The sequence below is a fragment of the Suncus etruscus genome, chromosome 10, assembly GCF_024139225.1.
Source record: "Suncus etruscus isolate mSunEtr1 chromosome 10, mSunEtr1.pri.cur, whole genome shotgun sequence".
Lineage (NCBI taxonomy): Eukaryota > Metazoa > Chordata > Mammalia > Eulipotyphla > Soricidae > Suncus > Suncus etruscus.
In genome coordinates, this window is record NC_064857.1 from 38,070,104 (window position 1) to 38,189,713 (window position 119,610).

General features: G+C 53.1%; 5 protein-coding genes and 1 non-coding gene across 6 annotated transcripts; 4 read left to right on the top strand and 2 right to left on the bottom strand.

The window, feature by feature from the left end:
* Nucleotides 1–7,280: 7,280 nt before the first annotated feature.
* Nucleotides 7,281–27,100, bottom strand: UBQLN4 (ubiquilin 4). The gene is made up of 11 exons (XM_049782248.1): nt 26,961–27,100; nt 20,949–21,100; nt 20,543–20,760; nt 19,897–20,159; nt 16,166–16,324; nt 13,030–13,255; nt 11,814–11,953; nt 11,267–11,350; nt 11,048–11,163; nt 10,557–10,734; nt 7,281–8,842 (listed from the first exon to the last, which is right to left on the bottom strand). Exons 1-11 carry the CDS (start codon nt 27,066–27,068, stop codon nt 8,690–8,692), a joined length of 1,797 nt encoding a protein of 598 aa, XP_049638205.1. The 5' UTR covers nt 27,069–27,100; the 3' UTR covers nt 7,281–8,689.
* Nucleotides 27,101–28,795: 1,695 nt separating this feature from the next.
* LAMTOR2 (late endosomal/lysosomal adaptor, MAPK and MTOR activator 2) lies at nt 28,796–35,553 on the top strand. Its single transcript, XM_049782359.1, has 4 exons — nt 28,796–29,018; nt 29,566–29,728; nt 34,417–34,506; nt 34,702–35,553. Exons 1-4 carry the CDS (start codon nt 28,951–28,953, stop codon nt 34,756–34,758), a joined length of 378 nt encoding a protein of 125 aa, XP_049638316.1. The 5' UTR covers nt 28,796–28,950; the 3' UTR covers nt 34,759–35,553.
* Nucleotides 35,554–37,692: 2,139 nt separating this feature from the next.
* Nucleotides 37,693–46,985, top strand: RAB25 (RAB25, member RAS oncogene family). The gene is made up of 5 exons (XM_049782351.1): nt 37,693–37,862; nt 40,911–41,106; nt 45,357–45,550; nt 46,252–46,332; nt 46,697–46,985. Exons 1-5 carry the CDS (start codon nt 37,820–37,822, stop codon nt 46,822–46,824), a joined length of 642 nt encoding a protein of 213 aa, XP_049638308.1. The 5' UTR covers nt 37,693–37,819; the 3' UTR covers nt 46,825–46,985.
* Nucleotides 46,986–49,894: 2,909 nt separating this feature from the next.
* On the top strand, nt 49,895–50,001 carry LOC126021430 (U6 spliceosomal RNA). Its single transcript, XR_007499946.1, has one exon. It is a non-coding gene; the product is annotated as a U6 spliceosomal RNA (small nuclear RNA).
* A 5,736-nt stretch (nt 50,002–55,737) lies between these two features.
* Nucleotides 55,738–60,919, bottom strand: MEX3A (mex-3 RNA binding family member A). Its single transcript, XM_049782262.1, has 2 exons — nt 60,442–60,919; nt 55,738–56,858 (listed from the first exon to the last, which is right to left on the bottom strand). Exons 1-2 carry the CDS (start codon nt 60,917–60,919, stop codon nt 55,738–55,740), a joined length of 1,599 nt encoding a protein of 532 aa, XP_049638219.1.
* A 23,658-nt stretch (nt 60,920–84,577) lies between these two features.
* On the top strand, nt 84,578–116,827 carry LMNA (lamin A/C). Its single transcript, XM_049782243.1, has 14 exons — nt 84,578–84,711; nt 94,357–94,425; nt 95,211–95,817; nt 109,871–110,027; nt 111,700–111,825; nt 112,215–112,385; nt 112,469–112,594; nt 113,888–114,108; nt 114,195–114,429; nt 114,896–115,003; nt 115,138–115,257; nt 115,459–115,551; nt 116,263–116,529; nt 116,685–116,827. Exons 3-14 carry the CDS (start codon nt 95,459–95,461, stop codon nt 116,709–116,711), a joined length of 2,010 nt encoding a protein of 669 aa, XP_049638200.1. The 5' UTR covers nt 84,578–84,711; nt 94,357–94,425; nt 95,211–95,458; the 3' UTR covers nt 116,712–116,827.
* Nucleotides 116,828–119,610: the final 2,783 nt, after the last annotated feature.

A 119,610-nucleotide genomic window follows, 5' to 3' on the forward strand; every position in this document is an offset into this window, starting at 1 on the left:
AAAAAAAAAAATCTCCAGATACAGAACTTATAGTGTTTTTGTTGTTCAGGTCTTACTCCTGGCGGCCTGAGGGCATCATATGGGATGCCTGGGATCCAAATCTGTAGGTAGTGTTCAAGTCAAGCAGCCTACACTCTATACTATTTCTCTTTTTTTTTAAGGGGGGGGTCATACTCGGCAGCACTTAGAGGTTACTCCTGGCTCTAGGCTCAGAAATCGCTCCTGGCAGGCTAGGGGGACCACATGGGATGCCGAGATTTGAACCACCGTCCTTCTGCCTGCAAGGCAAGGCAAACGCCTTACCTCCCTGCTATCTCTCCGGCCCCTCTCTCTCTCTTTTTTTTTTTTAATTTTTTTTATTGGTCACTGTGAAAGACAGTTACAAAGTTGTTCATGATTGAATTTCTGTCAAATAAAACACCCATCCCTCCCCCAGTGCACATTGCTGGCCACTGCTTTTAGTATTTTATTTAATTTATTTATTTTGGTTTTTGGGCCACACCTGGCAATGCTCAGGAGTTACTTCTGGCTATCTGCTCAGAAATAGCTCCTGGCAGGCACAGGGGACCATATGGGATGCCAAGATTTGAACCAACCACCTTAGTTCCTGGATCGGCTGCTTGCAAGGCAAACACCGCTGTGCCATCTCTCCAGCCCCTGCTTTTAGTATTTTAGTAGTTTTGTGAGACCATTCTCAACTCAGAGCTGGAGTGATCACTCAGGACCTCACATAGGCAATTGCTCTAGCTGTTAAACACCATCTCTATTTATTTATTTATTTATTTATTTATTTTTTGTTTTTTTCGGGCCACACCCATTTGATGCTCAGTGGTTACTCCTGGCTAAGCTCTCAGAAATTGCCCCTGGCTTGGGGGGACCATCTGGGACGCCGGGGGACTGAACTGCGGTCCTTCCTTGGCTAGCGCTTGCAAGGCAGACACCTTACCTCTAGACACCTTACCTCTAGACACCTTACCACCTTGCCGGCCCCCTTTTTTTTTTTTTGGTTAAACAACGTCTCTGACCAGCCTTAAACTTTATTTCCAAACCATATTAGATGCAAAATAGATCCTTTCTTTTCCATTCCTGCTTTAGTTACAATTGATCAGAGACTATTTCTTTTTTGTTGTTTGTTTTTGAGTCACACCTGATGACGCTCAGGGATTACTCCTGGCTTTATGCTCAGAAATCACTCCTAGCAGGCTCGGGGGACCATATGGGATCTGTCAGTCCTGGGTCAGTAGTAACATGCAAGGCAAATGCCCGACTGCTGTGCTATCTCTCTGGGCCCAGATCAGGGACATTTCTGCCTCTGTGCTCACAAGTGACCCATGGTGGTGCTGGGGAGTCCTTATGTGATACTGGAGTTCTATCTCAAACCTGGCATTTGTATTCAATGTAAATGCTTTATTTCTCCACTGTCACTAGCTCTCCACCCAGAGTTCATACTAGTTATTGTGTACTGTCTACAGATCACATTCAGAACTTGCTGGAGGGAGCAGAAATTGAACTCACAGCCTCAGGCTGGCAAGGCAGGGACATCAGCTGCCAGACAGCTTTCTTTGAAACAGAGTGGCCAGAGAGATAATATGGAAATTAAGAAATAAACTGAGGGGCCTGAGAGCTAGCACAGAGGAGAGCGTTTGCATTTCATGCAGAAGGACAAGGAAGGTGTGGTTCGAATCCCAGCATCCCATATGGTCCCCCAAACCAGCCAGGAGCAATTTCTTTGTTTGTTTGTTTGGGTTTGTTTGTTTTTTTTTTTTTCGGGCCACACCGGCAGTGCTCAGGGGTTACTCCTCGCTGTCTGCTCAGAAATAGCTCTGGCAGGCACGGGGGACCATATGGGACACTGGGATTCCAACCAACCAGCTTTGGTCCTAGATCAGCTGCTTGCAAGGCAAACCCCGATGTGCTATCTCTCCGGGCCCTCTTTTTTTGTTTTGTTTTGTTTTGGTTTTTAGGCCACACCCAGCGGTGCTCAGGGGATACTCCTGGCTGTCTGCTCAGAAATAGCTCCTGGGCCGGGCGGTGGCGCTGGAGGTAAGGTGCCTGCCTTGCCTGCGCTAGCCTAGGACTGACCGCGGTTCGATCCCCCGGCGTCCCATATGGTCCCCCAAGAAGCCAGGAGCAACTTCTGAGCGCATAGCCAGGAGTAACCCCTGAGCGTCACAGGGTGTGGCCCAAAAACCAAAAAAAAAAAAAGAAAAAAGAAAAAAGAAAAAAGAAATAGCTCCTGGTAGGCAGGGTCCTTGCAAACGCTGCTGTGCTATCTCTCTGGGCCCCCAGGAGCAATTTCTGAGCATAGAGCCAGGAGTAACCTGAGTGCTGCCAGGTGTGACCCAAAAAGCAAAAAATATATATACTGAGATTGCAGCCAGCCCTAGTTCCATACCCACCACCACAGGTTCCTCAAGCATCACTGGTGTAGCCCTGAAGGATTCCAGCACCCTCAAGTTACCCTATAACTCCCGGCAGTACAGGAAGCAGCACCTTATCCTCAGGTTCTTGCATCGACCCACCTGCCATACCAGCCAGGATTCATGACCAGAAGGGGCCATGGGAGATGCCTGGGAGGCCCCTCAGAGTAAAGTGGACAGATGAACATCAGTTCTTTATGTTGCCTCTCTGAGACACCAGCCTCTACTCTTCCCAGGAGGTGCTCCTGCCCAGGAGGTGGCAAGTCTCAGTAATGGACTCAGGAATGGATGGTTGGCTGCTACCCACTTTCACTTTAGTCTGAGACCTGCCCATGTGGGCCTGCAGTCTGCCCATTCCAATAGCTAATCAGCTGCTGGGGGCTCAGAGATACACCTCCTCTCAGATCACACTCTCACCCTTACCTCCCATAGCCTCAGGACTAGTAGTGAGTCTTGGAGTTAGGGGATTTTTAAAAATATTTTTATTTATTTAAAGAAAACTAGAGGGTCAGAGTGATCGCACAGTGGAAGGGCATTTGCCTTGCACACCGATGACCCAGGACGAACCTGGGTTTAATTCTTGGCATCCCAAATGGTCCTCCGAGCCTACCAGGAGCAATTTCTGAATGAAGAGCCAGGAGTCACGGGGTGTGATCCAAAAAGAAAAAAAAGAGAGGTCAGAGTGGTGATGGCACAGTGGGTAGGTGTTTGCCTTGCATGTGGCCGACCTGAGTTCAATACCCTGCATTCCATATAGTCCCTGAGCACCGCTGGGTGTAGTCCTAAGACAAAAAAAAAAAAAAAGAAAAGAAAAGAAAATGCATCATATAGTTGATAACTATACATTTGTTTCCAGATCAGTGAAAGCAAAGTTATTGAAAAAAAAAAAATGAAGATAAGTCTGCCAGAAGTGACTTCTGAGTGCAGAGACAGAAGAAATGCCTGAGCATCACCAAGTGTGGCTCCCCAAACCAAAATAAGTAAATATATTAAAATACAAGAAAAGAGGAAAAAATGATAAAAGAGTACAGTAGCAAGTTCATTTGTGAAAACTATTGTATCACCAATGAAGTCACTAATACAATGGCAGAAGGTTTAGTAATTTCTTGTGGTTATCTATCCAGTCTCAAGTTGGGGTGTTCCTTTAAGGCTGGCTACATCACACAAATGAAGTTGTCCAGAAATATAAAGCTAAGATACTAGGAATTTAGGGGCATATACTCACCTGCAGGACCTACTGGAAGGTCTGGTTCAAACATAGCTTTTGCATTTGTGGTTGTTATTACAGTGCCAGGCTTTCCTGAAAGAAGGAAGATACTGGGGGAGGGGGTGCCCACACTCACTCCAAAAAAAGCCCTGGTAATATCAGGCCAAGAACCAGCATACCTTAAGTGTGCTAAGATTGGCATCCAGCAGGCAATCTAGAGGTCAATGATGAGGCAGGTCATCGGGGAAACAGTGATTCTGGGTGATAGAAGCAGCAAGCATGGCTTCCGCATGGTGGATATTTAGCCCACTCTCTCCTCCTGAAATGGCCAAACTTGTGCTCCATGAGCCAGTGTAGCAATACCTTCACAACTTGGTTTACATCTCGTTCGAGAAAAGTGAATCAGTGGCGCTAGCCTGCTTCAAACATGGTGACTGCATTTGTGGGCCTGGTTACATTAAAAGATGGTACTCATGGGCCCGGAGAGATAGCACAGCGGCGTTTGCCTTGCAAACAGCCAATCCAGGACCAAAGGTGGTTGGTTCGAATCCCGGTGTCCCATATGGTCCCCCGTGCCTGCCAGGAGCTATTTCTGAGCAGACAGCCAAGAGTAACCCCTGAGCACCGCCGGGTGTGGCCCAAAAACAAAAACAAAAAAACAAAAAACAAAAAAAAAGATGGTACTCAGGGGCCCAGAGAGATAGCATAGTGATGTTTGCCTTGCAAGCAGCCGATCCAGGACCAAAGGTGGTTGGTTCAAATCCTGGTGTCCCATATGGTCCCCCGTGCCTGCCAGGAGCTATTTCTGAGCAGACAGCCAGGAGTAACCCCTGAGCTACGCTGGGTGTGGCCCCAAAACAAAACAAAACAAAACAACAAACGAAAAAAAAAAAAGATGGTACTCAAGAGACCAGGCCTATATAGTACTGGGGGTTGAATCTGGGTTAGCTGAATGCAAGACAAAACGCCTTAACTCTGTATTATCTCTTTGTCACCACTGTCCCCACCCCTCCACCCACACAGTGCTCAGAGCTCACTCTGGTTTTGTGCTACAGCCCTGGCTTGGGGCCTACAGCTTTGAGGACCAAGTTAAAGCTGACTGAACATGGGCCGGAGAGATAGCATGGAGGTAAGGCATTTGCCTTGCATTCAGGACAGTGGTTCGAATCCTGGCATCCCACTATGGTCCCCCAAGCCTGCCAGGAACGATTTCTGAGCGTTTAGCCAGGAGTAAGCCCTGAGCGCTGGTGGGTATGACCCAAAAACCAATAAATAAATAAAGCTGACTGGACATGAGCTAAGAGCCTTACTTGCTATACATCTATTGCTACTGCCCTCCCTCTTTTACTTCTTGTTTTTTGGTTTTGTTTTGTTTTTTTTGGATCACACCCAGCAGCACTCAGGGGTTATTGGGCTCTGTGCTCAGAAATCACTCCTGGCAGGCTCGGGGGACCATATGGGATGCCAGGATTTGAACCACCTTCCTTCTGCATGCAAGGCAAACGCCCTTACTCCGTGCTATCTCTCCAGGGTCCCCCCTTTTTTGTTATTTTTTTGTTTCTCCAGCCCCTTTTATCATCTATTTTTATTATTTGCTCCCACCTCTTATATATATATATATATTGCAGTGTTGGAATTAAAGCCCAGGTCTTATTCATGCAAGACACGTATTCTATGGCTGAGTTCTCTGCCTCCATAATTTTAGTTTTGGAACTACAATTGGCAGTATTCAGAGCTTACTCCTAACTGCTTCCCCCACTCCCAACTCTCAGCTCTGTAGACCAGGTTTTGTTTTTTTGGTTTTTGGGTCACACCGGTGGCACTCAGGGGTTACTCCTGGCTTTGCACTCAGAAATTGTTCCTGGAAGGCATGGGGACCATATGGGATGCCAGGAATCAAATTCTGGATCAGCAGTATGCAAGGCAAATGCCCTACTGCTGTGCTATCACTCCAATACCCTATGGACCAGTTCTTAAGACTTCCCGCCTCACAGTAGGATAAAGCCCGAGAGGCAGGAGACAGGTAAAAGGCTGCTGCTCTCCAGGCGTGGTGGTACCCACATGACAGTACCTTTCCCTCAGGGTCTATCAGGGTGTTCCCCCCCCCAGCACTACTGGGTGTGGCCCCCCAAACAAAGGCCCTCTGAAAGTCCTAAAAGGACTTTCTTTTTTTTTTTTTGGTTTTTGGGCCACACCCGGTAACGCTCAGGGGTTACTCCTGGCTATGCGCTCAGAAGTCGCTCCTGGCTTGGGGGACCATATGGGACACCGGGGGATCGAACCGCGGTCCGTCTCCTAGGCTAGCGCAGGTAAGGCAGGCACCTTACCTCCAGCGCCACCGCCCGGCCCCTAAAAGGACTTTCTTTTGGGGGCCATGTCCACTGCACCACATGACAGCACCCCTCCCCCAGGGCCTATCAGCAGCCTGCAAGGCAAACATCCCACCTCTGTGCTATCACTCAGGCCCCTTGAAAGGATTTTCAAGACAATCAGTGGTAGTTTTGTGTATTGGGCCACACTAAATAGTGTGTGGGGCAGGAGTGGGTGGGAGCAGCTATCTGGGATTCTACCATCATGGAAGGCAGGCACACCAAGAGCTTACTGTAGGCTCAGTTTTTCTTTTTAGGCCACACCTAGCGGTGTTCAGGGGTTACTCTGGCAGGCTTAAGGGGACCATATGGGACAAGGCAAATGTCCTATCCACTGGCTCCTCTAGGCATTTTTTCCTTGGTTCTGGCAATACCTAGCAATTCTCAGGGGGTTAGTAGTAAGGCTTGGGGGAGCATATGAAGTGCTGGAGATAAAACTTGAATTGGTTGCCTGCAAGGAAGTGCTCTCCCCATATTTTCTTTTTCTTTTTTTTTTCTTTTTGCCTTTTGGGTCACACCTGGTAACACTCAGAGGTTAATCCTGGCTATGCGCTCAGAAATCACTTCTGGCTTGGGGACCATATGGGATGCTGGAGGATGAAACTGTAGTCCATCTTAGGCCAGTGTGTGCAATGCCCTACCACCACCATTCAGGCCCCAGTCTACCCATTTTTCCTTTTTGCTCTGATGGGAGGAGTCACATGGTGGGGCATGAACCCTCTTTTGTGCTGGGGTTCAAACTCAGGCCAGCAATAGGCAAGGCAAAGTGCTTTGGACCTACTTACTATCTTTCAGGTCCCTGGAGAGGTTTTTCCCAACTTCAGTCCTGGTAGGATAAAAGGCATCTTATGAAAAGATCAGAGGACATAAGTAATGACCTGATTTACTCTCCAACATCTTTCATCCTTCCTTCTCTCAGTTCTGACCTGTAGGGGCACAGGGCAGGGGACTATGGAGCCAGACAGGACATTACTTCCCCATCCTAACCTAAAGATGCCAGTGCCCTAGAAACTACAGATCCGGGGCTGGAGAGATAGCATGGAGGTAAAGCGTTTGCCTTTCATGCAAGAGGTCATCGGTTCGAATCCCAGCGTCCCATATGGTCCCCCGTGCCTGCCAGGAGCGATTTCTGAGCATGGAGCCAGGAGTAACCCCTGAGCACTGCCGGGTGTGACCCAAAAAAAAACCACAAAAAAAAAAAAAAAAAAAAAAAAAAGAAACTACAGATCCTTTCCCTATAGGAATGAACACAAACAGTGAGAGACCAAAATTACACTTGGGCAATTGATTGAACTCAACTTTACAATTTTCCCAGAATTGTCTGTCCTTTAAAACCAAGTGGTTGTCTTCTGAGTTTCCTCTACCCAGAAAACCAACACCAGATAGATACCCTCACAACAAAGACCACACCATTTATTTACAAAGGCCGGTGTGGGGTGGGGATGGGAGTGCCTGGGACATCCAGTTTGGATTGCTCAGCAGTGGCTCCTTCACAGGTGGACTGAGTGGCAGCAGTAACAGGGGCCTCCATGAACTCCGACAGAGCACACACATGCCAGTGTTGGTCAAAGGCTCCCCTGCCAACTCTTCCTCCCACAGAGAGAAGGTTCTGGCCTAGAAGTTAACTGTTGACTCCAAAAGCAGAGGCTGTGAGTGTGAAGAGCCAGGGGCTCAAGGGCAAAGACTCATCCTCTCCAGGTCATGAGTGGGTGCCGTTCATAGCTCCAACAGCTCGATGGCCCTTCCATTTCAACTCAGCACCCATGCAGGGAGGTGCATTCATGCCCTAACCTCCAACAGCCTCGACTCCCATCTTGTGTTTTGGGGGGCCTGGAGGGAGCACAGATACCGAGTACCCAGGGTATTTGGGCAGGTCCTGTGCTCATGCAAATATGCATGAGTGCACTTGAGTATGTGCGGTTGGGGAAATGGAGCCAGAATGGCCCTGCAGGAGCCCTCTTAACTGTCATCATCACCCGTTCATTAGCATCCGTAATTCTCTGCAGGACATGCCAAGAGGGACAGAGTGTCTGACCCCCCAACTGTCAACAACCACACAGACTTTTGCTCCTTTTCTTCTATATCCAGAAAAATCTCTATTTCTTCTCTTTTGCTCCATCTCCCTGTGGCTGGGCCAGGGCTTGTCCAGACAGACTATCCCTGGCCTCTAGAGATCACCTATAGAGACTCAAGGAGCCAGGCATCTTCTCCCCCACCACCGGAAGTCCAGAGAGACCCCCTGAGAAAGTGCTGGACCAGGTTATTCCAGCAGCTGGTGGGTGAAACCCCACCAGGAAATTCTCACCTCCCTTAGGTTACAGCTGGGAGGGCCTGGGGGCGGGGGTGGGAAACCGGGAAATTTCCAGAAGTAACTAGGAGAGTGAACCCCTAGTGGCGGCAGATGAAGAGCCTCTTTCAGAATCTGGAGAGCTGGCACTATGGACAAACCACAGAAGCCGTGGGAGACGCTCTGTGAAGCAGGAGCAGGAAAGATGCTGCTGCACATACAGAGGTCAACCCCCAGCTCAATGATCTCGGGCTGTGCTGTGGTGCAGGGGCCCACCCTCCGAGGTCACCCAGCCATTGAAGAGGACAAGGGAGGAGATAGAGGGTGACAAGCAGCAGGTGGGGACTGGCAGAGGAACCAAACACTGGTGTCCGGGGGAAGGGAGGTGCAGGCACTGGCCCAGAACTTAGGAGAGCTGTGAGCCCAGGAGTCTCTCAATGGCCGCGTTAATATCCCCTCCGGTGGCGATCAGGGCCTGCAGGTTGGCCTCCCGGTTGATGAAGCCCATGGAGTTGAGCTGCTCCAGCTGTTGCTGGAACCTCACTTCTGGCGTCTGCACCTGGAAGGAAAGCAGGGACCCAGCTAAGCCACTCTGAACCCAAGATGGGGGCTGTAGCATCATTACAGTCAGGCCCAGGAGCAGGAAGAACATGCTGCAAACGAGGCCACAGGGTCTCTCTCAGCCAACCAGGCCAACAATTCAATGTGAGCCCAAGGATGTGGTGCTGCTCGGCCCTGAAGTTCTAGGGGTTGCCCAGGTCACCCCAGTAGGGATCAGGGTATCAAGTGGTGCTGGGGATTGAAACAAGATCAGCCACAGCAGTTTGGCCCTAAATCAAGTGATATCTTTCTGACTTGCATAACTTTTTTTTGGGGGGGGGGGGAGGGGGAGGATTTGGAGCCACACCTGGTGTTGCTCAGGGCTTTACTCCCTATTCTGTGCTCAGAGCACACTCCTTATGGAGGTCAGGGAATCCTATGGGGTGCCAGGGATTAAACCTGGTAGAGGGGCTGGAGCAATACGACAGTGGTAGGGCATTTGCCTTGCATGCGGCTGATCCAGGACGATCCCCAGTGTCCCATATGGTCACAGTAACAGAATAACATTCCAAGGTGTGGCCCAAAAGACCCTTCCCTCCAAAAAATAGTTTCAAAGTAATAAACCAAGAACAGTCCAGATTTCTCACTGCTTCCTAGCACAATCTGGAGGTGTTAACAGCTGTGGGATGAAAATGAGCTCTCCAGAGCTTCTAGTTTTTGTGTCTGTTCCTGGGTCAGGCCTTTTGCAAAGCAAGTGCTCTACCCAATGTGTTATATTTCCGACTTTTTTTTTTTTTTTTTGGTTTTTGGGTCACACCCAGCAATGCTCAGGCTCAGGGAACCATATGGGATGCCAGGATTCGGGCCAATGACCTGCATGAAAGGCAAATGCCTTACCTTCATGCTATCTCTCCAGCCCCTCTTTTATCTTTTTGTTGTGTTTGTTTTTAGGCCTCAGCCAGCGGTGCTCAGGGGTTACTACCGGCTCTGTGTTCAGGAATCACTCCTGATGGGTTTAGGGAATTATATGGTATGCCGGGGATCAAACCTGGGCCAGGGGCCGGAGTGGTGGCGTAAGACATCTGCCTTGTGTGTGCTAGCCTAGGACGAACCGTGGTTCGATCCCCAGCGTCCCATATGGTCCCAAGCCAGGAGTAACCTCTGAGCATCACCAAGTGTGGCCCAAGAAACAAACAAAAAATACCCTGGACCAACCTTCTGCAAAGCAAACGCCCTACCCACTATACTATTCCTCTGAGTTTTTTAGAGCAATACCAAGGATCAAACAAAGGGCCACAGGCCAATAAGAAAATACCCACTGTTCAGCCCGTCCCTGTCAGGACCACTCTTGTCTCAAAGTCCTAGCAACGAAAACAAGCCAAGGAGGATGAGTTATTTTCTTTTTTCTTTTTTTGGTTTTTGGGCCACACCTGATGTTACTCAGGGGTTACTCCTGGCTGTCTGCTCAGAAATAGCTCCTGGCAGGCACGGGGGACCATATGGGACACTGGGATTCGAACCAACCACCTTTGGTCCTGGATCGGCTGCTTGCCAAGGTAAACGCTGCTGTGCTATCTCTCTGGGCCCAAGATGAGTTATTTTCAAGGTTACAAGGGTCTGAAGCGAGGTCTGGCCCATTCCAAAAGGCTGTCCTCTATATTCTCTGGTGGCCCTTGCTTGACACTACCAAGATGTAACAGGGGTCCCCACCCTAATGTCACTGCCCCACGTACCTGTGAGTTTCCACTTCCAGCAAGAAGCTGGATCATCTGCTGCATGAGCTGCCGCTGGGCCCCAGTTGGGGAGGGTGTGGTTGATGGGGTTGGTGAGGAGGTGGGGACCTCAGGTGGGGCTCCGGGGTTGCCACCTGCAGAAGGTGCTGGGGTACGGGACATTCCAAAGGAGCCAAGGCTGAGGGCAGGGGAGACCAAGACATGGAAATAGCATGCGGGAAAGGGTGGCGATGGGAAATTCAGAAGGAAAGGTGAAAACAAAAAAACAAAAACCAGGAAAACACTTTCAGAGACATGCAGAGCATGGCAGGAAGGAGAGAGCCCCAACCTGCTGTCCTCTCCCTGGCTTCTTAGACACCAAACACACCCATAAACCCATCCCACCTGGGCATTGATCACGCCCACCCAGACATTGCCTTACCTATCTAGGCACTGGCCCTGCCCACTCAGGGAACCAAGCAAGCTCCTCCCACCTGTCTACTAGCACTCACCTAGGCACTAGCCCTGGGGCCTCTGTCTGCAGGGTTTGCAGTCCCTGCTGGATTTGCAGCAGTGCCTGCATGGCACGCGGGTTGGTGAGGATGGAGAGAGACTCTGGATTCTGCATCTGTATGAGAGATGCATAGAAAAAGATAGGAAGGCCACTGAAGTCCCAGCTCTGCTGTACTCCAAGAGGTCAATTGGGCTGCAGGGACAGGTGCCACACTTACCTGTTGCAGGAAAACAGGGAGCTGCAGGCGGAGCTGTTCCTGCAGCTGGGGATTCCCTGCGAACAGCGGCACATTGACCATCATCTGCCAGAGGGGAGAGGGGATTGGAGGAGGCAATATACAGTTCCCTCAGGCCCCAGGCAGTGCACCTGGAGACTTCCTGTGGGTCCAGAAGGGATGGAAGGTGGGGGACAGGACCCACACTGTTCTGGTATCAGCTGTCTCAGGTCAGCTCTAGGTATCCTCAGGGCACTGGAGTTTTCTTTCCTTTTTGGTTTTTGGGGCAACAGCCAGCTGTGTGCAGGGCTTATTCCTGGCAGTACTAGAGGATCTAGGTAATACTGGGGATCAAGCTAGGATTGCAGCAGTTATAGCAAGCACCTTATCTGTCTTATCACTCTGGCTAGGGATTTCCATTGTAGAGGACAGGACTTGCTTATGTCTCATAGTTCATGGCCACTCAGTGCTGATGTTCCTGGGCTGACCCCAGGACTGGCCTCAGCCAGGAAATCCACTCCCCAGCTTGCTTCCCAGGTGCAGCTGATACCTGAGCAGCAAAGTCGGGGTTCTGGGCAAGCGCCTGCATCATGCTGCGCATGTAGGGTGCAGAGATCACGTTCTGCATCAGCTGAGGATTCTCAGAGATCTGCTGGAGCAGGGCCTGCATCTCGGGGCTGTTGAACATCCCTGGACAAGGCGGGAAGCAAGACGGTAACCAGATGGTGCCACAATACCAGCCCACTCCAGCCCGCCTGACTTCAGACACTTCCTGAATGGCTCAGGGAACATGGGTCAGGACCCCCGTTTCTGTGTACCCCAAATGCTCTCCAATTCCTCTGCCAAAGGTAAGACAGCTGACCATTCCATCCAAGTCATTCTCTCTGCCTGGTTCAGACAAGATCAGGAGTGGAAGTGTTTGACTGTCTTAGGGGCTGAGTGCCGTTCTTACACTCCATCCCCTTCAGAAGCAGGTATGCCTGTGGTTTGGCAGGTGCTTGGGCTCGGGCTATCTGTGCCATATGACACACCCGAGACTCAAGAACTTAACCTATAGACTGATAAAGGGATCAGTGTTCAAACACAGTATGCCTAAAACCCAATTATGAGTAACTTTGTAATTGCTTGGTGACTAAACAAAACTTTTAAAAATATTAAAAACTTTTTAAAAAAAAAAAAAAAAAAAAAAGAACAAAAAGGGCCCGGAGAGATAGCGCAGCGGTGTTTGCCTTGCAAGCAGCCGATCCAGAACCAAAGGTGGTTGGTGTCCCATATGGTCCCCCGTGCCTGCCAGGAGCTATTTCTGAGCAGACAGCCAGGAGTAACCCCTGAGCACCGCCGGGTGTGACCCAAAAACCAAAAACCAAAAAAAAAAAAAAAAAGAACAAAAAGCTATGTAGCCAGGGATAGAGTTTATGCTCCTGTCCAACCCCTACCCCGGGCGATCTGAAACGTATCAAGGATCACTCCAGAGTCTAGAGACACTGGGGCATCCATATTTCCAGGGTCACAGGACAGTCATAGTGCAAGTAAATGGGATGCCCCTAATGCTACCAGAAACCTACCACCTCCCTTCCTCCCCACAAATTAATGCCCAGGGTCTTCCCAAGGCCCCAGCACAGTATGCAGAAAGCACTGCAGGGTAGAGTTTACTCCTGAAAGACAGAGGGCCAGCTGTGACTCTTGAGGCTTCGACAGCCTTAATTCTTGGGAACACTGCAAACCCCAGAGGCCCTGCTCTTGGCACCCATGAAGCTAAGACATACCTGACCCCAGGCTAGCAGCATTGATCCCAAAGGGGTTCGAGACGGTTGGGTGCACCTGGCTGGTCCCCGATCCTCCATTGCCCTCCCCGCCGGCCCCGGGAGCCTGGGAGGAAGGGGGCGAGGGGCTCCAGGGGTTCGGGAGGGGTTCTCGGTTCTCAGTCCGCAGAGGCTGGGACGAGGAGTTGTCGGAGTTCCCGGCCAGGGAGGAGAAGGGATTGCTGCCAAACTGGGAGAAGGCAAAGTTTTGGGTGAAGGTGTGAAAAAGATCCAGGGACATACTGGCATTTCAAGGGTTGTCAGATGGAGCCCCAGAAATCCCCCTCAGGCCATAGAGATAGCATGAAGGTAAGGCATTTGCCTTGCATGCAGAAGGACAGTGGTTCAAATCCCAGCATCCCATATGGTCTCCTGAGCCTGCCAGGAGCGATTTCTGAGCGTAGAGCCAGGAGTAACCCCTGAGCGCTGCCGGGTGTGAACCACAAACCAAAAAGAAAAAAGAAATCCCTCTCTCTCAGTTTAGCTTTCCAGAGATCCCAGAGGTTCCTGCCATTAGCAGACTCTGAGAAGCTGCAATGTCCACTACACATAATTGCTTCCCTGTTTATTCTGAGGGTCATGGGGACCAGGACTGATGGGACCAGTCCTGGGCAAAACTGGGGTCTTTCTACAGCCAGCAATGCTTAGGCCCTACTACTAAAGGTTTCCTGTTTTGGTAACTTGCCAGACAGAAATTTAACACATTCTGCCTATTTACTTGGGAGTTCCTGGAATAAATCCAGTGATTCCTAAATCCATTAGGAATCTATTTTATGAGGGGAGAGTCACACACAGCAGTGCTCAGGGGATACTCCTGGCTCTGCACTCAGAAATCGCTCCAGGCAGGCTCAGGGATCAAACCTCGGTTGGTCCCAGGTCTGCTGCTTACAAGGCAAATGCCCTACCTGTTGTGCTATCACTTCGGCCCCCTTAGAATCTATTCTTGGTTCTGCAATCAGGGATCAATCCTGGAAGACTATTGGAGCTCCAAGGACCATAAGAGGTGCTAAGGAATGCACCTAGCACAGCAAAATATTAAGGTGAGGACTAGCACAGCGGTAGGGCATTTGCCTTGCATGCGGCAGATCCAGAATGGACCTGGTTCAATCGGCGTCCCATATGGTCCCCCTAGCCAGGAGCAATTTCTTTTTTTTTTTTTTTGGTTTTTGGATCACTCCCAGCAGCACTCAGGGGTTACTCCTGGCTCTACTCTCCTGGCAAGCTCAGGGGACCATATGGGATGCCAGGATTTGAACCACCGTCCTTCTGCACGCAAGGCAAATGTCTTAACTCCATGCTATCTCTCCGGCCCCAACCAGGAGCAATTTCTTTTTTTTTGTTTTTGTTTTTGGGTCACACCTGGCAGCGCTCAGGGGTTCCTCCTGGCTCTATGCTCAGAAGTCGCTCCTGGCAGGCTCAGGCACCATATGGATGCCGGGATTCGACCACCAACCTTCTGCATGCAAGGCAAACGCTTTACCTCCATGCTATCTCTCTGGCCCCCAGGAGCAATTTCTGAGCTCAGTCAGGAGTAGCCCCTGAGCATCACTAGGTGTGCCTACCCCCCAAAAAAGCAAAATGTAAGGGGAGTATCACCCCTGCTGTCTTATTTGTTTTGTTTATTTTGTGTCATAACCAGATCTGCTCAGGAATTACTCCAGGTAGTACTCGGATCCATATGGATATGGAGATCAAACCTGGGTCTGCGGAATGTAAGGCAGGTGCTGTACCTCTTGTACTATCATTCTGGCTCCTGTCTTATTTCTCTGGCTGCTAGATTTTTTTTGTGTGTGTTTGCTTGTTTGTTTGTTTTTTTGGCAGGGTCACACCCGGTGGCTCTGTGGTCACTCAGAAATTATAGTCCCGGGAGACCATACAGGAAGCTAGGGATCAAACCCAATCAGCACCCGGCGGTGCTCAGGGGTTACTCCTGGCTGTCTGCTCAGAAATAACTCCTGACAGGCACGGGGGACCATATGGGACAACGGGATTCGAACCAACCACCTTTGGTCCTGGATCGGCTGCTTGCAAGGCAAACGCCGCTGTGCTATCTCTCCGGGCCCCTGACTGTTTTAATTTTCTTTTTTCTTTTTGGTTTTTGGGTCACACCTGGTGGCGCTCAGGGGTTACTCCTGGCTCTACGCTCAGAAATCACCTCTGGCAGGCACAGGAGACCTTATGGAATGCCGGGAATCGAACCACTGTCCTGCATGGAAGGCAAACTCCTTACTGGCTAGTTTTAATTTTCTTTTTTTTTTTTTCCGGCCATATGGGATGCCGGGGGATCGAACCACGTTCCTTCCTTGACTAGCGCTTGCAAGGCAGACACCTTACCTCTAGCACCACCTCGCCGGCCCCTAGTTTTAATTTTCTTGAGCACACTGTGGAAACATAATATTTCTTCTTCCATTTCTATAGTGACAATAGCTACTGTTTACTGAGCATCTACTATATACCTGACTGTTTCTATTCAAATTTGCCTTATTTTTCTTATAAATCAATGATCAAAATATGGCCTTAGTACCACTGGTAAAGTTTCAAACTTTTTTCTTTAATTGGGCTTGGGGGCCTCAACTGGCGTGCTCAGGGGTTACCTAAGGGTGTGAGTCATTCCTAGTGGTGCTCAAGGAACTTTAAATTACTGGAGATTAAACTCAAAGCTCCTACAGAAAAAAACATGTACTCTTGGGGCTGGAGCAAATAGCACAGCGGTAGTGTGTTTGCCTTGCACACTGAAGAGCTGGGATGGACCTGTGTTTGATCCCCGGCATCCCATATGGTTCCCTGGGTCTGCCAGGAGTGATTTCTGAGCATAGAGCCAGGAGTAATCCCTGAGCACCTCTGGGTTTGGCCCCAAAACCAAACCAAACCAACAAAAAAAACCATGTAATCCTGTCTGTCGCTAAACTATTTCTCTGGCCCCTAAGACTAGTATTGGGAGGGTTGTAGCTTCAACCCAGCCCACCTGACTGAGATCATGCCCACTTTCTGAGATTTCAGGCCCAGTCCACACTCCGAGGACTCACAAGGAGCAGAACAGGCAGGTTGCCGCAGATTGGTCTGGGTCTGAAAGGAGAGATTCTGGAAGCCCCAAGCCCACCTGCTCCCGAGCAGCACTGAACATGGGCTCCTGGATGTCTGTGTACATGCGGCGCAGGGCATTGTACCCCCCAGGGATGCTCTCCAGGTTGCTTAGGGCCCGGTCCTGGTTCCGCATCATCTCCTGCATCATGGCTGGGTTCCGGGCAAGCTCCATCGTCTGCGACACAAGGAGAGAAACAGAGAACATGGGAATAGGAAGTACCCTGTTGGGGAATTGGAGGCCCTAAAGAGGGGCTTATTCCAGGATCAGGATTCTAGGTCCAAACTGGCTATAAGGTGACCACATTTTTCTTTCCTCATTTAAAACCTAGGGGCCGGGGCCGGAGAGATAGCATGGAGGTAAGGCGTTTGCCTTTCATGCAGGAGGTCACTGGTTCGAATCCCGGCACCCCATATGGTCCCCCGTGCCTGCCAGGAGCAATTTCTGAGCCTGGAGCCAGGAATAACCCCTGAGCACTGCCGGGTGTGACCCAAAAACCAAAAAAAAAAAAAAAAAAAAAAACCTACGGGCCGGCGAGGTGGCGCTAGAGGTAAGGTGTCTGCCTTGCAAGCACTAGCCAAGGAAGAACTGCTGTTCGATCCCCCGGCATCCCACATGGTCCCCCCAAGCCAGGGCAATTTCTGAGCGCTTAGCCAGAAGTAACCCCTGAGCATCAAACGGGTGTGGCCCGAAAAACCAAAAAAACAACAACAAGAACAACAACAAAACAACAAACCTAGGCCCCACAGGGGGACAGAAAGATTATACAGCAGGTATAGCGCTTCCCTTGCATATGAGTAACTCAGATTCAATTCTCAGCATCCGGTCCCTAAGCACCACTAGGAGTGATTCCTGTGTGTAGAATCAGAAGTAACCCCTGAAGGCCCAGAGAGATAGCACAGTGGCGTTTGCCTTGCAAGCAGCCGATCCAGGACCAAAGGTGGTTGGTTTGAATCCCGGTGTCCCATATGGTCCCCCGTGCCTGCCAGGAGCTATTTCTGAGCAGACAGCCAGGAGTAACCCATGAGCATCACCGGGTGTGGCCCAAAAACCAAAAACCAAAAAAAAAAAAAAAAAAGAGTAACCCTTGAGCATGGCCAGGTGAAGCCCCAAATCAAATAAACAAAAGATCTAGGCATCAAAGCTCCTTATTTGAGAGAAATTTTTTTTCTGGTTTTTGGGCCACAACCAGTGATGCTCAAGAGTTACTCCTGGTTAAGCGCTCAGAAATGGATTCTGGCTTAGGGGACCACCTGGGATGCCTGGTATCAAACTAGGGTCCGTCCTGGGTTAGCTGTGTGAAGGCAAATGCCCTACCTACTGCTGTGCTATCACTCTGGCCCCTGAGGGGAATTCTTTTCTTGTTTGTTTTTTTTGGGGGGGGGTCACACGGAGGTGCTTAGGGGTTACTCCTGGCTCTGCCCTCAGATTATCACTCCTGGCAGGCATGGGATCACATGGGAGCCAAGATTCGAACCACCATCTGTCATGGATCAGCTGCTTGCAAGGCAAATTCCCTACAGCTGTGCTATCTCTCCAGCCCCTGAGGGGAATTCTTAATAGGGTGCATGATTCTAAACTCAAACTTAGAGTCCACAGGTATTTTGGGGGGTAATTAGGAAATGGGGTGGGGATGGATGCAAGAAAGGAGAGGAGGCAGAAGGTAAAAAACACATAGAGCTCCTACATATAGGCACAGATAAGGTAATTGATAGTTTAATTTATTTCATCCCCCAGAGTGAAAACTTCCCTCCCCCATCGGTATTTCAGTCCCTATTTTGCAGAATGAGGACAGGTGAAGACTCAATTCCGGGGCCAAACAGCCCATTCAGAGCCAAGGGTTCAGCAATCAGCAGCATCAACTCCAGAATCAATTCCACTGGGATCAACCCCAGGGTCACCTACAGCCCAGACTCCACCTGGATTCTACTGCTGAGCCACACCCTAAGATTAATTCACTCAATGACTATCACTAGGAAATAATGGGGCAGGGCCCGGAAGCGGCGTTTGCCTTACAAGCAACCGATCTAGGACCAGGTTGGTTAGAATCCCGGTGTCCCATATGGTCCCCCGTGCCTGCCAGGAGCTGTTTCTGAGCAGACAGCCAGGAGTAACCCCTAAACACCACCGGGTGTGGCCCAAAACCAAAAAACCAAAAAACCCAAAAAAAAAGAAAAAAGAAATAATGGGGCTGGAGAGATAGCATGGAAGTAGCGCGTTTGCCTAGCATGCAGAAGGACAGTGGTTTGAACCCCGGCATCCCATACGTTCCCCCAAGCCTGCCAGGAGTTATTTCTGAGCGTAGAGCCAGGAATAACTTCTGAGCGCTGCTAGGTGTGATCCCAAAACCAAAAAAAAAAAAGAAAGAAAAGAAATGGGGCCGGGCGGTGGCGCTAAAGGTAAGGTGCCTGCCTTGCCTGCGCTAGCCTTGGACGGACCGAGGTTCGATCCCCCGGTGTCCCATATGGTCCCCCAAGCCAGGAGCAACTTCTGAGCACATAGCCAGGAGTAACCCCTGAGCGTTACCGGGTGTGGCCCAAAAACCAAAAAAAAAAAAAAAAAAAAAAGAAAGAAAAGAAATACAAAATTGTTTGTGGTTGAGTTTCAGGCTTCAGGCACTGTTTTATTTATTTTTTAAATGTTATTGATTTGTGATGGGTTAGTTGTTGACCGGGTCCCTCCCTGTTGGCCTCCGGCAATCCCATGAGCTATAGCTCTCCAGCAACTCAGTAACAGTTTTAGACTGTGAACCCAAATATGGCAATTCTTAGCCTGAAGGAAGGTTTCTAGCAGTCCCAGGTGGAAATTCCCCAAGACCAACACAAAGCAGGAACCCACTGGTCCTAAGAGAAGTTCTTGGGGCCAGAGCCATAGCACAGTGGTAGGGGTTTGCCTTGCACAGGCCAATCCAGGACAGACCACCCATATGGTCCCCAAACCCCTGCCTGAGCCTGCCAGGAGCAATTTCTGAGTGCAGAGCCAGAAGTAACTCCTGAGCGCCCCTGGGTATGGCCCAAAAACCAAAACCAAACCAAACCAAACAAAAACAAAACAAAAGTTCTGTACTTTCTAGCATTGCTTTTTACTTCCAGGCTGCTGTCCTGGGCCCTAAAGCCCTCTTTTCTTTTCTTGACATATACTTCCTCTTTTGAGTTTCAACTTCTATGGCTTATGAGGGCACTGTGCTCCTGGGGGAATCCTTAATTATCCAGAGGGCAGCACCCCACCCCTGTTCTTTGTTCTTTTGGGGGATCCCACCCTGGTGGTGCTGATGATTCAGCCAGGCAGGGCTTCAAACCTGCAAAGACTGCCCAAGGTAGGCACCCAACCCACTATACTATCTCTCTCATCCCTGTTCTTTTTGTTTTGTTTTGTTTTGTTTTGGGGCCACACCCAGCAGCACTCAGGGGTTACTCCTGGCTCTGTGCTCAGAAATTGCTCCTACAGGCTCAGAGGACAATATGGGATGCCGGAGACTGAACCCAGGTCCATCTCAGGTTGTCTACACACAAGGCAAACAACCTTTGGTTGTGCTAACTCGCCAGCCCCTCATCCCTGTTATAATTGCCCGTCTCACTTCTCTCTTGGAGACCAGAAGTCCCAAGTACTCATTACTGTCCCTCCTGGGTGAAAAATGACCACTCAGTGAATGAATGAATGAATGAATGAATGAATGAAGGCAAAACGCAAGTGAAGGGAAGGCCAGGCAGATCAGGACTGGCTTCACCAATACCACCTCTCAAACTCACCTGCCTCATGAGTTCGGGGTTGTTGAGCATGTGGCTAATCTCGGGGTTGCGCTCCATCAGCTGTTGCATCTGGGGGTTGGCCATGATCATGTGGCGCATCAAGTCCGGATTGGACATCATGTCCTGAACCAAGGGGTTCTCCATGATCTGTGAGAGCATCTCGGGGTTGGACATCAGCTGTCTCTGCATCTGCTGCTGCAGCTCCATGAAGTTGGCAGAGCCTAGTCCCAGGCTGCCCAGGCCCAGGATACCCCCGAAGCCAGCTGCAGGGAAGGGACAGGGTCATTGCCGGCTGCTGGGGCCCATCCTGTCTGGGTTAACCACTGGACAGTGGGTGTCAGTGTCTATCTAGAGCCTTAGTCCCTGCTCCACAGCTGCTTGGAGAACAGCCCATGGGACTAAGATTGCGCAGGCCTGCATGTAGGGCCTAATGGGTATCTGTGTCCCCCCAAAGTCTCTGCTAGGCTGTATCCAAAGGCTAGGCTCCTCACAGATTCCCTTGCCCCTCCTTTTCCCTATGCTCACCTCTATCACAGATTGATTTCCTACCCGCTTGCCTCCTGTCACAGAACGTTCACACTACAAAAGTCCCTGGTTCCTTTTACTCTGGGTCAGCCCATGCCTTCCAGCCCCTCCACACACTTACAGAGAATGGATGCGGTAATGCTGGGGGGGCCGTCTCCACCCCCAGGGGAAGGTCCCCCCCCACTGCTTCGTCGGCTTCCACTGCCAGCATCTGAGGTGGTGCCTCCAGAGGTGGAGGGCTGGGTGGGGGTGGCAGGAGACGCAGGCATGGTGCCGGGTGCTGAGGAGGGATCTGGAGTGGAGGGGGGTGAAGCAGTGACCGCAGCTGGATCTTGAGCCCTGGAGACACAGAAAGACACCCCAAGCGAACGTGACAACGGGAAGAGGATTCATGAGGTTCTTCTGTGTTTACTGGGTGCTTCCTAGGGTGTGGAGGTCAGCCCAGAGCACCACGAGCAACTAGGGAAAGAATCTGAGTGGAACAGGGAGCCCAACAGAAACAGGACCTGATTCATTGGGAAACTTACTTCTGAGGCGTCTTGATGACCAGATGGACAGTGAGTCCATCCTTGATCCCGTGCTGGCTCAGGGTGTCCCCATCCTTGAGGATCTTGCCTGCGAAGATCAGGACCAGCTGATCCTGCTGAGCCTTAAATCTCCTGGAGATTTCCTCTTTGAACTGCAACCAAGAGAAAGCGTTACTTAGGAACAGTGGGTGCTGCCCCAAAGCCTAAGGCTCTTTTAAAAAAAAACATGGGGCCGGGCGGTGGCGCTAGAGGTAAGGTGCCTGCCTTGCCTGCGCTAGCCTTGGATGGACCGCGGTTCGATCCCCCCGGTTTCCCATATGGTCCCCCAAGCCAGGAGCGGATAGCCAGGAGTAACTCCTGAGCGTTACCGGGTGTGGCCCAAAAACCAAAAAAAAAAAAAAAAAAAAATTTATTATATTTAGGTTTTTGGGCCACAGCTGCAGCATTCAGGGGTTACTCCTGGCTTTGTGCTCAGAAATCGCTCCTGGCAGGTTCAAAAGACCATGTGGGATGCAAGGGCAAAGGCCCTACTGCTGTGCTATCCCTCTGGCCCTACCCCTGAGGCTCTATCTAATTCCAGTCCTTCCCCTAAACTCTGTGGGAGGGCCATTTTGCATTCTCTACCCACCCCTCCTATAGAAATAAGTGGCTCCTTTTTTTACCTTCTGTTTTCATTTTTTTGGAGGCCACACCCAGCGGTGTTTGGAGGACCAAAGAGGGTTCTTGGGACAAAACCAGGGCAGGCCATGTATAAGGCAAGCACACTGCCCATTGTACTTTCTCTCCTTTTTCGAGAAGAAGGATTTGAGCCACACCCAGTAGTGAGTGCTCAGGGCTTAATCCTGGCAACGCACAGGGGATCAAATGGGATGGGGGCAGGGAATTGAATCTGGGTCGGCCATATTTAAGGCAAATGTTCTACCCACAGTACTTGGCCCCATTTTTTTTACATTTGGGGTCCCGGCCGGAGAGATAGCATGGAGGTAAGGCGTTTGCCTTACATGCAAAAGGACCGTGGTTCAAATCCTGGCATCCCATATGGTCCCGAGATTGCCAGAAGCAATTTCTGAGCGTAGAGCCTGGACTAACCCCTGAGCGCTGCCAGGGTGACCCCCCAAAAAAACAAAACCAAAAAACAAAACATTTGGGGTCCCACCTGGTGGAGCTTGGGGACTATTCCCAGTTTGTTCTTAGGGATCCCTCCACATGGTGCTCAGGAAACCCCAGTGTGCTACTGAGAATGGAATTTTGACCTTCCGTATGCAAAACCTATGCTCAGCTCAACTGCTAAGCTATTTCTCCTTGGCCCCCCCTTTCTTTTTTGGAGGCCCTGGGAAATCAAACCCAGGGTCCTCACACATGTACGCAAGTACTCTATAACTAAGTCATATCCCAGTGCAACCCATCCCCACATTCTTTTTGTTTTGTTTGTTTGGGGTCCACACTGTGGTGCTGAAGGGCTACTGTCCCACTCAGTGTTCAGGAGTGACTCAGAAAGTACATAGGGGGGGCCCGGCGTTTGCCTTGCAAGCAGCCGATCCAGGACCAAAGGTGGTTGGTTCGAATCCCGGAGTCCCATATGGTCCCCAGTGCCTGCCAGGAGCTATTTCTGAGCAGACAGCCAGGAGTGACCCCTGAGCAATGCCGGGTGTGGCCCAAAAAAAAAAAAAAAAAAAACAAAAACCAAAAACAAACCAGGGCCGGTGTGGTGGCGCTAGAGGTAAGGTGTCTGCCTTGCCAGCACTAGCCTAGGATGGACCGCGGTTCGATCTCCCGTTGTCCCATATGGTCCCCCAAGCCAGGAGCGACTTCTGAGCACACAGCCAGGAGTAACCCCTGAGCGTCACTGGGTGTGGCCCAAAAACAAAAACAACAACAACAACAAAAGTACATAGGGAAGCTGGTGATGGCAGGAATGAAACCTGGTGCTCCTACATGTGAAGCATGTGCTCAGTCTTTGAATCAGTTACTTTCTTTTTGTTGGTTTGTTTTTGTTTTTTGGGTCATACCCGGCAGCGTTCAGAGGTTACTCCTGGCTCTAGGCTCAGAAATCGCCCCTGGCAGGCACAGGGAACCATATGGGATGCTGGGATTCGAATCATCTTCCTTCTGCATGAAAGGCAAAAGCCTTACCTCCATGCTATCTCTTGGCCCCATCAGTTGCTTTCTTAAGCAAGAGCAGAAGCCTCTCCACTCTGGTCCAGCTGCCCATCCCACAAGGCCACCTCCATGATCTGCCTCTTCAGCTCCAGGATCCAGGGCCTGGGAAGGCATCCTGCCAGGCAGCTTCTCTCCATCTATCACTTTTAACATTCTTGTTTTTTTTTTTTTTAAGGGAGGGCACACCTGACAGTGCTTAAGGGTTATTCCTGGCAGTGCCCAAGGGACCATATGGGATGTTGGAGATCGAACTTGGGGTTGGCCATATGCAAGGCAAATGCCCTACCCACTGTGCTATCACTCAGGCCTCGTCCTTCTACATTCTTGGACCTGGCTATCTCTCCAATCTTTCATTCTCAGGCCTCCTGTCATACTGCTCTCATCCTCAGCCTTTTTCCTAAAATGATGACAACTAGAAAAAGGTTATTCCATGAAGCATAAACCATAACTAACTTAAGGGGGCCAGAGTGATAGATGGTACAGCAGGTAGGGCATTTGCCTTGCCAGCTACTGGCCCAGGTTTGATTCCGAACATCCCACTGGTCACCCAAACTCTTTCTGGGTGCAGAGCCAGAAGTAAGCGATAAGCATTGCTGTCTGTGTCCCTAAAACAAAAACAAACAAAAAAAACCCCCAACCATTACCATATTAAAGGTATAAGTCCCCAGAGCTGGAGAGACACAGGACAATGGGGAAGGTACTTGCTTTACACACAGCCTATGTGGGTTTGATCCCAGGAATCCATAGGATGCCTAGAGTAAGCCCTGAACACTGTGGGTATGGCCCAACTCCCCTAACCCATAAAAGTCTATAAAGTATATTATCTCCACCTTATTACTGTGGTTTTCATTTGGGGGGGCCACACCCAAAGGTGCTAGGGAATTCATAACTGCTAAATTACGGGCTCTCACAGGCAAAGTGCACTCCAACCCTTTGAGTACAAGTTCTATTTTATTTGTTTATATAGGGGTTACGACAGGCTCTGCATTTAGGAATTACTCCTGTAGTGCTCAGAAGACCACATGAGATGCCAAGGATCAAACTTGGCCAGCCATGTGCAAGGCAAATGCCCTACCCTCTATACTATTACTCTGGCCAAGTCCCATTTTTAGGGGGTGCTCAGGGATTTCTCCTTGCCTCTTCACTTAGGAACTACTTCTGGTAGTGCTTGGGAGAACCATACTAGACGCCAGGGGTTAAACTGGGGTCCTTGCTTGTAAGGCAAACACCCTACCAACTGTATTATCATTCCACCCTAAACCCCTTTTTTTTGTGTGTTTGGGCCACACTCAAATAAAACCATGCAGGGGCCAGAGAGATAGCATGGAGGTAGGGTGTTTGCCTTTCATGCAGAAGGATGGTAGTTCAAATCCTGGCATCCCATATGGTCCCCCGTGCCTGCCAGGGGGGATTTCTGAGCATAGAGGCAGGAATAACCCCTGAGCGCTGCCGGGTGTGACCCAAAAACCCAAAATAAAATAAAATAAAATAAAATAAAACCATGCTCAGTTATGATCAGAAATTATTCCTGACAGGCTCAGGGTCCATATGAGATGTGGGGATCAAACTGGATCAGCCATGTGCAAAGACAAGTGCTTTATATGCCATACTATCTCCATTTTTTGTTTTGTTTCGGGGCCACACCAGTCATGCTCAGGATTACTCCTGGCTCTGCCCTTAGAAATTGCTCCTACTTAAATGGGACGGGTTCAGTGGCCCAAGCGATAGGGCGTTTGCCTTGCATGCATGTGCACACATTGACTTAGGAGGGACTGCGGTTAGATTCCCCACCCCCCACCCCCGCGTCCCATATTGTCCCCCAAGCCAGGAGCGATTTCTGAGTAACCTCTGGGCAGGCTCAGGGGACCACAGAGATGAAGGGAATCAAATCCAAGTCAAGTCGTTGTGCAAGGCAAACGCCCTACTGCTGTGCTCTCTGGCCCTTTTTTTTTTTGGTTTTTCGGGCCACACCTGTTTGATGCTCGGAAGTTACTCCTGGCTAAGTGCTCAGAAATTTCCCCTGGCTTGGAGGGACCATATGGGACACCGGGGGATCGAACCACGGTCCTTCCTTGGCTAGCGCTTGCAAGGCAGACACCTTACCTCTAGTACCACTTCGCGGGCCCCGCTCTCTGGCCCTTTTTTTGTTTTGTTTTTTTTGTCTTTGGGGGTGGTTTTTTGGGGGGAGGGGGTTTTGGGTCACACCCGGTGACACTCAGGGGTTACTCCTGGCTATGCACTCAGAAATCACTCCTGGCATGGGGGACCATGTGGAAAACCAGGCATCGAACCGAGTTCCGTCCTGGATAAGCTGTGTGCAATGGCACATGCCCTATCGCTGCACTATTGCTCTTGCCCAGGCCCCAGCTCTTAAGCCAGAACATTGCCTTCTCTCCAATAAAGCTTTGCAGGGGAAAGGACTGAAACTAAAAAATAAGGTCCAGAGTGTGCTCTAAGGACTCTGCATATACTTAGGTCAAAGAGCTCCGCATATACGTTTCAGCTGACTCCTGGCTCTGTGCTTGGGGGTTACTCTTGGCAGTGCTTGGAGAATCCTATGTGTATAAAGTCAAGGGCAGAACCCAGGTTGGCCATGTGCAGAGGCATGATTGTGGGTTCGATTGTCGGGTACCACATTGCACCCCTCTTGCACTGTGGTACACAGAGTGGTTTAGAAAACCCTCAGTGGGGCCGGAGAGATAGCACAACGGAGGTAAGGTGTTTGCCTTTCATGCAGAAGGTTGGTGGTTCGAATCCCGGCGTCCCATATGGTCCCCTGTGCCTGCGAGGAGCAATTTCTGAGGCTGGAGCCAGGAGTAACCCCTGAGCACTGCCGGGTGTGACCCAATAACCACAAAAAAAAAAAAAAAAAAAAAAAAAGAAAAAAAAAGAAAAGAAAAGAAAACCCCGAGCACCTCCATTCTGACACACCCCCCCTTAGCTTCTGAAGACATAAGGATTTTTTTTTGGGGGGGGTCACACCTGGCTCTATGCTCAGAAATCGCCCCTAGCAGACTCAGGGAACCATACGGGATGCCGGGATTCGAACCACCGTCCTTTTGCATGCAAGGCAAATGCCCTACCTCCATCCGTGCTATCTCTCCAGCCCAAGACATAAGGATTTTAGAGTAGGGCATTCACCTTGCACGTGGTCGACCCAAGTTCGATCCCCAGCATCCCACAGGCTCCCCCCCCCCCCCGAGCCTGCCAGCCAGGAGTAACTAACCCTTGAGCACCACTAGACGTGGCCCCCAAAACCAAAAACATTGGTTTCCATTTTTGCAAAGAAATATTTTAGTAAGGTGGGAAGGCAATGGCGGCGGGCAGCACCACAGACCGGCTTTGGGGGGTGGGTAGTTCGGACGCCCCATCTCCCAGCAGCCGGGCAAACACACCACCCCGTCGGAGGCTCGAGGCTGCCAACCAGGAGGCCCGGCTCAGGCTCCGCCCGGTGCAATTCGGAAGCGGCCGCCGGGGGGTGGCGGCGGACTGGGCTCGAACCCTCGGCGCCGCGTGCAGTGCGTTTTTACTGAGCACCTACTGCGCGCTAGGCTGGGCGGACGTTCCCCCCCCCCCGATCCCAGAGCCGGCAATCGGGGTGGGGGGGACCCCCAAAACCCTGCATGCGAGGAAGGGACTAGTGGTAGGGGAAAGTCCCCCCCCCCATCGCCTCGAACCCGGGGCCAGCCACCCCGCGATGCCACGCTAACCCTTGCACCTCCCCGCCTCGCCTCGCCTCGCCACGCCCCCGGCCCCCGGGCAGCCCCGCCGGTGCACGCGCCCCCCAGCCCGGGGAGGGAGCACCCGCAAGTGCTCCCGGCTCTCCCCCGCACCCCGGCCGGCCCGCGCCACCTCCTTGACCGACGCCCGGTCGCAGATGACGATCTCCTCCTTGTCCTTGGGGGTCTTGACGGTGACTCGGATGGGGGGCCTCGCCTCCGACCCGCTCGGCTCCGCCATGCCGCCGCCGCCACCCGGCCGCCCGCCAGCTCGCTCTCGCTCCGGCTCCTCCTCCTCCTCCCTCCTCCTTCTCCTCCTCCGCCACCGCCGCCTCCTCCTCCCCGCCCGCCCGGCCTGCCCCGCTCGCTCTCTCGCTCGCTCGCTCCGATCGCGCTCGGCCTCGGCTCCGGCACCGCCCGCGCCCCGCCCCTGCGAGGCCACGGCCACAGCGCCCCGGGCGGACCGGGGGAGCACTGCAGGCAGAGTCGGCCGGGGCAGGGACAGGGGGAGGGGAGGAATTGCAAGGGGCAGCCCCGGGGGTCCTTGCCCTGCGGGACCCCCACCTCCAGCCCCTCCCAGGCCGGCGCTCGCTCGCGCTCTCCGGGACAAAGGCCTTCTGGGCCCGGCGGCCGTGTCTGACTGTCCTCCGTCCGCCTGGCGTGGCCCCGGAGCGTCCCCCAAAGCTTTCCCGCCGGTCTGGGCCCTCCAGGCGCTGCGACGGGGCCTTTCCCCACCACCCCGGCCTTTGGGGGCTGGCCGGCCGGCTGACTGGCCGATTGTGACTGTCTCTGACTGACTGACCAACTCTGACTGTGTCTGACCCAGACCCACTTCGACTCACTGACTCTCTGTGTCCGACCGTCTGACTCTGGCGGACTCACTAAGTCTGGCTGACGGTCTCTGACTGACCAACTCTGACTGTGTCTGGCTGACTGACTGACTGACTCTGACTGACTCACTGTGTCTGACTCTGTCCGACTGACTGACCCCCCTCCGCACTTCTGACTTGCCGCTCCAGGCTTTTGGGCTTGGCTGACTGACTCTGACCGCTGTGTCTGACTCACTGGCTCTGACTGACCAACGGTGACTGACTCGGACTCGCTGCCTCTGACTGACTCAGTCCGACTAGCTCAGACTTACTCTGACTGGCTGACTCTGACCCGGGACTGACTCCGATCACTGACTCACTGACTGACTCTGACCAGCTGTGTCGACTGACTCACTGACTCTGGCTGATTCTGACTCACCGACTGTCTCTGACTGACTGACTTCTACTCACTGATTGACTCTGATTCACTGAACGATTCTGACTGGCTGTCTCTGACTGACTGACTCACTGACTCTGGCCGATTTGTCTGACTGACCCTGACTCACTGTCTCTGACTGACAGTGACTGACTGACTGACTCTGACTGACCCCCTCATCTAGGCGCTGGGGCGGGACTCCCCACTTCAGTCTGCGCTCAAGTCTTTCGGGACTGTCTGACTGACCCTCTTCTGTCCAGGATTCATGGCCTGACCCCTCCAAGTGGGCAGCCCCGGTGTGGGCGGGCGGGGAGCCTCGGCGCCCTCCAGAGCCCCCAAGCAAGTAACTCCGTCCCGCTCCCGCAATGGTGCGCAAACACACAAGACCGTGTGACAAAAACCACCCCAGGGCTGCTGACACCCCCGCCCTCCTCCTTGGCACGGTACGTCGCCAGAGACACGTGGCATCGCGCCTCTCCAAAGAGAGCACGCTTCTTCTGCCTCGCTCCCCGAAGAGGCTAAAAGAACCCTCTCAGGTTGGCCACAGCCCTGGCGTTGCACTCCCGCGCTTTTCCCTCCGCCACCGCGTGGCCCGCCCGCCCAGGCGAACTCTCCTTCCCAGGATCCCGCGCGCGCCCCGCCCCCCGGAACTACAATTCCCAGGATTCCTCGGGGCCACGGAACTACATTTCCCAGCGTTCCCCGCGGCGGGGGAAGCCGCCTTCTTCAGGGCAGTGCTGGGCCGGGCAGCTGCTGCGCTGCGGAAGCGGCGGGCCAAGGTTTGCAAGCTGCAGCCGCAGGAATTGGGTTTTTGCAAAAGGTTTTTTGTTTTTTTGTTTTTGCAAAAACTGGGTGTTTGGGGATCCTGAGCCGTCGACATGCTGCGTCCCAAGGCTTTGACGCAGGTGCTAAGCCAAGCCAACACCGGAGGTGTCCAGAGCACCCTGTGAGTGAGGGCCCAGGATCTCGGTGGCAGCCCTGGAGCAGAGGAAGGATGATGGATCTAGCCAGGGAAAGGGAGCAAGAAGGGAGCAGCGGCTACGGGGTGGGTGAAAGCAAATCTGAGGGATCACCCTCGTCTGGGCCTCACCTCTCCAGAAGGCATGCCTTGCATGTAGTAGTCATAAGATTGATCACACAACCACATTGTTTTGTTTTGTTTTGGAGGGGTTGGGTTTTTGGGTCACATCCGGCAGCGCTCAGGGATTACTCCTGGCTTTTCAGAAATCGCTCCTGGCAGGCTCGGGGGACCATATGGGATGCCGGGATTCGAACCACTGTCCTTCTGCATGCAAGGCAAATGCCCTATCTTCATGCTATCTCTACAGGCTCTCACCACCACATATTATCTAAGCCTGGAGCTATGGCACCTAACAGGACACACAGGCAGGCTGGAGCCTCCAACGACAGGCTCGAACTGGGAGGGGAAAGCAGAATGCAGGCCCGAGGTTGGGCACAGTGATGCCCCTCCTGCCTTTCTCTCCCTATCCCAGGCTGCTGAACAATGAAGGGTCGCTCTTGGCCTACTCTGGTTACGGGGATACCGACGCCCGGGTCACCGCCGCTATCGCCAGCAACATATGGGCCGCCTACGATCGGAATGGGAACCAAGCGTTCAATGAAGACAACCTCAAATTCATCCTCATGGACTGCATGGTAGGAAGAAGGACTGAGCCCCTTTGGCGGTGCCCCAGGGGGGACTTCCCTGCCTCTCTGGTTGGAGGGGCAGGAACTGGATCTGCAGAAGGAAGTTTCGTTGGAACTGTAGACTACAAACGCATTGGTGACAGGCAGGTCCCCGGGTATTAGGGGTGTCTGAGGAAGGAGCTCTGGACCCGGGGGCAGATATGGATTCACAGTCAGCAGGCCCTTAGTGTTTCTTGGGTATGTTATGAGCCTCTCAGGGCCTCTAAATATTTCTAAGGTGGACACTGTAGCCTTCCTGCCGCCTTGAATGGGTTTGAAGTTGAGATGAAAGAGTAGATGGGATGAGGGATGAACTTGGACCCAATGTTGCCGTCTGGGTTCCCAGACTCACAGTCATCGTCATTCTGGCCAGACTCCAGGATAGCCCTTTCAGTAGACAGAGGAGAGGAAGTTCAGAGAGGGCATGTGACCTCTGCTCCATGATCTTCTGGCCAGAGACCTCTGCCTTAACTCTTTCCTCTTCAGCTCCAAAGTGTTCTCAGAACTGAGATGAAAGTATCACACCAAACGACTGCTACACTGTGTGTTTGGTTTTTTGGTTTGTGTGTGTGTGTGTGTGTGTGTGTGTGTGTGTGTTTTGGGTTATACCTGGAGGTGGCCAGGGTCACCCCTGACAGTGCTTGAGGACCATATGCTATGCCAGGGACCAAAATCAAATCGGCTGTATGCAAAGCAAGCACTGTACTATCACTTCAGCCTCTCAGCCCTAATTGAAGCTTCTGGTCTTACCTGTGCCTTAAGTAAATATGTTTGTTTTGGAAAAATAATAAAATGTGAGGGTTTTTTTGTTTGTTTTTGGGCACACCTGGCAATGCTCAGGGTTTACTCCTGGTTCTGCGCTCAGAAATCACTACTGGCAGACTCGGGACCATATGAGATGCTAGGAATCAAACCTGGGTCCATCCTGAGTTGGCCATGTGCAAGGCAAACGCCCTCCTTGCTGTGCTATCACTCCAGCCCATAAAATATGAGTTTTAAAAACATGTCTGGGGGGCCAGCGAGGTGGCGCTAGAGGTAAGGTGTCTGCCTTGCAAGCGCTAGCCAAGGAAAGGACCACGGTTCGATCCCCTGGCGTCCCATATGGTCCCCCCAAGCCAGGGGCAATTTCAGAGCGCCGTAGCCAGGAGTAACCCCTGAGCATCAAAAGGGTGTGGCCCGAAAAACCAAAAAAAAAAGAAATGTCTGGGGCTTGGGGTTGGAGAGATATAGCACAGTGGTAGGGTGTTTGCCTTGCATGCAAACGGATTGTTGTTTTTTATTTGGTTGATTTTTTTTTGTTTTGTTTTTTCGGTCACACCCAGCAGTGATCAGGGGTTACTCCTGGCTATGAGCTCAGAAATTGCTCCTAGCAGGTTTGGGGGACCATATGGGATGCTGAGATTCGAACCACTGTCCTTATGTATGCAAAGCAAATGCCTTACCTCCATGCTGTCTCTCCAGCCGCCCCTGCAAATGGACGGTTATTCAAATCCTGGCATCCCATATGGTCCCCCAAGCCTACCAGGGGCGATTTCTGAGTGCAGAGTCAGGACTAACCCCTGAACACTGCCGGGTATGACCCAAGCTCCCACCCCCAAAATGTCTGGGGCTATAGAGAGATAATATATATGGCAAAGTACGCTTTGTACACAGCCAACTCAGAATTGATCTCCAACATTCCAGAGGGCCTCCCAAAATAGCAGGTGTGAAATCTGAGCACAGAGCTAGGAGTAATTTCTGAGCACTGCCAGGTGTGAGCTCAGCCCTAAAATGATGTGAAGAAAACTAAAGCAGGCCAGAGCACAGCAGTAGGGCGTTTTCCTTACACACAGTAGACCCAGGACAGACCTGGGTTCGATCCTCGACATCCCATATGGTCCCCCGAGCCAAGAGCAATTTCTGATTTCAGAATCAGGAGTAACCCCTAAGCGTTGCTGGATATGCCCCCCCCCCAAATAAACAACCCTAAAGCAGGAGGTTGAGGTAGGGGAGAAGCTTGAGTCAGGGACAGAGTCCCTAAGAAAGAAAAAAGGTGACACTTGACATAGGATGTAAAGGAACTGGGCAAGTCCTGTAGCTGGTGATGGGAGTATAGTGGGTGTGTTTAGCCTGATGACACATATAATAAGCGGGTGCCAAGTCAGGGTTGCACAAGGTGCTAAGGCTGAGGTCGTCACTGAGAACAAGGGGAGTAGTGAGGAAGGGATGGGGAGAGGAACCTCAGCAGTGGAGATCTTTTGAGTTTACCAAGTACAGCTGGAAAGTTCCCTAGAGTGACTTCTTTTTTTTTTTTTTTTTTTTTTTTTTTGGTTTTTGGGTCACACCCGGCAGTGCTCAGGGGTTACTCCTGGCTGTCTGCTCAGAAATAGCTCCTGGCAGGCACGGGGGACCATATGGGACACCAGGATTCGAACCAACCACCTTAGGTCCTGGATCGGCTGCTTGCAAGGCAAACACCACTGTGCTATTTCTCCGGGCCCCCTAGAGTGACTTCTATGGAGGATTTCACTAAGTCCACTCTGGGCTTCCCACTTCCCCACCCCTTCCCAATCAGGGATGTCTTTTCAGTTAAAATAATAGTTAATAATTAATAATAATTTTGTTTGTTTTGGTTTTGGTTTTATTGGCCACATGCTACCAGTTAGTCCTGGTGGTGCTGGGTCACTGGAGATCGAACCCCAGGTTGGCCACTTGCAAGGCAAATACCATATTCACTGTATTGTTCTTACAAACCTAATCACAACCAGTTTGTTTTTTTTTCTTCTGCTTTTTGGGCCATACCTGGTGATGCTCAGGGGCCACTCCTAGGTATGGGCTCAGAAATTGATCCTGACTTGGGGGACCACATGGGACACAGTGGAAATCGAACCACAGTCCATCCTAGGCCAGTGCATGCAAGGCAAACGCCCCACCACTTGCACCACCACTCTGACCCTACCAGTTCTAAGAACACTTTTTTTCCTTCTTTTTGTTTTGTTTTGTATTTAGGGCCACATTCTGTAATGTTCAGGGCTTACTGCTGACTCAGTACTCAGTGCATGGGCTACCCTCTCCAGTGCCAGGAATTGAACCCACTCAGGTACATGCAAGGCAAGTACCTTAACCCCTGTACTATCTCTTTGGTCCCAAGAAATTCATTGTAGACCCTACAGAGATAGTACAGTGGGTAAGGTGCTTGCCTAGCTTGTGGCAGCTTTAGCTATGATCTTAGCTCATCTCCAGAGCCTCATAGGGCTCCTCAAACATTATCAGGAGTGGTCTTAAGCACCTCTGGGTATGACCCAAAACAAAAAAAAAAACGTGGGTACTGGGGCCGAAGAGATAGCATGGAGGTAGGGCGTTTGCCTTTCATGCAGAAGGACAGTGGTTCGAATCCTGGCATCCTATCTGGTCCCCCGAGCCTGCCAGGAGTGATTTCTGAGCATAGAGTCAGGAGTGATCCCTGAGTGATGCCAGGTGTGACCCCCAAAAACAAACAAAAAAATAGCTTTGGCCCTTGTTTGCCTTTCATGCAGAAGGATGGTGGTTCGAATCCTGGCATCCCATATGGTCCCCCCGAGCCTGCCAGGAGCAGTTTCTAAGCATAGAGCCAGGAGGAATTCCTGAGTATTTCGGGGTGTGACCCAAAACCAAAAAAAAAAAAAATGGTACTTGAGAGGTACTACAAGGGTTAGGGCATTGCTTTGCATGTGGCCAGCCCTAGTTTAATCCCAGTACTGCATAGGATCTGAGCCCCATCAAAATGATTTCTGAGCATGGAGCATGACTGAATTTAGCACAACATCTCCACAATCCCCCCAAAATAAAAACTTTTTCAAACCAGGAAGGTTCTCCTGGGTTTGATTTCTACCACCACAGACTCCACCCCCTTTATTGTAGTAAGCCCTGAGCATGCATTTGCCTTGCATGCAGAAGGCCGTGGCTTGAATCCCAGCATCCCATATGGTTACCTGAGACTGCCAGGAGTGATTTCTGAGCATAGAGTCAGGAGTAACTCCTGAGCGCTGCCGGGTGTGACCCAAAAACCAATATATATACACACACTCAACCTTTTGCACTTTTGCTTATCTGTCCAGCCCTTGGTCTTTTTTTCTTTTTTTTTTTCTGTAAATAGTATACATCCAGTGGTGCTCAGGGCGTACTCCTGTCTCTGTAAGGACTTTTTTTGTTTTTTGTTTTTTGTTTTTGGGCCACACCTGGCGGTGCTCAGGGGTTATTCCTGGCTGTCTGCTCAGAAATAGCTCCTGGCAGGCACGGGGGACCATATGGGACACCGGGATTCGAACCAACCACCTTTGGTCCTGGATCGGCTGCTTGCAAGGCAAACGCCACTGTGCTATCTCTCCGGGCCCATCTCTGTAAGGACATTTGCCTTGCACACAACCTAGCTCAGTTCTATCCCTGGCATCCCATAATCCCATATGGTCCCCTGAGCATTGCTAGGTATGACGGAAAAATAGATGAAACAGTTTATCAGAAGAGTTTAGCTGTGCTAAGGCTGAGGCTGGACTCCTGGTCTTGTCTAGAGCAACCCTCCAGCATCACAGTCCTGCTGTGGAGGGAAAGGATGGAAAAGGAGGGGAAGGCATCCGTTTCCTCCACAGGGGGGCTTTGGGTGTCCAGCGGGGCATCATATCCAGGGTTTCCCTCACCACCAGGAGGGTCGTGTAGCCATCACACGTGTGGCGAACCTTCTGCTGTGCATGTATGCCAAGGAGACAGTTGGCTTCGGGATGCTCAAGGCAAAGGTATGTCCAGGCCCTGGAGAGAACCTGTGGGCCGGCCTCCTGCTTCCTTATATCTGTGGCTGTCCCTACCACTTCCTGGAGGCACCCTCATGTCACAGAGCCCCTGTCTGGAGCAGACAAGCTGTGGGTGCCGAGTGGGCAATCACTTAGAGTGGAGTAAGCCAGGTATGGAACTGCTTTTCTTTCTCCTCACAGGCTCAGGCTTTGGTGCAGTATCTGGAGGAGCCACTTACGCAGGTGGCAGCATCTTGATGGACATGGGGGAAACTGGGGATGAAGTAGAGATATGACCCCCTGGGAAACCTCCCTGACTTGGGGTGGACTGGGGGACATGGAGGTACTTATGTTTTTGTTAAAGAATAAATTAAAAAAAAATAATAAATTCAAACTCCTCCTGTCTTTGATATTGACTCATTTTTGGAATGGGAGAAAGAACTTGGTAGAAGCCCATCAGCGGCCTGTTTCTACCTCTTTACCTGTTCTGACCACCCCCACCCCCACCTCTCTGCTCCCTGGTTACAACCTCCAACCACACAATGGACTACAGTGCTGGAGCTACTTCAGTTCCAGCTGCTTCTGTTCTGTGCCCTCACCTAGGTTCTACCATACTGAGCAAAATGCTGCTTTTACCCACAACACTGCAAGACCATAGTGGGAGAGTCAACAGAACCGGGGATGGGAGGAGATGTGGTGAATGAAGAGAAAAAGAGACTGGAGACCACATACTAGGTCTGCTTACATATGCAAAGCGGGCCTCTGGGGGCAGACAGACACACTCCACATGAAAGGCCAGCCTCTTGAGCTTCTAGAAGTTTCCAGATCTTGCATACAGCTGACTGTTCAAGTCAAGGGTGTTCAATCCCAGCATCTCCCGAGCCTGCCAGGAGAGATTTCTGAGTGCAAAGTCAGGAGTAATCTCTGGGTACTCCAAGGTATGGCCCAAAACAACAACAACAAAGTTTCCAGATCTTTGGCTGTCTCTATGAAGGTTCTGTTATCTTTCTGGGCTTAAGAACATTCTTCCTTCCAATAAAACTCTTGACCAAGCATGTAGTTGAGTGTATGCGTACCTGAGTTCCAGCCCTGCCACCAACAGTATGCACTAAATAAGATCCCAGACCAACTCAAGTTCTCTTTTGGTTTAAGCTCATCACACAGTAACCCTTGCGGGGTTGATATACCTTCTGCTTCAACTAGTGCCTTTAAGAGGTCCCATTTATCTTCAGCCAGGTAGTCATATTGTTCACATTGCCCCTCTGAATGTGTGAGATAGGAGGAGTGGGGTCTGAATCCAAAACTATTCCATGGAAGATAGAGTGGGGAAGGCAGTTGCCTTCATGCAGCCAACTCAGATTTGACCCCTTGCATCATATATTGTAACCAAGAGTGAGCTTGGGGCCTGGAGAGATAGCACAGTGGCATTTGCCTTGCAAGCAGCTGATCCAGGACCAAAGGTGGTTGGTTCGAATCCTGGTGTCCCATATGGTCCCCCGTGCCTGCCAGGAGCTATTTCTGAGCAGACAGCCAGGAATAACCCCTGAGCACCCGGGTGTGACCCCCCCCCCAAAAAAAAAAGTGAGCTTGGTGGGGCTGGAGCAATAGTACAGCATGTTTGCATGTGGCTGACCTGAGTTTGATCCTTCACATCCCATATGGTCCCCTGACCTGGCCGGCCAGGAGTGATTCCTGAGTGTAGAGCCAGGACTAAGCCCTGAGCACTGCCAGGTGTGGCCCCAATATAAAAGTGAGTCCTAAGATCCATCAGGTGTGGCCCAGACCCTCCCTTGGGGAAAAATGGAAAAAACCCAAGGGGTGGGACCAGTTATAGCACAGCTGGTAGGAAGTTTGTCTTGCACACCACTGACCTGGGTTTCATCCCTGGCATACCCTGAGTCTGCCAGGAGTATTTCTGAGTCACACGGATGTGGCCCAGAGAGAAAGTACAGTATGTAAGGTATTTGCCTTGCCTTGTTTTCAAACTTAGCACCCCATATGATCCCCTGAGCCCCACCAGGAGTGAGCCTGAGCAGAGCTTGGTGTAGCTAAAAACAAAGGAAAAGAAATCCAAACCTCCAGGTCTGGAAAGAACTACATACCTCCATACTCTATATAGCCTTCACTCAGACCCTTTACAACTTTCCCACATTCTCCCTGGTGAGGAGTCTTAGATCAGCCATAGTATAGGTCTGGATGGGCCCAGCCCTTGCCCCAGTGACCTTGGACAGGTCAGTTGCAGAGAAGCAGGTGGCAGGTCCCAGCTCCACCCAAGCAGAACGAGTGCCTGCTTCAGGCCTGGGCAGAAGCTGCAGGGTGAACCCCTCTCCAGATCTGCACTGCAGCTGAGAACGACACCTCAACTCCAGCCCTGATCCTTGCAGTCCTGCTGCTGAGGCCTCTGCCCCTCGCCTCCCAGAGGCTCGCTGTGGTCCTCAAACTATGGCCCGCGGGCCACATATTGTATTTGTATCTGTTTTGTTTCTTCATTGCAAAATAAGATATATGCAGTGTGCATAAGAATTCGTTCATAAGTTTTGTTTTTACTATAGTCAGACCCTCCAGTGGTCTGAGGGACAGTGAACTGGCCCCCTGTTTAAAAAGTTTTGAGGACCGGGGCCGGGCGGTGGCGCTGGAGGTAAGGTGCCTGCCTTGCCTGCGCTAGCCTAGGACGGACCGCGGTTCGATCCCCCGGCGTCCCATATGGTCCCCCAAGAAGCCAGGAGCAACTTCTGAGCGCATAGCCAGGAGTAACCCCTGAGCGTCACAGGGTGTGACCCAAAAACCAAAAAAAAAAAAAGTTTGAGGACCCCTGCCAGGATAAACAGGAGGCCCAGTGTTTCTCTACTCCCAGAGGCGCTCTTACTTACTCTGGAGGTGTGGGGATCCCCACATATACACAAGTGCCAAGAGCCTGGTCGCCCCTTTTTTCCCCCAGCTGTCCCACTGCCCGCCTGGTGCTTGATCTCAGGCTCCCAGGCTCTCAGCTGGGATCAGACACTCAACCTGTCGGACCTGTCTGACGTCAGCGTCTCCACCCACCTGGGCCCCAGGTCTCCAGCCACCAGCTCTTCCTGCTCTCAGCTTCCGTAGTCCTCTGGGCCTCTCCGGCGCACCCCACGGCCCAACTGAGCTGCTCAAGCCCTCCTTGGCTTTCAGACAGCCTTAGCTGTTCCAGCAGTAGCCGCTTCTCTGCCCCCAATGAGAGGAGAAACAGATCTAGGCCTCTGCATAGCTGAGAGCTGAGGGCCTGGACCCAACGCACGAATTGAGCCACTCTGCTCCCACGAGAGATACTGCGTCTCCATGCAAAACCAACATGGGGAACAGAACCGAGGAGGATTATAACTTTGTCTTCAAGGGTAAGTTGGGAATCCATGAAGAAAGAGGAGGTTTGAGAGGCCCAAACAGGTCCCAGAAGAGCCAGCAAGGGTTACCTCCTGCCTGGGTGTGGATTTCTAATTCTCTGAGCGTAAGCACCCCCCCCACCTCTACCCCCCTCCCCCAGCCAGAAAGTCAGCTGCAGAGAGTGGGGATGGGGTGGGGTGGAAAGTCTGAGCCAGCCTGGGAATGCAATGCAGTGCAGCCGCCTGGTAGCACAGGAGTTGTCAGCCTGAGAGCTGGGGCAGGTTCCCCAAGAGGGGCCCCAAGGAGCGAGGAGGAGAGTGGATTTCTGTGTTCGGGCCCATCCCTCCCACTCTGGCTGGGGCTGGGGGTGAGGGGTTGGAGAAAGGCCATAGGGAATGGGGACGGACGAGGGGCTAATGAAATGTGGAAGAGTCCAGGACCCATCCTGGTCTGCCTTCCCTTTGCAGATCCTGCGCCCTTGTAGCGGGCACTGGGTTCAATGCAACTACCCTGGGTCTGTCCCTGCTCCTTTATCTCAGGCCCTGTGACCCCGGCTCTTATGTCCACAAGCCCCCATGTCTCCCTGTAGGGTGGGGCCTACTAAGAGAGCTCAGAGTCTATGCACCCACCACATCCCACCCGCCTGCCACTCCCACACAGCCTGGAGAACCTGTACCTCTCCCAGAAGAATCCAGTGCAAGTGGGGTGTGGCAATAAGCTACAAGTAGCTCCCACCTCCCAAGCCTTTAGTGTCAATGACTAGCACTGAATCACCCACAGCCACCCCTAAAGGTCCCCCTGATGAGATGCAGGCCAGGCTCAGCTCCACCACCTAATTGTCCTTGTAGGAGCTGCTGAGAATCTTGGGGTGAGAGAGAGAGAGACTGTAGGTGTCCACAGTAAGGAAAGGGAGAGGATGGGACAGATTGCGCAGAGGGACAGCGGAGCAAGCAGGGTACTTTATGGTCCCTGCCCTCCTGACAGTCAATCCCCCACCAGCTGATGAGTTTAGCAGGACCCTGAAGCTGGTGTAGGGGGTGGCCCCCTGCAGGCAGTTCCCAGTAACACAGCCAGTCTTTACCTAGGAAGAGTCCCCTCCTTTCCCTCATGCCTCAGTTTCCATGTCTATAAGATGGGGGAAGGGGTGCTGGCCTCAAGGCTTGTGGAGATTGATTGTGCCCAGCCTACAGGATGGCCGGACTCCCCCACATTCACTCGTCCATGCATGTGTCCACCACACAGATGAGTGGAGAGACTGAGGACACAGCTGATGAAAGGTCACAAAACAGGGCTGGAGACAGGACAGAGGGGAAGGCACTGGCCTTTCACAGAGTTGACACTGGTTTTAACCCCAACGTTGCATAAGGTCCACTGAGCCCTGCCAAGAGAGAGCCCTGCACATAGATTTAGGAGGAATCCCTGAGCACTGTTGGGTGAGACCCAAGAAACAAAACTAAAAACAAAAATATCTCAGGGCTTGGGGCCGGAGAGATAGCTGGAGGTAGAATGTTTGCCTTGCATGCAGCAGGACAGTGGTTCAAATCCCGGCATCCCATATAGTCCCCTGAGCCTGCCAGGAGCAAGTTCTGAACATAGAGCCAGGAGTAACCCCTGAGCGCTGCCGGGTGTGACCCAAAAACCAAAACAAACAAATAAAAAAATCTCAAGGCTATAGCAGACTCCCAAACTCTCAAATCCAGCTCTGAAAGGTAAGAGATAGCACAGCCCTGGATAAAGTGCTTGCCTTGCATGCAGCAATCCCAGGCACCCCATATGGTCCTCCGAACACTGCCAGGAGTGATCACTGAGCACAGAGACAGGAGTAAGCCGTGAGCACCTCCAGATGTGGACCTCCAAAAAATAACCAAGCCCAATTCTGAGGCCCCCCAAAGGGGTTAAGGCTGTGTCTAAGGTACACCCACTAGAAGGATGAGGATAATTGCAGGGAGGGGCAGGAAGCATTCTTTCCACCCAGACTCCTGGTCACACCTCTGCTCTCCAGGTGAACACCACCCCAAACCTCCCACACATGCTCTCGGTTTCACAAGTGTGTATCCCCTAACCTTCTACCATATTTGAGTGTCAATATTCACATAAGGCCCTGACACTGACACCCTTAAATAGCCTAGAGATCGCAGCTCAAGAGGAACATAAAGAGACTGCAGTGGGGCCCGGAGAGATAGCACAGCGGTGTTTGCCTTGCAAGCAGCCAATCCAGAACCTAAGGTGGTTGGTTCGAATCCCGGTGTCCCATATGGTCCCCCGTGCCTACCAGGAGCTATTTCTGAGCAGACAGCCAGGAGTAACCCCTGAGCACCGCTGGGTGTGACCCAAAAACAAAAACAAAACAAAACAAAACAAAAAAAAAAAAAGGAGGCTGCAGTGATAAGACAGTTGGTAAGATATTTGCCTTGCATGCAGCCAAACTGGTTTCAATCATTTGGTCCTCTGAACCACTTTGCCAGGAGTGACCCCTGAGTAAAGAACTGAAAGTAACCTCTTAGCATTACAGGTGTGTCCCAGAAATGAAAAGTAAAAAGAGAAACACCGGGAGGGCCCTAGCCTTGCACTGCATAGGTGCCCAAAGTTCTACCAGGAGTGGCTCCTAAACACAAGTAGGTGTGGCCCCAAAACAAAATAACAAGTGAAACAGGGACTTAATTTGCCATCTTGTCTCAGAAGAACAAGCCAAGAGTTCTCCAGGCCGTTTGGCTTATTCCTAACTCTTTTTCTGTTGCTGTTGCTTTGTTTTTTGGGTCACATCTGGTGGTGCTCAAGTCTCATTCCTAACTGCACTCAGGAATCACTTCTAGTGGGGATTTGGGAGAACAGATGAACTGCCAGGGATTAAGCAGAGGTTGGCTGCAGTCAAGGCAAGCACCCTATCCACTGGAGTATCACTCTGGCCCCCTTTTCCAACCCTTGGTCCTTCTGTCAGGGACATGGCTCCTGCCTCTGTGTTCTGAACTCAGCCTCCCTTTTCTGAGGGTGTCAGACCTTGCCAACTCAGGGGGTCCAGGGCCCTCGCTGCCTGTACTCATCTTTCTGTGCCTTTTCCCCAGTGGTGCTGATTGGCGAGTCGGGTGTGGGGAAGACCAACCTGCTCTCCCGGTTCACGCGCAATGAATTCAGCCACGACAGTCGCACCACCATCGGCGTGGAGTTCTCCACACGCACAGTCATGCTGGGCACTGCTGCGGTGAAGGCGCAGATCTGGGACACAGCTGGCCTGGAGCGCTATCGTGCCATCACCTCAGCGTGAGCCTTGGGCTGCGGGCTGCAGGGTTGGGCCAGGAAACTGCGGAACAGCTCAGGAAGTGTGGAGCTAGCAGGAGGCTATATGCACCGGGGAACCTCATGACAATAGGTTTTGTGAACATGTGAATAGTGGCAGGGACAGGAGATGCCGAGTCTCTCTGCTCAGTTTCCGACACGTAAGACAGTGCTCTTTTGGGGGCCAGAGAGATAGTACAGTGGTAGGGTGTTTGCTTTGCATCCAGCCGATTCAGGGTGAACGGTGGTTCGAATCCCGGCATCCCAAGGAGCCTCCCAGGAGTGATTTCTGAGTGCAGAGCTAGGAATAACCCCTGAGTGCTGCCGGGTGTGACCCCCCCAAAAAAAGAAAACAGTGCTCTTTTATTTTTTTATTTCTGTTTTTGGATTATCCTCAATAGTATTCAGGGGTTATTTTTGGTTCATTAATCTTGGAGAGCTCAGAGGACCATATGGGATGTTGGGGATGTCAAGGACATATTGCGGTTTACAAGGGACCAGAGAGGCCAGAGCCATGCGCAAGTAGTAAGGCGTTTGCCTTGCATGTGGCTAACCTATTACAGACCGTGGTTTGATTCCCTGGTGTCCCATATGGTCCCCCAAGCCAGGAGCGATTTCTGAGTGCATAGCCAGGAGTAACCCCTGAACGTCACTGGGTGTGGCCCAAAAACCATAAAAAAAAAAAAAAAGAAGAAAAGGGGCCGGGCGGTGGTGCTAGAGGTAAGGTGCCTGCCTTGCCTGCGCTAGCCTTGGATGGACCGCGGTTCGATCCCCCGGTGTCCCATATGGTCCCCCTCGCCAGGAGCGACTTCTGAGCACATAGCCAGGAGTAACTCCTGAGCGTCACTGGGTGTGGCCCAAAAACCAAAAAAAAAAAAAAAAAAAAAAAAAAAAGAAGAAAAAAGAAAACAAAACCAAAAAAAAACTAGGGATCAGAGCAATAACACAGCTGGCAGTTAGCTTTGCATGTGGCTGACCCCATTCCATTCCTGCCATCCCATATGGTCCTTCTCTTCTAAGCGCAGAGCCATGAGTAACTTCTGAGTGCCACCGGGTATGGCCCTAAAACAAAAATGAGAAAAAATGCTCACAAAACCTGGGGTTCAATGCTCCATATAATATTCAGCATTGAGCATCACAGAGCACCCCCCAGGACTGCATTGGAAATGATCTCTAAGCATTGGGGGTGTGTGTGTGGGGTGGCACAAAAACACAAATATAGGGGCTGGAGAGATAGCATGGAGGGAACACATTTGCCTTGCATGCAGAAGGACGGTGGTTCGAATCCCGGCATCCCCTATAGTCCCCCAAGCCTGCCAGGAGCGATTTCTGTGCACAAAGCCAGGAGTAACCCCTGAGCGCTGCCAGGTGTGACCCCAAAACCAAAAAAAAAAAACAAACCAAAACAACAACAAACCCCACACACACAAATATAGAAGTTGAATCTTGGTGATAGCTCAAAGAGCTGAGCTAGGCTTTGCAAAAAGGAACCTGGGGTTTGATCCTAGATACCACATGATGGTCCCTACCTCTCAGCAAGCCAGTGCAAGTGACCTGTCAAGCCAGCCCTGCTTTACAACTAGGTGTAACCTAAAACCCCCTCCCCAATACCTAGTAAGCAAAAAGGGGTGGCTGGAGCAATAGTATAGCAGGTAGATTGTTTGCCTTTCATATAAGAGTTCATTCCCTAGGATCCCATATTGTTCCCTGAGCCTTCCAGGAGGAGTATGGCAAAAAAAAAAAAAAAGAGGGAGCGGGGCCGGAGAGATAGCATGGAGGTAAGGCATTTGCCTTGCATGCAGAAGGTTGGTGGCGAATCCCAGCATCCCATATGGTCCCCCGAATCTGCCAGGAGTGATTTCTGAGAATAGAACCAGAAGTAATCCCTGAGTGCTGCGGGGTGTGACCCCCCCAAAAAAAGAGGGGGGGGGCCTGGAGAGATAGCGCAGCGGTGTTTGCCTTGCAAGCAGCCGATCCAGGACCAAAGGTGGTTGGTTCGAATCCCAGTGTCCCATATGGTCCCGTGCCTGCCAGGAGCTATTTCTGAGCAGACAGCCAGGAGTAACCCCTGAGCATCGCTGGGTGTGACCCAAAAACAAAAAACAAAAAAGAAAACAAAACAAAAAAAAGAGGGGTGAATTGGGGGAGCTGGAGAGAGGACACTGGGTAGGGTATGGCACTTGCCTTGCATGCAGCCGACCTGGGCTTGATCTTTTGCACCATTACATATAACCTCTAAACATGACCAGGAGTGATCCCTGCATGCAGTACCAGGAGTAAACCCTGAATATCACTGGGGGTGGTCCAAAAACAAAAACAAAAAAAAAAAAAGAAAGATAAAAAAAAATAAATAAAAGAGACTGGGCCCGGAGAGATAGCACAGCGGTGTTTACCTTGCAAGCAGCCGATCCAGGACCAAAAGTGGTTGGTTCGAATCCCGGTGTCCCATATGGTCCCCCATGCCTGCCAGGAGCTATTTCTGAGCAGACAGCCAGGAGTAACCCCTGAGCACCGCCGGGTGTGGCCCAGAAACCAAAAAAAATAAATAAATAAATAAATAAAATAAAAAATAAATAAATAAATAAAAGAGCCAGAGATCACTGGTTGTGTCCCCAAACCAAAATAATAATAATAAAAAAAAAGAGTGCTGGGGGAGGGGGCAAAGAAATAGCATGGAGGTAGGGCATTTGCCTTACATGCAGAAGGACAGTGGTTCAAATCCCGGTGTCCCATATGGTCCTCCGAGCCTGCCAGGAGCGATTTCTGAGCATAGAGCCAGAAGTAACCCCTGAGCGCTGCCGGGTGTGACCCGAAAACCAAAAATAAATAAATAAATAAAAAAAAATAGAGTGCCACTGGAGTTAGGAGCCATTCAGAATCCCTGTTTAATACAAGCAATTTGAGGCCTTTGCCAATGATTGAGGAAATGCTGGACAGGGCAGTGCAGGGGCAGCATCCTTCTGGAGGGCCCTCCTTGATGCCCTTCTCAAGGACTCCAGTGCCCTGCTCTAATGGCCACCACACCCATCATCTCCTCTGTGAATTCCTCATTCAAACAGGAATCTCTGACCACCTCTAGTAGTGTGTGTGTGTGTATGCTTACAGAGATGCTATGATGGCCCACTGCTTAGGGTGGGTATCTGCCAGGCCCCGACCAGGGAGGAGGAGAAGCCCCTTGGGGAAGTTCTCAGATGAGGCACTTTCCTGGGACAGTAACCTAGAGCCCAAATTGTTGAGGGTGGGTAGGCTGGGCTATCATCAGAATGGGATGGGGGCCAGAGAGATAGCATGGAGGTAAGGTGTTTGCCTTTCATGCAGAAGGTCATCAGTTTGAATCCGGCGACCCATATGGTCCCCCGTGCCTGCCAGGAGCAATTTCTGAGCATGGAGCCAGGAGTTTCCCCTGAGCACTGCCGGGTGTGACCCAAAAACCACACACACACACACACACACACACACACACACACACAGCAAAATAAAATGGGAGCAGGGGAAGACCCTGGCTAGAAAATAAGGATGGGGGCCGGAAAGATAGCACAACAGTAGGATGTTTACCTTGCATGCAGCTGACCCAGGATGGATGGTGGCTTGAATCCTGGCATCCCATATGGTCCCCCATGCCTGCCAGGAGCAATTTCTGAGAGCAGAGCCAGGAGTAACCCCTAAGCGTCACCTGGTGTGGCCCAAAAACCAAAAACCAAAAACCAAAAAAAAAAGGAAATAAGGATGGAAGCACCAGTGGTTTGTTAGCAGGGAAGAGTGCTAGCCAGTCGAAGGCTGTCTTCTGATGCCTCTGGCTTTTTAGTCTGTTTCTCAGCCACAAGGTTGGAGATGAGATTCACCTCTGGCTCTGCTTTGAAGACCCCAACAGTGCTGGGATCTGGCTTGGGCCTCCTAAGTGCTTATGGAGTTGTTTCTTTTCTTCTTCTTCTTTTTTTTTTTTTTTTTTTTTGGGGGGTTTCTTGGGCCACACCCAGAGGCACTCAGGGGTTACTTGAGCTCAGAAATCACCCCTGACAGGCTCGGAGACTATATAGGATGTTAGGAATCAAACCACCATCTGTTCTGGGTTGGTCAAGTGCAAGGAAAATGCCCTTCCACTGTCTGGCCCCTGGAGTTATTTCTTTGGTCTTTACATCTTTGATAGGGTTTGGCTGCAGGGCTGTGCTGCTGCGGGGTCCAGCTACAATCTGCTCTGACCCAGACTTTGCCCATGGCCCCTCTCTACCCCCCAGGTACTACCGAGGTGCCGTGGGAGCCCTCCTTGTGTTTGACCTCACCAAGCACCAGACCTACGCGGTGGTGGAGCGCTGGCTGAAGGAGCTCTATGATCACGCAGAGGCCACCATTGTTGTCATGCTCGTTGGGAACAAGAGTGACCTCAGCCAGGCCCGGGAGGTACCCACAGACGAAGCCCGCATGTTCGCTGGTGAGGCCCACCCATCCCAACTGAAACCCAAACGTTGTTCTGCCCATTCCTAGCTCCAGCTTCCTTCACCATGGTGCCCACTGCGGAGTCCCCTATCACGTCCCTTCTTCTGGCACTCCCAGCCTTGCCCCTCTGTGATCCCGAGTCTTTCCTGTCCCCAGATGGTCTCATGTGCAAGAACTTCCAGTACCAGGTTGTAAGACAGCTCCCCAGTATTTGAAGAACTAAAGTGTAGCTGTGGGCTCCCCACTCCTCAGCCTATCACTTATGGTCCCACCTGGGAATTAGAAGCAGCAGATGGGGCAGCTAAGGGCCTGGCTGGCTTTGGGGGCTGAGTTGAGACCTCACCTCACTTCTCCTCTCTCTGATGGGTACAAGGCTAGAAACAGAAGAGGACTGGGGTGGCGGGGTGACCAGCCCGGGCTTGCTCCATTTATTTTGTTTCCGTATCCATAAGAGGATAGTGTTGGGATGGACCTCAGAAGACCTTGGTTTGATCCCCAGCATCCCATATGGTCCCTCAATCCTGAGAGTCACCGGATGTGGCCCTCCCCAAAAAAAAGAAAAAACAAACAAACAAAAGGATTCAATGAGCCATAGAGCACGCACTAAGGACTGAGCTGGCCCAAGGACCGAGTGGATGCTGAGCATGGCGCGCATCAGCATTAGCATCAGCACCATCTTGTTTTTCTCCTCACCAGAGAACAACGGGCTGCTCTTCCTGGAAACCTCAGCTCTGGACTCCACCAACGTAGAGCTTGCCTTTGAGACTGTCCTCAAAGGTCAGAACCCTGCCTCCCTGGGGCACCCTGTTCCCTTCTCCCCACCCATATCCTCTCAGAGCAGTGCTAGGTCTGCAGACACTAGCCCTCTCCTGGGCGAATGCCTCCCTTAGCCCCTCTGCTGGGAACTCAGCACCCCCTGGAGCCTTCCCAGTGCCTCTCTAGCCAGCACTCAGCCCAGAGCCCTGGGGAGGAAGTGGAAGCCACACTGTCCAGGGCTGAGTAGGTCAGTTGAGATGCCCAATCTCCTTCCCTCACAGAAACTCCCCCAGTGCGTGAGACCTGATCTTGTGTGTGTGTTTTGGGGAGGGAAGTGTGGGGATGTGTGAGACAAGCCTCCCCTGACTGTTCCCTCTGCCCTCAGAGATCTTCATGAAGGTGTCCAGGCAGAGGCAGAATAGCGTCCGGACCAATGCCATCAGCCTGGGTAGTGGGCAGGCTGGACAGGAAGCGGGACCAGGCGAGAGGAAGGCCTGCTGTATCAGCCTCTGACTTTAGCTGTGTGTCCACACTGCTGCCCTCTTGGGCTTTCTGGGTGCCCATCCCATCACCCCTACCCAGGCTCTCTTCCTGCCTCTAGGCTCCCCAGGCAGAGAGGCTGGCCCCACCCTTCCCACACTGGGGCCTGCCAATAAAGCTGTGTTTTGTATCAATGTGTGTCCATCCAGCCTCCTTTTCCACTGAACTCCCCTCTTCTAAGGGCCTTCTCCCCCTCTTGTCTCCCCACCACCCCTGTCCTCCCCACCGCCTGCCTACTCCCACCCCAGACCAGCTGCCTGTGGAGTCCTGCGGTCTGGGGACAGTGCCAAGGGGGAGAAGGGTCCCCGCCCTTCCTCTGCCAACTCCTAAGGCAGGTGGGGGGAGGGAGGACAGCATGGCAGAGAGGGGTATGTGGAAGGAGAGACAAAGGAGACCATCAGAGGCACCATCTGGTGCCCAGGTCCTTGGTGCCAAGAGCTGAGGTCACTCCATTGCCAGGGGTGAGGGAAGGGGGGCGAAGGGGACAGAGGGGGGAGATGGGTCCAGCCTTGTCTATGTGCTGGGGAGGGAGCTTTAAAGCTGATAGCTGGGCTCAAAAGAGTATACCACAAGGAAGGTGCTGACTGCATATGGCAGACCCAGGTTTGATTCCCAGCATCACATAGGGTCCTTCCTCTGAGACCGAGTGATCTGTGAGGGCCCAGAGCAGTAGTACAGCAATAGTATAGCAGGTAGGGTGTTTGCCCTGCATGTGTCTACCCCAGGTTCTATCTTTTGCATCCCATATAGTCTCCTAAACACCACCAGGAGTGACCCCTGAGCACAGAGCCAGGAGTAAACCCTGAGCATCGCCAGATGTGATCCCCCCCTTCTCCCCCCAAAAAGAGTGATCTTTGAGCACAGTCAGGAAAAAGCCCTGAGCAATGCCAGGTGTAGCCCAAAAAATAAAAAAAGAAACCTGGAGGTTGGAAGTCCCATGTCTTCCTGATCCCCAGGAAGAGATGTACAATCTGGGGAAGATGAGAAGGGTAGATTTACTTAGACATGGTCTTCACAAATCCAGGGAGCTAGACTTCTTCTTCTTTTTTTTTTTTTGGTTTTTGGTTTTTGGGCCACACCCGGCAATGCTCAGGGGCTACTCCTGGCTGTCTGCTCAGAAATAGCTCCTGGCAGGCACGGGGACCATATGGGACACCGGGATTCGAACCAACCACCTTTGGTCCTGGATCGGCTGCTTGCAAGGCAAACGCCGCTGTGCTATCTCTCCGGGCCGGAGCTAGACTTCTTTTTTAATTTATTTTTGGGGGGATTTGGGTCACACCGGCGGCATTTGGGGTTACTCCTGGCTCTGCACTCAGAAATCAATCCTGAAAAACAAAATAAATCCTGGCAAGCTCAGGAGACCATATGGGATGCCAGGAATTGAACTGGGGTCCCTGCAGGGTTGCCCACGTGCAAGACAAATGCCCTACGCCAGGGGTCTCAAATTCGTGGCCCGCAGGCCGTTTGCGGCTCTCCGTACAACATTTTGTGGCCCACGGCCAGCCTTCAAATATCGCAGTTTTCATGATTATTCGTTTACCGAATAATCGCAATAAAAATTGCATTAGTAAGAAAAAAATCACATTAAACATTCGCATACCTGAGCAGTTCCGTTTGGGGTATGCAAATGTTTAATGCGATTTTTTTTTTTTTTTTTTTTTGGTTTTTGGGTCACACCCGGCGGTGCTCAGGAGTTACTCCTGGCTGTCTGCTCAGAAATAGCTCCTGGCAGGCACGGGGACCATATGGGACACCGGGATTCGAACCAATCACCTTTGGTCCTGGATCGGCTGCTTGCAAGGCAAACGCTGCTGTGCTATCTCTCTGGGCCCTAATGCGATTTTTTTTCTTACTAATGTGATTTTTTTATTGCGAATATTCGGTAAGCGAATAATCGTGAATACTGTGCGCCTAGCGCAGATGTCATTTTCGCTGCTCCTGCCCGCTGTCCCTTTCTTTTTGTGAAGTCCCTTATGCGGCCCTGCATCACCCCGACTTTGCCTCCTGCAGCCCCCAGGTAAATTGAGTTTGAGACCCTTGCCCTACGCTATGCTATTGTTCCGGCCCTTGGGATATGGCCTTCTCAGGTACTTTCCTTGCCTCATGTTCTCTCCTCTGCAGGACACAGAAGGTGGTCCCATTGCACCCCCCTGAGGATATAATGGAGACAAACAAAAAATGGAAAGAACTTTTTTGGAGACCACAGCTGGCGGTGCTCAGGGCTTACTCCTGGTTTTGTGCTCAGGGATCACTCCTGCCAAAGTACTACATAGGATGCTGGGGACGAAATCCAGGGAGAGGGGCCAGAGTGGTGGCGCAAGGGGTAAGGCGTCTACAGCCTTGCCTGAGCTAGCCTAGAATGAACCGCGGTTCTATCCCCCGTGTCCCATTGATCCCCCAAGCCAGGAGTGATTTCTGAGCACAGAGCCAGGAGAAATCCCTGGGTGTGGCCAAAAACAAAAACAAAAAGAAATCCAGGGAGAATCAGATTTAAGAGAACTGTGGACTGAAACTTGTGAACAAATTTGGGGGGGAGGGAGTTGGAGCCACACCCAGTGGCGCTCAGGGTTTACTCCTGGCTCTGTGCTCAGAAATCACTCCTGAGGGCAGGAGAGATAGCATGGAGGCAAGGCATTTGCCTTGCATGCAGGACAGTGGCTCGAATCCCGGCTTCCCATATGGTCCCCAGAGCCTGCCAGGGGCAATTTTTTAAAAATTATCTTTATTTAAACACCATGATTACAAATATGATTGTAGTTGTATGATTACAGTCATGTAAAGAACACCCCCCTTCACCAGTGCAAGATTCCCACCATCAATTTCCCAGATCTCCCTCCTCCCCATCCCACCCACACCTGTACTCGAGACAGGCTTTCTATTTCCCTCATTCATTCACATTGTTATGATAGCTTTCAGTGTAGTTATTTCTCTAACTGCACTCATCACTCTATGTGGTGAGCTTCATGTCATGAGCTGCACCTACATGGGTAGATGGGGGGAAATAAGGGTTGGGACTGAGGCAGTAAAAGATTAGAAATGAGTGCTCGCTTCGGCAGCACATATACTAAAATTGGAACGATACAGAGAAGATTAGCATGGCCCCTGCGCAAGGATGACACGCAAATTCGTGAAGCGTTCCATATTTAAAAAAAAAAAAAAAAAAGATTAGAAATGAGGGCCCAGAGAGATAGCACAGCGGTGTTTGCCTTGCAAGCAGCCGATCCAGGACCAAAGGTGGTTGGTTCGAATCCCGGTGTCCCATATGGTCCCCCGTGCCTGCCAGGAGCTATTTCTGAGCAGACAGCCAGGAGTCACCCCTGAGCAATGCCGGGTGTGGCCCAAACACCAAAAATAATAAAGATTAGAAATGAGCTTTGTAGGGCAGTATCAAGGTCATAATACAAGATGGATATTATGCATATATAAGCTATATGCATACAATACTATCAATAGGAGACCAAAGAGAAAAAATTTCCAGTGACTGTCCCAACATAAACCAGTGCTAGAACGACCCGCCCCCTCCCAAAGCGCATTCCCATTAATGTAGGGAGAGGTAGGGGGAAAGCCTGATGACCACTATAGAGCCCACCTGGACCGGCACCCAGGGAAGGCCTAGAGTCCAGGGGAGAAAGAGGGGGACGCCTGGGGGCCTGCCAAGCATCCCAGCACTCTAGGGGCAGTTTCTGAGTGTAGAGCCAGGAGTAACCCCTGAGTGCTGCCGGGTGTGACCCAAAAACCAAAAAAAAAAAAAAAAAAGAAAGAAAGAAAAAAGAAAAAAATCACTCCTGGGGCTGGAGAGATAGCATGGAAGTAGGGAGTGTTTTTGTCTTGCATGCAGAAGGACGGCTGATCGAATCCTGGCATCCCATATGGTCCCCTGAGCCTGCCAGGAGCGATTTCTGAGCATAGAGCCAGGAGTGACCCCTGAATGCTGCTGGGTGTGACCCAAAATCCAAAAAAAAAAAAAAAAAAAAAAAAAAGCGCTCCTCGCAGGCACAAGGGACTATATGGGATGCCTGGATCCGAACCACCTTTGGTCCTGGGTCAGCTGCTTGCAAGGCAAATGCCCTACCGCTGTGCTATCTCTCTGGCCCCTGAACAATTTTTTTGTTTTTGTTTTTGGGCCACATCCAACAGTGCTCAGATTACTCCTGATTCTGTTCAGAAATCGATCCTGGCAGGCTTGAGGGACCATATGGGATATAGGGGGTCAAACCTGGGTTGACCATGTGCAAGGCAAATGCCCTACACACTTTTTTTTTTTTTTTTTTTTTTGGTTTTTGGGTCACACCCGGCAGTGCTCAGGGGTTATTCCTGGCTCCAGGTTCAGAAATCGCTCTTGGCAGGCTTGGGGGACCATATGGGATATTGGGATCCGAACCAATGACCTTCTGCATGAAAGGCAAAAGCCTTACCTCCATGCTATCTCTCCGCCCTGGCCCCAATCCTTGAACAATTTTGTAACTTTGTATCTCATGGTTTTTAATACATATTTTAAAGTAATTGAAGAGAAAGTGTTGTACAGCAGGAAAGGCACTTACAAACAGGTGATCCAGGGGCTCAATCCTCAGCATTCCATAGGGACAGCCCCTGCCCCTGCCCCCGCCCAGCTAGGAATGATCCTGAACAGAGTCAGGAGAGAGTCCTAAGAATCTCTGATATGGCCCAAAAACAAAACCAGAACCAACAAAAAGAAAGGCACTATGGAGAGCAGAGAAGACTCATCCCTTTCTTGAAGAGGCACCCAAAATTTCCCTAAGAACCCCACATTCCCAACCCGCAGTGAGGCCCCCAAATCAGCAACCCAGCTCCAATCCCACCAACAGACAGAGAAGAGGCCAGAGTTTTAAGTAATAATACTTTTAATAAAATTAAGTTCTTAATAGCACATTTCATACATTAACCCTCCCCCTTCTTGGTTTCTCTGCATTTTGTGCAACATCACTTTGACTTGACTATTCGTGGGTCCATTTGTTTTGTTTCCCGCCTTTTACTCCGCCTTTGAAACAGTTCTCCTGGGTGGATTTTTGTATGTGACTTTACTAGATGCCTCAAATTAAGTCTGACCACAATCCTACTCTACTTTCTACAGCGGAGAGACCGTCCCCCCCTGCCCCGGGCGTCTCCCCAAACCCACCCTACCCCACCCGCACGCACCCTCGAGTGGGGAAGGTGAGCCTCCCCACCCCCAACACTACCTTCCCAAACTAGCGGGGTCTCTAGGACAAAAAGAGCAGAGGAGCCTGTCCCTAGATGGGGCCACAAGAATCTGTGGGGGAGGGAGATGTGTTGGGGGGTCTAGGGCAGGGAGGGATGCACTGTCATAGGTGTTATGGCACAGGCCAAGGGCCTCCTGCACCCCTTCCAGAAGGACCCCTGGACTGCAAGCTGGGGCTGGTGGAAGGAAGTGCTATCAAGAGTAGCTGACCTCTGGCATGGGCAAGCCTGGCTTCCCACTGTCCTGGAATGGCGGGCATGCACCCACCAGTCCAGGGTCTAGCAGATGGCCTATACTGACCTCGAGCAGCAAGTTTGGGGGCTGGGTCCCCAGAGTCCCTGCTGCCTTTCTTTCTTCCCTCTCTGCCACATCCCCTTAAGTCTTCTCCCAGGTCACAGCCTGGCCCGAGCAGTTGGGTTGGACTCTAGCTCCTGTGCAAAGCCTGGTGTCACCAGTATACAAGGTGGTTTTCACGGAACGCAGGAGATGAGGACTAAAGATGGCTTTTACCGCCACCGTGGCCAAGAGGTCAGAGCTAAGCAGAACACTGGGTAGGGAGACACCAGACAGGCCTCACCAAGTCCCTACTCAGGACTCAGAAAGGAGCTGGTGGATTGAGGGTCTGTCTCAGGCTTCCTGAGGTCTGAGAGGGATCAGTTATCTCTAGCCTGCTAGGAACCCCAAGAGCAAATGAGGGTTACCCAAACAAGAAAGGGATGACTAGGTCAAGCTCTTGGGGCCCAGGTCTCAGTGCTTCTCGGGGTCCACTGCAGCACACTGGACAACCCTCCATAATTAGCAACTTGCTCCCACCCAACGACTAGGCCACTTCCTGTCTCTATTTTCCATTTCCTTACAACTTTTTATACATTCTACTGGACCCGGGGGCCCGCAATGCTACTAAACTTTAAGCTATCTGAATATCGTCTACTAAGTAACTAGTAATCCTTTCTTTTTTTTTCCTCTAGGATTATATGAAATAAATTTGAATTATTAATAATAATTATTATTTTGTAGTATTCTTTTCTTTTAAACCCCTCGGTTTCTTACTTTTTCTTCTCTTTTTGGTTAAAAAAAAAAAAAGATTTCTCTTCAATCTCATACTTTCGAAGGTTCCCGTAAACCTGCTGGGGCCTCAGCTCTGGACAACCCCTTCTCACGAGCCCCTAGGGAAGGGTAGGGAAGGGGGGAACCCCGGGATCCTCAGCCCTACAGTTTCTTCCTTTCTTGTTAATCCCTTTCTTTGTTTGCTGTGCCAGCTCCCCGGAGGGGGGCGGGGGAGGGACGGGGCCCATGGGGTGAAATCCAATCTATTTGCTAGGGCCCTGAGGGACCAGGTGCCCCAGCCTCTCCTCACTCCACCACCCATCCCAGGATGTTCCCCCACAAAAACAAATGACATTCCTTCCCAAAAAAAATGTGGGGGAAAAAAAGGAACGTAAACTGAACATATATTAAAAACACTTTTTTTTTTAAGATTTAACTCTGAATACAAATGTATTTTTTTTCTTCTTCTCTTCCCTACATATATTCTAAACCTTCTAAAGTTTTTTATTTTTTTTAAGGATCACTTTATCATAAAATAAAATATCCTTTTCATATAATAAATTACCTAATAAAAAGTCTTTTTTTTTCATATTAGCCCAGGTTCTTTGCTACATTTATACGGTAATAAACGCCTTTATTAAAATAGAATATTAAATTATAAAGAACTGCTTATTTTATTATTATTATTATTTTTTTTTGCGATTTTTGTTTTCTCTCCTGTGTTGGTTGCCTATCTCACTCCCTCTTGTTCTCTCGTGATACGAGTTTTCACGTCTGTTTCTAGGTTTGGCTCTATCGCTCAGGGTGGGATTGGATTTTGCGAGCCTCTATAACAGTCTTCTGCCTTTGTGGGTTAGGAGAGGGGAGGGGTTCCACAGACAGATATCCCTTCTTCCCACCCACCCTGCCCAGCCCCCCCCTGGGCTCATGAGGGGGCCCATTTGGTTTGGTTTCTATTGTACACACATGGGGAGGGGGGATGGCTCACATGGGCAGGAAGGAGGGAAGTTGTCACAGCTAAGGTAGCATTCCCTAGCGAGACCTCATTCCTCTACCCTCCCAGGCTGGTGGTCTGGAGGGGAAGGCTGAAGAGATAGGAGGGGAGTTCATTCACAACAGGAGGGATAGGAGGACATCCCCTTGGGACCCTCATCCCTGCAACCTCTCCTTCCAGGACAAAGGGGACTGACTGGGAGCTGAGTGCTCTGAGATCATCCCTAATTGTCCCACCCCATTATATACAAGAATTTCCTGGGACTGTTGTCCCCCGCCACAGGTCTCTCTGCCCTCATCCTTTCCTCTCCTGGCCCGGCCAGCGGAACCAGGAGGGTGAGCAGCGGGGTAGCAGCAGAGGGTGCCAGGCTTGTCGCAAAAGGCTGCCTCGGCACCCCCATGCTGCTCTGTGGGACCCAGGACTCTGAGGGCCTCTGATCCTGGCCACAGTGCCAGACACAAAAGACTTCATGATTTGCACAAGGCAGGTCCACAGTGAGGGGGGGCCTGGATGGAAGAGAGCCTCCTGGAAGAGCAGACACGCACCCTGACTCTCCCCTGCCACCATCAGAAAACCCAGCCCAATTACTGCTTACACAAGGGAATGCCACAATGAAAAAGGTGGGGTGTGACTCTTTCCGTACCCCAGTATTGGTCCCCTCCTCAACATGTCACTGAGAACGGGGATACATTCCATTAAGAATGGGAGGCGTTTCTTTGGAGGAGTGGGGAGAGGACCTCCAGATGCTAGAAGAGAAATCAGGGGGTACCATCAACATGTTTTTGCCCCTGCTTCTCTTCCTGGTGGGGGGGTCCCCAAAGCTGGACTGGAAGTAGCAGAGGAGGGGAGAAGGTATGAACAAGAGCAAACCAGCTGGGCACGACAGCCCCCAAGTGGAAGCCAGGCCCAGGGCAGAGAAGGGGAAACCAGGAAGGAAAGTTGGAGGGTGGGTGAAGGAAAGGAGAGCTTAAAGGGTAGAGGGGGAGCCCCCCTTCAGAGTCCTTGAGCCCAGCTTTCTGGGGACAGATGCGTTCTGAGCCCTTTATTGATTGATCTTCCCTTCTGACTCCAATCTCTACAAAATTCTGTCGGGGCCCTCACTTAGACTGCTAGAAGCCCCCAACAGGTTAGGGAGGGCAGTTTAGGGGAGCAGGTGCACTCAAAAGTTATAGGAGATTGGACATCAGGCCCAGAGGGCTCAAGGTGCGTGAAAGAGCACCTCTGGGTACAGATGACAATTCTCCTCCCTTTTCCTCCTTACCAGAGAAGAAGGGGTGAGGGAACCCCCAAAAGGGGCAATGCACAGAGAGGGCGCGGGGATGGCCCTTCTGTCGAAAATCAAAGTCTTTTTCTTAGCTGCTTCCAAGACTGAAGGGTGTGTTGAGGTATCAGAGTTGTAACTCTAGTAAATAATTTCCCATCCAGGCCCCCTCCCCAGATTTCCAGGGTAGAGACCAGAGGCGTGGCGAGTGGACCACCCACCCACCTGCAGCAGCCACCAGCCACGCGCACCCTGTCCCTCCCAATCTCATTTCCTAAAAGCACCCCCAACTTGGCTGCGGGGTGAGCTGGTGCCTCGCCCTCCCAGCCCCAGGAAACCCTTGGGGGGGGGGTTTCAAGCGACTTAGGAGAATATTCGGATGGCTTGTGTGGCAGTGATGTGGCAGACGGGACACTCGGGGTCCGTCCTCTCGCAGATGCGCACCGCACACTCCATACAGAAGAGGTTGTGCCCGCAGGGCACCAGGGCTGCAGTCACCTCGCTCTCGAAGCACACCATGCAATCCCGCCCGCCGCCGGGGCTGCGAAGGCCTGCACCCCCGAGTTTGGAGAAGCCTTGCAGAGGCTCTCCGGGTGGGCGTCGTGGGAGGCCGGCCAGCTCGGGCCCGGTGGAAGCGGGTGAGCGGTGGGCACCTGGAGGCCCGGCTCGGGCCTTGGCCGATGAGGATGAGGACGAGGAGGCGGAGGAGAAGAGCACGGAGCTGGGTGTGGTGGCATTGTCCTGGCCTGCCCATAGCGGGGGGCTGGTCTCAGCCACTCCGTAGTACATGTCCTGCTTGCCCACCCCGTAGCCACTGGGAAACAGGTACCCACCACCGTAGCCGAAGTCGCTGCCCTGCTCGCCCAGGCGTGGGGCCTCAAAACCTGCGTCCACACCACACTCTCCGATGCAGCCCAGGCTGTTCTGGCGGAAAGTGGACAGGGGCTTGCAACCCGGGGGATGCACACGCCAGGCCTCAGAATAGCGGCTGTCCAGGGCGCAGCCGGTGTCGGGGCTGCCGGCCAGAAAGTCATTCTCGTTGTTGTACTCGAGGATCTTGCCAGTGCGCACGGCTATGTGCGTCTCGATCTCCTCGCGCGCCCGTTCCACGTTGCCCGGTGCCCCCGTGATCTCGAACACGGGGTCCCGGTCGCGGCTGGGGGTGATGATGTAGGTGTTGGTCTGCTGCTGGATCCGCTTGATGGTGGCCCCCTTGGGGCCCACGACCAGCCCCACCACGCGGTAGGGCACCCGCACACGGATGGTCACCTGGCCGGGCAGCGCGGGTGCCACGCTGAAGGCGGTGCCTGACTTGTTTCTCGAGGCGCGGATCATGGAGAAGTGCTCCGCGGCCGAGATGATCTCGCGGCGGGCCGTGGCCACGTCTTCCCGCCGCCCGGTCACCATGAACACTGGCTCTTCTCCACGAACCGGAGTCTTGATGTAGGTGTTCGTCTTGGCCCGCAGAGCCTTAATCTTACAGCCTGGGGTGGGTTGAGGGAGGGAAGAGAAAAGATAAAGAAACTCCACAGGGCACGAAGGTTGGTGTCAAGGCCCGCTAAGCCTCTGACCTTTACCCAAACACCCAGCCCCAGATCCCCTGTCTAAACTTCCAAACCCCCCCCCTTTTTTTTTTTGGTTTTTGGGTCACACCCAGCATCGCTCAGGGGTTACTCCTGGCTCTATGCTCAGAAATCGCTCCTGGCAGGCTCAGGGGACCATATGGGATGACGGAATTTGAACCACCGACCTTCTGCATGCAAGGTAAATGCCTAACCTCCATGCTATCTCTCCAGCCCCCCCAACCCCTCTCTTTACTAAATTCACTCAGCTCTGCTCAGCCACTCTATCAACTGCAGATTTCCAAAGTTTGAGTCTGGAGAGATAGTCTAGTGGGTAGGCCTCACATGGAGTCAAGGAGATTGCATCTCCAACACCCTATATGGTTGCCAGGAGTTAACTCCTAAGCCCCCAACACAAAAAGGTACCAACATGCCATTGAGTTCCCTATCCACTCTCCAAATCCACTGCTGCTGGAAATAGGTAAATACACACAGACCCTCCCAGCCATGCTGCTGACCTCAAATCCCTCCCATCACTCCTCTCCAGCCGTGCACTATTTAGTCCCTAATTTCTCTGCTGTTCCCTGGAGATTTATACTTCCAAACTACTTTCTGTGTACAAGCACACGTGCGTGCGCACGCATGCACATACTCACACACACAAATGCACACACACACACACACACACACACACACCCAATCTGTCACTGGATAAGGCCTTTCGACAGAACCCACCATCTATCCCTCCTTTGACCTCCATTCACTAAAGGTGCCCTTCAATTCCCGCTAGGCAGAGGCTACTGGCATCCACCTGTTCCATTCACTCCCAGCCCCATCCTGCCCTCTAATCAACTGGTCCCAAATCCATGGCAAGTTTGCAACTAGCAGAGTGGGGAGCATAGGGGCTGGGAAGGGGCTGAAAATCATTTTCAAAGGCTAGGGGAGTGGACCGCTAATGACATGTGAGGGGCAGCTGGGACCCCAAGGACAGCCCTGCTATATTCTCCCTGGGGAGAGCTGGGGTTCCAGTATGAATGGGGGGTGGTTTTCCAGCCTTGTCCTCCTGGTCGAAAGCAGGGGTGGTTAAAGCCGGGAAGTAGGGAGAGCAAATCGGGAAGAGAAAACTGAAAGGCCCAAGACAAAGACAGACAAAGAGGGAGAAGAGGAAAAAGAAAGCAAGGGGGGCTGGGAAGGTGGCCCCGTCTAGAGAGGCAGCGGCCTCTCCTCTTCACCTCCTCTCCAAAGCTTACAATCTCCCCAAGTGCATGCACACGCCACATGCAAGCGAGTTTGCCTGCAGGGGTAGCAGTCAAGGACCATGCTACACTAGCTCAGCCCTGTTGGGCCCTTACACACGCCCTTACTACCACGCGGTAAGGGGCCCAGGTTCCAGTCCTAGCGTTCCGGCATCCAGCCGGCACATTCCTATACAGCTCTCCAACTTCTGCCACCCCATCATTCACACAGCCCCATTCACAGCCCGGGGCTAGATGCACAGCCCCTTACAACACCCCCTCTCCCCCCTAAAACCAGATCTCCCAGGCAGCCCTGTCATCATCTCCACCCTCCACCCACAGGCCTGAGGGAACTCTTTCTTGCCCTCTCTCCTTTCTCCAGGTGGCTTTGGGAAGATAGGTGCTTGGTGCCCTCCTCATCTTCAAGGAAGGAGAACTTGCACCCCTCCCCTTCTTTTATTTGTCTTCCAACCTCTGGGCAGTCATTAGCAGGCCCATCTCTCTGCTCCAGAGCTAGGCAGCAAAAGCATCAGCGCTCTATTTGTGAGAGAGCAACTTCTACTCATGCAGGACTGATGGGCTCTAGCTCTAAGTTTGGGGTCCAGAGACTCAAGTGAGAGCCAACTCTCTCTTGGGGGAGAAGGGGTAAGAAGGGCAGGCCAGGATCTCAGGGAATGTGGCAGAGAAGCTTCTCTGACCCGTGTCACCTGCCCACGGGCCAGAACGGGATTCTGACCCGGCCAGCCAAGTGGGAGAACTCTCCCTCTCATGCTCAAGAGAGACAGACTGAGTGCAGGGGCACAAGAGGAAAGAATGACTTTGGGAAATTCCGGGGCCTCTAGGAGACCACCCCCACTCCCAAGAAGAGAGATGGGCGGCCCCACCCAATCTCTGGGATGTGGAGCCCCGATTTCTAGCAACAAGAGGGAAACCCAACTTTTGAGAGCAGAAATCTCTGGAGCTGGGGAGCACCCCCCTCTCAGCCAGAGGGAATGAGGGAGGGCTGGAGCAGCCCACCCCCCCATGAGGGAAACCCCCACAAAAACCTCTCTGAGCTGCTGCCACCTCCCCAGGGTGGATGAGGTGGGGTGGGGGGCTCCCCTCTTTCCCCTCTTTCTCCTCCTTCACTCCGGGGCCAGGAAGCGGCTCCTCTATTGTTCCCCACGGTGGGACAGCCCCTCCCCCAGCCCAGCCCCTCGCAAGCCCCATATTCCAGGCCCCCTTCACCCCACACTCCGGGGAAGGGGAAGGGTCCCCACTACCCTCCCAATGTGGACTCCATCAGCACTCTCAGCACCACCGGCCCAGGCAGGGATGGATGCAGGAGCCCAGGAGGGTGTGGTAGAGACATCAGGACCTGGGGATGACCTGAAACCCACTCCCACAGCCCCTTGGGGGCACAGCCGCTGCTACCAAATCTCTGGGCTGGGTGTCAGGGGCGGGCCAGCAGCCCCCCCCCATCTCTCACCTGGCGCCGCTCGCACCCCAAGACCCCCGTCCAGGTCGTGGGCAGCCCAGAACAAAGCCGGAGGGGAGAGGAGAGGTCCATGCCAGGACGTGGCACTTGGCCACAGGGGCACCCCCTTCCTAGAATCCCCCCGCGGACCTTTCAACTTTGGGGGCAAGGTGACCACAGCACTCCCCTCCGCCCCTCTCCCCTCTCCTAAGGAGGCCGGGACCCTCGTAGGAGCCACACCCCCTTCCATTCCGACACTCGAGCCCCAACAAAGAGACAGCTCTTCAGTCTGGGCCCGGTCTCCCCCGCAAAGTCTGCAACTCCAGGCAGACGGACTGGGGGAGTGGGGTGAAGTGGGGTGGGGGGTCCCACCCCAAGTCACGAGCAGGACTCGGCACTCAAGAGGGGGAGGCTTCAGAGTAGTAAAACTCCTGGCACATTCCACCAGTTTCCCCCACCCCAGCCCACTGCCATCGGAGAGGGCAGACACCCCCTCCTCCGGGCGGCCTCCCCAGATCGGGCTCGGGTGTGAGCGCTTCCCTCCTCCTCCTCTCCTCCTCCTCCTCCTCCTCCTCCTCTCTCCCTCCTCCTGCGACTACGGGAGGATATTTCTTTGTCTAAGGGCAGAGCCCCGGGGGAAGGGCAGGGCAGCGCAGAGGCGTCCGGATTCGCCCGGGGTGCCAGGGAACTTTGTGGCACTTGCGGACCGGAGCGGGAGGCGGGTCCGGCGGGTCCGTGTCCCTTTGTGGGCCGGGAGGGCGCCCGGGGATGCCCGGCGCGGGCCCCCGAGCCCGACCCCCGGCGCCCCGCGTACCTTGCCTGCCCACGATCTCCGCCACGTGCTCCGAGGTGGGCACCGGGACGCACTCGGTGGTGTTGCTGCTGCCTTTGAGGCGCAGCTCGGCCTCCTTGTAGAGCGCGCAGAGCTTGGCGTCGCCGGGCCCTTTGGGGGCGGCGGGCGGCTGGGGGGTCTGCGCCGCGCTGGGGGCGGCCGGCGGCACGCTGGGGGGCACGGCGGGGGGCCCCGCGGCGGGGGGCGGCGGCGGCGGCGGGGCCGGCTGCTGGGGGGCGGCGGGCGGCTGGGGGGCGCCGCCCCCCCCGCCGCCCCCGTCCTCGCCCGCCGTGGGGGCGGGGGGCTCCCCCAAACCCAGCAGGCAGAGTTGGTCGAGAGCCAGCTGCAGGGCGCGCTCGTCTTCCAGCAGCCCGCGGTCCTTGGCGCTGCCCCCGAAGCACCCCAGCTCCCCGAAGCCCCCGTTCCTCTCCATGATTCCAGATACCACTAGACTAGGCATGGCGAAACAAAAAGAGCCGGGAGAGACAGAGAGGGAGAGAGAGAGAGAGAGCGCGAGAGACAGAGGAGGGGAGGGAGCGGAGAAGAGGGGGTGCCGGGGAGGGGGAACAAAGAACTGGGGAGGGGGGAACAGCCGCCGAGCCCGAGCGCGCGCAGGACCCTCCCCCTGAAGGAGGCCCCCCTCCCCAAACACCCCTGTAACCCGACTCCCGCGCCCCCCCGAGCCGGGGCGGGTGGAGGGCCGGGGGTCCGAGCGCCGCCGAGCCCCGACAAGCGCGGCTGCGGGGGAAGAGCGAGCGGGCGAGCGAGCTAGCTAGCCGCGAGCCCCCGGGGGGCTGCTGCGCCGGGGGGTCTCGGCCCCCGCCCCTCCGCCTCCGCCTCGAACCCGGGCAGCCCAGCCCTCGCCCCCACCCCCCGGGAGGCTCGGCGGCCGGCCCCGGTCCGGGAGCGGCGCAGGAGGCCCCCGATCGCGCCCAGCCCCTCGCGGCGCTCAAACTCTTTTGTTTTAAATGAACTGGATGGAGGAGCAGCATGGAACTGACGGGCGGGCGGGCGGGCGGGCGGGAGGGGGCGCGCGCCGGCGCGGGGCATGCCGGGAGTTGTAGTCCGCCGCTGTAGGCGCGCGCGGGAACCGGCGGGGACCGGCTCGGGGCTGGGGCTGGGGCTGGGGCTGGGACTGGGACCCTCCCGTCGCGGCGGCGGCGGCGGCCGAGGCCCGGGCCGGGGCCGCGTCTGCGCATGCGCCGGCGCCTGCAGGCCGGGCCAGGCCAGGCGAGGCCAGGCGAGGGGAGCTCGGGACCCCCTCGGGAAGGAGTTCGCGAACCGGGCCGGGCCGGGCCGGGCCGGGTCGGGCGTCGCCCCCCTCGGCTCTCCTTACCGCCCTCAGACAAAGCCCGCCCGCCGAGGCGATGCGCCGGCTTCTGGGGTTCGGGCTGCAGGGTGGGGGACCCCCCACTCTGCCCTGCCCTGTCCCGCGCCCCCAAACCCTCTCCCCTCGCCTCCGCCCTCCGCCCACTCGGAGAGGATGTGAGCGGGTGTGAGCCGCCCAGAAGGTGAGTGGGGTCCCATCCAGATCGGGATCCAGACTGGGCCAGTCCGGTTCGGGGTCCGGTTCGGTTCGGTTCAGGGAGGGAGGAAGGAAGGACCGGACGCGACAGGTTAACCAAGCGCCGGCCGGCCCCCCGGGAGCACTGAGTCGCGAGCAGGGCAGAGGGTGGATGGACGCGCGCGCGCTCGGCCGAGCTGAACTGAACTGAACTGAACTGAACTTCAGGCTTGGGGCGCTGGTGCATATTCCAGGGGGGTCTGCGCTGCAGCTCCCACAGCAACATCGCCCCCACTTTGGCGCCTGCCTTCCTCTGCCTTCCACTGATGCCGATCCCCGCAAAAGCGGACCCTGACAGCCCTCCTCTTCTCATCGGGGCACTGGGATCGGTCGGAGTGCGGGAGAGCGTTTTTTTTTTCGGGTTTTTGGGGCCACACCCAGCGGCGCTCAGAAGTCGCTCCAGACAGGCTTTGGGGCGACCATCTGGGATGCCGGGATTCGAACCAGACCGGGGTCTGTCCCGTGTTGGTCGCCTGCAAGGCAAACGCCTTACCCGCTGTACTATCGCCCCGGCCCCTCGGGTCAGCATTTTTAAGGTCATTTCTTTTGTTTTTATTTTTGCTTTTGAGTCACACCCGGCCAGCGCTCAGGGGTGACTCTTGGCTAGGGGGACCTTATGGGTCCTGCATGCAAGGAAAGCGCCTTACCTCCATGCTATCTCTCCAGCCCCCTTTAAGGTCAACCGCCTTAAAAAAAAAAAAAAAAAGACAAACCTGGGCTTTTCCTTACAGCAGAAGGGAAAACAGTTGAAGTCAGACTTTAAGAACTTCCCCAGAATTTTTTTTTTTTTCTTCTTTCTTCTTTCTTTTTGTTTTCGGGTTATACTCGGTGACGCTCAGGGGTTACATCTGGCTCTGCGTTCAGAAATAGCTCCTGGCAGGCACGGGGACCATATGGGATGCTGGGATTCGAACCACCGTTCGTCCCGGGTCGGCTGCGTGCAAGGCAAACTCCCTACTGCTGCGCTATCGCTCCGGCTCCTCTTTATTCTTTTACGACACACACCCACACACCATTGCTTTGGGTTTACTCAGGATCTACACTGAAGGATCACTCCTGGTTGGGGTCTTGGTTGGGGAGACCCTACGGGGTATAGATATTGAACGAATGGTGGGCCACTCCGAAGTTTTCTAAGATTGGGTGTCTGTGATACCTAGGAAACGAACTCACTTTGTGAGGTCAAGTCCTGCTGGGTAGGGTGGAGAAGACAACTAAGATGACCTCATAGATCTGGTACTGTGATTCTAGGGAGGGGCCCCCACATTGATTCTGGAAAAGAGGGAATGGGGAGCCCTGTGTGAAGCAGATGGAGGGGCTGGAGGGAATCCTCAGTGAGCTAACTATGGGCTGAATCTCACTCCTGGTCATGGCTGGGGGAAATCAAGGGCAGGGGAGACTTGACGACTGTTCCCTGGAACAATAACGTAACATAAGAGTAAACAGGGCCCCAAGAGACGGGACAGCGAAGGCGCTGACTTTGCACACGGCTGATCTGGATTCCAACCCTAGCATCCCATAGGATGCCTTAAGTGCTGCCAGGAATGATCCCTGAGCACTACAGAGTGTGCCCCCCCCCAAAAAAAAAAAAAAAAAAGAGGAAGATGAACAAGCTTTGTGGGATATAGACTTGGCCTCCAGTCATGAGTGGGAGAGGAAGAATCCAGAAAGAGACCTGTGGAAGCAGCTCTGCCCATGCCTGTCACTTCTCTATTCCAGGAGGCTGGATTGGGGAATTGGGGTATCAGGGTGTCTGGGCTCTGGGGCCAGGTCCCACACTGGACATACTTGTTTGTCACACTCATACAAACTGTAAGCCATAGTGCAGAACTTCATACGTACCAGGTATTTGTCACCAGCTGGTCTGGGCCTTCCTGTCCCCCACTGAAAGGAGAGATTCCCCTTAGACATCCCTAGATTTGCCTGCTTTCCCCTCATCACCCCACCAAGCTAATTAAAGCTGGAGGTTAATGGCCAAGAAGCCTTGGGGACTTGGCCCAGGAGGGAAAAAAGGTAGAAATGAATGAGTGTGGAGGGAAACTGGGAGGATAGTCTAAAGGGAGTGTGGGGTGAAGCAGGGTCCCTGCTGAACCCCTTTCACTGATCCAGCAAGGACTTATCATTTCTGTGGGGCTGTTTCTACCTCGCTGACAACTCTGGGTCCCCGGGAGGCTCCAGACAAATCACTCTCCAGATGTAAAAGGTTCTGCCTGTCTCGGGGGTCACATGTGGACAGCATACACAGAGGCAGGTGCCTTTGAAGCTGGAAATACCTTCCTCCATCAGTTTTTGTTTTGGGGCCAGACCCAGCTGTGCTCAGGGATTATTCCTGACTCTCTTTAGGAATTATCTCTGGCAATGCTCGGGGAACCCTGTGGGGTGTCAGGGAGCAAAGCTGGGCTGACTTTGTGTAAGGTAAGTACCCTGTCCACTGTACTATCTCTCTCCAGCCTCATCAATGCAGTTTCTGCCCATGGGTACTCCTGCGTCCCCTGCCTGGTCTCTAGTTAAAAGTGATATGAGGGTCCAGAGAGATAGCACAGCGGCGTTTGCCTTGCAAGCAGCCAATCCAGGACCAAAGGTGGTTGGTTCAAATCCCGGTGTCCCATATGGTCCCCCGTGCCTACCAGGAGCAATTTCTAAGCAGACAACCAGGAGTAACCCCTGAGCACCGCCAGGTGTGGTCCAAAAACCAAAAAAAAAAAAAAAAGTGATATGAGGTGGGCCCCAGAGGCCTCCATGGAAGGTCTGGCTTAGAACTAAGCACCTCTTGGGCCAGAACAATAGTATAGCAGCTAGGGTGTTTGCCTTTATGCAGCCAACTCACGTGTTTTTTTTTTTTTTTTTTTTGGGGGGGGGGGCACACCCAGCGGTGCTCAGGGTTACTCTTGGCTTTGTGCTCAGAAGTTACACGTGGCAGGCTCCTGGCATATAGGATACCTGAGATAGAACCTGAGTCTGTCCCGGGTGTCTGTGTGCAAGGCAAACACCCTACCACTGTGCTATCACTCTGGCCCCCCAACCCACATTTAATTCCTGGCATTCCAGATGTTCTTAGGATCCACCAAGAGTGACCTATTAATACAGACCCAGAGTAATCCCTGAGAACCACTGAGTGTATCCCATAAAATAAAAACAAAAAGAAATATCTCGCCGGCGCAGTGGCGCTAGAGGTAAGGTGTCTGCCTTGCCTGCGCTAGCCTAGGATGGACCTAGGTTCGATCCCCTGGCGTCCCATATGGTCCCCCAAACTAGGCGCGATTTCTGAACTCGTAGCCAGGAGTAACTCCTGAACATTTACCGGGTGTGGCTCAAAAACCAAAAAAATATATATATTCCCAACGTTTAAGGGGGCCGGTGAGGTGGCGCTAGAGGTAAGGTGTCTGCCTTGCAAGCGCTAGCCAAGGAAGGATCACGGTTCGATCCCTCGGCTTCCCATATGGTCCCCCCAAGCCAGGGGCAATTTCTGAGTGCTTAGCCAGGAGTAACCCCTAAGCATCAAATGGGTGTGGCCCGAAAAACCAAAAAAAAAAAAAAAAATCTTTTCTGGGGCCAGAGCAATAGCACAGCAATAGGGCATTTGCTTTGCACGCAGCCAACCCTGAAAGACCTCAATTTGATTCCCGGCATCCCATATGGTCCCCTGTACCTGCCAGGGTGATTTCTGAGCAAAGAGCCAGGAGTAACCCCTGAGTGCTGCCAGGTGTGACCCCCCCATCAAAAAAAAAGGAAAAGAAAGAAACATCTCTTTTTCACTCCATTCCCCACACTTTGCCTCACGATGAGGTGGAGTGAGCTTCAGGGGTTCCCTATCGCCTCCTCTCTGGCGGCCCACTCAGCTTAAGGATGTATTATGTGTGACCCCCAATTTGAAGCTTCTGGGGTAAGAGGATGGAGCAGGCTTCTGGAGCTGAGCATGCTGCTTGTGAGGAATCGGCTGATGGCCAGTGGCGTGTAAGGTTGTGAGTCCAAACCAGTGCCCTGAGAGGGAGAAGTGAAGACAACAAGTGTGTTGGTGCCCATGAGCACTTACTCTGTAAAGTGCTTGATCTTCTTCATTTTGAAAACAGGACAGCTTAAACAGGTGGCTAGCAAAGCTGTTCTTGCCTGTGTTCCCAGACCCTGGCTCTTCACTCTGAGGCCAGGTGATGATGGTCAGTCACAGTTATTTGGGTTTTTTGTTTGTTTCTTTTGTACCACACCAGAGGCACTCAGGGGTTACTCCTGGCTCTGCGCTCAGAAATTGCTCCTGGCAGGGTCAGGAGACTATATGGGGTGCCGGGATAGAACTTGGATTGCCTGCAAGGCAAATACCCTACCATTGTGCTATCTTTCCGCCTTGGTCTTTCGCAGTTATACTCTTTTCCATAAGCACCCCGTGTGGTGTTATTTGGTAGAATGTGCCAGGTGCTGAAGGAACTCTTGGTTCAGGGTGAGGCAGTGGAAGTCAGTTCTAGGTCTAGAGTGACAGAACACCCCCAAATGAAGGCACATCAGTCCAAAAATAATTCCAGTTAAGGGGGCCAGTGGGATAGTACAGTAGGTAGGGTACTTGCATGTGGCTAGTCCAGATTCAGTCCCCTGTACCCCAAATGGTCCCTCGAGCCCACCAGGAGTAATTCCTGAGCACAGAGCCAGTAGTGAGCCCTGATCACCACTGGGTGTGGCTCAGAAACAAACAAAAAATTCATGTTGAGATCTGGAACCTAGGTAAGCTCTGAATCACACATCCACAGCATCTGGCTTTAGGTTTGAGGCATTTGTGTTCATACAAATGGAGGACACAGAGAGAAAGTGAGAGAAAGAAAGTGTGTGTGTATACATACCTGGCTCCAGGACAGAAAAGATGACAAAGTTTCTGGGTTTCTGGAGGCACGGACAGGAACACTCTGGGTGACTGGAGCTGTGCCCTGAGCAAACCTGGATCTCCGTCTCAGCACCAAAGGATCGAGTCCCAGGTCTGCCACTTGCCCTAGGCCCATAAAGGACTGGCTCTTAGTAACTCTGTCTTTCTCTTCCCAGAATGCCTCCTCCATCTATGCTAGTTACCCTCTTCACTCCTCCCATGCTTTATAAGGGCTACACTTTTTGTTGGTTTTTGCTCACAGCCAGCAGTGCTCAGGAGTTATTCCTGGCTCTGCACTCAGAAGTCACTTCTGGCAGGCTTGGGGGACCATATAGGATGGCAGAGGTTGAACCAGGGTCGGCCACATTTAAGGCAAATGCCCCCCCCCCTTTTTATATTTAAAAATTTTGGTTTTGGGCCCGGAGAGAGAGCACAGCGGTGTTTGCCTTGCAAGCAGCCGATCCAGGACCAAAGGTGGTTGGTTCAAATCCCGGTGTCCCATATGGTCCCCCGTGCCTGCCAGGAGCTATTTCTGAGCAGACAGCCAGGAGTAACCCCTGAGCACTGCTGGGTGTGGCCCAAAAACCAAAAAAAAAAAAAAAAGAAAAAAAAATTTTGGTTTTGGTGCAACTTGTGGTTGTACTCAGGGTTTACTCCTGGTGGGCTGGGGTGGTGTGTGTGTGTATGGTTTCGTAGGCAGGTCCTCTGTACTGTTTCTCCAGCTCACTGTAGCCCTTCCTTCCTTCCTTCCTTCCTTCCTTCCTTCCTTCCTTCCTTCCTTCCTTCCTTCCTTCCTTCCTTCCTTCCTTCCTTCCTTCCTTCCTTCCCCCTCCCTCCTCCCTTCCTTCTTCCCTCCCTTCCTTCCTTCCCTCCCCCTCCCTCCCTCTCTCCCTTCTTTTCTTCCCTCCCTCCCTCCCTTCCATCCCTCCCCACCTTCCCTCCCCCTTCCTCCCTCTCTCCCTTTCTTCCACCCTCCCTCCTTCCCTCCCTTCCTTCCTTCCCTCTCTCGCCCTCCCTCCCTTTCTTCCACCTCCCTCTCTTCCTTTCTTCCCTCCCTCCCTTCCCTCCCCCGCCCTCCCTTCCCTCACCCGCCCTCCCTCTCTCCCTTCCTTCCCTCCCTCCTTCCCTTCCCTTCCCTCCCTCCAACCCTATCTTCTTCCCTTCCTCCTTTCTTCCTCCCTCCTTCCCTCCCCCTTCCTTCTTCCCTCCCTTCATTCCTTCCTTCCCTCCCTCCCTCCCTCCCTTTCTTCCTTTCATCCCTGCCCTCCCTCCCTTCCCTCCCCCTACCTCCCTCTCTCCCTTCCTTTCTTCCCTCCCTCCCTTTCTTCTTTCCTCACTCCCCCTGCCCACCCTCCCTTCCCTCCCCCTCCCTCTCTCCCTTTCTTCCTTCCCTCCCTCCCTCCTTTCTCTCCCACTCTCCCTCCCTTCCTTCCTTCCTCCCTCCTTCCTTCCTTCCTTCCTTCCTTCCTTCCTTCCTTCCTTCCTTCCTTCCTTCCTTCCTTCCCTCCCTTCCTTCCTTCCCTCTCTCCCTTGCCCTCCCTCCCTTCCCTTCCTCTCCCTCCACTCTCCCTCCCTCCCTTCCCTTCCTCACTCCCTTCTCTCCCTCCCTCCATTCCTTCCTTCCTTCCTTCCTTCCTTCCTTCCTTCCTTCCTTCCTTCCTTCCTTCCTTCCTTCCTTCCTTCCTTCCATCCTTCCTTCCCATTTTTGTTTGGGGGTATACCCAACAGTACCCAGGACTACTGGTAGAATTCAGAGGACCATATATGGTACTGGGAATTCAATTTAGGTTGACTGGGACCAGTAGGTAAGGCATTTGCCTTGCATACTGCCGGCCTAGGTTCAATCCCTGGCATCCCATATGGTTCCCAGAGCCCACAAGGAGTAATTCATGGGTGCATAGCTAGAAGTAACCCCAGAGCCTTGTCAAGTGTGAACAAAAATGGCAAAATCAAAATAAAATAAAACCTAGCTTGGTCACATGCAAGGCATTCTTCCTACTCGCTGTACTATGTGGCCCAGGGTTCCACATTATAATGCTCCATCTTAATGGGAAGTCAGTCTTGTGATCTGACCACCAGCCCCTGTTGAGAATAGAGCCAAAGTTCTTTCTGCTAGCACAACCACTCTGTACTTTGCTCTCATTCCAGTCAGTCTGTGCTTTAGGACTGATACACCCAATGCTGTTCCCCTTAAAAAAAAAAAAAAAAAAAATCTGGGGCCGGGAAGGTGGCGCTAGAGATAAGGTGACTGCCTTGTAAGCTCTACCAAGGAACGGACCTCGGTTCGATCCCCCGGCGTCCCATATGGTCCCCCCAAGCCAGAGGCGATTTCTGAACACATAGCCAGAAGTAACCCCTGAGCGTCAAACGGGTGTGGCCCAAAAACCAAAAAAAAAAAAAAATCTGTTCTCCTTGCCACTTTCCCTCTACCCCCAGCCCCACCTCAAGACAAAGTCACAGGCTGACTCAGAGAATGTGGCCAAACAAGATTGTATGGGAGAGCAAAATGGGGTTTGGGCCTTGGAGAAGGGAGGAGGCCACAAGACCAGATCTCCCAAGTCTTTGAAGGTCCTGCTTGGGGGTTGGATGAGGGGGGAAAAATCCTCTTGTTTGTTGCCCCAGAAAGAGCCTACGCTGTATGATCTCCCTAGGGATAGCAGCTCATGGTAGGGGGCAGGGGCAGCTCGGCCACAGGACAGCTGGCTAACAGGGTCCCCCTGGGACTCAGGGCTGGACCCAGGTGTCCAGGAGGCGGGTGATACTGGAGATGTGACAGTTGGTCCCCAGATTCCCCACCCAGCGGTGCCAGCTCTGGTTTCGGGCTTGGGGAGAGTGGGAGGTACATATGGTGCTCCCCAGTGTAAGGTGCTCCTTGGGGGCACAGGCAAGTAGTAAACATGGTCTTGAGGTCTGAGAGAGGGGACAAGGGCTAAGGTGCATGCCAGGCATGGGCTTGACTCAGGTTCCTTCCCCAGCACTGCATGGCTCCTGAGTCACTGCGCATAGCCCTGGAATAACTTTGAGCTCTGCCAGTAACTGTATAGGTTCCACAAAACAACCAGGGCTGTGTCCTCAGCTTTGATTTGCCAGTCTGGTTGGCTGAGAAGTTCTGGATGTGGCTTGGCGAACCACCCCCCAGTAAGAGGAAAGGAAAATTAATGAGACATACAGGGCTCTGGGCCGGAGTGATAGCATAGCGGTAGGCGTTTGTCTTGCACGCAGCCAACCCTGTATGGTTCCCAGTTTGATTCCCGTATCTCATGGCCCCCAAACCTGCCAGGAGTGACTTCTGAGCACAGAACAAAGAGTAACCCCTGAGCACGCCAGGTATGGCCCCAAAACATAGAGGGCTGGAGAGAGATAGTACAACAGGTACACTGTACTATATAGTATTTGTAGGCTGATCGGGGTTCATCCCGACACCACATATGTTCCCCTCTAAGCTATGCCAGGAGTGATTTCTCAGTACAGAACCAGAAGTATGCCCTGAGTACCTTTAGGTGGCCCAAAAGCCAATAATAATAATAATAATAGTAGTATATAGGGGCCAGAGAGGTGGCGCTAGAGGTAAGATGTCTGTCTTGCAAGCGCTAGCCAAGGAAGGACCGCGGTTCGATCCCCAGGCGTCCCATGTAGTCCCCCCAAGCCAGGGGCAATTTCTGAGTGCTTAGCCAGGAGTAACCCCTGAGCATCAAATGGGTGTGGCCCAAAAAAAAGTATATAAAATATCTTGGGTAGGTTATTGAGGAATTTTCCCAGAACTTTGTCAGCAAGGCCCAGTACTGGATACAAACAGGATGTTTAAGCTGAAACAGAGGTAAGATACAATTTGGTCCAAATTAGCAATGTGGGCTGGATACTTGCCTTGCTCAGGGTCAGCCCAGGTTTGATTCCTGGCACTATACAGTGTTCCCCTAGCACCACCAGGGGTGGTCCCTGAATACAGAACTAGGAATAAGTCCTAAGTACTGCTGCGTGTGGTCCCCAAAACCAGAAAAAAAAAAAAGACATCAAGACATACTGTATGATGCCAGAGCCATAGCATAGCAGTAGGGCGTTTGTTTGCCTTGCACGTGGCCAATCCGAACGGATACCATTTTGATTCCTGGCATCCCATAGGGTCCCCTGAGCCTGGTAGGAGCGATTTCTTTTTTTGTTGTTGTTTTTTTGTTTTGTTTTGTTTTTGGTTTTTGCGTCACACCGGGCTGTGCTCGGGGGTTACTCCTGGCTTTACGCTCAGAAATCGCTTCTGGCAGGTGTGGGGAATCATATGGGATGCCGGGATTCAAACACCTTACCTCCATGCTGTCTCTCTGGCCCCATGCAGGAGCAATTTCTAAGTGCAGAGCTGTGAGTAACCCGTGAACAGCATAGGGTGTAGTCCAAAATAAAAGGAAACAAAAAGACATACTGCGTATTGGGGCCAGAGTGATAGCACAGTAGCAGAGCATTTGCCTTGCACGTGGCCAACCCCAGACAGACCCCAGTTCATTTCTGGGCATCCCATGTAGTTCCCGAGTCTGCCAGGAGTGATTTTTTTGGGGGGATCACAACCGGTGGCGCTCAGGGATTACTCCTGGCTTGGGGGACCATATGGGATGCCGGGTGATGGAACTGTGGTCCGTCCTGGGCCAGCCTCGCGCAAGGCAAACACCCTACTGCTTTGCCATCTCTCTGACCCACAGGAGTGATTTCTGAGCACAGAGCCAGGAGTAACTCCTGAGTGCCGCCGGATGTGGCCCAAAACCAAAAAAAAAAAAGAACATATTGTAAGATGTTACCTAGCTAGAAGTTCATTGTGTGAATGAATGAATAAGTGAATAATCAGTGAGTGAGTGAATGAGGCTTATCTCAATGATGTGAAGATCCTGGTGTAGAGACAGAAACATGCCCAACAACGCAGGTTCTGTGCCACTCTTGTGCCATCTGTTCTGTCATGCTTCCTTTATCAGGAAAGGGAAGAGGAAGTCAGGGTGGGTGGGAAGGCACTGTTTATGACCAAGCTCCCTTCTTGGCAGTTCGAAATAAAATCTCATTTCATCATCTTCAAGACTGGCAGAATGGGTTCCCATCTCTGCATAGTGCAAGAGGCTGGAGACTCAGAGGTTTGCTGCCTTTAACTGGCAGGTCACCCATGTTCAAAGCCAGGTCAGCCTTCATTCCGAGCCCAGAGGTGACTGTAGTACTTTACTGCACTCTGCCTGGAAGCTACAGAGGTGTGTATGATGGCCGAGGCTGCAACAGTTTGGACTTTCTGTTTATTTTTTGGTATGGGGGCCACACCCAGTGATCCTCAGGGCTTACTCCTACTCTTTGCTTAGGGATCACCCCAGTAGGGTTATGGGGACCTTTTGTAGTGCTAGAAATTGAACCTGGTTCCACTCACTGTGTGCAAGGCTAGTGCCTTCCCCACTGTTCTATCTCTCTGGCCCTGGAGACTTGCTTAATGGATCCGGAACCCCCATAGGATGAGAGAAGGTTCATCAGAAGGGCGAGGACTGGAGGTTTGTGTGGAAGCTCTTGCTAGAGGGGACTTGGCTGTTGGGGAGGTTGGAGGAACCTGGCCTCCATCTGGAGGAGCCAGGATAGGTGGAGGCAAAGCATCTCTAGAAACTGGCCACAAGGTGGCGTTGCAGGCCTGACACTAGCGACTCCTCTCGGCTAGGACCCTAGAGGCTACCCCACCAGCTCCAAGTTCCAAGCTCTGTCTGCTCAGGTGTCTCAACCTTCACTTTGCCCTCTTCTGGCAGGACATCCAAGATGTGGGGGGAAACGAGGCTGCCAGGACCTTCCTGACTCAATCAAGTGCTGGGATTCGCATAGGCCATGCAGAGCTTAGCTGTCCTCCCAAATCCTGGAGGAGGGGCTGGAGTGATAGCATAGCCAGGAGGGCGGCCAACCTAGGACGATTTCTGAGCCAGGAGCGATTTCTGAGCGTATAGCCAGGAGTAACCCCTGAGCGTCACTGGGTGTGACCCAAAAACCAAAAAAGAAAATAAAATAGAAATAGCTGCTGGCATGTTGGGGGACCATATAGAATGCCGGGAATCGAATCGAAACGGGTCCTTCCCGGGTCTGCCATATGCAAGGCAAATGCCCTACCGCTGTGCTATCACTCGGTCCAGCACTCTGTTTTCTTGCTATCTGCCTGTCCACACTTTTTTTTTTTTATTTCAATAGCCTCTATCTACCTGCCCTCCTTTCTCCCTCATCTCCCCGACGCCATCCAGTTCACTCTGCACACATTTTTTTCTTTTTTCAAAGAAAAAAGGGTGATGGTCCTGGAGAGACAGTACAGTGGGGAAGATGCTTGTTCTCACTGCAGCTGATGCAGTTTCAATCCCTCATTCCACCAGGAGTGATCCCTGGGCATAGAGCCAGGAATAAGCCCTGACCATGGCCAGATGTAGCCCTAAACCTCTCCTCAAAAAATCAAATAGGTGGGCCAGAGCGACAGCGCAGCGGTAGGGCATTTGCCTTGCTCACGGCTGACCCAGGACAGACTGTGGTTCAATTCCCTGGTGTCCCATATGGTTCCCCATATTGGGAGCACATAGCCGGGAGTAACCCCTGAGTGTCACCGGGTGTGGCACAAAAACAAACAACCACGGCGGGAGCGGTGGCACAAGTGGTAAGGTGTCTGCTTTGCCCACACTAGCCTAGGAATGACTGTGTTTTGATCCCCCAGCATCCCATATGGTCCCGGCCCCCAGGCCAGGAGCAGTTTCTTTTTTTTTTTTTTTCAACATTAAACATTTTATTAAATTAGAAATATATTACAAAATATAAACAGAAAAAAAGGGATAGAATGATCATACAGCAAGAGAAGCAGTTTCTGAGCACAGAGCCAGGAGTAAACCCTGGCCGAGTGTGACCCCCCCAAATAAATAAAAGCTCTCTCTCTCTCTCTCTCTCTCTCTCTCTCTCTCTCTCTCTCTCTCTCTCTCTCTCCTCTCATACACACACACACACACACACACACACACACACACACACACACACACACACACACACGAATAAATCAGTCCTGGCAGGCTCTGGGAACCATATGGGATGCTGGGGATAGAACCTGGATTCGTCTAGCGACTTGCGTGTGCAAAGCAAATGCCCTACCACCGCTATCACTCCGGCCCCTCAATTTTGTTTTGTTTTCTTTGTTTGCTTTTGATTTTTGGATCACACCTAGCAGCAATCAGGGGCTACTCCTGGCTCTACGCTCAGAAATCGCCCCCATGGGATGCTGGGATTTGATCCACTGTCCTTCTGCATGCAAGGCAAACGCCTTACCGCTGTGCTATCTCTCCGGCCCCTCAATTTTAATATTTTTAATTGTTTTGGGGCCACGCCTGGCAGTGTTCAGGGTAATTTCTGGTTCTGTGCTCAGGGATCACTTTGATGGGCTTAAGGAATTATATATGGGGTACCAGAGATGGAACCTGGGTTGGCTGTGTGCAAGGCAAATGCCTTACCTACTATCCTTCCAATCTCCCTTTTTTTTTTTTATGGTGGCGGGGGCATAGTGCTCAGTGTTCTGTGCTTAATACTGACCCCTGGAGATATATCCAGGGGACTAGAGGTGGCGCTGAGGATTTGAACTGGAATGAACCATGTCCAAAGCAAATGCCTTACTTTTTTTTGGGGGGGAGGGTTTTCGGGCCACACCCATTTGATGCTCAGGGGTCACTCCTGGCTAAGCATTCAGAAATTGCCCCTGGCTTGGGGGGACCATATGGGAACCACGGATCGAACCAAGGTCCTTCCTCGCAAATGCCTTACTTTTTGTATTACCGCTACAATCCCAGGATTGAATTTTCTTAAGCTATCTCCATAGCCCAGACACTATCATTTTTTGAGGGATGGGGGAAGATTTGGGTCACACCCAGCAGTGCTCAGGGCTCCTAATTATGTGCTAAAGAGTCACTGCTAAGGGCCAGAGAGTATCACAGCGGTAGGATGTTTGCCTTGCACATGGCCAACCCCTGACGGACCCTGGTTTGATTTCTGGCATCCCATGATCCCCTGAGCCTGCCAGGAGCAATTTCTGAGGGCAGAACCAGGAGTAACCCCTGAGCATCATTCGATGTGACCCAAAAACAAACACAAAAAGTCACTGCTAGTAAGGCTTGGTGAACCCTGTGTACTGCTGGAATTAAACAAGGGCTGGCAATGTGCAAAGCAAGCACCTGTGCTACTAGCTATCTGTCCACATCCAGTCTTTCTGTGCTCGCAATTTCCTCTCCCGGACCCCTCTCTCCCTCTCTGCCAAGCTCCTCCAGCCCTAGCCAGAGTGCATCTGCCCTCCAAACCACTCCTGGGCGGCAAGGCTATTGCCTTGAGCCATGAGTAAATTACCCAACCTCTCTGAACCCGCTTTCTCCGGCTATAAAATGAAGATAATCGTGGCAATTACCTCATGGGATTGTTGTGTGATGAATGGGGAAAGGTATGCGAAGTGCTCCGCTGAAGCCGTGTATACAGCAAGCGCCTCATACATGTGGGCTATTCAACACTCAGGGGTGAGCCTTGCTTCTTCCTCAGAGGTTCTCTGCCCCCCTCCCCAGCTACCCCTCTAAGGCACTCAAGGTCGTTTAGTTGCTTATTTCACAAAGACCAGAACCCCCTGGGGCACTCAAGGTAAATACTTGTGGATGAATGAATGATTAAACCCTGTTGCTGGCTGACTAAGAGTTTGGGTTAAGTTTGGAGAAGCTGCCCTGAGAAGGTGGGGATGCTCCCGGCCTGGCCAGCAGGTGGCACCCGCGCCCGACAGTCTCTGCCTTGGGCCACCTCCCTTGCCTGGCCCTGTGGTTTTCCTGTCCCAGTTACCAGTCTGAGTTTTGGCGGCACTGAGGAACTCTCAAAACCTGCTGGGGCTGAATAGCACCCCGCCACGGGGCAGGGGGAAGCGATCTAGCGGAGAGGTGCCTGCTGGGGCAGGGCCACGGCTGAGGCCTGCAGGAGCTGACCACAAAGTGGGGACCACGAGGTGGGAAGTGGTTGCCAGTGAGTCAGGAGCTGAGATCTAGGAAGCAGACACCTTGTGGGGGACGGGTGTGGTGAAATGAATGAGCGGGAGAGGAAGGGGAGCCCCGTTGCTATGATGATGACAGTGTTTGTGGTGAGTTGGGGACACCCGGGTCCCCAGGGCCTGTGGATGATTCACCACAGGAAAGGGAAGGCTTTAGCCAGCAGGGTGCTGGGGCCCCCTGATGCCCCGTGAAGCTTCTCCAAACTTGCTGCAAGGTTCCCTCACATCCCAGCCCCGGGGCCTGCATCCCACCAGAAAGCACCGTCAAGGGCAGGCAGCTGGCTCCTGTCTATAACTGTACCTCAAATCAGCCACCCTATTTACAGAAGGGGAGTCAGCAACCTGGCAAGTCGAGGGGCAAATGGAGGCCACCAGAGGACAGCACAGGCAAGAGAAAGTGGTCAGGACTAGAGGGATAGTGCACCAGGTAGAGCACTGGCAGACATGGGTTGTTTTTTGTTGTTGTTGTTGTTTTGTTTTTGGGCCACACCCAGTGACGCTCAGGGGGTTACTCCTGGCTATGTGCTCAGAAATCACTCCTGGCTTGGGGGACCATATGGGACGCCGGGGGATCGAACCGTGGTCTGTCCTAGGCTAGCACTGGCAAGGCAGACACCTTATCTCTAGCACCACCATGCCGACCCCAGACCTGGGCTTTATCACAAGTGCCTCATAGGGTCCCCCGAGCACTGCCAGGACAGGAGTGTTCCCTGAGCATAAAGCCAGAAGTAACCCCTGAGCACTACCAAGTGCGGGCCAACCTAACAACAACAAAAATGGAGATTGTCAAGGGCCTCTGCAGGGTTTGCAACCTCTTGCCTATTCTATTCCCCCCACCTCTGGAAAGTGGGGCCTGATGCAGGCAAACAGTGGACACCTGCATCGCCTCCCAACTCCCAACCCCAAGAGAGCAGCCTCACACTTGGTCCTCGAAACACTCCCCTCAAGAGGTTGGAAAGAGTATAGGTCAAGTGTCTGCCTTGCGCGTGGCAGATCTGGGTGTGGCAAGAAAGAAAAAAGAAAGTCAATGGAGGGCCCGGAGAGATAGCACAGCAGCATTTGCCTTGCAAGCAGCCGATCCAGGACCAAAGGTGGTTGGTTCGAATCCCGGTGTCCCATATGGTCCCCCGTGCCTGCCAGGAGCTATTTCTGAGCAGGCAGCCAGGTGTGGCCCAAAAACCAAAAAAAAGTGAGAGAGAGAGAGAGAGAGAGAGAGAGAGAGAGAGAGAGAGAGAGAGAGAGAGAGAGAGAGAGAGAGGAGAGAGAGAGAGAGAGAGAGAGAGAGAGAGAGAAAGTCAATGAAGGTCTCCCTGCTCTGATCTTATGTAGCGTATGTGTGAAAGTGTGTGTGTGTATGTGTGTGTGTGCGCGCGCACGCGCGTGCTCGAGAGAGCATTCAGGTGAGCCCACTCACCCCCACCCCAGTCCTCTGCCAGGACAGTTTTATTCTTCCTTTTTTTTTGGGGGGGGGGGAACCATACCCAGTGGTGCTCAAGGCTTACCCCTGTGGCTCTGCACACAGGAATAACTTCTGGCAGGGTACAGAGGACCATATAGGATGCCAGGAAGGCAAGGCAAGCACCCTACCCACTGTACTTTCAATCTGGACCCCTTTATTATAAAATTTTTTTTACCACACCCAGCAGTGTTTAGGGCTTACTCCTGGTTCTGTGCTCAGAATCACTTCTGGTGGGCTCTAAGGAACATATGAGGTACCAGGGATTGATCCTGATCAGCCATGTGTAACCCACTGTACTGTCATTTAGCCCCTGTGTATGTCTGAGGGGGAGTTTTGGGCCATCAGGTGGTGCTGAGAAGCTGCTCTTGCCTCTGCTCAGGAGTGTGCTCTGGTTGTGCTGGGGCACCATATATGGTGTCAGAGATCAACCCAAGGTCTGCCACTTGCAAAGCAAACACCTCTTATACTACCTTTCTAGTGTTAAATTTTGGTTTATTTATTTATTTATTGTTTGTTTGTTTGTTTTTGGGTCACACCTGGCAGTGCTCAGGGGTTACTCCTGGCTCTAATTTTGATTTATTTTGATTTATTGATTTATTTATTTATTTATTTTTGGTATTTTTGGGTCACACCCAGCAGCGCTCAGGGGTTAATCCTGGCTCTATGCTCAGAAATCGCCCCTGGCAGGCACGGGGGACCATATGGGATGCCGGGATTTGAACCACTGTCCTTCTGCATGGAAGGCAAATGCCTTACCTCCATGCTATCTCACCGGTCCCTGATTTATTTTTATTTTGGAGGGGCATATGCCAAAGGGTGCTCAGGAGCTATTCCCAGCTGCCCTATGTTTGGGTGTTCCAGGACTGAGCCAGAGTTGGCTACAGGCAAAGCAAAGGCCTTAACCCCTGATTATCTTTACAAGTCTCTGTCTATTTATTTGTTTGTTTTTTGTTTCTGGCCACACCCAGTGGTACCCAGGGCTTACTCTTGGCTCTGCACTTAGGGATCATCCCTGGCAGTGCTTGGGGACCATATGGGAGGCCAGGGATTGAACCTAGGTCGGCTTTGTGCAAGGCAAACACCCTACCCACTGTGCTATCACTCTGGCTCCTAAGTCCCTGTGTTTATTTATTTTATTTTATTTTAATTTTTGGCCATGGCTGGTGATGCTCAGTGGTCCTGGTGGTATCAAGGGTTGAAATTGGGCCTCAGTGTACAAAGCATGTATGCATCCCTGTTGAATCATCCCCTGTACTCAATTCCCAATTTTAGTCTGAAAGGTCCTCCTGTTCACCATCTCTCTCCCTACAACAGGACGTGGGGTGGAGGGTACATCCAATCCAGTTTGGCTGTCCTTTGGGTGAGGACCTCAGCCCAGAAGGGAAGTGATTGCTCTGCAAGTGTGGCAGATAGAATGAGTTTTCCTCTCTTCTAGGAGGCTCTGGATTCTTGGGGAAATTTTAGAAAAGAGGTTGAGACTTCAGAGGAAGCAGACTACCATTGTATAGAATAGCACGTGAAAATAGGGGCTGCCATTCTTGCCCCACCAGGTGATCAGGGAATAGTGAGGGGGAGAGCTCTGGTGAGTCATTAGTGGCATGAGATCTGGGGTTGCTATATGATTTCAAGGAAATCACTTGCCCTCTCTGAGCCCACTAATAATGTGGCTACCTTCCTTTGGGGTGGCAGGGAGTCTGGGTAAAGTGGTGAGTAGGTTCCTGGAAGGGGTGGCAGATCTCATGTTCTCCTTTGCCAGAGAAGAGACGTCCTGTCCAGTGGGGCTGGGAGATGGAGCTGTGAGCTGGGCAGAGGTGGGGAGAAACTCAGATGCTGGATCTTTGATCTTTAGGAACTTTTCTTTTTTGGCGTGGGAGGTCACTACTGGCAGTGCTTAAGGCTTACTCCCGTCCTGGCTTTGCACTCAGAGATCACTTCTAGAGGGGATTTGGGGGAGCATTTGGGGTTTCGGGGGTCAAACCCAGGTGGCCATGTGCAAGGCAGCTGTGGCTCCTGATTTTTAGTGAACTTTGACAAGCTCAAGGGCAGTAGCCTCCTCCCAGTGCTGAGGGAGACCAGCAGGTTCCTGGACCCCAGGGATGCCCAGAGGTTGTAGGAAGCAATACTAATTAGTTCTTGCTGGCTAATTGTGTATAATTGCCTCCTTGTGATCAGCAATTAAGAGGTGCTTCCATTAGCCTGGGCGGCAGCACCCCAGTTGGGGTATCTGGGTAGGTGGAGGTAATCCAGTGGTGTTTAATGAAAACTGGAAGGAGGCCTTCACCCCCAGACCATTTAGACCCCACATAGGGTCCCTGAGCTCCGTCAGAAGTAAGCCCTGAGTGAGTACTGCTTATTTGGCCTCAAAATTTTTTTTTGTTTTTTTTTTGGGGGGGGGTCCACACCCATTTGATGCTCAGGGGTTACTCCTGGCTAAGTGCTCAGAAATCGCCCCTGGCTTGGGGGGACCATATGGGACACTGGGGGATTGAACCTCGGTCCTTCCTTGGCTAGCGCTTGCAAGGCAGACACCTTACCTCTAGCCCCTGGCCTCAAAATTTAAGAAAAAAAAATTAAAATATGAGCCAGAGAGGTAGCACAGCAGTAGGGCATTTACCTTGCACGTGGACAACCCAGGAGAGACCCAGGTTCAATCCCCAACATCCCATATCCCTGAGCCTGCCAGGAGCAATTTTTGAGCACAGAGCCTGGAGTAACTCCCGAGCACCACTGGGTTTGGCCCAGAACCCCCCTCCGCAGCCCCCCCCCCCAAAAATCAAAATGTATGAAAGGTTGATGATCATTGAGAAAACTGTGATGGCTGGGCTGGAAAGATCATACAGCAGTAAGGTGCTTCTTTTCACGCAGCTGACCCAGATTTGATCCCCAAGATCTCATATAATCTCCAAAGCTATACCAGAGGCACAGGACTACCAGTACACCCGAAACAGTGGGTGGGGCCAGAGCGATAGTTCAGTGGGCAGGGAGCTTTGCAAGTAGCTAATTGCTGGCATCCCATATGGTCCTACTCCCAGCCCTGCAAGGCGTGATCCTGGAGCACAGAGCCAAAAGTCAGTCCTGAGCACTGCTGAGTGTGATCCCAAAGCCAAAAAACAAAAAAACAAAAAAACAAAAAACAAAAAAAAACCCACTGTAAAATCACCAGCCCCAGGTGAATCAGAGTCGCACAAAAAATAATCCACACCAAGCTAAGGGTGAAACACATGTAGTCTGGCAGTCTTCTACTTAGTATGGAGCTCGCTACCTGCCAGAACTACCTTTTTTTTTTTTTTCTTGGTTTTTGGGTCACACCTGGCAGTGCTCAGGGGTTACTCCTGGCTGTCTGCTCAGAAATAGCTCCTGGCAGGCATGGGGGACCATATGGGACACCGGGATTCGAACCAACCACCTTTGGTCCTGGATCGGCTGCTTGCAAGGCAAACGCCGATGTGCTATCTCTCCGGGCCCAGAACTACCTTTTTTATTGAGTACAGAGATCACCCCTGGATGGGGCAGTAAATCCACCCAGGTTTACAAGTAAGACAATCTTCGTTTTGGGTGAAACCAAGTTGTAAACAAACAGATACAAAGAAACCAGGGATAAAATTTGTTTTAGGTAAAGTAAGGTGTAACCCAATAACTGCCTCTTTTTGTTTAAAAAATTGAAGGGTACATAAACGCTGTTCTATTGTTCTCTGCGAGAGGTCGGAACCCCAGATCAGAATTTGCAAAATTGATTATTTTGCATAGGCACAGTAAAAGTTGGCTGTAATAGCATCAACTTTTATTTTATTGGGGCCGGAGAGAGCACAGCAGTGTTTGCTTTGCAAATAGCCAACCCAGGACCTAAGGTGGTTGGTTCGAATCCTGGCATCCCATATGGTCCCCCTGGCACTGCCAGGAGCTATTTCTGAGCAGACAGCCAGGAGTAACCCCTGAGCACCGCTGGGTGTGGCCTAAAAACCAAAAAAAAGATATTAGCCGAGGATAAAGTTAATTATTTTGGAGGTAACCCAGGTGCATGAAGTTCTCCTTTGTTGGTCTTCACCTGGTCTTGGATACTCCGTCTTCTCCATCATCACCTTCTGTGTTAGGCTGCTGGGGTCTCTTCGATAATCTGCTGCAGGTTAGGGGTCCCAGGTCCTCGTAAAAGATGCCTCTCACAGAGGAAGGGTGGTAGAAGGTGGCTTTTGGGATGCTGCCCAGTCTTCAACTCTTTCCCCTTCACTACCTGTTTCTGTCTCACCTGAGGGGGCCTCTGCCACCATAGGTGTGGGCCAGCTGAGTGAGGCTGGGGAATGAATTGACAGAACCTATGTCGATTGGGAGCATATCTGCTTCCTTTCACTGGCATTCCACCAGGTCCAGATACATTAGCAGATTTTGGTCTCTTCTCTCCTTTCACATCAAACTCCACAGTCTTACCATCGTCAATACTACACAGAAACTTCCTGGGGTTGTTTCTCTTAATAGCTGTCCAGTGAACAAAGACATCCTCTTTGGTGTCATTTCATCGCTGAGGTGGTCTTCTTGGGTCCAGGGTTCAAGTCAGTCCCTGTTTGGGCGTCAGTTGTAAAATCATCCCACACGTTTGTATCTCCAGCCCCAGGTGAACGAGTCTGAATCAGAGTCGCACAAAAAATCCAGTAATCTACTTTGGTCAAAATTAAAATTAATGAAAAAAAAAAGAATAATCCAGACCAGGCTGAGGGTGAAACATGTGTAGTCTGGCAGTCTTCTACCTAGTATGGTGATTGCTGCCTGCCAGAACTACCTTTTTTTATTGAGTACAGAGATCACCCCTGGGTGGGGCAGTAAATTCACCCAGGTTTACAAGTAAGACAATCTTCATTTTGGGTGAAATCAAGTTGTAAACAGATACAAAGAAACCAGGGGTAAAATTTATTTTAGGTAAAATAAGGTGTAACCCAGCACAAAACAACCACCCAAATACTACTGTATATGGTCCAAAAAATCAAAACCAGAAAACCTTAATGACTGGTCTCAAGGGTTTCCCCCCCCCACACTCAGCCTTACTGCTGGAAACTCCCCCTTGATCCATCCCACCCTGGTTGGGGAGAATTCCTCCCCCAATTTGAGGGTACCCCTGCAGGCCAGCCGGCAGCTATCCCACACTCTCTTGGCCCAACCCTTCTATAAAGTTAGACTAAGGACCTGTCTTGCTCACCTCCCGGGCAGGGAGATCATGTCACCTGTGATAGGACCAGTAATAAAGGGAAGCAATTAGAGTTCCTCACCTCAATCAGCATTTAGAGAGGGGTGGTTAACACCACTTCCTTCATACGCCTCATTACTTTATTACTGAGTCAGGTTACTGGGACCTCAGGCCTGACCAGCAGTTTCTTGGGTCAACCTGTTTGGGTTTGTTTGTGTAGCTCCTACTAGAGACTGAGGAGGCAATGAATGGGAAGAGCCTGGAGTAACCCCCACCCCCACCCCCGCACATGCACATGGCTGTATTTTCCTCAGGAGGAGTCAAGATCACCTGTGCTGATACTGTGCCTCCCAGGTATGGGGCAAAGCCTCCTGCAGTGCTCAGGGAGCCCCATAGAGGAGGCCAGTGAAGCACCTGCCCCTGAAAAGAAGCTAGGCTGGAATTGCTTGTGTTCCTTATGAGGGGACCATATCCATATCCAGAAGTGCTCAGGGATCACCTCTGTTGGGGCTTGGGGACCTAGGTGGTGCTGGGATGGAATTCTGGTTGGCTTTGTGCAAGGCAAATACCTTCACTGTGCTATCTCTGAGGCCTGTGAGGCTAGAATTATGTGTTGGGGAAGGCATGTTGGGCAAGGGTGGGGGGGAGTTGAGAAAACTCAAATGGCTGAGTATACACTTAGCCTGCAAAAGGCTTAGGCTTTGCCCCAAGCACCTTAAGGTCCCCTGAACACCTACTGGAGTGGCCCACAAAAACAAAGAGAAAGAGGGCCCAGAGAGGTTATATACTTGCCTTGCAAGCACAGACCCAAATTTGATCTCATCATCCCATCTGGTCCTACAAGCTCACCAGGAATGATCCCTGAGCAAAAAGTCAGGGTTGAGCACAGGCAGGTATGTGCCCCAAAGCAAAGACAAAATAAAGTGAGAAGAGCTTTTTGGTGGCTCCTCGCAGCAGACCTGGTGTAAAAGGGAAGCTGGACCTACTCTGGCTGGCCTCGGGAGCTGACCCTGCAGTGGTGGTGCTGGGGAAGGGGGAACAGAGACCATGGATGGCATGGTTTTCTGGCACTATCAGCTTAGCCAGGAGGATGGGGTCAGAGGACAAATCCTGGAAGGAGTAAGAAGTTGGACTCTGGAATGGGGAGGGCAGATGTGGAGGCCAAATGGTGGAAACAGATCTCAGAGGGTTGACTGTACCCCCCAGGGAGGGACTCTGTCACTATCATAGTCCTGGGGAATTGTGCAAACCCCGCTTAGTAAAGGTGGACATCAGGACTGAGCTACAGAGAAAATTCACAGGGACCCCAGGACTCTGATCTCTCAGGCCAGGGGAGTGGAAGGTGAGAAGGTCTGGGTGGTGCTAGACACTTGAATTCCAACAAGCAGGCCAGAAGATTGGGACCCTCCAGGCCTATAGATGCTTGAGATGGCTTCTCAGAACTCTCTGGATTGCTTGCCCCCTTCTGGACTGCTCCTGGAAACCAAAAAGTTTTCATCCCCAGATCAGCCTGGGTCTCCCAAAGGGAAGCCGTGTCTGCTGTGCCCCTGGACACATGCTGTGTGGGTTTGGGTGTACACTGGGCCACATTGCGCAGTGCCAGTGCCCGGGACACCTAGGAGCTGAGTGTTGCAGAAGGCCTTATCCTTGCTGTCCTTACTGGCTCCTGGCCCTTTGGCCCCACCCTGGCCCCTCCCTGGCGCCTCTGGGCTGCCTCTGCCCCTCTGACAGGCCCCCCCCCCCAAGCCTGGTCTCTGGGATAATGTGATTCAAATTAACTCTTGGGAGCAAAAGCACCAAAGGCATGAAAGAAAGGGGGGCAATGGAGAGGGGGAGTGAGTCAGCTTCCATGTGTTTCCAAACTTTCCGATGGAAATGTGCAAAACAACACCCTGTGGGTTGCCAGCTTGGACCTGGTTCTCAGGGGTCCCTCTTGCTGCTGGAGCAACTGCATCTCCCCCCACGTGGGGGCTACTGAGGACCTGGGAGAAAGTGTCCAGCTAAGCTTCTTTCTTTCTCGCAGGCTGACCCATGGGGCCTGTGGCCACTTCGGCTCCCCAACAACTCCCAACTGTACCAGGGAGCCTGGGCCAGGAGCACCCTCTGTGCCCCAACTGCTCCCTGTTCATCTCTGCACCCCAGTTTCCAAAGCACAGCTGAGCAGGGATACCAACCTGCGTGGTAGGTAAGGAAGAGCACCCCTTGTCTTATCCGGGGTGCTGGACTCTGGGAGGGCTGCCAAGGACCTAACTGGGCCTGAGCAAAAGGGTTCAGCCTGAGGAAGGACTGGGGAAGAAGTGGGGGGATGTCTCTGAAGGCACTGAACCCCATTTCCCTGAAAGCTGCCATCTGTTTCCTCAGGGGTCCCGCCTCCCTGTCTCTCTCCCCTTCCCTCCCAGGGGCTCCCCAGTGTCTGACTAATCCTTCCTGGCACCAGCTGCCTGTCCTGCCCACTGTGTCTGTGCTTTGCCAACGACAGCCCATGTCACATGGGCCACATCTGGCTGGCCCTCCCCCTCCTGTGCCCGAGGGCTCAGAGCAGGGAGTGGCCCTGAAGACCCTTTTTTCTGAGTCTAACTGTGGCTCTAAACAGCCCTTCCCAGACCCTGGCAGGGGTCTCAAACTCAATTTACCTGGGGGCTGCAGGAGGCAAAGTCGGGGTGATCCTTGAGTGCAAAGTCAGTAGTAAGCCTTGAACATTGGGGGTGTGTGTGTGACCCAAACAACTAAAACAAAACAAAAAAAGATTCTTCTAGGGCAGGGCCACAAAATGTTGTACTCGAAAGGCCCGCAGGCCGAGAGTTTGAGACCCCTGCTAATGCGACCCACCTCCAGCCTCCTTCAACTCCTGTTCTGCAGAGACAACCTGACCCATCTTCTCCCTATGCACCCCTCTCCAGGTCCTCACCCTGGAATAGTGAGCCCCCCAATAGATGACTGGGCTTGGTTGGGGCGACTTTAGCAGCCAGCAGGATGTGGGACTGGGGGTAGAGACTGGCAGTTTGGGGGCTCCGTCCCCCCAGCTCAGCCCTCTGGCCTGGTGGCTCATTGCCAGCTTGATTTTGGGAATGGTGGGAAGGGAGAGGACACCTTAAGGCAGGGGTGTGAGGTGGGGGTACCAGGCTGAGAGGAGTGGGGCTTTCCCTCTGAGTAGAAGGGAGGAGCCTCACAGGCCCTGTGGCTACTGGCCTTCCTCCACCTCCCTCCTGCTTAGCAACTGTTGCTGTGTAAATATTTGCCCCACCAGGATCTGGTGAGGCTAGAGCCCAGGCGGCAGCCCCTCTCCTCAATTCCTAGGCTCTCTTCTGCCCAGTGCCCTACCCTGGAGGACAGGGTATGTCTATACCCTCAGTCACGGCTCACGGCTGCTCCCAAAGCGCCATTCTCCCTGTCCCCTCTGCCCCTCCAAGTCATTGCATCCTTGCTGGTGTGTCCTGGCCTGCTCTACAGTACCTGAGCGAGGCCCCAACTCTGAGCACAGGGCCCTCCTCAGGTCACTCCAGCTTTTGGTCTCTGGCATTTCATTGGTGTCACTGAACCACAGAACCTGGTCCATGGGGAGATGTGTGGGGTGGGGAGGTGGGATGTGGGATGTTTTGATGGACATTTTGTCCTCATCCTCAGGCCAGGAAGCTTGGCTTCAGGAAACCAGCCCCATTTTCCTCCTTTAGGACTGAGGGGAGCATGGCCAAGAGGAAACAGATGCCCCCCCCCAACCCCTCCCCAGGCAGCTCACGAGTACCAGCCCCTGTATCCTGTCCCATCTAGCCAGGCCCATACCCCCTGCATCTCCCAGTACCTGAAGAGGAGTCTCTGGGGTCCAGGGCCAGGGCGGAAGGTGATGGGCTTCCTCTGCATTGAGGCCTGTTCTGGGGCAGAGCTGTGGGCAGATTCTGGATGTGGGGCAGGACCCAAACACTAGGGAGGAATGAGGGCCACCCACATGGCGTTTGAATTGGAGTCCCTAAAAAATGAGCAAGCCAGTGCCCACTTGGAGGAGCTCCTGATGGAGGCTGACCTGCCCCTACCAGAAAACCGGCAAATGAGTCTTTCAACCACAATTCCCCTTCCCAGTCTGTCTTTCCTAGGGAATATGGAGGGTTCGCCTTCAAAGAGGCTTGGGCTCTTAGGGGCTGGTGCAGGTGGGATTTCAGAGCTACTTGCCAGGGCATTTCCAGCCTATGGCTAGAATTTGGGTAAAAATTTGTAAGAGATTTCCATATTTAAATTAAAAATTTTCTTACTGTGTGCTGCTGGAGGATATGGGCAGAATCGCGTGGGAGCTCAAGCCCATGTCCTTGACCATCTTTGAGCCCTATCATATTTCTCTTTGTCTTTATTTGGGGGGCTACATCCGTAGGTGCTTAGGGGTCACCCCAGCGATGTCAAGCCGCCTTGTGATGCCTACTGGAACCCGAATCTCCTGTATGCAAGGCCTGCATGCAAAAACTTCTGTCGGTGGTCTCTGATGTACTCGCCAGCCCTTCTCTGTCCCTAAGATGGGGATCCCCACAAGGTTGTACCACAATTAAGTGGGCTGACCCTCTGTCTGGTTTTGCTAGTCACCGACTCATTTCAGGGCTTAGTGCCCCACGCATGTTAATGTTCCACGAACGCCCCTCAATAAAATCCCCCCTCAACAGGACGTGTGTGTGTGTGTGTGTGTGTGTGTGTGTGTGTGTGTGTGTGTGTCCGTCCAGCCTCCTCCCAGATTTGGCTGGTCCGTGCATGGGGGGGTCAGCAATCCTGACTGTCCCACTTCTTGTTAGTGCGGGGGTGGTGTGGGGCTCGGGGACCCTTCTCCAGTCCCGCTCCCAAAGTTGTGGCAGCTGCTGTTTGTTTCCGTGGCAACAAGGAGAGGAAACCCCATTTAGCAGGCCAGGGAGGCCCCAGCAACCACACACACAGACATACACACACGCAGACTCCCGGCGGCCGCCCACACGCAGGCGCCTGCGTCAGCACCAGCCGCCCGGGCCCCGCCTCCTGGCGAGCCGCCCGCGCCCACTTAGCCACGCCCTAGTGCCAAGCCCAGCCCCCGACTCGCCCGGTGGGCGGAGCAAACGTGGAGGGGGGGTCCTGAGGGCCAACTACCCTCAGCAAGAGCTTGCACGGAGACTGGACTGCCTAGCCCGGGGCTCCCTATTGCATGGGGGTAGGGGCCTAGTGCGGGGAACTGAGCTTCCTGTGCCCTCAAGGACTCTCTGCATCTGCCACCTGTGTGCCAGCGTGTGGCCTTGAGCAAATCATTAGCTGGCCCCTGCCCCCCACCTCCTCATCTGGGAGGGAAAGCCTATTGTCCATATACCTCCAAGATCAAAGGCATAGATGGGACTCTTTTGTGCCATTTTTGTTTTTGTTTTTGGGCCACACCCATCGGCACTCACCTATTACTCCTGGCTCTACACTCAGGAGTTATTCTGCCGGGCTCTGGGGGACCAGATAGGATGCCAGATAGGGGATTCACCTGGGTTGGCCATGTGCAAGACCTTACCCACTATACTATCTCTCTCTCTCTCTTTTAAGTTTTGGGCTTTAGGGGTGAGGTTTCATTGGCATGAGGGTTCTCAGGCTTTATAAATAGTATTAGGCTATACTGGTCTCTCCATTAGTCAATATTAGTCTCTCTCTGCACCTAGGGTCTAGGTGAGTGGTTACCAAGTCTTCCCCATTCTCAGGCGGGAAGGGAGAAACTTTCACTAGTACCCTGATTTCTACAGCTGTGGGCCTGTGACATGCAGCTAAGAATACCTACCTCAGGCTGGAGAGACAGGACAGTAGTGCTGTAGCACTTACTTTGTATACATGCCACTTAAGTTTGACCTTCTGCTCCCTATAGGGTCCCTTGAACCCCATCAGGAGTGCAGAGCCAGGAGTCAGCCCTGAGCAAGGCTGGGTGTGGATCTCCCTCTACCAAAAGAAAGCCAGCTACCTCATATGCCGAGGTGGAGATTAAATGGGATAACTAGCCTGCCCCTAGCCAGGTGCCCCATCCAGGAGAGGCAGGTATAATAACCACCTGTGCAGACGTGACTCAGCGGTTCTGGGGTTTGGGGCTGGACCCTGTGATAGAGAATAAACAAGACAGAGACCCTCCCTGAAACCATGTCTGTGTCTCTCCACTCCCTAAGACCCCCTTTCCCCCAGTCACCTTTTCTTCCCCCTCTGGGGGAGTCTGGATGCCCCCAGTGACCAGGAACCCATCCGACTCCTTTCCGTTCTCCTGTCTGTCCTAGGATCTCACGGGAGATCTGGCGGGAGAGCAGAGGCTGGCTCTTGGCGTCAGGGTGACCTGTGTGAAAATTCCAGTTCTGCCGCTCACCAGGTGACCTTAGATAAGCAGGTCCTCTGTGCAGGCTGCCAAGGCACATGTGGTCATGTCTGAAGACGCTGTTGATCTTCGCCACGGGGGTGTAGAGGTGACCTGTGTTTTGTGGGTTGAAGTGAGGGGTGCGGTAGAGCCCACCCCAACTCAGACTTGTCTGGTCCCAAATGTCAGGACCGCCAAGCTGAGAAACCTGGTCCGAAATGAATAATTTAATCTCCCTGGGCTTCAGTTTCCTCGTCCGTAAAATAGGGCTAATCATAGCATCCCGCTTACAGAACTTTTTGTGTGTGTTCACCTCCTAAGTTCAGACACTGTCTGAACATGCCCCGTGGAAACTCCCTGCATGGCGCTACCATACCTCCCCTGGTATCCTATTCTCCTGCCGTACTAGTGCCTCAGACTCATTCCCTTCCCCTTTCCAAGCCTCCCTTGTCACTTGTGTTTGTTTTTGGGTCTTTGGGCCACACCCAGCATGCTGAGGGGCTGCTGAGCTCTGGAGTGCTGGGGGTAAGGGAATGGGAATGTGGGGCCTGGCCACCTCATGCCAAGTATTTTTTTGGCCTCTCCTTTTTCTATGGAGCATATCAAGCATTGGCTTCTGAGCCCCAGACATGCACAGCATATACTGTACTGATGTACTGGTTCTATTTTCTCTCCTTTTAGTGTGTGTGTGTGTGTGTGTGTGTGTGTGTGTGTGTGTGTGTGTGTGTATGGTGTGTAGGGGGAGCCACATCCAGCAGAAGTTAAGGGTTTCTCCAGGCTTTTTTTTTTTTGGGTCACACCCGGCGGTGCTCAGGGGTTACTCCTGGCTGTCTGCTCAGAAATAGCTCCTGGCAGGCACGGGGGACCATATGGGACACCGGGATTCGAACCAACCACCTTTGGTCCTGGATCGGCTGCTTGCAAGGCAAACACCGCTGTGCTATCTCTTGTTATTTGGAGGACCACGTGGTCCCTGGGATTGAACCTGGGTCTCCCACATGCACAAAACATGTGTCTGAATTGTGTCTGGGTCCTCTTCTTTTCTTCCTGACACTTATCAAGTAATCAAAATCCTTCCCTCAATTTCCTTCCTACACTTTTCTTGGTTTTTGAGGCCATCTCAAAAGTGTTAAGGACTTACTCCTGGCTCTTTACTCGGGGCTCACTCCTGCAGTGTCGGAAATTGTACCCCATTTGGCTGGATGCAAGGCAAGTGCGTTAACCCCCATATTGTACTGTCTCCCAGGTGCTTCTCTTCCCCTCTCACTCTACTGCCTTCTCTCCAGCGCTCCCAGTGTCCTTCAGCAGGCCAGGCCACAACCTCCTCAGCTCTCTCTCAGCCACAACCCTTCCCACACTTCCTCTGGGCATCAGCCTTCTAGCACCTCCCTTTTGTCCCTCCCAGAGTCTCACCGGAGTGACACAAGATAGTGGAACTTCCGGATGTGAAGCAGGCTGCCTGGACAGTGCTGAGCTAGGTCTGTTCCTTGCACTCTCGTTAAGGATGAGCTAGCCTCACCTGTCACACTTGGAGCAGGGGAGATGGTTGAGTAGGCTGAGCTTTGCAAGCAGGAGACCTGGATTTAATTCTCCACGCCATATGGTCCCCTGAAGCCTGTTGGGAGCAGCCTCTAAACACAGAGCCAGGAATACCCCAGCACCACTGGGTGTGACCCAAAACCAGAAGAACAAAAAAGGTGGTTTTGTGAACTAAGTAGAGAGCAAATCTATGTGGAAAATACAATTCTGGAGAGTGAACTTGTAAGTTAATTTCTCCTGAGGCTGAACATGGTCCCATTTTACTTTTGGAAGGCCACAAAGTAATACACAGTGATGCTCAGAGCTGACTCCTGGCTCTACACTCAGAGATCACTCCTGGTGGGGTGCCAGGGATTGTATTCGGGTCTGTTCTGAGTACTGAATCCCTGAGCTCTGTGCTCAGGAGTTGCTTTCAGTGGTGCTCAGGGGACCAAACATACAATGATACAATGATGGGGATTGAGTCCTGGGTCCTGTGTGCAAAGCTTGTGCTCAACTCCTTCCTTCCTTCCTTCCTTCCTTCCTTCCTTCCTTCCTTCCTTCCTTCCTTCCTTCCTTCCTTCCTTCCTTCCTTCCTTCCTTCCTTCCCTCCCTCCCTCCCTCCCTCCCTCCCTTCCTTCCTTCTTTCCTTCCTCCTTCCCTTCCTTCCTTCTTTCCTTCTTCCCTCCCTTCCTTCCTCCCTCCCTCCCTTCTTTCCTTCCTCCCTCCCTCCTTCCCTCCCTTCTTTCCTTCCTTCCTCCCTCCCTCCCTTCCTCCCTCCCTCCCTCCCTTCCTCTCTCCCCTCCCTCCCCTTCCCTCCCTTCCCTTCTCTCTCCCCTCCCTTCCCCTCCCTCCCTCCCCTCCCTCCCTCCCTCCTTCCTTCCTTCCTCCCTTCCTCCCTCCCTTCCTCCCTCCCTCCCTTCCTTCCTCCCTCCCTCCCCTTCCCTCCCTCCCCTTCTCTCTCTCCCCTCCCTTCCCCTCCCTCCCTCCCCTCCCTCCCTCCCTCCTTCCTCCTTCCTTCCTTCCTTCCTTCCTTCCTTCCTTCCTTCCTTCCTTCCTTCCTTCCTTCCTTCCTTCCTTCCTCCCTCCCTCCCTCCCTCCCTTCCTTCCTTCTTTCCTTCCTCCTTCCCTTCCTTCCTTCTTTCCTTCTTCCCTCCCTTCCTTCCTCCCTCCCTCCCTTCTTTCCTTCCTCCCTCCCTCCTTCCCTCCCTCCCTCCTTCCCTCCCTTCCTCCCTCCCTCCCTTCCTCCCTCCCTCCCTCCCTCCCTTCCTCTCTCCCCTCCCTCCCCTTCCCTCCCTTCCCTTCTCTCTCTCCCCTCCCTTCCCCTCCCTCTCTCCCCTCCCTCCCTCCCTCCCTCCCTCCCTCCCTCCTTCCTTCCTTCCTTCCTTCCTTCCTTCCTTCCTTCCTTCCTTCCTTCCTTCCTTCCTTCCTTCCTTCCTTCCTTCCTTCCTTCCTTCCTTCCTTCCTTCCTTCTTTCCTTCCTTTCTCTCTTTCTTTTCTTATTTTATTTTATTTTATTTATTTTTTGGGGGGGCCACACTCGGCGGTGCTCAGGGGTTACTCCTGGCTGTCTGCTCAGAAATAGCTCCTGGCGGGGCCGGAGAGATAGCATGGAGGTAAGGCGTTTGCCTTTCATGCAGGAGGTCATCGGTTCGAATCCCGGCGCCCCATATGGTCCCCTGTGCCTGCCAGGAGCAATTTCTGAGCCTGGAGCCAGGAATAACCCCTGAGCACTGCCAGGTGTGACCCAAAAACCAAAAAAAAAAAAAAAAAAAGAAATAGCTCCTGGCAGGCACAGGGGACCATGTGGGACACCGGGATTCGAACCAACCACCTTTGGTCCTGGATCGGCTGCTTGCAAGGCAAACACTGCTGTGCTGTCTCTCCGGGCCCTTATTTTATTATTATTATTATTATTATTTGTGTGTTTTTTGTTTGTTTTTGGGCCACACCCAGCACCACTCAGGAGTTACTCATGCTCAGGCTAGGGGGGTTTCCATATGGGATGCTGGGGATCGAATCCAGGTTAGTCCCCGGTTGTCTGCGTGCAAGACAAATGCCCAATGCTGTGCTATCGCTCTGCCCCCTCTTTTTTTTTTTTTTTTTTTGAGGGGAGAGGTTATCTCCTGCCTCTGTTCTCAGGGACCACTCCTTCGGGCTTGGGGTACCAGGGATAGGACCTGAGTTGGCTACATACAAATCAAATGCCCTATGCACTGTATTATCTCTCCAGCCCCTCAGCTCCTTCTTTGAGCCCACTCCAGACCTGATTCCAGACATGATTCCTCTGTCCTGTTCCCGCTTCAGTGTGCAGGCTTACAGGATTTGGAATCATCCAGCTCAGTGCCTGCCCAGGTCTTCTGGCCAGTGGGCAGATCCTTCATGAGCTGCAGGGCAGCTTGGTGCCCAGATCCTCGGTGGCCACTCAGCCTGTGTCACAGATGGAGAAAAAGACCGGAGGGCTCCTCCGTAGTGGAGCTTTTGTCACCACTCAGCAAGAGAGCCAAAAATGAAACCTGCTTTCCGCCCCATTACAACCTCCCATCAGCGCCGGCCCCTTGTTCCCGCTTCCCTCTGATTCTGGCTGTCCTCCCTGAACTTGCCTGCTTCTTTGGCAAAGGGAGACTTCTGAAATTGGGGTACAGAATTAGGGCTGAACATTTAGCGTCAAGGCCCACTTTTTTTTTTTTTGAGGGGTTTATGTGGCAATATCCAGAGCTTACTCCTGAAACTGTGCTCAGGGATCTCTCCTAATTGTTGCTCAGGGTCCCCTATTCTATTCCTTGCAGAGATCGAATCAGGCTCAGCATGCCTTAACCCCTGTCCCCCTGTCTTATCTCTTCAATCCCTCGAGGCCTACTTTGAAGTCCTGATTGATTTAGGACGAAAGCCATCACCATAGGTGGTGAAGGGTGGGGCTCTTTGGAAATTTGAAAAGCACCTAACCAGAAATTCAGAGTGAGCCTGCTCCCTTAGCATGGAGGTAAGGGATTTGCCTTCCATGCAGAAGGTTCGAATCCTGGCATCCAATATGGTCCCTGTGCCTGCCAGGGGCAATTTCTGAGTGTAGAGCCAGGAGTAACTCGTGAGCGCTGCCGGGTATGACCCAAAAGCCAAAAGCCAAAAAAAAATAAAATAAAAAAAATAAAAGATGGGGCGGTCCTGGATAGATAGGGTTAAGTGTGGTTTTGCTTCCCCAGCCAGGAAGGGAAAGCCAGGCAGAAGGGGGAGAACTGTGGGGATTAGGTGGGGCCAGCTGGAAGGGTGGGGGGGGAGAGGGACTGAAACTGTGGGAACAGCTTGAGTCTATTCCCTCACGTTTGCTGGCTCCCCACTTCTGCTCTGCTTCCTTGGGGAACGGGAGAGGAAGATGCAATAGACATTTTGTCTGGTTTTATCCAGTGACTAGAGACTGCCGCTCTGAGAGACACCTGCCACTGAAGAAGGGAGATGAGGCCAGGTAGCCCCTTACCTACCTACTACGGGGCCCAGCCAGCTTTGGCACCCATTCGGCTCCCTTCTAGAATACTCAGTGTCTTGCTCCTTGCTCCTCTGACCCCCTTCCAGCTCTGCTACCCTTCACTATCACAGGAACTCAATATCCCAGAGTATGGAGGAGTAGCCTGATCCCATTTCCCCAGCTTCCTCCTCGGTACAGCAGGCTGAGAGTCCCGCCTCTGTCCAGCCCAGATGACTCAGTGCTGACTGACAGACCGACTGCTGGACAGACTGTGGAAGGGCAGATTTAGTAGTTGGCATTTCAGTGTCCAGTGAGGGACAGCCCAGATGCAGGACTGTCCTCGGTGGGCCTCGGTGAGGCCCAGAGACAGAGGCTCTCTCATAAGCCAGGCAGCCTGGGCACTCCTGTCCAGGCCAGTGTGAGTGAGGCTCAGGGGCTCCTGTGGTCCCTGCCTCACCCCCATTCCCACTGCCACCCCCGTCAGAGCCAGGACAGAATCCCACATTGGCAGTGAACCCCCGGCTCTGCTCTCTCTTTTTTAGGGCTGCCTGAGAACCACAAGAATTTGGGCCCAGTGTCCTGGCAACGTGACGGATGCACGTAGCACTCTGGTATCTGTTTTAAATTAGCCACTAAAACAAGTACAGCCTTGGTGATGGCAGGGTGGGGTGCGGAGTGGAAGGTACCGAGGAGAGAAAGCCAATCCTCTTTTCCCATGGGGCTCCTAAGAAAGTAAGGAAGGAGTCAGGGCCTTGGCCCTAGTCCTTGCCTTCGCAGGTGCTGTTTGGGTTGAAGATCCGGCCCCTGGTTCTTGAAGAGGGAAGTTTAGGCAGTGGATAGGAAAAGGACCCGAGCCCCAGAGGGAAAATTATAAAGAAAGGATCTCAGGACTGCACCGCCCCCAGGGAGAGCCCTGGCATTCCTTCCCCACCCCACCCCATCCCGCCCTGGCATAATGAGATGCGGCTTTGAATGGGCTGCCCACATATTGGGGGGTAAGGGTGACTCACTATTACTATGGGGAGAGAAGGGGGAGCCAGGATGGAAGAAGAGTGACTCACCCAGATGGGCATCAGCCTCAGTCCTCCCCCTCCTCCCCAACTTCTGCGGGTCTTCCTTTCTGCCTGCCTGCCTTGCTTTGCACCCATATCTCTAGCCCCCAACCCCAATCACCCATTGCCCTCTGCCCACCCACTCCCCCCCCCACACCCAGAGACTGCGCAAAGCAAGGGGGGCTCTCATACTATATCTGCAAGGGCTGAGCAGGCAGGAACAGAGAGTCTCGAGTTCCAGGGAAGCCCGGGGCGTCTTGGGGTGCGAGGGTGGGGCCGGGCTGTCCCCCCCCACCCTCCCGCGGCGGCTCCTTTAAGACCGGAGGCCCCGCCCCGTCCTTTAGACCTATTAGAGCCTTGGTCCCGGTGCCGGTGACTCAGAGTGTCCAGCCCTGCCCAGCCGAGCCGAGCCCGAACGAACCCCGACTGCGCGCCCGGCCCGGCACCCCACGCCACGCCGACCCGCAGCCAGCAGAGCGCCCAGCCCGGCGGCCCGCGGCAGTCCCCGGCCTCCAGCTAGCTCCGCACCCCGCGTCCTCGTCCGCCCGGGACCCCTGCCCCCTCGGGCAGCAGCACTGCCACCCTGCCGGCCATGGAGACCCCGTCCCAGCGGCGCGCCACCCGGAGCGGGGCGCAGACCGGCTCGTCCACCCCGCTGTCACCCACCCGCATCACGCGGCTGCAGGAGAAGGAGGACCTGCAGGAGCTCAATGACCGCCTGGCCGTCTACATCGACCGGGTGCGCTCGCTGGAGACGGAGAACGCAGGGCTGCGCCTCCGCATCACCGAGTCGGAGGAGGTGGTCAGCCGCGAGGTGTCCGGCATCAAGGCCGCCTACGAGGCCGAGCTGGGCGACGCCCGCAAGACCCTCGACTCGGTGGCCAAGGAGCGCGCCCGCCTGCAGCTGGAGCTGAGCAAAGTGCGCGAGGAGTTCAAGGAGCTCAAAGCCCGGTGAGTGAGTTGCGCACAGCCCTGGGCAGATGCGCAGCGGGGTGGTTTTCGGGGCTCAGGGCCGAGCGAGCACCTTTCCCGGGAGGCCAGGGGACACCTTGCCTTGGAATCTCCTCCCTCCCCGGAACTGCCTCCGGTCGGTGGCAGTGACAGGCAGTGCCTGTCCAGGCAGTGTCCTATCCAGAAGGGAGGGTCTCCGGCCTAGAAGGGGCTGGTGAAGCCCCCCCCCCCCCCTGCTGTCTACCAGCTGTTCCCGAGCCAGAGCCAAGGGACGGGGCAAAGTCATGCCGGGTCTTAGAAACCCGGACAGCCCCAGACACTCTGGAATGAGTTCGAAAATCCTGCTGGAACTTTTCAGGAGGGTTGGTTGGCTGGCACTCTGCCAACTTAGCTGTCCAGGGGCTCCCAGTGCCGATGCTTCCTCCAATGAAAGTTAGATGTCCTTTGTGGCTAGAGTGAGGTCACAGGTCCCCGTCTCTGTGTTCCCCTCTTGGGGCACAGAGGTTGTGCCCCAGACCAAGCCTGCTTAAGAACTGGAGTATCGGGTCTGGAGAGATAGCATGGAGGTAGGGCATTTGCCTTGCATGCAGAAGGACAGTGGTTCGAATCCTGGCATCTCATATGGTCCCTTGAGCCTGCCAGGAGCGATTTCTGAGCTTAGAGCCAGGAGTAACCCCTGAGCGCTGCCGGGTGTGACCCAAACACCAAAAACCAAAGGAAAAACAAAAAAGAACTGGAGTATCATGGGGCTGGAGAGATAGTACAGTAGTAGGGTGTTTGCCTTGCACGCAGCCGATCCAGGATGGACCTGGGTTCCTTTCCCTGCACGGAGCATCCCATATGGTCCCTCCAGAGCCTGCCAGGAGTGACTTCTGAGTGCATAGCCAGGAGTAACCCTTGAGCGCTGCCTGGTGTGGCCCAAAACAAAAGAAAAAAACAAACAAACAAGAACTGGACCATCATTTGTGGTTGGGACCCTTGTCACCTTGGGACAGACAACTCCCCAGGTCCAGGAGAAGGGTTCCCCTGTAGCTTCTGAGCCTTGGGCCAGCTTACTCAGGAATGCTGAGGGCTTCGAGGGGCTCCACCCACTTAAGGAGCTGTCTGACTACGTGTGTGGGGGGATCCCTCTCTTGACCCTCTGTCTGGTGTTTCAGAGGGTTGGGGAAGCTTTGCCTTCCCTTGGGATAGCCACTTTCATTTTCCCAGCCCGGCCCAGTGCTGAGGCCCTTCCTCTCTGCCTGCCACTGGCCGTGTTGATCTTTGCCTTATTAAACTGCTGGAATACAGTGACAATTTTGAAATCCAGCCGTTGGACGCTTCAGGCCACTCCTGTTTCACCCTTGTCTGCTCCACCCTGCCCCACCCCAGTTAGCTCCACCCTTTTCCAAGGAGTTCTTGGGTTCCAGGGTCCTCTTTAGGTCCCTCCTTTTCCCACCACATCTGAGAACATGGTTTCTTTCTTGCTCACCCCTTTTTTCTCTCTGAAGACCCAGAGCAAAGCACATGAAAGATGCCAGGGGTCTGGGGAGGCCTCGTGGGTCCACCTCCTATCCCGGCATCTTACCCAAATAGGTGTTCTTCAGAACCTCGCCTTGTACTCACTGCTCTTTCTGCTTTCCGGGGCTCCTCCAGTGTGGGTGTGGTGGATCGTAGCCCAGTGGGCACACGTGGGCTCCTGTGTTTCCACGAGCCTATGCCTACAACTCAGTGAAAGAGCGGGCAGAGGCGAGTCCGGGGAACGCCTGGAGAATCACGTCCAAACAAGTCCATGCAACTCACCCCAACGGCCACTCCCTGGCCGCCAGTGAGAGCCCTGTCCCCGAATTTTCATTTTGAGTGTATCTTCCCCACTGAGGAGTCAGGGTTGGGTGGGTGGGTGGGAGTCCTGTAATCCAACTGGCCTCGAGGCCATGATGGGACCCCGTCTCCTGTGCCTCCTGGTGCAGCTGTTTTGGTGGACAAGGGCGGGTGCCAGCGCATGTGGGCCAAGGGTGGGGGTGGCGAGTGTTATATTTAGCTGCCTGCCTCGTCTCCCCCACTCACTCAGCTAGGGAATCTGGCTTCCGGAAAGTGGGGGGCGGTTGTGGACACCTGGACTCCTGGATGACAACAGGGTTCCCTCCTCTGTCCACAGTGGTGGGGAGTCTGGATATGTGTCTCTCCTTCGCATGTCCTGCTCTGGGAAGAAGAGTGAAGAATGTGGGAACGGAGAGGAGAGGAGGAAAGAGGCGGTCTGGGTTTAATATTTGATCAGAGCAGAGTCCAAGGCCAGGCTGTGGCTAAGATCCCCTTGGTTCCTACCTTGGTCACACCCAAGAGCTGGGGCTCCTAAGCAGAACCAACTTCCCCAGCACCCCATAAGTCCTCTCTTCTAGAACCTGATAATATTCTACCCCAAAGGACAGAAGCAGGAGGAAGGGTGCGTGTATGAAAGACCAGAGAGCTACTCTGCCCCAGGCGAGACAGCCGAGGGGGTAATTCAGACACTGCTCCCTTGTTGGTTTGAGGGTTGTGTGTTATTGTTAAGCTGTTTAACATAGTCTCCTGCTCACACTCAAATTTGACTAACTGGGAAAAAAGAAAAAAAAAAAAAAAGACAATGCTCCCTCCCACCCCAGGTTTTTATAGGGACAGGTGGAGACTGGGTGAGATGGCAGATGTTCAGAAGGGACACAGGGAGATGTGCATTTCCTTCCTGAACTGTGTAGCGTGACTGGGGCCAACCGCCACCACCCCACCCCTTCTAGCAACCAGTACTAAGGTCTGGAGCAGAGAACAGAGTTTGGGGCTGGGACACAGGTTAGTGCCAGGGACTGTCTTTCTTTGTGGAACCCCTGGAGGAAGGCTGAGTCAAGTGCTGGGTGATTCTGTCCACAGAGCAGAAGTATCTCTTCCCCTGCAAGACGAGGCTAGGATGTATAACTTCCTTGATTGCGTGTGTGTGTGTGTGTGTGTGTGTGTGTGTGTGTGTGTGTGTGTGTGTGTTGGAGGCTGGAGAGGCACAGGAACAGTACAGCATAGCCCCAGGGGTGTAGGGACACACAGGCTTGCCTCGTTACACAGACAGACTGAGTCAGGCTAGGGCTGAAACCTGGACCTCTCACAGCAGGGCCAGAGAGATAGTACAGTGGATAGGGCATTTGTCTAGCATGTAGCCTACCCAGGTTTAGTTCTTGACATTCCATAAGGTCCTGTGAGAACTACCACGGGTAATTCTCAAATGCAAGGACTTAAGCCAGGAGTAAACCCTGAGGACCACAATGGGTCCCAAAAGCAAGCAAAAACTTTCTCTAGCATAGGGGTCCTGGTGGGGAATGCTGAGGGTGGGTGGGATGGCTGAGGCTCATTTGTACCTCTGCTTGGGGACCAGGGACATTAAGACTTCACATCCTCTTCAGCTCTCCCACAGTCTAAACCTTAAAAGACATAGAACTGCTGGTAAATAGCACAGTGGGTAGGATGTTGTGGAGTAAGACCTGAGTATTGCTGGGTATGACCTCTTTCCCCACCCAAAAAAAAAGACCCAGGACTTTTCCCAGCCACCAGCAGGGATGGTATTGTCTTGAAACCTTTTGGGACTTATCACAGCAACAAGGAGGTTGGTGCCCTTTGGTGGAGGCCTTAGGATAGTGGAAAGGGGGTTCACTTCCAAGCCAAAGGAAATGGGGCCAAAGAAATAACACAGCAGTGGGGTGTTTGCCTTGGATGCGGACGACTCAGGACGAACCCGGGTTCGATTCACAGCATCCCATATGGTCCTACCCCAAGCCTACTAGGAGCGATTTCTGAATGCAGAGACCTATGATGCAGTCTTTGGGGCCGGTGTGACCCAGAAACAAAAAATAAAGGAAAATGGGACCAGAGCAATAATACAGCAAGTAGGCCATTTGCTTTGGCTGACCCAGGTTTGATCCCTGAAATCCCATATGGACCTTGGTTCAATCCTCAGCATCCCACATGATCCTCTGAGCACTACTAGGAGTGATTCCTGAGTGCAGAGCCAGGTGTAAACCTTTCGTACTGCTGAGTGTGGGCCTAAAATGAAAGCAAAAAAACCAAAGGAAAATAAAAAGTGTTGGAATTCTGGGGCCGTAGTATAGCAGGTAGGTGCTTGCCTTTTAGGCAGCTGACCAAGGTTTGTTCTCTGATACCTGATCGGGTCCCTTGAGCACACAGCCAGTGGTAAACCCTGAGCATGACCCCAAAACCAAAATATATCTCTAAAATATAAGGGAACCTATTTGTCTGCTCCCTCTTGCCACTCCACACCCTGAATCCCACATTGTAAGTTGTGGGGAAGGAAGAAGTACTGCTGTCTCTGGGAGCTGGGTAAAACAAAAGACCGAAATTCCTCGCAGATCCCAGCTGCACCTGCTCGGCTGGCCCATCCTGGGCCTCCAGCAGGCTGTGGCTCTGTGCCTAGAAGTCGCACCCGTCGTCGTACCCTCTCCCAGGTTTTGGTAGCTGAGGGTCAAGAGCCAGGGACAGCTGGGGGGACAACTGGTGGGAGATGCCTTCCCCCACCAACTGTGCCCTGTGCTCTGCCCCCTCTACCCTTATCATCTGTAGCAGCTGTTGTAGTTAAAACCAAGTCTAGCTCACAGGCCTAACTAAAGGGTGTTTTATCCCTTCCTACAGCCTTCTACTGGCTGGACTCAGGCTGAGAAAGCTACAGGGTGCCACCCTTGAACAAAAAGCTTGGTGGGCCACCAGCATCGTGACCCTGTAGGATAAGTCCTCTCCCGTGTTTGACAATGTCATTCCCTTGCTGTGACCTTGATTATGTGACCTCTTCTTTGAATTCCCCGACTGGGAGAAAAAGGGCCTGAGCAGAACCCCCTAAGTCCTTCAGGTTCCAAAGGAGCTCAGTGACCAACAAGTGGTAAAGACTCCTGTAACTCATGTGAGTGTAATTAGTAACAAATAGTTTCTCAATAGAAACTTCCCCTCTAGTTGTGGAGTTAAAGGTACTCCCTGCTCAGGCCTGAGGAGAGGACTGTGGCTAAGGTGCTTGCTTTGCAGGGAATACCTGGTTTGAATTCTGAGCTCCACCTAGGGTCCCCAAGCACTGCTGGGTTCGGCCGGGAGTGGGGTGGGGGAAAGGTACGCCCTTTTCTTTTTCTCAAAGAAAATTTATCAAGGGCTGGACGCAGTGGTCCTCAAACTATGGCCCGCGGGCCACATATTGTATTTGTATCTGTTTTGTTTCTTCATTGCAAAATAAGATATATGCCGTGTGCATAAGAATTCGTTCATGGAGCCGGGCGGTGGCGCTAGAGTTAAGGTGCCTGCCTTGCCTGCGCTAGCCTTGGACGGACCGCGGTTCGATCCCCCGGTGTCCCATATGGTCCCCCAAGCCAGGAGCGACTTCTGAGCACATAGCCAGGAGTAACCCCTGAGCGTTACCGGGTGTGGCCCAAAAAACAAAAAACAAAAAAAAAAACACACACACACAAAAAAAAGAATTCGTTCATAAGCTTTGTTTTTACTATAGTCAGACCCTCCAGTTGTCTGAGGGACAGTGAACTGGCCCCCTGTTTAAAAAGTTTGAGGACCCCTGGATAGCTCAGCTCAGCGGTAGGGTGTTTACCTTGTAGGCAGCCAACCCAAGACAGGCCTAAATTCAATCCCCAGCATCCTATATGGTCCCTGGAGCCTGTCAGGAGCCATTTCTGAGCTCAGAGTCAGGAGTAACTTATCCCTGAATGCTGCCAGGTGTGGCCCAAAAACTAAAAAAAAAAAAAAAAAAAAAGGAAGAAAGTTTATCAGAGGGCTGGGAAAGTGGCTTAACAAGTAGAGTTCACGTTGTGCATGTGTGTCCTTGAGTTCGATCCCCGGCACTGCCCATGTAGGCGCACACACACAGACTTGTGTTTCTTAGAAGCGGTTAATTGTTCTGACATGATTCTCTGAGCTTCTACTTTGTTTTTATTGTAAATCCCATCCTCTCCCTCAGGCCAGTGGAGGGGCCTGTGCATTGGAAGAGAGGGGGCGTCTAGGTGAGGCTGAAAGGGGTCCCTAGTAGGCCTGTGTCCAGATCAGGGAGGTGTGGGGTGATCTTAACTGCCCACTGCTACTCCCTTCTGGGTCCTTAACTGCCCCCCCCTGCCTGAAGGGGGCAATTCTGGCCCCTCATCCTCGTCCCTTTGTGCCCAAGAGCCTGGATGGACGCTGCCTGGGGAAGGCTGGGCCCGTTTCTGCATTCCTGGCCAGGCTCCCAGGAGGGAGGTACAGGAGCTGAGTCACAGCACAGGGCCCGTCCAGGCAGACAAGAAAAGACTTTTCTGGAAAATTGCCCTCGACAACTTCCCAAGTGGGGGACTCGAGGTCTCAGTCAATGGGGGGCTGATGGGCGGATGAGTCCCGTGGGGGGCAGCTAGAAGCCCTCTGGGCCCAGCCTGGCACCGGGGCAAGTGGCAGGAGCCCTTTCCTGGTGCCCCAGCTGCTCCCCCTGCTGGCCGGCGGCGGAGTGGCACCTCCCGGGGCTGGGCTGGAATGCAGTGGGACCAGCCATAGCGGATCCTCCCCCACGTCTGATCTGTTCCTGATGTCCCTGGGGTGTGGCCTCAACTTTCAGTGCTGCCAGGGTTAATCCTAAATCCACTGGAGGGAACTGCTGAGTGGACTCCTTGTGGGGATCCCGCCCCCCACCCCCCTTTTCTGGTCTGCGTTTTTGTGACCACATGGAGGAGAGAGAGGCTGGGAGGAAGAGAAAGAGCTTTTGGCAAAGGTTCTTGAGGTGGCGGCTGGCTGGGAAGCCTGCAGTGTGTTGTCCAGGTCGCTGGCCGCTGGCCGCAGGCTTCTGCTTCCATTGCCGACAATGCCACGTTGATCCACCCCTCAGCTGTGACTCAGGCCTGGAGCCTCGCCAACCCCGGAGCTTCTGCTCCTGTCGCGTCCGAACATGTCAACAGGCCAGCCTCTGCCTGCTGTGAAGACCTGGCTTTGTCTAGGACCAGAACAGCTGAAAGTCTCATTGGCGGCGCTGGAAAGGGTGGAAGGGGAGGCCCACCCCGGGCCTTGTGTGGCATAGTCTCACCCAAGAGAGGCGCCGGGTGGCTGAGGGACCCAGGACTGCTGTGGGGGAGGCCGGCGTGGGGTCCAGACCGGAGCTCACACGTGCTTTCCGGTCGAAAGACACTGGGCACCTGGCAGGGTTGGGGCTCCCCGGGGAAGGCTGGGGGACTCTTATTCCTGGGGACACCTGCTGGCCTCACTTCCTTCTTTAAGGCCCCACCTTTCACACCTAAAAGGGAGCAGCTGCAGTGACTGGAAGAGGCCTAGGAGTCTAGGGTGTCCCTAGGCCATTAACCTGGGTATCTTGGCTGCTCTCTGCACCCACCTGCATTGTGCTACTGCCATTCTGTGTGCTCTGCTCTGGGTGCCCTGCGCTATCCTCGAATCTTGTTTTACCTGTCTGTGAAAATACCGAAGTGCCACAGCAGCTATAGTGGCCTGTACATGCCTTGTGCTTCAGAATCCCCTGGTTCTCAGGGTGTTTGAGGACAAGTAGAAAAACATCCAGACACTTATACTCTAGGTGGAAAGAGAATAATGCAGGACTCAGCGACAGGCAGTTGTGTTGCAGGTGTGAGGCCCTGGGTTTGAAGGCCAAATACCACCCTGAGCACTGACTGAGCCAAGTTCTGAGCACCACTGGTTGTGGCCCCCAAGCCAAAAATAAAATATATTACTCTTTGGTTTGGAAGCCACACCCAGCTATGCTGAGAGCTTTTCCAGTCTCTAAAAATGAAAATAAAATAAAATTTAAATGAATTGAAAAAAGGAATAAAGTAACAGTCAGACAACAGCTGGATGAAGACAAGGGGTTGGGGTGTGAGGATCAAGCACTGGTCTGCTGTGTGAAGGCCTAGGTTTGATCCTCAATATTGAGAGGAACAAAAGATTGGGCCCAGAGCAATAGGGCAGCTGGGAGGACACTTGCCTTTCCCATGGTCACTTCCAATTTTGTTTCCAACACTGTGCAGGGTAATCCAGGAGTGATTTCCCCAAGCGCAGAGCCAAGAATAAGCCCTGAGCACTGCTGGGTGTGGCCCAAAAGAAGAAAGGGCCAGAGAGTTGGTAGAGAGTAAGATTCTTGCCTTGCATGCTGCCAATTCCAGTTCAGTCCCTGGCATTGCAGAGAGTTCTCTAGCACAGCCAAGAGTTCCCATCTCTGAGCACTGCTGGGTGTGGCCCAAAACAAAAAGAAACAAAACAAATAGGGGCCCTGAGATAATGTAGTGGAGCCTGGAGTAAGCCCTGAGCACCAGTGGGTGTTGCCCTAAAACAAAACAAAATGAAACAAAAGGACAGGAGAAGAGGGAGGGAGGGAGGGAGGGAGGGAGGGAGGGAGAAAAGAAAGAAAGAAAGAAAGAAAAAAGAAAAAAGAGAGAAAGAAAAGAAAAAAGAGAAAAAGAAAGAAAAAGGAAAGAGAAAGAGACAGAAGGAAAGAAAGAAAAAAGAGAAAGAGACAGAAGGAAAGAAAGAAAGAAAAAAGAGAGAAAGAAAGAAGAGAGAAAGAAAAAGAAGAAAGAGAAAAAGAAAGAGAAAGAAGAAAGAGAGAGAAAGAGAGTGAGAGAAAGAAAAGAATCAAGTAGCAGGTTGGAATGTCTGGGGACTCTATGGCAGGCCTTGGGCAGGTTGCGATACCTCCAGCCATCCGCTAGAGGGCGCCACGTGCTGCTCCAGTCTCAGGTGACCCCCCCCCAGCCACAAGGGGTGCCTATCTCAGTGAGGCAGGACAGGTGACTCCCCAGCCACAGGGGGCGCCTGTCCCAGTGAGTCAGGAGAGCCCCTGCGCACAAACGACCCTCTCCTGAGCCCTGAGCTGCTTCTGAGCCTTCATACAGCCATGGGGAATGCACAGAGCCCGTGAGTCAGGGCTGGGGGTGCTGAGAGGAACTGGGAGGGGCTGAGAGGGACTCTGGGGGCTTTCCAAAGTGCTGAATCCAGCAGGTCTACACTACTTCTGCAGTGGCCCCATGGTGGGCCTTCCTGTTTCTTTCCCTTTTTTTATTTTTTTATTTTTTTTTGTTTTTGGGTCACACCGGGCAGCACTCAGGGGGGTTACTCCTGCCTCTACACTCAGAAATCGCTCCTGGCAGGCTCGGGGCAACCCTATGGAATGCTGGGATTCGAACCACCTTCTACATGCAAGGCAAATGCCCTACCTCCATGCTATCTCTCTGGCCCTCCTGTTTCTTTTCATTTCTTTTTTGTTTGTTTGTCTATTTTTGGGCCACACCCAGCAGTGCTCAGAGGTTACACCTGGCTCTGCACTCAGAAATTACTCCTGGTGTTGGGAGCCAGAGCGATAGCACATCGGTAGGGCGTTTGCCTTGTGCATAGCCAACCCAGGACAGATGGTGGTTCAAATCCTGGCATTCCATAGGGTCCCCTGAGCCTGTCAGGAGCGACTTCTGAGCACAGAGCCAGGAGTAATCCCTGTGCACCGCCGTAGGGTGTCACCCCCCAAAAAATATATTTAAAAAAAATATTACTCCTTGTGGGGCTCAGGGGACCATATTGGATGCCTGGGATTGAACCATTTTTTCTTTTTTGAAGGGCCAATCCAACGGTGTTCAGAGCTCACTCCTGGCTCTGTGCTCTGAACTCTGTGCTCAGGGCTCACTCCTGGTGAGACTTGAGCCCATATGGGGTGCTAAGGACAGAATCTGGATCATTACTCTTGCTCTGGGCCTATCTTGGGCTTTGCTTTCAGCCTTAGTCCAAGTCTGCCCAAATCTTCCTCGCCCAGACAGGAAATGAGGGCCTGTCCCTCAGGCCCACCAGGTTGCTCCCAGCAACCAGTCCAAACAGGCCTACTGCTGGCCCAACTTCTATATCTGGCCTCTGAGCAGCATCAAACCACTCAACGGGTGGATCAGTGGCTGGCTCAGTGCCTACCAGCCCCTTTGCTGTGCTGGGTGCCTTCTGCCCCCACAACTATTTTTAATTAATTAATTAATTAATTTTGGTTTGGGGGGCCGTACCCGGTGGTGCTCAGGGTTTGCTCTTGGCTCTGCACTCAGAAATTGCTCCTGGCAGGCACGGGGGACCCTATGGGATGCTGGGGATCGAACCTGGTTCCGTCCTGGGTTGGCAGCACACGAGACAAACATTCTACTGCTGTGTTATAGCTCCGGCCCCTGCCCTCAGAACTTTTTGTTTGTTTGTTTGTATTATTTTTGGGCCACACCCGGTGACGCTCAGGGGTTACTCCTGGCTACGCGCTCAGAAATTGCTCCTGGCTTGGGGACCATATAAGACGCACAGGGATCGAACCACAATTCGTCCTAGGCTAGCACTTGCAAGGCAGATGCCTTACCTCTAGCGCCACCGCTCCACCGCTCCGGCCCCCAGAACTTCTTTTTTAAATTTTATTTTATTTTTATCGTTTGGGCCACACCCGGTGACTCTCAGGGATTACTCCTGGCTATATCCTCAGAAGTTGCTCCTGGCTTGGGGGACCATATGGGACGCCGGGTGAATCAAACCATGGTCGTTCTGAGTCAGCCGCTTGCAAGGCAAACATCCTACTGCTGCACCATCACTCCAGTCCCATGCCGCCAGAACTTCTTGCAGACACCTGGCTGGGTTCCTTCAGTAGCAGCCTCGGCACATACTGTCCACACACACACTGCACATGCATGTACCCATGAAATGTACGTACTCATAGCACATACCCCGTACATTACACATGCATACTACATGCAGTCCACACATTACACCACAGACTTCTCCTTGGGCCAGCCCTGACCTCCCTATTCCCTTACCTCTGTAGATGAGGTTGAAGAAAGGGCCCACCCAGTCCTTCTGCCCTCATGCATCTAAGAACCTACTTCAGGTGCTTAGGATGGGCAGGATTGTGCCTTGGCATGGTGGGGTCTCCCCTGTGGGTACTAGAGGATTTCCCGCCCCTCCTGGCATTGTCTGAGCATGAGTCACCTTGCTGCCCCTGTCTCCCACCCACGCCCAGCTCCAACCCAGCTCCAAGGACTCCCACAGCTCCTGTTCAGGTGGGCGGTGTCGGGTGGGACGGGTTCCTGCTTGGCCCCTATCCCAGGAGGAAATGTCTTTGAGGCTGGGGGGCTGCGGGGGCTGAAAGGCTGAGCCTGGATGTGCGTGCAGATTACTGGCCACACTTCTGCAGGCCTGAGTCACGGGCCCATGGGGGAACTTCTCCCCGCCCAGGGGGAAACCGCAGGAGGCTTCCTCGTTTCCTCCTGGGGCTTCCCTGCTTGGTCTGGTCTTTTGAGGGCCTCCAGAGAGAAAGTCAGTAACAGTCCCTCTTCCTCTGGAGGTCCTGCCTCAGTTTCCCTAGTCCCCAGTAGTATGCTTTTCTCTGGTCGCCGTGGAGAGTGAGTCTACGCTGGCATGGAGGGCTATCTGGGGCCCTCTGCACTGGGTTCAGGACCCTCAGCCCTGCTCACACAACCCACACTCAAGTGATAGGGCCAGGGTGGCTGATGTGGGCAGGAGCCCGGTGCTGTCCCTTCCTGCTGCTCTGGCTGCAGCTTCTGGCTCTGCGGGTCTGGGAAGTTTCTTCCTCCTGGGCTTCTATGGGTAACAGCCCTGGGGAGTCCTGACTTTGTTAGCAGTGTGTGGTACTGGTTACCCACCTGCCTATAGATCCTCAGTTCCCTCCTCTGCAAGAAAGAACTTGAGGGGCCAGAGAAGGTACAGCAGGTTGGGCACTTGCCTTGTACTCAGCCAACCCAGGCTTGATCCTTGACATCCCAGTGTTCCCTTGAGCCCCACCAGGAGTAATTCCTGAGTGCAGAGCCAGGAGTAAGGTCTGAATACTGCTGGGTATGCCCCAACCTTCCCCCTAAAAAGGACTTGAGAGGAAATCCCACTCCCAAATTCCTCGCTGTATAAATCCCTTTATTTTAATTTTTTTTTAATTCCTTTTAAGACTCTACTTTGGGGCAACACCCACTGATGCCGGAGTCTACTTCCTTTCCATGCTTTGTATGATGCTGGGGATCGAAGTCAGGCCTCTGGCACGCTCAGTCCATTCACTGTCTCTCACTCCCTCATGTTCTCACTCCAGAACACCTTGAGGCCTCCCCGGAAGTCCTGCCAGGTCTGGAATTGGCCCAGGAGCTGGCATCTGTATCTGCTGCCCGCCTCACTTTACTGCTTCCCTCCTCCCTCTGCTGCTGCCTCAGCTTCGGAAAAGTTCTGAAGTCATGGAAAGTTGGGGCTGTGCTCCCAGCCAGGGGCTGGGCCGGATGGCAGCCAAAACCTGATCTGGGCCTGGACTTTATTTTTAGCTTTTCTGACTGAGATGAAGGGGGGAGACATCCTCCAGTCTGGAAGGGCCGTTCCTCCCTGAAACATAGCAACATGGCAGCCACAAGCCACAAAGCAGCTTGTTCTGGGGCCGGGCAGATGGTGCAAAGAGCAGGATGCCCCACAGTGGAGCCCCCAGTACCCCTGAGAGACCCCATACAGAGAACAACACACACACTTATACACACACACACACACACACACACACACACACACACACACACACACACCTCATCTTGTTCTGACAAGCAGCCAGAGGCTCGCAGCAGAGCAAGCCCACGTGTCTTTATTCTTCTGTCCCCTCTTCCCTGGTTGTCACACTGTCCCTCCTAGTGGTGGGTTGGAGACCAGGTGACCTGTAGTGGCAAGGAAGGCAGCCTCTTATGTCTCTCCACTTTGGCCTGGCATGTGCATTGTCAGAGAAGCATGTCCTCAGCCTCTGCATCAGAGAGTGTCAGAGCGGCCACTTAACTCCAGCCCCGACTGTCCCAGCCCACACTCGCCTTTCTTCACCTGGCAGATGGGCTGGCACAGGGCTGACAGTTGGCCCCCACCTCCACACCCCTGTACTTTCCTTACCACTCTGCTCACACTAACCGAGAAAAGGAATGTCTGGAAACTCAGCAGTTCTTTGTTTTGTCTTATTTTGGGGCCACATCTGATGGTGCTCAAGGTTCATTCCTGGGAGGCTCAAGGGGAAATCATACGGGGTGTGGGAGATCATCCTGGGATTGGCCCTGTAAAAGGCAAGTGTCCTGCCTGCTGTACTATGGCTCTGGCTCCCTTAGCATCCATTTAAGAGCTTGGGATTCTTTTTTCTCTCCAGCTCACTGTCCAGCAAGGAGAATCTGGTACCCAGAAATGGCAGGGTGGCCTGGGGCAGTCCTGCCTAGCTGGTTCCAGCTGAAGTTTTGCCTACTTTAAGTGTGTGTGTGTGTGGGGGGAGGGTGGAGTGGGAAGGGGAGGTTTCCAGGCTGGCGTCCATGGGGACCAAGGGCCACATCTGGAGGCAGATGCTGGGTGTGTAGTCACTCAGCCTCTAATGAGGCACAGAATCCGGGAGTTGGGGACTTGCGCTCTGCCCAGATCATGGGAGCCATACTTGCACTCCAAGAAGTCTGCCTGGTTGATTTTACCCAGGATCCCAATGAGTTTTGACCCATTGAGCCCCACTAGAGTATACTTATAAAAGAGCCTCATCGGGGAGAGAGGCACGAGGGACCTTTGGATCCAGTACCCCAGTACCCCAGGACTGGAAGACTGAGTGTCTGGGTCCCTGCTGCAAGAATGGAAGTGGGCGGAGAGCAGGGGAAGGTTGAACCCTGTGTGGGAAGCTGCAGAGACAAAGGTGGCCCTGTCTCTGGGAAGAACTGGGAGGGAGAGAGGGGAAAGCATTCATCTCACGGGATCGGGCCTATGTGCCCTTGGCCCCAGGCACGTTCCTTAGCCCTGACTCATGGGAAGGGTGGAGAAGCAGGAAGGGGGTTTGGGGGATCTTGCAGGAAGTGGGAGTACAGCCCCCAAGGCTTGCCAAGACAGACGGCACAACCTCGAGGCAACGCTGCTCTCTGCTGGCCGTACGAGGGATAGCAGCGCCAGCCTTCCCCTTCCTTGGCACTCGGGTGGGCGCAAGGATGCTCTCTGCTGGCAGACTGAGGGATAGCAGCCAAACTTGAGCGCAGAGCCCACCCTCCCCGGGGTCGCCTCCCGGACCACGCCTCTTACACGTTCTCTTCCCTTGCTTCTCTAGCAATACCAAAAAGGAAGGAGACCTGCTGTCTGCCCAGGCCCGGCTCAAGGACCTGGAAGCTCTGCTCAATTCCAAGGAGGCAGCCCTGAGCACTGCTCTCAGCGAGAAGCGCACATTGGAGGGTGAACTGCATGACCTGCGTGGCCAGGTGGCCAAGGTGAGGCCAGTCTGGAGCTCCACAGTACACCTGCCAGCCCCCACTCCCCAGCCTCCTTTGTTCCTCCTGTCTGCCTATCTATCCTGAGCATTCACAGGTTATTTCTACTAACTGCACCGTTTCCCGGACAGTGATGCCTATTTGGGGGAGGGGGCGCGTGGGTTTGGGGGGTCACATCCAGTTGTGCTTGGGATTAATTCCTAGCTCTGCGCTCAGAAAATTACTCTTGACAGGCTTAGGGAATTATATGGGATGCCAGGGACAAAACCCAGATTGGCCTTGTGCAAGGCAAACACCTTACTAGCTATGCTATCACTCAAACCCAAGGATAGTGATTCTCTTGTTGTTGTTGTTGTTGTTTTTGTTTTTTGATTTTTGGGCCACACCTGGCATCTCCCAGGGATTACTCCTGGCTTTGCACTCAGAAATTGCTCCTGGCAGGCTTGGTGGGTCATATGGGATGCTGGGGATCGAACCTGGGTCTCTCCCGGGTCGGCCGCTTGCAAGGCAAATGCCCTACCACTGTGCTATCACTCTGGCCCACTCTTTATGGGATGTAATTCCCAGCAGTACTCTGGACACCCAGGGGCATCTCCTGGCAATGACCAGCCTGTTGACTTTTGGCTATCTCTCCAACACTGTTCTTTTTTTTTTTTTGGGGGGGGGGTTTACACCCGGCGGTGCTCAGAGGTTACTCCTGGCTGTCTGCTCAGAAATAGCTCCTGGCAGGCACGGGGGACCATAGGGGACACCGGGATTCGAACCAACCACCTTTGGTCCTGGATCGGCTGCTTGCAAGGCAAACGCCACTGTGCTATCTCTCCAGGCCCAACACTGTTCTTAATACTTGGCAGGAGAATGTTTATTTTTGCCTTCAACATGCTTTGCTCTCTACTGTATACTGTGACCTCTCTAGTGACAAACTAAAAAGCTGGCTTGGGGACCAGAGAGATTGTACAGTGGATAGAGTGCCTTTCTGACACACAGCTCACCCCAGTTCAATCCCCAGCATTGCATGTGGTCCCTGAGCCCTGCCAAAGCGAGGAATAACTCCTGAGCACTGCCAGCTATGGCCCCCAAATCAAACCAAATTTAAAAAGCAGAAAAAATTCAAAGAGACTGGCTTGTCCTTGTCCCCCACTGTACACAGCCTCCCGTGCTCAAAGCGGGACAGGAATGCTGTCAGGTTAGTAGTCAAGTCTCCCTTGCCCGTCTGGCCATCCAGCTCTGGAGAGCAAAAGGGTGATACCTGCTGATTGAACCCCAAGCTGAGGCTGTTCTCTTGGGCTTCTCCCCTCAGATTTGCCTTTCCTCTCCCTGCTTATACGACTTTCTATGGTAGAAGCCTGGGAGGGTGAACCTCTTTTCCTGCTGCTCCTTGTGCCCCATCCCTGCTTTTTGGCCATGCTGTCTGGCCTCAGCACATTCAACTCCTGTTCCCCACCGAAAACACGGGTGCTTTGACCTCAGCACACTCAACTCCTGTTCCCCACCGAAAACACGGGGGCTTTCTCTGCCCCTGAAGGCAACGGGTATCTCTTACACACACACACACACACACACACACACACACACACACACACACACACACACACACACACACACACTGCCATGGGAGAGGAATGTGCCCCAGCTTCCCTTCAGCCCCTGACTTCTGCCTCCTTTCCCTTAGCTTGAGGCTGCACTGGGTGAGGCTAAGAAGCAGCTTCAGGATGAGATGCTTCGGCGGGTGGATGCGGAGAACCGGCTGCAGACCCTGAAGGAGGAGTTGGACTTCCAGAAGAACATCTACAGCGAGGTAGGGAGGGTGCAGTGTGTGTGTGTGTGTGTGTGTGTGTGTGTGTGTGTGTGAGAGAGAGAGAGAGAGAGAGAGAGAGAGAGAGAGAGAGAGAGAGAAAGAGAGAGAGAGAGAGAGAGAGAGAATGTGTGTGGGCTCATATGTGTGTACACGAGGGCTTGTTTGTATGTATATGCTGTGCACTTGAAGCTGAGGTGGGGACAGGTGCAGCCTTGTGTGTGCCCATGTGTAGGTGCCTGAGCTGCAGCTAGGGGGCACTGTGGTGCTGTCATCTTAGGCAATGCCCACAGTGACCCCATTCAGAATTGGGGTGAGGCCGGGAGCTCACTCACCAGGGTTGACCTCAAAGCTCTTTGGTAACCTGGAAGCCTGCGTCTTTCCCCATCTAGGAGTTACGTGAGACCAAGCGCCGCCATGAAACCCGGCTGGTGGAGATTGACAATGGGAAACAGCGTGAGTTTGAGAGCCGGCTGGCAGATGCGCTGCAGGAGTTGAGGGCCCAGCATGAGGACCAGGTGGAGCAGTACAAGAAGGATCTAGAGAAGACCTTTTCCGCCAAGGTGCAGCCCCTTAGCGAGCCCCGGCATCCCCGGCCTGTGCTCTGAATGTGTGCCTGCAGCCCCAACCCTTGTCTTCCCTGCAGCTGGACAACGCCCGGCAGTCGGCAGAGAGAAACAGCAACCTGGTGGGGGCTGCCCACGAGGAACTGCAGCAGTCCCGCATCCGCATTGACAGCCTCTCGGCCCAGCTCAGCCAGCTCCAGAAGCAGGTGAGTCTGGACCCCTCAGCCAGAAGCCAGGCAGGGCCAGCGGTGCTGTGTGAAGAGGGAACGGGGCGGGCAGGCTGTGTCCCAGGCCTTCAGCCTTAGTGGGGGTCAGGTGGTCTGTTTCAGGATAAGACCCTATCTATAATCTTTCTCTGTCTTTCTACTGCTTTTCCCTTTTAACAGTGGAGCAGAGTGGAGAGATAGTACAGTGGGTTTGTACTAGCACAAAGGTTTTTTTTTTTTTTGGTTTTTGGGCCACACCCGGCAGTGCTCAGGGGTTACTTCTGGCTGTCTGCTCAGAAAGAGCTCCTGGCAGGCACGGGGGACCATATGGGACACCGGGATTCGAACCAACCACCTTTGGTCCTGGATCGGCTGCTTGCAAGGCAAACGCCGCTGTGCTATCTCTCCGGGCCCCTAGCACAAAGGTTTTTACCTTACATGTGACCAATCCCTGTTCCACTCCAGCATCACTTATGTACCCTGAGCCCCACCATATCTGATCCTTGAGTGCAGAATCAAGAGTAAGCTCTGGAGCTGGAGAGATAACACGGGGGTAAAGTGTTTGCCTTATGGCCAATCCAGGACAGACAGTGGTTAAAACCCCTGCATTCATTTCATGTGGTCCCCCAAGCCTGCCAGAAGCAATTTCTTTTTTTTTTTTTTTTGGTTTTTGGGCCACACCCGATAACGCTCAGGGATTACTCCTGGCTATGCGCTCAGAAGTTGCTCCTGGCTTGGGGGACCATATGGGACACCGGGGGATCGAACCTCGGTCCGTCCAGCGCAGGGAAGGCAGGCACCTTACCTTTAGCGCCACCACCCGGCCCCCAGAAGCAATTTCTGAGCATAGAGCCAGGAATAAGGCCTGAACACCACTGGGTGTGGCTCCTCCCCCCAAAAAAAAAACATAAGCCCTGGGGCCAGAGAGATAGCATGGAGGTAGGGTGTTTGCCTTGCATGCAGAAGGCCGGTGGTTCAAATCCTGGAATCCCATATGGTCCCCCAAGCCAGGAACGATTTCTGAGCGTAGAGCCAGGAGTAACCCGAGTGCTGCCGGGTGTGACCCAAAAAACAAAAAACAAACAAACAAAAAAAAGAAAAAGCCCTGAGCACTGCCAGGTGTGGCCCCAAACCAAAAAATGTGTAGCTAGGCTGGTCCCTAACTCCCACGGTGCCTATGGGGACCACTTGTCTCCCAGGACTTCCTGGGTGCTGCTGGACATCCGGGGGCTGTAGCTGGGGGTGCTGGGCCAGCCTCTCTGGAGACTTCACTGTATCCTACTCCTCCCTTAGCTGGCAGCCAAGGAGGCCAAGCTGCGGGACCTGGAAGACTCGCTGGCCCGGGAGCGGGACACCAGCCGCCGCTTGCTGGCCGAGAAGGAACGGGAGATGGCGGAGATGCGGGCGCGGATGCAGCAGCAGCTGGATGAATATCAGGAGCTGCTGGACATCAAGCTGGCCCTGGACATGGAGATCCACGCCTACCGCAAGCTCTTGGAGGGCGAGGAGGAGAGGTGTGTGGGGATGGCAACACCCCTGCAGGGGGAAGGTGCTAGACCTGTCCCCCAGCATCCTGACCATGGCCCCGTTTCCCCCCCAGGCTGCGCCTGTCCCCTAGCCCCACCTCCCAGCGCAGCCGTGGCCGGGCCTCGTCGCACTCATCGTCCTCCCAGACACAGGGTGGTGGCAGCAGCAGCGTGACCAAGAAGCGCAAGCTGGACGCCACTGAGAGCCGCAGCAGTTTCTCCCAGCACGCGCGGACCAGCGGGCGCGTGGCCGTGGAGGAAGTGGACGAGGACGGCAAGTTCGTGCGGCTGCGCAACAAGTCCAACGAGGTAGGGGCCGGGGCTCCCCGCCCAGGTTAGGGCCAGTGACAAGGTGGCAGGCGCCAGGGCCTCTGTTGACAGGTCTAGGGGGGTGATTTAACTCAGCCCAGTATTTACTGCACCTTCTGCAACAAACCGCTTTTGGTTTGGTGGAGAGATAGCACAGAAGATAGCTGCCTTGCAAGCAGCCGATCTGTGACAGATGGTGGTTCGAATCCCAGCATTTCATATGTCCCCCGTGCTAGCAAGGAGCGATTTCTGAGTGCAGAGCTAGGAGTAACCCCTAAGCACCACCGGGTGTGATCCAAAAACCAAAAAAACCCTGCTTTTTGGGCTCGACCTGCACGTCCAATGATGGCCTTGTTCTTTATCTTGAGAGAGAACCTAGTTTTGGGACATCACCTGGTCCCTCCAGCAAAGGGACCCCGAGGGCTGGAGGTGCCTCTCCAGCTTCCCTTCACTCTCTCCCTGACAGGACCAGTCCTTGGGTAACTGGCAGATCAAGCGCCAGAATGGGGACGACCCTTTGCTGACCTACCGCTTCCCTCCCAAGTTCACTCTGAAGGCCGGTCAGGTGGTGACGGTAAGTGGCCAGAAATATGGGACTTGGAGGGCCCTGTCTGGGCCATGGGACTCCTCCCAGCTGCACACTGGTGAGGATGGAGGAAGCACTGAGCCAGAGGGTGGGACCCTGTCTAATTCTCCTCATCTCCCTAGATCTGGGCCTCAGGCACAGGGGCCACCCACAGCCCCCCAACGGACCTGGTGTGGAAGGCGCAGAACACCTGGGGCTGCGGGAACAGCCTGCGTACAGCCCTCATCAGCTCCTCCGGGGAGGTGAGCATGGAGGGCACTGCGGGGGGGGGGGGGGGGTGTCCGTGGGGCCTCAGGCCATGGTACTGACTCCCCACGGGGCGAGTCAGGCCATCGCTGCAGCATCTCAGGCCTGACCTGCAGCCGGGAGACACCGTTTTGTCCCTGGAAAATTCCTCCCCGAGTACCCACCCCGCCCTCATTCCCAATCCTGTGTCCCCCCAGGAAGTAGCCATGCGCAAGCTAGTGCGCTCGGTGATGGTGGTGAATGATGACGACGATGAGGAGGACGGAGATGACTTGCTCCATCACCACCACGTGAGTGGCAGCCGTCGCTGAGGCCCAGCTCACACCAGGGTCCTGCCAGGCCTTCCCCACGCCCCAGATCTTTTCATTAAAGATTGTTTTGGAACTTTACTCGCTGCCCTGGCCTTTCTTCTCTCTGCTCCCCATGCCTTGAACTGGGAGACTCCCGCCACACCCACCCTCCCAGGGGTCCAGGTGCCCTGCTCTGGTTCAGGAGGAAAAAAGGGCATGTGTTGATTGCCTGGGCACCTCCCCCGGGGAGCTGTAGATCTGGGTCTGGGTTGGTGTCGCAGGAAAAGAGGCCCATAGAATCCTCCCCACTCCCACTCCCACTCCTGCTGTCTTTCATCCCTCATCCCTCCTTCCTGCTGCATGCATGGGTGTGCTCATCTGTCTTTGCCTTCCCCGAACCCACTCTTGCCCTGCCTCCTGGCATTGCTTTCTCTGCACCCCCTACTATATACTCTTGGTGATTTTGTATGACTCTTCCCCACTGTTCGCTTACTCACTGCTTCGACTGACTCTCAGTCCCCTGCCAAGTGACCGCTCCAGTGCCCCATCTCCAAGTCCCACATCCTGTCCCCTTCGTTATCTGCCCCTCCCCGTGGCCCTTTTCCACAGCCCGCTCCCCATCCCCACCTCCCTCCACCCTGCCCTGGCTTGGGGGCCTGCCGTGGTCCGGGCCCCACAGTCGGAACCCCTGAGTCTTGTCTCCCTCCTCAGGGCTCCCACTGCAGCGGCTCAGGGGACCCCGCCGAGTACAACCTGCGTTCGCGCACGGTGCTGTGTGGGACTTGCGGGCAGCCGGCAGACAAGGCCGCGGGCAGCGCAGGGGCCCAGGTGGGCGGCTCCGTCTCCTCCGGCTCTTCTGCCTCCAGCGTCACCGTCACCCGCAGCTACCGCAGTGTAGGGGGCAGTGGGGGTGGAAGCTTCGGGGACAGCCTGGTCACCCGCTCCTACCTCCTGGGCAACTCCAGTCCCCGCACCCAGGTGAGTCGTCCACGGTGGACAGGGTGCCCTCGTGTCACCACCTGCCTCTGTGCCTCCCATCTGCGCCCCAGATCTGAGGGCAGGGGCTAGGCCGAGGGCCAGGAGGGAGTCGCAGGCCTGCTCCGCCACTTACGCTTCTCTCTTCTCCTTCCCAGAATGCTCAGAATTGCAGAATCATGTAACCTGGGAGCCATCCGGCCGGTGCAGGAGTGGGGTCTCCTGTGCCCCCCTCAGTCTTGTGCCCACCCACCTCCCCGCCCTGTACCTCTGGGGCAAGGGGACTCAAAGCCAAAGCAAAGAACCCCTTTAGTTTTTTTTCTTCTTGTTATTTTTTTCTAAAAGAAGGTATTTTCTACAGTGATTTTATGAAGAAAAAAACAGGAACAAACCAAAAAAAAAAGCCTTTATCAATCCCACTTGCTTTCCCTTGCTTTCAGAAAATGGGTATCTGCCTTAGAAAAACAACAACAGAGGATTTTTCACGGAGGAAAAGGTGCTTTAATGGGCAAAGGGCGAGGCCCTGCCTGATGATCCCACCCCGGGGCCCCTGACATGGTGCCTGAAGGGGCCTCTCAGAGGCTCCTCTGCCTGCCCCACTCCCACCCCACCACCCGGGGTGACTTTGTTGTCCCACCTTGCTTATTGTCCAAGCTTGCTTGTTTTTATATTTCATTTAGACAAAAGATGGGAATGAGGCGGAGGTAGAGAGGGGCTGGGGTTTGTGGAGCGGAGCGGTTGAGGTCTCTGAGCAGTGAGAAGAGGAAAGAGGAGGAAGTGGAGTAGTCCCTACAAGGTGGGGAGAGGAGAGGCCATGTGGCAGTGGTTTTGCTAACACTAATATGCCCCAGCCACCCTTTTCCCATTTGCACCCTTTCCTGAATCAATACACTATAATTTCTATGCCTGCCTGCTGTGGTCTTTGTTGGGGAGCGTCTGTGTTCTGGGGGACACTAACACACGAACATGCATACACCATAAACACACTGCCTGACCCTGACTGGTGGAATGAGCCTCAGATTCTTGGGTGGACAGAATTCTGAGGTTTAGCATCCTGACAGAGGGGCCAAAAAGGACAGCAGGAAAGGAGGCCTTACCTGGTGTGATGCAGTGGCTGGTCCTTCCCTGCTAGGCTCTGGGCTCATCTTGGCTCAAGACTGTCAGCCTGGGGCTGGAATGAGGTCAGTGGCACACAGCAGGTAGGATGGTTGCTTTGCATGCTGCCGAGCAAGGTTCTCTCCGCTGCATCCCAAATGGTCCCCTGAGCCTGCCAGGAGTGATTCCTAGGAGAGTCAGGAATAACCCCTAAGAGCCACTGGGTGTGGCCCCAAAACAAAACGGGAGCCTGGTGGACACTGAGTACCATCAGGGAATTTAGCTTCTGTGGGAGACGAGAGCCGTGGCCTTCTGCCGAGGAGAGGCTGCCCTTTAGAACATTCTTCATTCTCAGCCCAGGGATTGGAGATCGCCTCTGGCCGTACCAGAGGAAGCCACTTGCACTTCACCCAAAGGGCACCTGGGGGCGCCCGCGCGACACGTATGCTGCTCTGACTCCCAGACTTAGCCCAATTCTGGTGGCATGCCGACGCCTCTGCACCACGACCGCTGCGCTAACGGGGGGCCTGGAATCCCCAGAACTTGCAACTCGCGTCCCAGCTATCTTGGTGGGTGAAGGCGAATGTGGCAAGTCAGCCACACGCGACGCAAGATGACTCCTGCGTGCTCCGCGAGGTAGCTGAGACATAGGCATCAGTAACAACGCCAGACACCTGGTTGAAGGAAAGTTCGAATCCCACCACCCCAGTCCTGCTTCTGGGGTCCCCTGCAAGAAAGGGCCCGAAGATCCCTCTAGAGAATTTAGGGCCTGAGCTGCTTCTGCAACCAGTCCGGGGGAAAGTCAAAGGTTTTTACTTATAAAAAAAAAAATGCTGGGGGTGGGGTGTGGCACTAGAGGTAAGGTGTCTGCCTTGCCACATTATCTGCCCCCCGAAAAACCAAGAAAAAAAAAAAGAAAAGAAAAGAAAAATGCCATTTGGATTCATTTTGGTTGAGGTGATGGTGGTTTACAAGATTGTTTTAGGGGTGCAGCTTATTTTTGCCACACCAGCCAGTGCTCAGGGCTCAGTCCTTTTGGGGCTCAGGGAACTGTAGAAGTGTGGGGGATTGAATCCTTATTGCTTTGGTCTGCTCTCCAGCCCCAATTAATTAATTAATTAATTAATTTTTTTTTTTGGCAGTGCTTAGGGGTTACTCCTGGCTTTGTGCTCAGAAATCGCCCCTGGCAGGCACAGGGGACCATATGGGATGCCGGGATTCGAACCACCGTCCTTCTGCATGAAAGGCAAACGCCTTACCTCCATGCTATTTCTCCGGCCCTTCCAGCCCCAATTTATTTATTTATTTATTTATTTATTTATTTATTTATTTATTTATTTTTGTTTTGTTTTGTTTTGTTTTTGGGCCACACCCAGTAACGCTCAGGAGTTACTCCTGGCTATGCGCTCAGAAGTTGCTCCTGGCTTGGGGGACCATATGGGACACCGGGGATCGAACCGCGGTCCGTCCAAGGCTAGCGGAGGCAAGGCAGGCACCTTACCTTTAGCGCCACCGCCCGGCCCCTCCAGCCCCAATTTATAATGAAGCTTTTCAGGGGGGTCACACCTGGTGGTGTTCAGGGATCACTCATGTCAGGCTCTAAGGACCATATGGGATGCCAGGGATCGAAACTAGGTCATCTCCCGGGTTGGCCATGTGCAAGGCAAATGCCCTATTTCTCCGGCCCCTGCACTTAATCTTTTTTTTTTTTTTCATCTCACCTGTTGGCACTCAAAAATTACTACTGGCTCTGCTCTCAGAAGTCACTCCTGGCAGACTCAGGGGACCATATGGGATGCCAGGGATTGAACCTGGGTCATCCCAGGTTACCATGTGCAAGGCAAATGCCCTACTGCTGTGCTATCACTCCAGCCTCTGCATTTATTCTTTTTTTTTTTTTTTTTTTTGGTTTTTCGGGCCACACCCGTTTGATGCTCAGGGGTTACTCCTGGCTAAGTGCTCAAAAATTGCCCCTGGCTTGGGGGGGAC

Coding starts and splice junctions, on each gene's coding strand:
- UBQLN4 (XM_049782248.1), bottom strand. CDS start 27,068: ATGGCGGAGCCGAGCGGGTCGGAGGCGAGGCCCCCCATCCGAGTCACC. Junction 20,761..20,948: donor GTCATCAAGACGCCTCAGAA/GTAAGTTTCCCA, acceptor CTGTGTCTCCAG/GGCTCAAGATCCAGCTGCGG. Junction 20,160..20,542: donor CATTACCGCATCCATTCTCT/GTAAGTGTGTGG, acceptor CCTTCCCTGCAG/CTGGCTTCGGGGGTATCCTG.
- LAMTOR2 (XM_049782359.1), top strand. CDS start 28,951: ATGCTGCGTCCCAAGGCTTTGACGCAGGTGCTAAGCCAAGCCAACACC. Junction 29,019..29,565: donor GGAGGTGTCCAGAGCACCCT/GTGAGTGAGGGC, acceptor TCCCTATCCCAG/GCTGCTGAACAATGAAGGGT. Junction 34,507..34,701: donor TCGGGATGCTCAAGGCAAAG/GTATGTCCAGGC, acceptor TTCTCCTCACAG/GCTCAGGCTTTGGTGCAGTA.
- RAB25 (XM_049782351.1), top strand. CDS start 37,820: ATGGGGAACAGAACCGAGGAGGATTATAACTTTGTCTTCAAGG. Junction 41,107..45,356: donor TATCGTGCCATCACCTCAGC/GTGAGCCTTGGG, acceptor TCTACCCCCCAG/GTACTACCGAGGTGCCGTGG. Junction 46,333..46,696: donor CTTTGAGACTGTCCTCAAAG/GTCAGAACCCTG, acceptor CTCTGCCCTCAG/AGATCTTCATGAAGGTGTCC.
- MEX3A (XM_049782262.1), bottom strand. CDS start 60,919: ATGCCTAGTCTAGTGGTATCTGGAATCATGGAGAGGAACGGGGGCTTC. Junction 56,859..60,441: donor GGAGATCGTGGGCAGGCAAG/GTACGCGGGGCG, acceptor AACCCACCCCAG/GCTGTAAGATTAAGGCTCTG.
- LMNA (XM_049782243.1), top strand. CDS start 95,459: ATGGAGACCCCGTCCCAGCGGCGCGCCACCCGGAGCGGGGCGCAGACC. Junction 111,826..112,214: donor AGAAGAACATCTACAGCGAG/GTAGGGAGGGTG, acceptor TTCCCCATCTAG/GAGTTACGTGAGACCAAGCG. Junction 115,552..116,262: donor ACTTGCTCCATCACCACCAC/GTGAGTGGCAGC, acceptor CTCCCTCCTCAG/GGCTCCCACTGCAGCGGCTC.